Here is a 144,179-nt window from a genome sequence, read left to right as displayed (position 1 = left end):
AACATAGTTACCGATCAAATGAGAAAGTGAATTGGTACCCATTTTTTTGAGGTAGCAAAAAATCACCCGATTTTGAAAAGTGGTGATGCCAGAATACACTTTTTTTTAGCATATTTTGGCACTTTAAATTTTCTTAAGTATCAAGTATGAACTTCTTTTTTTGATGTTAGTGATTTTCATGTTGATTTTGAAAAGTGTTGATGGAACATCAACACTTTTTTTAAAATGTTAATGATTTTCAGACTGATTTTAAAAAGTGTTGATGCAGCATCAACACATTTTTTTATATGTTAATGATTTTCATGCTGATTTTGAAAAATGTTGATGCAACACCAACACATTTTTTTAGAGGGCTTATTTTTTACACTTTAAATTTTTTATGTATCAAGTGTGAACATTTTTTTTTGTTAGTGATTTTCATCTTGATTTTGAAAAGTGTTGATAAGTATCAACCCTTTTTGTTTAGAGGGCTTATTTTTTACACTTTAAATTTTGTAATGAATTAAGTGTGGATAATTTTTTTTAAATGTTGGTGATTTTTATGTTAGTAAAAAAAAAAAAAAAAAAAGAAGAAGAAAGCCTATAAAAATGTAAAGAAAAAACCAAAATTAACTCGTAAAAATAAAAAATAACGGAAAACAACAAAAAATAAATAAATAAACTGAAAATTAAAAAAAAATAAACAAATAAATAAATAATTTTAAGAAAAACAAATTAAACTAAAAAAGAAAATCTAATGACTTTTTTAAGTTAAAAAAACAAATTAAAAAAAAAAAAAATTCTCATTCAAAAAAAAGAGTAATTACCCAAAAAAAAATTAAAAATTAAAAATTATATTAAAAATATTTAAATTAAATAATTTAAATAAACATAATTAAAAATAAGTAAATAAAAATTTAAGAATTATTTTTTGAAATTAAAATTATAAAAATAAAGAAATAACATAAAATTAAATTAAATTAAAAATAAATAAATAAATAAATTATAAAAATTTAAAAACAAAATTAAAAAATACATAATTAAAAAATAAATAAATAAAATTAAAACAAACAAAAAGTAAATAAATAAAATTAAAATTAAAATATATTTAAATTTATATATATATATATATATATATATATATATATAATTTTAAAAAACATAAAATAAAATTATTAAAAGATAACAATTTTTTAAAAATTATTAAAAAAAAAAAAAAAGTCAACCTTGCCCCCTCGCTCCACTCACCCCGCTCCTCCTCCCCTCCACCCAACTCCTCACCCATCTCGCTCCCCCTCTCCTCCCCTACCGCAGCCCCCCTCTTGCCCTCTCCTCTCACCCTCCTTTCCTACCTACTGCACCTGCACCCTCCCGCCAGCCGTCCCTCCCCCCTCCTCCACCTCCACTCCCTCCCTCTCCCCCACCCCTGCTCCCCCCCTCTCCCCCACCCCTGCTCCCCCCCTCTCCCTCACCCCTTGGCCCTCCCCGCCCACTTGGGCCCCCAGCCAGTGGCCAAGAGGCCCCAGGTCGATTCCCGGAATTGGCCTACACCCTCATGGCTGCTGGCTAGGGGCCCGGGCAGGCGGGGGCGGGCTGAGCGCATTCCCCCCGAGCGGGGGAGGAGGGGTGAGGGAGAGGGGGGAGCGGGGGTGAGGGAGAGGTGAGGGAGCAGGGTCAGGGTAGGGGGTAGGGAAGGAGAAGGGAGGGTTGGATGGAGGGTGATGTAACGCCTCCGGGGTTGTGCGACGGTTGGGCGCCGAACGACCAGGCGCGCGCACACGACGGGCGTGCAATGAGGTGCGACGGGCGGGTGTGCGACCGACGGTGGAGCGACCAAACGAACGTGCGACGGAACAATGAACGACATGTGACGAAGTGCGACGAAGGTTGTGTGAGCGTGTGGGAAAATGACTAAGGCATGGAGTGTTTATACCCTTGCGTAGTACGTTTGCGGTGAAGGGGTGGCCAACCTACAACATTGAGGCAAGGCCGACTTATGAAGCGCCCAAGCGTTGCGTTGAAGGGGTGTGTGGGTGGTCGGCTGGACAAGCCCACCCACACCTACGATGGGTATATACATGTGATGGAGGAGCGTTCAAAGGGCATTCGACAACGCACTTGATCATTGATCTTCGCTCTTGAGGAGAGGTTGAAGTGCGCAGATTTGGAGAGGAGATGAGCGCATAGCTCATGCGCTCCTCTTGGAAACGCACTTGTTGGAATCGCTCACAGTGAGAAGTAAAGGCGTTGGGCAAGACGTGCCCGGGTTGGAGGTGCGATTGTGATATTGTGCTGGGACTTGGCGAGGGTGTCTTCGTGGCTCGGGTGAACACCCGCCCATCGTGCAAGGTGTGCACGAAAGTTGTATTGATGTAAAATTGGCTAAGTATGAGACTTGGTCTTGCCAAGACATACTTGTGTATTGTAAACTGATATTCTTAATATATTATTGGGCAGACTCATTGTTCAGGGAGTTGCCCCTCCCTTTATACTGTGCAATTGTTGTTCTTGTTATAATTGCTGTTGATAATGAATGAGTATGGGTGTTCATTGGTATAAAGGATAAACATAATTTTACTTCGTTGCGAAACACAAACTAAGTAAGGACAAGTGAATTAGGCGTAGTTCATGAATGTTAGTATTGGTGAAAAGAAAGCGTTCGGTGGTGTCGCACCTCGCTATAAGCGGTTGAAAGACTACCGCAGGTGTAGGGGCGTGACAGTTGGTATCAGAGCCGATTCAAGGTTGAAGAGGCTTGACGAAAAGCTGATACCAACCTTGACAGTTGGTATCAGAGCCGATTCAGGGTTGAAGAGGCTTAATGAAAAGCTGATACCAACCTTGACAGGTGGTATCAGAGCAGCTGATTCAGGGTATTGAAGGTTGAAGCTGCTACACAACTTCACTGAAGTGAAGTTGGTATCAAAGCAGGGTTGCTCGTGACGAAGTGCAGGTTTGAAGTTTATGAAAAGGTTCAGGTGTTGAAGCATTGAAGCTGATACACACTTGACAGGTGGAAACAGAACTTCGGTTTGAAGCTGGTGAGCAGGGTTGCTCGTGACAGTGGAAAGGGTACTTGCAGGTGAAGGAAGCCATTTCACACAAGTGGAATAAGGATTGGTTCAAATTGCAGGTGACTTGGTGAAGCTGTTGGATGGTCGAAACTAGATTGCAAAAGAGGAAGAAGCTGTTAGAGATGGCAGTTGAATCTCAGGCTGGGTCTAGTCATTAGGGTGTGCAGGATGCTACCATCACACTTATGGAGAAAGTGTTGGTGAGAATGGAGGTTATGGATACTTCTTGGGAAAAGAAGATGGACTTGCTCGCTAAAGAACAAGAGGCCAATTCAAAGAGGAAGGAAGAACTCGATGAACTCCGAACACAACACGATGAACTCCGAACACAATATGAGTACACTGATCTTATGTGTACACAACTTGAAATAAGGGTCAAGGAGGTTGAAGAAGCAAGGGATCAGGGTCTTGCAGAGATCATGAACTTGAAGAAAACTCTTGACGAAGCCAAGGATGAGATCGCGGTGTTGAAGAAGGCCGTGAGGCATAACTCAGGTGGAGGAGTGCCTCATGTGAAGGTCAAGGAACCAGAATCTTATGATGGCACAAGGAATGCAAAGACTCTTGGCAACTTTCTATGGGACATGGAGCAATACTTGGAACGATTGGGTCTATCTGATGATGAGACGAAGGTCAAGGTAGCTGCTCAGTTCTTAACAAAGGATGCTAAGATGTGGTGGTGAAGGAGGCTGGATCAGATTGCCAATGGCAGTGCTGATGACATTACTTCATGGGATGACATGAAGAAGGCTTTGCATACCCATTTCAGTCCTCAGGATGAAACATGGGAAGCAAGGACAAAGATTAAGTACATAAAGCAAACCGGGAGCCTACAAGCATATCAGCGAGAGTTTGCAAGTGCAACTCTGGAACTTCCTGACATGGCGGAGAGGGACAAGGTGTTCAACTTCATTATTGGGTTGAATCCTTAGGCACGCAATGAAGTGAAGAGGCAGAAGATTAGGACACTTGAAGAAGCTTTTGCTGCTGTTGACAGGTTGGTGGAGCATTATGATGAGACTTCTGATGATAGGAAGAAGAAGTCCGATAAACCGAAAGATAATAAGAAGGATGATGCTTCGAAATCGGATGATAGTTCGAAGACGAAGAAATCCTTGAAGTGTTGGATATGTGTTGGACCACACACGGTGAAGAATTGTCCTTCTAAACCAATGGTGGCTGCTATTGCACAATCTGATGCGAAGAATGAAGGTGCTTCTGTGGGGATGATGCAGATACTTGGTGCTTCTGCTACTACGAAGGTGGTCTCTAGGAGGGATCCTGAGAGGAACAAAATGGAGTATGTTCGAATGAAGGTTGGGGGTGTTGATGTACTCACTATGGTGGATAGTGGGGCTTCTCACAACTTCATGGGTGAAGATACTGCGAGAAGGATTGGGCTGAAATTTGTACCGGCAAAGGCACAAATGAAGATAGTGAATTCTCCTCCTATTGAGATTCTTGGTATAGCTGAGAGGGTGGACACTACACTTGGTGAATGGACAGGGAAGGTTGACTTCACTATAGTGCGGATTGATGACTATGAAGCTGTATTAGGGATGGAATTCATGAAACAATTTGATGCTATGATTGTTCCACATTTGAAGAAGCTCTACATTTATGATGGAAGGGAAGATGTACCCATTGGTGTGCCAACCATTGGTGTGACAAGGCCTGATTGTAAATTGGGAGTGATGCAAATGGAGGATGAGAAAAGAATGGGAGACATGAGTAAGCGATTGTCTACTGTTGAGACAAAGCTTACCGAGCAGTCATTAGTCATCAGGTCACTTTCGGATAGCATCTTGGACTTGTCAAGAAGGCTAGAGTTGGTTGAGGATGATGATGATGATGAGGAGGTGTATGTGAGGCCGGATGTCCAGAAGGAAGACCGGGTTGCTTATCTACAAAGGACGGAGATTGAGGACCCTGATAGATGGATCGAGTTGATTAGTGAGGGAGAGCCTTCAGGCTCTACTCCCTCCACATCTTCTTAGATGGATAAGAAGATGGGGCTCATTGTTAGCTGCTCATGGCAGTGAGTCCTTAAACATGTGGAGCAGATATGATTGATGGTTTAGGGATGGCTTGGCATCAAGCATCATGACATGTTGCAGAGGGATGGAGTTTCCATGGACCTAAGCATGGATTATGGAGATAGATTCTTGATGAGTCAAGAATGTGGTAGGATGTTTTGAGGAACAACTGGTGACGGCATGAGGATGTTCACTCTCATGGTTTGAGCGTGACAGTTGGATTAGCTACCCAACTAGTTCAGACATGGGGTCACGAAGTGTGCAGAGATGTGTTAGCATTTTGTTGGAGTATCATGACAGAGGTTCACATGGAGACACATGATGAGGTCGACACAAGATCTTGCAGTGAAGATTCTGACAAAGGAGTCGATGATCATGGGTCGAGATGATATCTGATGGAGGACATACCGTTGAGGTGTATACCTTGGTATGGAGTACTTGGTGGCAGTTGGTCACTAAGGTGAGACATGATAAAGATGAAGTTCTACATATGTTGCGGGGATGTTGCCTTATGTGGAGGAGTTGACATCATGGATAGGGATGATCTTGGTGGATGGCTACCGAGATGGTATGTTGTCGAGGACGACAACGACTTCAGGTGGAGGAGGATGTAATGCCTCCGGTGTTGTGCGACGGTTGGGTGCCGGACGACCGGGCACGCGCACACGACGGGCGTGCGATGAGGTGCGACGGGCGAGTGTGCGACCAACGGTGGAGCGACCAAACGAACGTGCGACGGAACAATGAACGACATGCGACGAAGGTTGTGCGAGCATGTGGGAAAATGACTAAGGCATGGAGCGTTTATACCCTTGCGTAGTACGTTTGCGGTGAAGGGGTGGCCGACCTACAACGATGAGGCAAGGCCGACTTATGAAGCGCCCAAGCGTTGCGTTGAAGGGGTGTGTGGGCGGTCGGCTGGGCAAGCCCACCCACACCTACGATGGGTATATACATGCGATGGAGGAGCGTTCAAAGGGCATTCGACAACGCACTTGATCATTGATCTTCGCTCTTGAGGAGAGGTTGAAGTGCGCAGATTTGGAGAGGAGATGAGCGCATAGCTCATGCGCTCCTCTTGGAAACGAACTTGTTGGAATCGCTCACGGTGAGAAGTGAAGGCGTTGGGCAAGACGTGCCCGGGTTGGAGGTGCGGTTGTGATATTGTGCCGGGACTTGGCGAGGGTGTCTTGGTGGCTCGGGTGAGCACCCGCCCATCGTGCAAGGTGTGCACGAAAATTGTATTGATGTAAAATTGGCTAAGTATGAGACTTGGTCTTGCCAAGACATACTTGTGTATTGTAAACTGATATTCTTAATATATTATTGGGCAGACTCATTGTTCAGGGAGTTGCCCCTCCCTTTATACTGTGCAATTGTTGTTCTTGTTATAATTGTTGTTGATAATGAATGAGTATGGGTGTTCATTGGTATAAAGGATAAACATAATTTTACTTGGTTGTGAAACACAAACTAAGTAAGGACAAGTGAATTAGGCGTAGTCCATGAATGTTAGTATTGGTGAAAAGAAAGTGTTCGGTGGTGTCGCACCTCGCTATAAGCGATTGAAAGACTACCGCAGGTGTAGGGGCGTGACAGTGCGGGTCAGGTAGGCAGGGGAGGAGAGGAGTGGGGTTGCGGTGGGGGAGGTGAGGGGGAGCGAAGTGGGGGAGGAGTTGGGTGGAGCGGAGGGGGAGCGGGGTACGCGGAGAGAGGGGCCAAGGTTGACATTTTTTAAATTTATGTTTTTTAATAATTTTTTAAAAAAAAATATTTTTTAATTAAAAAAATTAATAATTTTAAATTTAATTATTTTTTAAATGTTTTTAAATATTTTTTTAAATTTAATTCATTTTTTTTTATTTTTTTATTTTATTTAAAATTTAAATATTTTTTTTATAATTATATTTTTTTAATATATATATTTTTTGAATTTTAATTTTAAATCTACTTTTTTTATTGTTTTCCAATTTTATTATTTTTATTTTTATTTTTATTTTTAATTTTATTATTTTCTTTTATTTTATTTAATTTTATCTTTCGGTAATTATTTAATTTTTTTTAATGGTTTTTTTTTATTTTTATTTTTTTTCTTAAACTATATATATTTTTTAATTTTTTCTTTTATTTATTTATTAAAAATTTTCATATTTTCAAGTTAATTCTGATTTTCGTTTTACATTATTATGGTGTTTTTTGTTTTTCTAATTTTTTTATATATGTTATGATATTTAAATTTTTTTTTTATCATGAGTCGTCCCCTTGCCACTTTTGGTAGGTTTGGCTTCAGGGTGGACAGGGTAATTTAATTTTTTTTTAAGTTTTTAATTTTTTTTTAATGTTGTATTTTATTTTTGTAATTTATTTTTTTTTTTGTAATTTTGTAATTTGTATTTTTTAATTTTTTATTTGCTTTCTTTTTTAATTTTACATGGTTAATTTGTTTACATTTCATAATTTTATTTTATTTTTTTTAATGTCATTATTATATATTTTTTTATATTTGATTTTTTTGTTATGTTTTATTACTTGTTATTATTTTTTAATTTGTTTTTTAATATTTGAATTTTTGTTTTCTTATGTATCTTTCTTTTATATATATATAAGGTCCGTGTCGATGCTTGTTTAACAATCCGATTCCATTATGTGCAATTTGACAGTTAATTTTTAATTTTTCGTTATAATGAATTGAGTCAACCCCACATTGTATTAATTTCATGGTTAGTCTTTAAGTTTTTATTACAATGGGTTGATCTCACCTAAATTGCGTGTCAATTTGATAGTTGATTTTTAATTTTTTTTTTGCAATATCTCAAGTTGTCTTAGTCTAAGATTTTAAAATCGTTATACATTTAACATTAAAAAAAATTACTCTTGGTATAATAACTCTTTCATTCAGGTGTTCATTTTTAAAGTTTTTTTAGTTATAAATTTTTCTATAATGTCATGCTTGAAATATTTTGAAAACTTGACATTTTTTTGTAGTCATAACCTTTGGTTTTAATTGCATGGTTGAAAAATTGTCAAGATTTTAATGTTTTTCTAAGTCATGATATTTATCTTTAATGTTATGGTAACAATGTAAATTTTGAAATGGGAACTGATATTGTTACCCGTTTCGTACAGATCACAAAAAAACGACCCGATTTTGAAAATGGGCGATGCAGAGCACACGTATTTTTTTAGAGCATAGTTTTTGGCACTTTAAATAACTTATACAATTACCCATTTCGTAGAAGTAGCAAAAAAGTGACCCGATTTTGAAAAGTGGTGATGCAGAATACACTTCTTTTTTTTCGGAGCATATTTTTGACACTTTAAATTTTCTTATGTATCAAATATAAAAATCTAATTTTAAATGTTAGTGATTTTCATGCTGATTTTGAAACGTGTTGATACAACATACCTTTTTCTAGAGGGCTTATTTTTCACACTTTAAAATTTATTATGTTTAATTTTTTTTGAAATCGTGATTACTTAACGAATTTTCAAGTTGTTTTATTTTTCTTATATATGTGTGTGTAATAAAAATAAAAATAAAAAATCTCATAAACCATAAAAGAATTTGGAAGAGAAGAACAAAATTTAAAAAAACTATGAAATTAAAGTATGTAAAAATAGAAAAATTTGAAAACACATTAGAAAAATTTTGAAAAAAAAAAAACAAAAAACAAAAATAAATTCAAACTGTAAAAAAAAAAAAAAAAACTAAAAACATATGAAAATTTTAAATATATATTAAAAAAAAAAAAAAAAAAATTAAACTTAAAAATAAATATATATATTTTATTTAAAAAAAATAATTAAACCATATATTTTTTTTATTTAAAACAAAAAAATAAAATTTAATTTAAGAGAAATTTTTCAGCGTAAATCACAAGAGAAATCATTTGTCGACGCGCTTCGAACCAACTAGTGGTTCATTGTCAGGACAAGTTGAAGAAACAGATCCAGGTTTAGCATGTTAAATAGTCTGAGCAGAGACTCCAACGGCTAACTTGACTAATGGCTAATTTTGACTTTAGGACCAGAGTCAAGATTTAATGGAAATTAGTTAAATTAGGTGAATATATAAAAATATAAATTAATTTAAAGGATGTGAAATATAAAATTAATATATATATATATATATATAAAATAAACATATATATGTTTGACTTAAAAAAAAACAAAAACATTTAATTTTTTTAATAAATAAATGTTTTTATTAAATAAATAAATAAATAAAATATGGGCATGTTTTTTTTCCAATAACAAATTATTAATTTTTGTTTTTTAAATAAGTCTTTTTTATTAAATTTAATAATAATTAATTAATTTATAAGAATTTAAAAAAAAAAAATTGAACAAATTAATTTTAAAATTTTTTAAAGAAATATTTTTTAATTAAAAAAAAAATGATTCGCACCCGACCACCCGTGGTGGCGCGGCCATGGGCGAAGGGGCTGCATGCAGCCTCCTCTGCCCAGGGACGCGCCACCACGAGCAGCAAGGCGGTGGCGGGGCTACATGCAGCCTCCTTCGCCCACGGTTGCGCCACCATGAGCGGCCAGGCGGTGGCGGGGCTGCATGCAACCTTTTCTGCCCACGGCCACGCCACCACGGGCGGGCGGGCATGAATCAAAGTTTTTTTTTTTTTTAATTAAAAAATATTTGTTTAAAAAAAAAAGTTTATTTAATAAAAAATGGTTAATAAATTTTTTATTTTGTTTTAAATAAAAAATATTTGTTTTTAAAATTGTTTTGAAATTGTTTTTTCTTTTAATAAAAAATTTAAATGTTTTTATTCTTTTTAATAAAAAATATATATATCTTGTTTTAAATTTAAATGTATTTTTATTTTTATTTTTTATCTTTTTTTAATTTGAAATTACATATAAATTTTTTATTTTTAATTGGTTTTTGTTTTTTTGTTTTTTTGTTTTTTAATTTGAGCTTTTTTTTTTAGGTTTTTTTAAATGTTTTTAATCTTACTTTTTATTTTTTTTAATCTAGTTTGTTTTTAATTTTCATTTATTTATTGTTATTTTTTTTTCTATTTTTACTTAATTTTATAGTTTCTTTTAATTTTTATTTTTATTTTTTTTGTACATATATTTTTATTTTTATTTTTCTAAATTTTTTATGGCTTACAAGATAATGTTTTTTTTTGTAACTATTTATTTGTTTATAATTTTTAAATTTTTTTTTTAGTTTTTTAATTCTTATATTTTATAGGTTAATTTTGTTTTTATTAATAGTTTTATGATTGATTTTTTTTTATTATTATGTTTGAATTTTTTTTGTCTTTTTAATTAGGATGGACATTCAGAGTTGGAGACAGATCGGTCAAAGGTGCATGTTGGTGTCATTAGCGAGCCCAGGGTATTTTGGAGGGGTTTTGTGAAGTTTCTATGAGGTCTGATGGCATTCACTTGGTATATTCCATCATCGCATAGTTTTCCTTTTGTTCAGGGGCATTCCGACAACTTTCAAAAAAAGGAGTTATTATTGGGCCTGACTCAATTAATTACGCTTAAGGTGGCATTTTGGGAGGAATACTTGACAGAACACCTTAGTGTAATAGCTTGTTGGAACCAGAACGAGAAGATCTACAGGATGGGATGGTTAGATGTGAGTTTCAGTGACTTGAGGAGACATGGAGGCCAATTTACCTTTTCTCACATTAAAAAGAATATTTTAATTGAAATAAAAGAAAAGTGCTCCATGGTTAAAATAATAATAAAATATAAGGTTCTAGAGGGGTCCATCAAATCTATAAATGAGGAGGAGAAGGCCATTGGAGGACATCTTGGATTTGATAATGCTTCTTGTATGAGAGGTTGAGAACTTGGTTCTCTACTTCATTGGTAGCCTCAGGACAGAAACCCTCAAGTGATTCCGTGAGATTGGGTGAGTACCCATATCCCTTTGGTGAATTCATCCATAATTCACAGGAGAGCTCAGCAGTGACATTTCAATTCAGTTTTGGAGGGTCAGCAAAGCATCAGAGCAGATTCTTGAGGCCAGTTTCCATCTCAGTAATTTTTTTGTATCAACATGTAAACCCCAGTTGCTTATTATAATAAAAGCTTATATTTATTTCTACACATTATTGTAATTTGCAGTTCTATATCGTTAAATTTTACATGGCAATCTTTTGTTTATGAATGGAAATGTTATTTGAAATATTTCTAAGTTAAGAATTTGAAGAAAATTCCAAATTTTCGCATTTGGAATATTACAGTATTGCCACTGCTAAGCTCTCCTGTGAATTCTGGATGAATTCACCAAGGGGAAATGGGTATTCGCCCAATCTCACTAAATCACCTGAGTATTTCCGTCCTGGGGCTACTTCTGAAGTAGAGAACTAGGTTTTCAACCTCTCATACAAGAAGCAATATCAAATCCAAGATGTCCTCCAATGGCCTCCTCCTCCTCTTTTATAGATCTAATGGACCCCTCTAGAACCTCCTGTTTTATTATTATTTTAATCGTGGAGCATTTTTCCCTCGTTTATTTCAATTAAAATATTTTTTTAAAGCGGGAAAAAGGGTAAATTGGCCTCCATGTATCCTCCGGTCACTGAAACTCACATCTAAAAATCCCATCCTGTAAATCTTCTCGTTCTGGTTCTAACAAGCTATTGCACTAAGGTGTTTTGTCAAGTATTCCTCCCGAAATATCACCTTAAGCGTAATTAATTGAGTCAAGCCCAATAATAACTCTGTTTTTTGAAAGTTGTCGGAATACACCTGAACAAAAGGAAAACTATGCGATGATGGAATATACCAAGTGAATGCCATTGGACCTCATAGAAACTCCACAAAACCCCTCCAAAATACCCTTGGCCCGCTAATGACACCAACATGCACCTTTGACCAATCTGTCCCCAACTATGAATGTCCATCCTAACCATGTCATAAGGAACACCAAAAAAAGAAACATTATAATTCCTAAGTTCCAAAACAATGCCTTACGCACAACTATAAGTTAATCAAAGGTCACTTCATATCAATGAATTTCCAAGAGATTTGTGACAACAGTGTAGGCCAAAACTACTTTAAAATCAGGTTCAAGAATCATTCAGAGATATGTGAAGTCTGTTGCAAGACCATTCAAACCTTGCAACATAATCAGAACGTGATCATGTACATAAATCAATTATTGGATTCAAAATCCTTGAGCAAAGCCCTTAAATAATGACATAACATAAGGGTTTCTGATGTTGCAGAGAACAGGTCTCTTGAAAAACAAGGTCGCAGATCACAAGTGTCATAAGATACTCTGAACATGAGGGGATGAACTAACTCCATAGTAAAAACATTTAGACATTCCTCTACTACTTCATAACAAGGAAGTAGTTTAAACATAATACTGCTCCTGCAAAATACCTTCAAAAGGAAAAAACACAATGAAAACCAATCCAAAGAGATTAATCATAAGCCTAAATGAATCTTCTCAGAATAGACCTTCAATTGATCTTCAAGACTAATCCAAAGTCGCAGCTATTACAGAGAGATAATTTAAGTTACTTCGTTTCCAAATGAGAGAAATATGTGTGTATTTATAGAGGAGAACGAGCCCTCATTTGAAGCCAACTTGAGAATCGTTAGGAGGGAAAAAAATCATTTTAAATTTTGAATTTTGAATTTATTTTGGAGCCAACTTTGGTGCCAAAGAAAAAAAATTCCTTGAATTAGGCCCACTTGAAATTTAATTTTTAAACTTGAAATTTTGAAGCCCTCCACAAGTGTTGAAAATACTAAGTGGGTGAATCAGTGTTTCCCTTATTTTATGCAATTAGTTAATTTATCGTTTTAAACATTCAGAACATCAAACAAACACACAAGACAACATCACATCAAAAGGTCAGTACACAGTAACTTTGTCTCAACAAGTGCTTGGTTATGTATGGTTTACATAGCAGTTTAACTGGAAGGAAGTACAAGACTCCCCGAGGGGTTTTACCAGCAAGGCTAAAAGGAATAAAAAGCTATTTAAAGGGTTTGGGCTCCCATACCAGGGACAATGACCCAATTACAACAAGTTGTTATCTCTCCTGCTGCACTCCATTGCCACTTCTGCTATTGTCGTACTATTGCTTTTGTCCACTACTGCCTTTGTTGCTACTGTTGCCACAGTCCACTGCTGCCACTATCCATTATTGCCACTGCTCCATTGTTTCCACTATTATCCATTTATGTTGCTATCACTATCCACTTTCACTTTACTATTGTTGCTACCATAGTCCTGCAATCTCCAATTGCTCAAATACTGCAACTGGAAAACATCATAAACATCAATGCAATCGTTGTTAAAGATACATTGTCACAATAGGTCATTGTTATGACAACGGCACTGTGACTCCATCAATCATCAAGAGAAATGTCATAACTACAACTGTCATAGAAGTCAATGTTGTCATCAATATCATTGCAATAGTTCTTATGTTAAGTACATTATCATGCAATAACTTAGCCTTATCAGCACATTATAAGAATCATTGTGATATCACTCACACAACATTGTTATAGAGATAATGTCAAGAGGCATTTCCATAACATCATTTATTGTTCTATCACACATCTATGTTATGAGGATACTACAACATCACTATCATCATTGTCTTACTGTCACTGCAACATAGGAGTTATTTTCATGCCTTCAAGTCACTGTCATATGCCAAAATCAATGCCAAATTAAGTTCACCATCATGTTGTACTATCCAGACGTCGTATTCACTTCCATACAAAAGATTGCTTCTATACAAGGTTTCTGTCATCTTCAGGTTGTTGCATCCATGCCACGGATATGACAATGGTTACTACCAGTCAAGGTTTATCATCACCCATCGGGGTCACTGATGCATCAATGTTCCTCAAGGTTGATGTTATCACGTTCACTCATAGCAAGGTCATTGTTTCATGTTTCATAAGAACAAGATCATAGAAATGAGATATCTTCCATCATGCATCTAGGTCTCTATCACTATATCACATAATCAAAGGCTATGTCATCACAAGCAAAGTCACTGTCGCATATGCAAAGTTACTATCCTTATGTCATATAAGCAAATTCACTGTCAAGATTCCAGTCACATGCATGTGCATCAAGGTCACTACAATATATCTAATGTTATAACAGCAAGATTGTGTATACATTTGGAAACTCTGCCATGTCACATAAGTGTCATAGTACAAATCACAAACTTTATCTCTGATATTTTTCTTAGTGACGGACCTTCAATATCAATGTCATATTTGGACTTTACAAATTGTCATATGTCACTGCTCAAAAACCTGACACACTTCATCATCAATCACCATGGACCATTAGCCCAGCATCCCTATTGGCTCCATGTCAAGAACTTCACATCTGAACAAGGCACCAAACTATCACTGCTACAATTTACAAGATACACACAAAGATGATGGAGACTAGCCAAATATGAGACAACTATTTGGATTGTCTTAATTACAGCAGATTGTTCGAAAAAAATTGATCACTATTCAAATCACCAATGATTAGCATCTATCCTTTGCAGAATGAGCACTGCCAAAAACTGTTACCTGTGACTTAAATCATGCCTTGGATATATGATTGAATTTTCCCAGTTCAGGTATCTTTGTTGAGTATTAAAGTGACTCTTCAGTAAACCACAAGAACAAGGTCTTTGAAATTCTATTGTGTGTGATTTTAGGTGTCATCACCCAAGGCCACAGGTATCTCCAAACTGAACCTCAGAGAACTGATCTGTTCACGATGTCCAGAGGAATAGCCCTTAGAGGGTCGAGACTCAGAGATTGATCATATTCCTTTATTGAATTTCATTCTGAGATGAGACTACGATAACGAGGAAAGACCGCAGAGATTTAGGCCATTGTTCAAGGTCTGGATCTTACTGAAAATTGCCTCTAAAATTGCAAAGATAACTTGAGGTAAAAACCTTCTGAATTTTGCACAAATATTTTCCTTTGACTAACCAACGAAGCCCTCCTTTTATACTTCAAACAAGACCGCAGGCATAGACTTATTAGACCGTTTCCATAGGGTTATCAATGTTGAGTTAATCATTGTGATAGACAGAGTGCGAGTCATTATAGGGTCAATGATAGTAGGTCCAAGAGGTAAAATTGTAGGCCTAAGTAACTTCATAATATCGTCACCCTTATCTTCTGTGTTGAAATCTCCACAAGCCCGCATACATAACTCAAGAAACTCGTGCTTTCTGTGTCTCAGATCATCGACCTGTTTCAACCCAGATTTTCTTCAACAGAGATTAGACAATTACCATCACTGGGTTTGTAAGCATCTGTCCCATTGCCTTGAGTAATATCGATTGAGGGTTGCAAAGATTCGTCTTCCTTTAGTAACAAGTTTATACTTCTGATCTTCATATTTCAACGTGTAGGTTGGCCAAAACTTCCTTGCAAGATATATGCAGCGAATAACTCAAAGACATTCTGAAAGACTTCATATCATCATCCAGATACCTGCAAATACAATAAGTGTGAAACCCTTGAATCCCAAGAGAAAAGATAGCCCCGAACCCATGCCAAAATAATCTCATCATCTGATCCTCAAAGCTCTTCAAGGCCGCACAAAATCAGAAGATTTGTTCATTCAAATTAGCACACTGAAGGAGAGCAAAAGCACTTATATTTATAAAGGCTGAAATTGCCTTTGGAGGGTAGGTCAACATGAAGGTTTGGGAGGGAATACATTTAAATTTTAATTTTAATGAAAAGAATTCCCACCACAATTTTCCTTTGGCCCATTTGAATATTTAAAATAAATAAGAAAAAACTTGGAGTCAAACTTTGATACCCTCAACGAACCCCTAAATTTTTAATAAAAAGAGCCTTTATGATTTTTCCAGCTACTAATAATTTTCCATGTCATCAAGTGTTTGAGTGTTTCAATCAAAAACCCCATCCTTCTTTGCCACATCATCACACCTTTGGGGTTTTGAACCACTAGCTGGGGGCACTGACCTTGACTGAGCATATCTCTCAAACCCTGAAGGCCCATGAGACACTCCACATATCAACAGAATCAGCATGACAAGTAGAATCCATTGGTGAGGGTTTTCAAGACAAACTCATTGATCTGCAGCATTAAAAACTCCAACAAGTGTGGGGTATGATCATTGTCTAGAGAAACAAAACCCTAGAGCTAGGGTTAGCTAGGGTTCCATTGCTTCATCTTCTCATCCATGAAAACCAGCATACAGAGTCCATTAATGATGGCATCCTACACCCACTTTGAAATCAATGACAACATACTCAACAACAAGAACCTTTTGCCATAAAAATACTTGATTTAATCTTTTTAATGAGGATCCTTCACAATCTTGGCCAATGATAGACGGCCACATCATTTATTTGTTTGGGATATTTGAATACAAGGTGGGGCTTCATCTTTGAACAAGCATATCTCTCAAACCATGAGGGCCCTTGTGACATGCCACATACCAACAAAATAGACATGACAAGGAGAATACAATAAAGGTGATCTTGACTCGAGAAACCATTTTTTGCGATGTCATTTTGGTCAACAAAGGCGGGGAAACTTTTGGTGTTACTTTTGGTGAAATCAATAACAACCATATTCCAACAAGCCTTACAGAGTCGAAATTCCTGCACTCAGGAAGACAGTGGTGCACAGGAATGTGAAATTTGAGGTGGGGGGAGGGGGCACTTTAGAAAGCCTTGTGCCTCAGCGCCCACTGTAGCATTGGTTCAAGAGAAAGAACCGCCAAAAGAAAAAAGGGTGACAACTATTACAGAGTGTGGAACCCTAGACATATGTGCAAGACTAGTAGCATGAGCATCAGGAGTAGGATGCTCCATTTACCCAAATTGAGACTTCCAGGAAGAAGAGGCCAAAATGGTTGGAGTGTACCTTAAGGGAATCTCAAGAGCAGGTCGATGCTTCTAGGACTTCAATCAGAGAGATAAAACCACCATAGAGATTTTCCAGTTACATGTCTCTTATGAGCAAGTTGATTGACACTGAGCCTTCCATTTTTCAGGTTTGAGAAGTAGGTGTGAAGCAATGCCACAATGAAAGAATACTCTTCCATCATAAAGAATGATGTATGAGAGGTTGTCCCATGACCTAAAGGGAAATCAGTGGTGGGGTCTAGGTGGATATATAAGATCAAACACATTGTTTATCGTAGTATTGAGAATTTCAAACCCTGGTTCGTGGCTAAGGAGTTCTCTCAAAGAGAGGCATTTGGCTATGATGAGACATTCGTCCCTATAGCCAAGTATTCCTCCACCAACGTCGTGATTTCCATTGCTACAGAGATGGGTTGGAATATCCAACAAATGGACATCAAGACGACATTTCTTAATGGTGTGATTGAGGAGGAGGTATATATAGAGAAGTTGGAGGATTTGAAGTGCATGGAGAGATTTTCATGCATGTAGATTGAAAAAAACATTGTACATACTCAAGCAAGCACCACGTGCGTGGTATTCTAGGATAGACAACTATCTGTTGGGGATGGGCTTCACCAAGAGTGATGTTGACTCAAACCTGTACTACATATTGGTCAGGGGAGAGCCACTCATTCTTGTGTTATATGTAGATGACTTGTTTCTTACAGGTTCAGAGAAGCTCATTGCAGATTGCAAGAGGGATCTTGCTTTGAAGTTCGAGATGAAGGATATGGGGTTGATGCACTACTTTTTGGGGCTAGAGGTGTGGTAAAGAGATAGGAAAGTTTTCCTTAGAAAAGGGAAGTACATTGAGGAGACCCTAAAGTGATTTGGGATATAGGACTACAGGCCTATGGCTATGCCAATGGTGACCAATTGGAAGAAAATTGATGCTTCCAAGTCAGAGGCAATGGACCCCACTTTATACAAGCAATTGATTGGCTCTCTTATGTATTTGGTCAACACCAAACCAAATATATGTTTTGTTGTCAATACATTCAGTCAATTTATGGTTGAGCCAAAGCGAGTGCACTGGGTGGCAGCGAAACACATACTCAGGTATCTGTGTGGTACAGTGGAGTGTGGGTTGAGTTATGTCAAGGGAGATGGAGTGAAGCTAGTGGGTTGTTTGGATGTTGATTATGCAAGCAACATAGTTGACAAGAAAAGTACTTACACATTGTTTCAACTTGGGGTCTAGAGTTGTCTCTTAGTTCAGTAGGAAACAAAAGTCAGTTGCACTGAGTTTCGCTAAGGTTGAGTACATGGAAACAAGTTTGGCATCATGTGAGACCATTTGGCTTCGAACGTTACTCATGGGATTGTTTGATTAAGAGTTGGAGCCGACTGTGATGCATTGTGACAATCAATTGCATCAAGCTCTCGAAAAACCCATTGTTTCATGATAGGTCGAAACATATAGAGATCAAGTATCACTTCATCCGAGAATATGTGCATAAATTCAAGATGAAGTTGCAATATGTACCTATAGATGAGCAAGTTGCAGACATCCTCACGAAGGCCTTGATGAAAGGCAAGTTTGTCTTCTTCGGAGACAAGTTAAGGGTGGTGCAAAACACCTTCCTCACTAAAAGGGAGGGTTAAAATTGTAACTCAAACAGATGTCCCAGCATAGGCCTTTGTCCAAGCATGCAGAGGATACCTTAATAATTAATTATTTCAACAGTTTTGTTTTCTTAGTTTAAACTTAGGAAAAGCATGATAATTAATTTAATTACTTAATATTGATGTTGTATCTCAAATTTCTAAAGTTTGTAACTTTGGAAATTGATATTTCCTTTTTGACCGGATCAAAAGAAAGTGACAAGATCAAATTTTGGCATGGGATGCACCAACTCTAAATCTAAAGTCGTCGCCTTTCTCAAATTAATAATCATGGGTATGGCCATAGGTTTTCAATCTTCCATTGAAAACCTCTCTAAGATCTCAATTACATATTCACCCTTCCTAAGAAAAATCTCTCAAGGTCTCTACCATAACTCCAAACCCAAGAAAAAATGCACTACATTCATGTTCTTTATCTTGAATTCAGTGACCATGTTGTTTTGCACATTGCAACAAGCTTCTTTGTATTTATAAGAAATAAGTCATCTACATACAACACCAAAATGAGTAGATAAGTACCAACAAATATATAAGTTAGGGTTTGCTTCACTTTTGGTGAAGCACATACTCTAGAAATATTCATCAATCATGAAATAACATGTTGGCAATGCCTACTTGATTCCATTCAAAGCTTTATTAAGCCTACAAACATGCAACTCCTTCCCTCCAACACTGCTCTTGTACACTTGTTTCTCAATTATCCCATTAAGGAAAATTATCTTTATATTTGTTTGATGTATCCTCCATCCCATAAATGAAACTAAGGACATAATCACTGTAATGGAAGTGTACCTAGAAACTAGAGAGAATGCCTCCTCATAGTCCACTTCCTCTTTCTAAGAAAACCCTTTCACCATGAACCTTGCTTTGAACTTATTAATGATGCCATGTGTTGCATGCTTTCTATTATAGAGCCACTTGGAACTCACAACTAACTCCCCTCAAACCTTGGCAATGTCCCAAATATTATTCTTCATGAAAGAAGTGAACTCCTCCACCATGGCATCCCTCCATATTTGCTAGTCTCCTACCTCTAGAAATTTGAAAGGCATGGAATTTTCAATTTTTCATGTTGCTCATCAATGCCATGTAGTTTGAAAACTTCTTCAAATAACTCTCTCTAATTGTGCTCCTAGGAGCCCCCACATCCTCTTGAGCATCCCTAAATGTTTTTTGTGAACAATTAAGGTCCCCTAACATAGGTGAAAGAGGCTACTTCCACATCCTCTTCACTTGAATTCCAATGTACTTCTCTAGAAGTGACCAACGACCTTAGCTCAACCTTCAAAACTTCCTAATCCCCACCCTCTCTCTCTCTCTCTCTGGATTAGGCTCATGATACTTCCTAGATACAAAGTTCTCCTCGAGCTTTACATCCCTACTAATGATGGTCTTCTTCTACTTTAATATGGCCCCTCTAAGCCACTTAAGTCTCATTGTAACCTACAAATAAAACCCTTATGTTTGAGAATTTAAATTTGGTCCACTTTTCTATTGGTACATGGATATAAACTAGACAACCAAAGAAGAAGAAATGACTCGCCTCAGACTTCACACTAGTGAATGCCTCCTCTAGTGTCTTGCCCTCCAAGATCTTACAAGGACATTGATTCTAAATGTGAACTATTGCATTGCATGCTTCTACCTAAAGAAACATTAGCAAGTCTTGGTCATAAATAATGGCCTTAGCAGCTCTAATGATGGATCGATTATTCCACTCTACAACTCTACTCTGCCATGAGTTGTATGGAATGTTAGGCTCCCTCTTGATTCGAACTTCCCTGCATAAACCCCCAAACTCATTGGAGGTATACTCACCCCCATTGTTTGATATCAAGACTTCGATTTCATTCCCTATCTTGTTTTCAACTAGAGCTTTGAAATCCTAAAACCTATTAAATACCTCAAATTGGTCATTAGGAATTACTAATTAGATCCAAGTTTTGTGAGAGAAGTCATCAATGAGGGAAGCATGTATTATCATCAATTAAAAAATATCAAAATGAACTACGTCTAGAATCTCCTTAGACCTATCCCTATTGCTTGGGAAAGCAACATTCACATTTTTTCCAAGGTTGCACCCTCTACTTACACCATGTTTCTCAATGTTGAACTCTAGAAGACTCATGAGACTCATGATTATCTCCCTCTGAGTAGGCAGCGTGTTAGGATATTCCGACACATAGGATATAGTTAAGTTCAACTTGGTCTAGTATAGAGTTAGGTTAGAGTTAGGTAAAGTGTGTTTCTTTACCGTTGTACATTTTGTAACTTACAATCCGACGGTCACGATATGTAGTGATCCGACGGTTCACTCTCACCTCGGTATTACCGACACTTGATCCGTGGCTTGACACTCGATTGGTCCATGAGTTCTATTTAAAGCGCATGGAGGGTCATTGTTCGGGTAATCCGTGCATGAGAGAAGCTTATGTAAATTTTCATTCTTTGATTAATAAATTGCCTGTAGTACCCACGTTGGGACAGGCCGTGGACTGTTTCCCTCCTTGCACTCTGAGGGTTTTAACCACGTCAAAAATACTGGTGTATTGATTTGAGATCTGGTTGTGAGCAGTGTCCTTTTGGTATTCTTTCTGTGGAAGCCTCAAGCAAGCTCCTCGGGCTTGGTATGCCAAAATGGATAACTTTCTTTTAGAATCTGGCTTTTCTAGGTGTCATTCTGACAATACTGTCTACACCAAGAAAGTGGGCAACTCTCTTATCATCCTTGTTCTTTATGTTGATGATCTTATTCTTACTGGTAGTGATCCCAACCTTATAAACCATGTGAAGTCCAGCCTTAAAAAGAAATTTGAAATGACAGACTTAGGACATTTACACTATTTTCTCGGTCTTCAAGTCTTGCAATCCCAAGAGGGTATTTTCCTTTCCCAGTCCAAGTATGCTTGTGATATTCTTCGTCATTTTCACATGGAAAACTGTAAGCCAGCCCCTTCTCCCTTTCAGTCTGGAGTCAAACTTTCAGTCTCTTGTACTTCTCCTGAAGTTGATGCTACCTTATACCGTCAACTTGTCGGAAAACTCTTGTATTTAACCCATACTCGTCCTGATCTTTCCTTTGTTGTTGGCCTTGTTGCTCGTTTTATGCAAAACCCCCGTGAAAGTCATTGGAAAGCAGCTAAAAGAATACTTCGTTATGTTCGAGGTGCAGTACAATTTGGGATTCATTACAGTGCCAAAGCAACTCCTCTGTTAGTTGGTTTCACTGATTCTGATTGGGCTGGTGACCCTGATGATCGGAAGTCTACTGCCGGTTATGTCTTCACTCTTGGTTCAGGACCTATTACATGGGCTTGTAAGAAACAGGCTGCCATTTCTCTTTCGTCAGCAGAAGCAGAGTATCGTGGTGCCGTGGAAGCTAGTAAGGAAGCCTTGTGGCTTCGTCAGATCCTATCAGAGTTTGGCTTTGAGCAGCAGCATCCAACCACACTTTGGTGTGATAATCAAAGTGCCATTCAGCTATGCAAAGATCCAGTCCAGCATCAGCGCAGCAAACACATTGAACTACACATGCACTTCATCAGAAAGCTCATTCATGACCATGTTCTTGAAGTGCAATATTGTCCAACAGATGATCAGGTTGCAGACATCTTCACAAAGGCTCTCACAGAGGCGAAGTTCACTAAACTTCGATATATGCTTGGAGTTCAGGAAGTTGTCACTAAGGGGGGATAGGCTCTAGTGCCTCCTTCCTTCTCCTATTGTGTCATATTTGTAAATCCTTCAATCCTATCCCAAGTTGTTCTTAAGGGGGGATGTTAGGATATTCCGACACATAGGATATAGTTAAGTTCAACTTGGTCTAGTATAGAGTTAGGTTAGAGTTAGGTAAAGTGTGTTTCTTTACCGTTGTACATTTTGTAACTTACAATCCGACGGTCACGATATGTAGTGATCCGACGGTTCACTCTCACCTCGGTATTACCGACACTTGATCCGTGGCTTGACACCCGATTGGTCCATGAGTTCTATTTAAAGCGCATGGAGGGTCATTGTTCGGGTAATCCGTGCATGAGAGAAGCTTATGTAAATTTTCATTCTTTGATTAATAAATTGCCTGTAGTACCCACGTTGGGACAGGCCGTGGACTGTTTCCCTCCTTGCACTCTGAGGGTTTTAACCACGTCAAAAATACTGGTGTATTGATTTGAGATCTGGTTGTGAGCGGTGTCCTTTTGGTATTCTTTCTGTGGAACTTACCCTGTAAATTCCTACACAGCGTCCTATGTGGTAGGTGTCCCATCCTCTTGTGCCACAAGTCACACATGTTTGTCACTGTTATGAACTATGGATTGAACATTTTCACACCGCAACCTATCAAGATCGCATTCTATAAAGATCTTACTTGAGTTGTAAATGGGTTATATTTCTTCGTCCTAATGAGAACTCGTTGGTTCTTGAGAACAATTTCTTCCTGAGAAGTGAAACAAACAAGACATAATCAAAATCTAAAGAGTTATTTGACTCAAGATGGAAGGGAATAGTACCAACTTCTCCTATAAGGCGCTCGGCATCATCCACCAAGCCCAACCTACACTCCTAACTCTTGCTTTTTTAGACTAGAAAATCATTGTCGAAATCGTTCTAGTGGAAAGGAAAAATACCATGCATAAATCCTTCCCGAACTTGGCAACAAACTCGTTCATCTAAGTTTTCACCAACATTTCTACCTGCTTTTGTTGTTGCTTCCCTTCACCCTTCTTATTTAAACATTGTGACACATAATTATTATGCTTATGACAAATGAAGGACTTGAATTATTCCCTTACAATGAGGCTCACTCCTCGTTATTTCCCTTACCTTTGTTGGTTAATTTACCTCTACCCTTATTTCTCTGACCAAATAGAGTTAGGTTCTTGTCGACATCCTTCTTGCTAGCCTTTGACTCCGTTCGAGTCTCTTCCTAGATACAATGGTCCCATGGCCTTTCAATGTTAGAAAGGTTCATATGAGCACAAATATCTTTAAAATATGGTTTCCATGAAGTAGGGAATCCATTTAATGCTATGTTCATTAGCTCTTCATTTGCAACCTTCTCCCCGACTACTACAAGTTAATCACGAATATGCAATGACTTTCATAAATTAACTGGTGATTGAATCTAGTCTAATCATCTCTATGGATTGTTAGGTCCCTATAATACTAGTGTAACTCCCTTATTGTTATTGTTAGTGTAGCCCTTCTATTGTTATAATTAGTGTAGCCCTCTTATTGTTATTGTTGTGCCCATGTAGCCCCCATATTGTTATTGGTGTGCCCCATAGAAGCCCACTATTGTTATTGGTGTGCCCTTACATTATTATTATGTAGACTCTGATTATATTGTAACCCCTTAAACTCCTATATATACAAAGGAAGTCTTGTCATTTGTATCATCCAAGAATTGTTCATTTAATTAATGTAAAGGAGGTTTCCCCCTAGAAGAGGATAATTTTTAAGTCATTGATCTATCTTTTCTATGAACTGGTGTCATAACATTTGGTATCCGAGCTTTGGATTCTAGGGATTCACTTCTTCAAACAAGTCATCTTGGCATTTTCGCTATAACTTTTTTTCTCCGAGGTTTCAGAAGTTGAAATTTCAATCACGTGGAGAGGAAATTATGGTGAACTTCGTGTACAAATTTCAGATCTTTGTTTGCTATAATTTCGAAGATATGATCCGCGAAAGTTAGGGTTTTTTCAGGATCCAGAATTAAATCTCAAACAAGTGACCTAGGTAAAATCGTCATAATTTTCTCTCTGAGCATCGGATTTGAATTTCGTAAAAAGTGGTTAAAATTACACGGACTATCGTTTTTCATGTATCATTTTCAAGGTCAAAGGTCGAAATAGTGACACGTGGAACTCCGTACAAGTTCTCTCTACTAAACCATGTTGGAAAATCAATGCAAATAGATTAGGGTTTGATTCTCCTTTCTTGATAATTACTTGTGAGTTGTGTTGGATTCTTTTACTTATTTATTATATTATTTTTCATCAAGAATATACCATATTATGTGTGTATGAAGATCACAAAACAAGAGACACAAGATGTAGGCACTATGCCAGGGAAAAACCCCCCTCGAGGGGAAAACCCAATCAAAATTTTCTTCCTTTCAATAGTATTATTTGAGACTCTTCACCCTAGACAAAGACCAAACCTTCCCTCCACAACAAGTTATCCTCCTAGATCTTCGACCTCTTTTCCAGCAACTTCCGGCATCAGGCAGTTTCCGGCATCAGCGAAACTTGGAAGACTTCGATCTCCCAAACTAGGGCACGAAACAGAGAGAGAGAGAGGCACCAAAAGTTTGATTTTCTTCTTCTCCTTAGACTCCACCCAACTCGCACTTCTTTTAGCTTCCTTAGACCTACTTTGACTTACTTCACACTTCACCAGCTTCTCTTCAGATATCGGGTTAGCTTGAGATGAGATGCTCCAAATGAATTCGACTTGCTTCTATTTATGGGCTCCAAGTGAGGTCGAATTAGTGTCCTTAGGCCGACTTGGTGTGGAGGATACATAAATTACATTTGAATCAACAGTATATATTTTTACATGATTCAAAAGCCCAAAAAGGGTCTCTTTGAATATACAATGACTCTATAAACTGAATATTAATCCTAGGATTCCACAATAGGGACTTTGACTAATATAACGATGACACAAGCATGAAACCCATGCTTTAATAAATAAGTGATATGATAATATAAATTATTTTCTTTATTCTTTTGACAAACACATTTCATGAGGACTCAAATACATTAATGAAGACCGAACCTATTTACATTTTCCAACAAACCAGTCGATAATCAGGTCATCGTGGGAGATTGGGCATAACTCTTTCTTGAAGAATCCAATCTCGGTCCAACTTGTGGGGTTGGAAATAAGACTCAGAGGGATACCATGGGACGAAATTTCATACCTTGGAGATATGAAATTACAGAGATACAACAGTTGCAATATCGAGCTACTAAAAAGTAAGAAAATGGGTGTATTTTTTATTTTTTCATAACTTTTGTTTCAAAAATCAATGTGAAGTGATTCAAAGGGCTTATTGAAGCATAGATATCAGTATTTGGTTCTAAAATGCCTCCCAAACAAAAGAATTTTACACCCATTAAGCCCTCAGAAAGCTCTACTATGACGCATGAAGAGGAAGAATTGCAGCATGATATATCAAAATTATGGGACCAAGTGCAACAAATTTCACTCTCACAAAGAGAAACCAAAGATGAACTAAAAGGGGACATTGATTGCTTAAAAGGGGTCATGGATGGTGTAAAAGGAAACATGTATGTTTTTAAAGTAGACATGGATGCGATGAATGTCAAGTTGGAAGGGTTGACAAATTGTTGCAAGAAAGGCTTCCCGGTGGTGACAAGGTAATCCATGAAAATCATGATGAGGACAAAAGGAATATGAATTATGATTTTAGAGACTCCAATGTGGGTTTTAAGAACCACTACATTCCAAAGATAGATATGAGGAAGTTTGATGGCAAGGAACCGGTAACATGGATACTACAAATGAAGCAATATTCTGATCTATAGGATGTGCAACCCTCACAAAAGGTATGTATTACATATTTATATTTTGAACCCAATCAATTTGTATGGTATAGATGGCTTTGTTCTCATAAACCACTTGTCCCTTGGTCAATTCTTATGGAGAAAATGATAGCACATTATGAAGATACAAATAGTGACACCTTCTTTAGCCAATTGATAAATCTCAAACAAAAAGGTATTAACAGCATATACAACACATTTCCATTAATAGATTATGTATTACAACAAGTGAAACAGTTCAAATGTAGAACACAGGTTAAAGCAACATGCATCACAAGTGTTAAAGATTAGTCTTACAACAGTTACAATACATGTGTGAAAACGTGTTGGCCTGTTAGTAGGCTTTTGAATTAAGCGAAATTCCAAGACATATTGTTACACCATACATCACTAACCACGTGTGAGGGGCGTTGGAGCCACTACTTACTCCTCAAAGGAAAGATTATAGACTCTCTTGGCTATGTGGGAGGAGCCGAGGTGAAAAGTTCTTTCATGTACAAATGAGGGGGTATTTATAGCCAAGGGTGAAACTAACCCTTGTGGTTGTTCGACTACCCTCATGATTGTTTGAATTCCATGACTTTTCAACTTTACATGACTCTTTGTACAACAAGTGGGTCTCTTGAACTTCCACGTTACATTCCATTGATTAACAACATGGCCCACAGTAGAGATGTGGACGACATGACTCGACATGACAGTGTAGGTACACTTGTGTTGCTGCTAGTGTGCATGTTGAGTTGTAGTGCTGTTGGGTGATGGATGTCTTCATGGTGTGTCACAGCTTCACCTCCGCATAGCAAGGTGCGCGGAGTCTTCGATGGTCATTGGTTCGCTTGATGTTTCTTTGGCACATTGCTCCTTGCTTGTATGTTGGAAGGCTTGATAGGATCATCTGTTCGAGAAAGGTGCATGATCGTCCATTCGTCCGTCCGTGAGAACATATTGCATGTTTGCTTGTACGTCCGTCCACGAACACATCTTTGCATGATCATCCGTTCGCAAGCACATCTCTTCGCATGCATCGTTTGTTCGTCCGTTGGTGAACCTGTCCTTTTGCATGTGCTCCCTCTGTTCATCCCATTCGTCATCGCATCATGTTTGTTAATGTACCTGTACCTGCATTCACTCATGACGAGATGACATCAAATCAAAAAAACCTCCTAGCTTACCATGACACATGATCATTTTGGATGCGGGTGACCGGGAGAGGCAATAAGGTTGCGAGGCAGGATGATGGCTCCGGGCACTGCTGATGAAAACTGCGCAATAGTCACTGTGTTATGGAGATGGGAAATCCGAGTTGACAGTGATTGTTCGCGAGGTCTGGCTCGGTTGGAACTGCGCAAATTTTGGGAGGGACAGTGCGGGTTGCAGGAAGGTAAGGCAGACAAAATTTGTACATTTTCCGGAACGAGCGGGCAGCAAGGTCTTGGCAACAAAATTTGCACAATTTTCTGGAGGAACAGGTCGGGCTGCATGGAGGATCCGCAGGCAGAAATTGCGCAACTTTTTGGAGGAATTGGACGGGAGCCTGGCAACCAAAAACCTCCTAGCTTACCATGACACATGATCATTTTGGATGCGGGTGACCGGGAGAGGCAATAAGGTTGCGAGGCAGGATGATGGCTCCGGGCACTGCTGATGAAAACTGCGCAATAGTCACTGTGTTATGGAGATGGGAAATCCGAGTTGACAGTGATTGTTCGCGAGGTCTGGCTCGGTTGGAACTGCGCAAATTTTGGGAGGGACAGTGCGAGTTGCAGGAAGGTAAGGCAGAAAAAATTTGTACATTTTCCGGAACGAGCGGGCAGCAAGGTCTTGGCAACAAAATTTGCACAATTTTCTGGAGGAACAGGTCGGGCTGCATGGAGGATCCGCAGGCAGAAATTGCGCAACTTTTTGGAGGAATTGGACGGGAGTCTGGCAACCAAAACTGCACAATTCCTGGAGGGAACTGGCAGTTGGCTGTTGTATCACTGGCAGCAAAAACTGCGCAATTTCCAAGGGGAACTAGTAGTCGGCTGCAGGGAGCTTGGCAGCAGAAACCGCGCAATTTTTGGAGAGAACTGTTTGCTACTGGGAGCTGTTGGCCAGAGAAAGTGCACTGAGGTTGGGAGGCTAGCCTGCTAATCATCTCTGCGCAATTTCTGAGCTGAGCGGACTACTGGGCAACAAAAGGCCTGCTCATGAAAACTGCGCAATTTTCTGGATGAGCAACCGGTCGACTGTCGGGAGGACTAGCTGGGAAAACTGCGCAATTTTCTGAGGGAGACAGGGATGGGCATTGGGTGTCTATCCGGCTTGTCTGCACAATTTCCTCAGTCAGCAAAGCAGGCAAGGTCGGCAGCCTCTGCGCAATTTTTTAGGGGAGTCAGTCCCGGGGTGGCTGCCGGGTCCAACTCTCTGGGTGACCAGCATGAAAGTTGATTGAATTGCTTGCGAGCAGCGCAACTTGAAAAGACTTGCTTGGTGCTCCTGCGTTGTTCTAGGTGACAGTCGATCGAGTCGATGGCGAGGTGATGGTCCGGCTATCAGAGGGAATTCCGGCCGCCAGAACTTCAGCAAAATGACTGTGTGAACGAGTGAAAGATGCAAATGTGATCTTACAAACACACACCAACATGACTTGACGATGAGACGACTCAAACCAACCCGACACACATGTTCAACATGACTGAGTGACGATGCAAGCAACAAGCGCGACACTCGTGATTGATCGTTGATCAACCATAACGACACTTGTGCAACAGCGGATGTGACTCCGTGTATGAGTGCGAAAGATGTTTTCATAGCGAACACAACAAGTACACACAAAGTGAGGACTTTGGGCATAACTAGAACATGGTCGCAAGCATGACTTTGACATCAACATGCAAGACTTGGTGAAATGAACAAGCAAGGCGAATGCTAAGACTCACACGAGTTCATGGAGTGAACCCAAGTGTGTGCAGTCATCAAGTGAAACTCTCAAGGGAGGCTCTGAAATTGGGTGCAGGCCAAAATTTTGGAGGGTGGTTGTAGCCGCTACAACACTTGGCGACACACTGGTAGAACTCCAGCTTCTCTATTTTGGTTCATTGCTAGCACAGGGCCTTGGTCTTTCGGGGAGTATTGAATCGTTGTGTGGGTTACTTCGGCTTCCCCACTTACCCCATGGACATACATGGTTCAGTGGTTCACCTTTTGCCAACTCAGTGAAACACTGATCAAAATTTCAACTTGATCACAGTGTTTCAAATCCGGGAAGGGTAGTTTAGCTCGCAAGTTGAAGATTTTCAGAGTATAAGTTTTCATCTCTGGTGTTGCTCCGCTGCCAGCAGGCCTAGATAGTACCCCGGCGGAGTCACGCAGGAACACACACATTGCTCCACTACCAGCAAGCCTGGTCAGTACCCTGATGGAGTTGCATGCTTCACCTCTCTGCGCAGGAAGCCTTTCTCTTCTTTCGCCTTTGTATTTTTTAAAGAGGACTGTGCATCGACACTTATTTATTTTTGGGGCGGAAGAGGGATCCCGACTTATTGAGAGCAGAAGAGGTTGTTCCTTCAGAGAAGCATGTAAGACCTCTAACATAGGTTTTCTCATTTAGATTTTCCCCTTCTCCGTTTCTACTAGTTGGATGAGCTTAAACACACAAAGTAGAAGGCTGAGTGCAGGCATGGGGCTTCCCAGTGTGGACACAGGTTCATGGTTCGACCAAAACTTCCCTCGCAGACGGTTCGTATTTTCCGTCGAGACTTCATTGGCCGAAGGTTATAACCAAGCACAGAGAAGACGGACACAAGACTGGCCAAGTGTTGCAGTGTCACAAGTTTCTTCAAATCTCAGCCACATACTCTATTCAAAAGCCAGAATGCAGTAGTTGGCAGCACTTATTTCCGAAAACAAAAATAGTAAGGTATTAAGCAACTCAAACAAACAAAAACAAATGTCAAAAACAGTAAGTGAAGCAACCAAATTGAAAACAGAAGCAGAAGTAAAAGCAAAGCAAAGTGAGTAAGCAAACACACAAGCAAGCAAACAAACAAGCATACAAAGCAAGAAAGAAAACAAGCATGCAAGCAAGAAAACTAAAAGCAAACACTACTCCTACTCCTAAGCTAACGATGCATGGGCCTGATCACATGAAGTGATATTTCCAATGCAGCCACCGGCGCATTGGTTGACCCATGTTGGTGAAGGCTTGGTCCGCGAGCAACCCAGTTGTGCGAACCAGCAAATGTGAAAGATACAACAATGAAAACAGACACACTCCAAGCTTACAAGCGTCCACAGAACAAAAATGAGTGAAAGCGCATGACATGTACTCTGTGGACTTGCCATGGTGTTGTGCTACACTACGTGCAGATGTTGAGTGTAAGCATTCCCTTGACCGTGATATGCAAGCAAACGTGAGAAAGGTAGACCACTTACGTTGCGCAAGTGTGCTTGTTGTGTAAGATTCCTCCAATGCATGAGCAATGGGATCGTGTAGTTCGAGTGGAGGAAGTAAAATCTGAGTGTTAGATTGATCTTGAGTGCATACAGATGAGTGATGAGGAGCCTTGAGTGTTTGAACAATTTCCTGATCAGAAGTGAAACCAACCTCAAGACAGCGAGGGCCTGACATAACCATCAGCTCGGGCTGAAGTGCCTCGACAGTCTATGGGGTTTCAACTTCGTTGACAGATGGATCTTCATAGACCAGTGGCTTAGACAGATTAACAACGAGTGAATCAACATCGTGATCGAATGATGAGGTGAAGAGATCACGACAACCAAGATCAGAAAATTCAGGATGTTGGTCAGCATCCTCATGGTTTGATGAATCACACAGAGGGGTAGATGAGAAGGAAGGATGTTCACCCTCTGCGTTTCCAGAAAGAGCAAATGAAATATCAAGTGGATTTTCAATGAATGATTGGTCCTCTCCATTGTTGGATGATGGGCTGACATACGGTGTGTCCTGCGAAAGATCAACAATGGGTGCATCTGTGGACAAAGATACACATGAAAAATCAGGGATGGCAAGATCAACAAGGATTCCAGGAAAAAACGGAGGAGGTACAGACAGACATGGATGGTCCCCTGCTGTCGGTGGATGTTCAAGCTCCCCGTCATGCTCTTCATGAATGCTAGTGCATGTTGGTTGTGCAACACCAACTCCATCGATAGATCGATCCTCATTCAAAACAAGTGTAGAGTCCGAAATGGAAGAACACAAGGCAGTGTCATCCGGAGGATGATCAGAATATGAAGATGGAGGTTGAGGTACAAAATACATGTGACGAGGTATGGGACTCACAACCAAGTCTGCGCGAAAATCGGAAGGAGCGATGTCGGGAGGACGTGACAGTTCAACAAATGTGTGTTCATGCTCTCCCAAATCATTTTGCGATGGTGGAGTTGTTTGATGGGAGGACGGCGGACAGTCACTTGTGACAGCGACCAAGTCCGTCTGTGATTGCGCAGCTCCATCACTGAAGAATGCTGAGCGGGGTTTGAGCTTGAACTTCTTCTTGGGATGAGCAGATTTCTTAAGACAGTACTCGAATCGGTCCCAAAGATAGAAAAATTTCATCTGGCTCTTCGGAGCTTGAAACTGCAAATCACGGAAGCACTGCCAAAAATCCATAGGTGATTCATGCGGAGCCTTCCGTTGTTGTTGCAGTTTTTGGTCAAGATGTTCTAGATCAAAATGATAGAAAGTGTCTTCAATGAGATCACAGAAGTGCTCAAGTGAGTGCACGCTGTCAGCCGGTAGGCTGCACAACCATCGATGTGGAGATTCGCGAAGTGTGTATGCAAGCAGCAAGTTGGCCTGTTCGTTAGAACATCCATCTTCCTCATGAAGCATGGAAAGAAAGTCATGTAAGAACTCAGGCCAGGCCACTTCGCCTTCACCATCATATGTGTAAGTGGACAAGTGATCGAAAAAATCCCTCGTGATGGTGACATCTTCGTGATTCGAAAAACATCACAGAGGGAGAAGAGTGCAAGAATCCATGATAGATATGCAAAGGTTCAAAACAGGATGAGAGGACACAGCTTGTCATCTGGCCCTCCTTCTAGCGCCAGAAATGTTGACAGTGTTGGATTCGCCAACATTCAGGGGATCACCCCGGTATGAAGTCCCAACTAGACCTCACACCGTTTGGTGTGGGAGTCTCATCCGGCACAATGGCCCGATTGCCATTATTTAAGGATTTGCCTCAACTCTTGCTTGTCAGTACAGGAGAGTGGTCTGCTTTGTCTCCGAGAAGTGAGGTTCGCGTGCCTAGTGAGTGTAAGTGTCACTTGTGTCAATGGTTCTTTCACCGTAGAGGGAGAGAGTGGGAGTGAGTCCCAAGTCGGTTGGGAGAAGTCCCAACTCTGCTAGGAACACACAACACAACACAACATGCGTAGCTTCCAGTGGAACAGTCCACACGAATGCGGCAGTCACAACACACAAGGGAAAATAATACGTATAACACTCAGTGGATTAGTTCGCGCGAGTACAATGGTTGTTATAGAAAGTTCTATGTGAAAGGTCTGTCTGATGTCCAAGATAGTAGTCTACATGGGCGAAACAACATTAACAGCATATACAACACATTTCCATTAATAGATTATGTATTACAACAAGTGAAACAGTTCAAATGTAGAACACAGGTTAAAGCAACATGCATCACAAGTGTTAAAGATTAGTCTTACAACAATTACAATACATGTGTGAAAACATGCTGACCCCATCGAAAGTTCCAAGACACATCGTTACACCATACATCACTAACCCCATGTGAGGGGCGTTGGAGCCACTACTTACTCCTCAAAGGAATGATTACAGACTCTCTTGGCTATGTGGGAGGCGCTAAGGTGAAAAGTCCTTTCATGTACAAATGAAGGGGTATTTATAGCCAAGGGTGAAATTGACCCTTATGGCTGTTCGATTACCCTCATCATTGTTTGACTTCCATGACTTTTCGACTTTACATGACTCTTTGTACAACAAGTGGGTCTCTTGGACTTCCACGTTACATTCCATTGATTGACAACATGGCCCACAGTAGAGATGTGGACGACATGACTCATGACACGACTCGACATGACAGTGTTGGTACATTCGTGTTGTTGCTAGAGTGCATGTCGAGTTGCAACACTGCTCGGTGATGGATGTCTTCATGGTGTGTCACAGCTTCACCTCCGCATGGCAAAGTGCACGGAGTCTTCAATGGTCGTTGGTTCGCTTGATGTTGCTTTGGCACATTGCTCCTTGCTTGTATGTTGGAAGGCTTGACAGGATCATTTGTTCGCAAAAGGTGCATGTTCGTCTGTTCGTCTGTCCGTGAGCACATCTTGCATGTTTGCTCGTCCGTCCGTCTGCGAACACATCTTTGCATGATCATCCGTTCGCGAGCACATCTCTTCGCATGCATCATTCGTTCGTCCGTTGGTGAACCTGTCCTTCTGCATGTGCTCCCTTCGTTCATCCCATTCGTCGTCGCACCATGTTTGTTAGTGTACCTGTACCTGCATTCACTCATGACGAGATGACATCAAATCCAAAAACCTCCTAGTCTACCATGACACATGATCATTTCGGATGCGGGTGACCAGGAGAGGCAGCAAGGTTGCGAGGCAGGATGATGGCTCCGAGCACTGCTGATGAAAACTGTGCAATAGTCACTGGGTGATGGAGATGGGCAATCCGAGTCGACAGTGACTGTTCGCGAGGTCTGGCTCGGTTGGAACTGCGCAAATTTTGGGAGGGACAGTCCAAGTTGCAGGAAGGCAAGGAAAACAGAATTTGCACATTTTTCGGAACGAGCGGGCAGCAAGGGCTTGGAAGGGAAATTTGCGCAATTTTCTGGAGGAACAGGGCGAGTTGCATGGAGGATCAGCAGGAAGAAATTGCACAATTTTTTGGAGGAACTAGTCGGGAGCTTGGCAGCCGAAACTGCACAATTCTTAGAGGGAACTGGCAGCTGGCTGCTGGGTCACTGACAGCAGAAACTACGCAATTTCCAAGGGGAACTGGCAGTCAGTTGCCAAGAGCTTGGTAGCAGAAACTGCGCAATTCCTGGAGGGAACTGTCAGTCTGCTGCTGGGAGTTGTTGGCGAGAGAAACTGCACTAGGCCTGGGAGGTTGGCTTGCTGATAGCCTGATCATCTCCGCGCAATTTCTGAGCTAAGCGAACTGCTGGGCAGCAGAAGGTCTGCTCATGGAAACTACGCAATTTTCTGGATGAGCAACCGGTCAACTGTCAGGAGGACTGGCTGGGAAAACTGCGCAATTTTCTGAGGGAGACACGAACGGGCACTGGGTGTTTGTCCGGCCTGTCTATGCAATTTCCTCGATCAACAGAGCGGGCAAGGTCAGAAGCCTCTGCGTAATTTTTTAGGGGAGTTGGTCCCGGGGTGGCTGCTAGGTCCAACTCTCCGGGTGGCCAACATGAAGGTTGATTGAATTGCTTGCGGGCAACGCAGCTTGAAAAGACTTGCTTGGTGCTTCTGCGTTGTTCTGGGTGATAGTCGATCGAGTCGATGGTGGGGTGATGGTCCGGCTGTCAAAGGGAAGTCCGATCGTCAGAACTTCAGCAAAATGACTAAGTGTGTGAACGAGTGAAAGATGCAAATGTGATCTTACAAACACACACCAACATGACTTGACGACGAGACAACTCAAACCAACCCGACACACATGTTCAACATGACTGACCGACGGTGCAAGCGACAAGCGCGACACTCGTGATTGATCGTTGATCGACCGTGACAACACTTGTGCGACAGTGGATGTGACTCCGCATGTGAGTGCGACAAATGCTTTCATAGCAAACACAACAAGTACACACAAAGTGAGGACTTTGGGCATAACCAGAACATGGTCGCAAGCATGAATTTGACATCAACATGCAAGACTTGGTGAAATGAACAAGCAAGGCGAATGCTAAGACTCACACGAGTTCATGGAGTGAACCTGAGTGTGTGTAGTCATCAAGTGAAACTCTCAAGGGAGGCTCCGAAATTGGGTGCAAGCCAAAATTTTGGAGGGTGGTTGTAGCTGCTACAACAGAAGGGAAGTCAAATTAAGGGGTATCACAAGGAAACCACAAAAGATAATCAGTTCTAATGGCATGAGAAAGCTTCTGAAGAAAGAACAATGGAGTGTAATTGCACAATTATGCTCACTAGAGGCTCAAACATCGATATCATCTATTTCTCCAGACCTCCAAAAGGCCTTGGACAATCATTCCAAGGTATTTGAGACTCCCAAAGGCCTCCCACCTATTCGTGATCATGATCATGTTATTCATTTGATTCCAGGAAGTGTTCCTCGAAACATCAGGCCTTACAGATATCCTTATGCCCAAAAGAGTGAAATTGACTAGAGTCGGGTATAATTCAACCTAGTCAAAGTTCTTTATTTGCTCCAGTAGTATTGGTGCACAAGAAGGATGGATCATGGCATATGTGTCTGGATTATAGGGAGCTCAACAAGCTCATTATTAAAGATAAATTTCTCATTCTTGTCATTGATGAGTTGTTGGATGAATTACATGGAGCAATTTACTTCACCAAGTTGGATCTTTGTTCAGGATATCATCAAATTAGAATGAAGACTGAAGACATTTTGAAAACAACATTCAAAACTTATGAGGGTCATTATGAATTTTTGGTCATATCTTTTGGCCTTACTAATGCACCTTCCACATTTCAAGGTTTGATGAATTCCATTTTCAAACCCTTACAAAATTTGTGTTAGTAGTTTTTGATGATATACTAATCTACATCAAGTCTTGGAAGGATCATGTTCAACATGTTGACAGAGTGCTCAAACTATTGGAGGATAAACAATTATATGCAAAAACCTCCAAATGTTTCTTTGGAGCACAGGAGATGGAATATTTGGGTCATATTGTATCTCATGAGGGTGTTAAGGTAGACCCTAACAAAATTAAAGCATTAAGGAATAGAAAATCCCCACAACCATAAAGCATATTTGAGGATTTCTCGGGTTGACAGGGCATTATCGCAAGTTTGTTAAGAAATATGGGAGAATAGTGGCACCTCTAACATCATTACTGAAGAAAGATGCATTTTCTTGGGCTCCAAAAACAACAAAGGCCTTTGAACATCTTAAAGAGGCAATGTGTCAAGCACCAGTCTTAGCTACGCCAGACTTCACAAAAACCTTGAAGACCCATTTCTTTTGAACGTCGTCCAATCAAAGGAAAGTATTTACACAAACCTATTTATGAGAAGGAAATGTTGGCAATACTACATGCACTAAAGCAATGGCGACCTTACCTAATGGGAAGACACTTCAAGGTAAAAACAGATCATGATAATCTTAAATATTTTTTGGAACAAAGATTATCTTTAGAAAAGCAGCAAAAAAGGGTGACAAAGATGTTGGTTTATGACTTTGAAATCATCTACAAAAAAAGGAAGTCAAATGTTGTTGCAGATGCACTCTCAAGAAAGGACGAGGATGTGGAAGCATTGCTTTGTGTCATTTCTATTATCCAACCTGAGCGGATAACCGGAAAAAGGGATGAATGGAAGAATGATGAAGAGGTGTGGACACTCATTCAAAAGTTGCAGCAAGATCCCAGTACATCAGATATATTTAGCTGGAAAAATGATTCATTATGGTACAAAGATTGCTTATATCTTTGTAAAAATTCTCAACTCAAACAAAATATTTTTTTGGAATTGCACACCTCTCCCGTAGGAGGGCATTCATGATTTTTAAAAACTTACCATAGGGCCAAGAAGGAATCTTTTTGGGATGGCCTTAAATCTGATATTCAGAAGTTTATGGCAGAATGTTTGGTTTGTCAACAAAATAAAGTTGAGAGAATTAAAACCCTGGGTCTGTTACAACCTTTAGCCATTCCAAATCAGCGTTGGGAAGAGGTCTCAATGGATTTTATCACATGTTTAACCAAGTCTGGAGGAAAGAGTGTCATCATGGTGGTAGTTGATAGACTTACCAAGTATGCACACTTTTGTCCATTATCTCATCATTTTAAAGCCAATACAGTTGTTACTGCATTTATGGAAACAATTCAAAAGTTTCATGGAAACCCAAAAATTATAGCAAGTGACAAAGATCACATTTTCACTGGAAATTTTTGGACGAAATTATTTTCTTGTCTTGGTACTCAATTAGCTTATAATTCATCTTATCATCCTCAATCTGATGGGAAAACTGAGACAATGGATGAATGTTTGGAAGGATATCTTCGTTGCTTTGTATCTAATAAACAAACACAATAGGTCAAGTGGTTACCTCTAGCTGAATAGTGGTATAACATTTCTTTCCATACTGCAACAAAAATGACCCCATTTATGGCACTTTATGGATATTATCCACCATCCATCACATCATCTTTAAGAGAAAATTCTAAGGTTCATGCAGTGGAAGATCACATCGAGCATAAACAAGTTCTCCAACTCTTATAGGATAACCTCACTTTGGCGTAGAATCGAATGAAACAACAAGCAAATCAACATCGAAGTGAAAAAAGTTTTGACGTAGGTGACTGTGTATTCTTACGGCTACAACCATTCAAACAAATGTCTCTCAAGCAAGCTAAGAAGGATAATAAATTATCACCGAAGTACTACGGTCCTTACAAGGTGTTGCAAAAGATTGGTACTATGGCATACAAATTGGAGTTGCTTGCATCTTTCCGAGTACACCTAGTTTTCCATGTTTTATGCTTAAAGAAGGTTATCAGTAAAAAGCTTCCAGTTCAAACAGTGTTGTCAGAACTTGACGAGGAAGGAAAAATCATATTTGAGCCTAGAGCAGTCACAGAAACAAGAACCTGACAACTACAGAAGCGATCAATTTCAAAGTATCTCATTAATGGAAGAACTTACCTGCTGAAGATTCCACATGGGATGATGAGAATTTTCTACAGAAGCATCCATAACTACTCAAGCATTGAGAACAACACCTTTTTGAAGGAGAGGGGCATGTTAGGTCCCTATAATACTAGTATATCCCCTTATTGTTATTGTTAGCGTAGCTCGCTTATTGTTATTGTTGTGCCAATGTAGCCCCCATATTGTTATTGTTGTGCCCCATAGAAGCTCACTATTGTTATTGTTGTGCCTCTACATTATTATTCTTATGTAGGCTCTGATTAGATTGTGACCCCTTAGACTCTTATATATACAAAGGAGGTCTTGCCATTTGTATCATCCAAGAATTGTTCATTTATTTAAGGTAAATGAGGTTTCCCCCTCGAAAAGGATATTTTTTAAGTTGTTGATATATCTTTTCTATGAACTGGTTGCATAACATGGATCTAAGTTTGTTTTAAAATATCATCTTTATGTTTAAACTTTATATCCTCACTTTGGAGTGGCTTACCAAGGCATCAAACATTTTCTTTGTCATAATCTTCTTCGATATATAAAAGGGATCAAGTGATCCTTTATAGCACCCATTCTCATCCACTTGGTCTTCACTTCCTTCTTGTGAGTTTCCAACTGCCACAAATCTACAAGTGAAGGCACAATGTCCTTGACAATATCCCAGTAATCGTTCTCCTAATAAAAGCGTAAACTTTCCATGAAATGAAGCTTGAGGTGCCACTAATTTATCCTTGAATACGACGCTAGCTGAGGCCATCTCTAAAATCTAATGCACAAACTCCTAGATATGAAAAATTAGTCCTTAAAAGTTCCGAAACCCTCCAATTGCCAATCCTTTCCAGCAGTGCCTTAGTGTTGTAAATCCTTGAGAATCTCAATCAGAGAAATTTGTTCCAATAAAATGTAAATATCTTCAAGCCTAAGCAATTGTTGCCCTAATGTTCTCTATTAAATAACTCAAAACATAATTTTTCTAACGAAAAATATTGAATTCTGAACATTGCATCAATCACAGAATAGCTGAAAAATGAACAGTTGAAGAAAAAAACACATAAACAAGGATTTCTCCTTCAAATCAGCTTTTCATTCCTTTAATCAAAGCTCACAAGATGATGTCTGCATAGCTGAAAAATGAACAGTTGAAGAAAAAAACACATAAACAAGGATTTCTCCTTCAAATTAGCTTTTCATTCCTTTAATCAAAGGCCACAAGATGATGTCTGCAGCCAGCTTAAATCCAGCAGTTGTACAGTCATTAAATCACTTAGATCTAATATTGTACGACCTGTGCATACAAAAAGGGCAGCTACAACAGTGGTATGGCGGTGGCCTATATGGCATGCTGATTTCTTGTTGATCTCTTTAGCAAATCTCCTCTTCGTCTTCACGATGCACACTTCCTTCCCAGAACCCTCTTGCTATGTTCTATTTATGCTTTGAGATAGGATTACTGACCTCCCGAATCCTAGCAACTAATCTCCTCAATCCTAGCTGCCGCATATCTCAATAATGAAATGTATGGCTAAAATTAAATCATAATCTAGGTCACTAAGTTTTTAGAACTTATAGAACATTTCATTAAGATTCCTAAAACTAGTTGACTTTTTCACTTTTATTTTCTATTTTTTCAAGTCAATTTATAAGATAGAACTAGTGATCGTCCTTCCAAGGTCATTACAAAAGAAATATCTCAAACCATTTCCTGCATGTTCAAACTGAACCCTGTTCAAGAAATTCATGCTCCAGCTACATTTCTCAACACTTCGAGGGCATATATGTTCAGGTATGTCCAATTCTTCCAACTGACAGGGTTGCTGAACTGTAGCATCAATTTGGTACACAATACCTGTAAATTTGATATATTGAATATGCATGTTTGTTACAAAATCAGTAGCAACACAGTAGCAGTCAATTTAGAAGGACTTTCACTCGGACATTTGTAAGTAAAGTTATATGATATGTTACTTCACAAATTACAATATTTGATCAGATTGTAAATTTATGACAACCATGACATGATTCTCTTTCACAGTTTCATGCAAGATGCAGCTGTTGTAGATTCCATGGTTCTTCATTGCCAACAGACTTGTGTTTGTAATTTCTTTTATTTTCCTCACAACAACCAGATTAGCGGGAATTTAGAAACAGACCATACAGTGGACTAAGAGAATTTTATTCATACGTGAAAATTGTAGTAGTATACAATGCACAACTGTTTCTAGGCACGTTGGCATACTGCATGGATCTGTAGGAAAGAAATAATTCCTCGGCTAGATGCAACTCTTTCAACATTGAAGTGTTTAAGCCGTTCTCTCCTTTTTACAATGGGTATCTGTACCGTATTTTGTGCAAGAATCATAACCCATGCTAACCAAAAAATCTCTGATGTTTTTACTACTTGTGTTACTCTCTCGCAGCAACTTCTCATCATCCTCATATATGATGTATGGAGCATCACCAGGAACCCTTGACAATAAGTGGGATGCACCTTTGAGAACATGGTATTCCCAGCCCTGCACATCTATTTTTAGTAGTGCTACTGGCTCGGACTCTGGAATTACTGTATCTAAAGTTACAGATATTACGCTCACTGGTACAATTTCATTGGATTTGAATGCCAACTTCGCTCCAGTCATGGATACTGCACTGTTGTCAAGTCGTCCAACCACCTGCAATAAGAACAAAAACCTTGAATTCAGAAACATCTATTCTTATTCATTTTTAACGATCAAATAACAACAATATTCTGATAGTTCAGATCAATAATATGAACAAATATGTTGGAAGCCATGTTGCAAAATCTATCATTATGAAGCCCATAAAGCAGCCAGATTGAAGTTTTGCACCTTTACAAAACCTATGTAAATTCAGTGACTTTAATTTATTTTGATAGTTGATCTTTAGATAGAGATATTGCTTGAAGTTGTGTTAGTTGTTAATTTCTTTAAAACTAGTTACAAATTTACTGTCTCAGAAAATAATCAGAAATCTGAAATAAACAAAGCTTTCTAATATGATTTGTAACATTAAATATTTTGACTTTTTAACCAAATAAACAGCAAAAGCAACAATACTCAAAACCAATCAAGTGCAACAGAAAATAACACAGATATACCTTGGAAACCCCAGTGTGGGGAAAACTGGCAAACATTGTGCTTCACAGCATTTACACAAGAATTTGTTCCAGCAAATACCCAGCTAAAGATCTCAGCCCCTTTTCTCTCACTCAGCTCTTGTACAACCCACACGCATGGTCCAACAGAAAACTTCTATGTACAAAGAAACTCGACCTCTCTGCTGATCTCGCTCGCCTTGTTCTTGCTCTAGCTAGTTTGATCTAGCCTTTTCTCGCTCTCACTGCCAAATACTATGCTCCATTGAATCCCAACTCATGCCAAATAGAATGTACATCTCCTTTGGCTCGAACCTCCTATTAAAAAGATCAAGCCGTAATCTCAAGTGAAATCCCTAATCTCAATGGTTGAGATTAAATCTCAACTCACTGAGATCAATGATTACGACTTAATCTATCATTGACTTATTTTCCCTTTTATACAAAGGTACTTAGCAATTAAATTAAATTGTCGTCTAAAGTGTTGACTTAGAAAATTCATTAGTAAATTGTCGTAGGAGATAATTAAGGTGACCCAATGCATGTCATGGCACTGATCCATGCAAAATCACCTTCCAAGCTACAATCTCAGCACTCCCTCTTAGCGAGGAAGGTGTCCTGCACAACACCCAACTTATCCCTGACGAATACAAATTTGCTCTTTATCAAGGCTTTGGTCAAGATGTCTACTACCTGCTCCTCTATCGGAATGTATTGTTGCTTTATTGTCCCCCTCTACACACAATCTCTGATGAAGTGGTACTTGCTCTCAATATGTTTCGACTTGTCATGGAATACCAGATTCGCAAAGAGTTTAATACAACTCTTATTATCACAGCGAATGACAATTGCATCCATCTCCTGATCAAAAAACCCAACAACGAGTTTTTGAAGCCAAATAGCCTCGCATGCCACCGTACTAGCAACAATGTACTCGGCATCTACAGAACTCAGTGCAACTGACCTTTGTTTCTTGTTGTACCAAGAGACTGCTCTTGATCCCAAATTGAAACTACACCCAGAAGTGCTCTTCCTACCAGTTGTACTGCCCGCCCAATCCACATCGGTGTACCCCTCCAACTTCACTCCATCCTGTTGAGTGTACCTTGGCCCATACTGAACTTTGCCTCAAAGATATCTCAGAACATGCTTTGCAGCTACCCAATCCACTCACTTAGGCTCTACCATAAACTAACTAAGTGTGTTCACTACAAAACAAATGTTTGGCTTGGTGTTGACCAGATACATGAGAGAGCTAATCAATTGTCTATACAAGGTAGGGTCCACTACCTCTGATCTAGAAGTATCGATCTACATCTAGTTCGTCAAAAATGGCATAGCCATGGGTCTGCAGTCCTCCATCCTAAAACGCTTCAAGATCAACTGTGCATTTCCCTTGTCCAAGGAAAATATCTCCCTCTCTCTACCACACCTCCAACCCCAGAAAGTAGTGCATCAACCCCAAATCCTTCATCTCGAACTCTTCTGCAAGATCCCGCTTGCAGTGCACTATGAGCTCCTCAGACTCTGTGAGAAATAGGTCATCAACATACAGCACCAATATGAAAGGCTCACCCTTCACCTGAATGTAGTAGAGGTTCAAGTTTGCCTCACTCTTGGTGAAGCCCGCACTCTGCAAGTAACTATTAGTCCATGCATACCACAGTAAGGGAGCCTGCTTGAGCCCATACAATGCTCTCTTCAACCTACACACATGGGAAGCCCTCCCATGCACCTCAAAACCCTCTCACTGCTCTATGTAGATCTCTTCCTCAATCATACCATTCAGGAAAGGTCGTCTTCATGTCCATCTGGTGAATCCTCCAACCCATTTGCGTTGCTATAAAAATTATAGCCCCGATGGATGGATATTTGGCTACCAAATTGAAGGTCTCGTCATAATCAATCCATTCCTTCTGTGAAAAGGCCTTATGCATAAAACAAGCTTTGAAATTCTCCACGATGCCATCTATAGCATGCTTAATCTTATACACCCATCCCAAGCCCACCATTGACTTGCCCATTGGTCGTGGCACAATCTCCCATATGTTATTCTTCATGATGGAAGAATACTCTTCTACCATGGCATCCATTCATCGTTGATGCTCGAACGCCTCCTGAAAGCTACCAGGTTCAGCCTCAATCAGTTCACTCATCAACGCCATATACCTGGAATAGCATTGAGGAGCATTGCTCTATCTAACTGAATATCTTAGAGCACCAACATACTCCTGAGCCTCGGGAAACCCAAGTTAACCTATTGATTTCCACGACCACATACATCGGGAAACGTGAACTACCTTGGGAAATGTGAAAATGTTGATTTTGTGAGACTGCGATGTTAAGAAATGTCTAAGGAATACTGCACCAAGGCCAAGGCCACATACAAATTCAATGACACATAATCATGCGGTAAGACATAGGTGCACCTTGACATGAGTTGAACTGGCCCATACACCATTGATCACCCTTGCATAAGCAAGCTCCTCTAAACCATCAATGCTCTTAAGATCCATCCAAAATCTCCTAATCCTATACAAAACAAAGAGACCAAGGACTTCACCCTAAAGGACAAACCAAGGCCGACCATGACAAGGTTTAGGACACCTAATGCAATGACTCACATGATTGTACAAAGCTTTTGACTTGTATCTTGGGATTACAATGCTGTTAAATGCACTGTGAAAAAAATCTGTGCCCTTGCTGAAATGAGGGGTAACAGGTACTTTCTAGGTGGAAAAACTGGAGTTGTTGGCTTGAAGAGACCATTTTAGGGGAAGGTGCAACTTTGATGATTTTGGGTTTATTATTGCTCAATCCGTCATCCTAAAAGTGTAAAAATCCAAATCACCTAGATGACAAATTGATGTAGCTAGGATGTTAGCCACTGTCACCTTACCAACTTCCCTCTGCTCTTTAGGCTGTCTCAAGGGAGGCTTCCTTAATTAGGATCATTTGAATTCTGGGGCAATGAAGTGCAACAGTGGTTTTGAGAATAAATTTCAGCCAAACGAGCTTGTAAAGTTGCAGAGACAAAAATGAATTGTAGGATTAGAGATTAGTGCCTAGTCCATTAAGTGAATGGGGTCACAACAAAGACACAAAACGAGAGGCTGTTCTAAAGATGAGAAATAAGTAATATGGCTGGAAAGTACAAGCCAGTAATCCTCTTTCATTGCTGCACTGTATTGTAGAAATATGGCCAAAAGTATTATACATGTAAAGAGCACCCAATACTTCATCATATTATAACTATCAAGAATCATGTATGAGAAATTCCAATCCATGAAGAGAGAAGGAAATGCATTCATAAGGAAAGTTCTATGATAACAGAACATGGAATATGGGAGTGGTACACCAACTTCAAACCCTTAAAATATATGTCTAGCTATTTCAGCAACAAAGGGAACAACAATAAGAAGACATACAAGCATCCTCACCCACAAGAGTGTTGGTTCTGCAAGCACATCTAAGAGCTTTGTCATTAAGCTCCAAGGGAAGGAGTTCTGCCAAATCCAGCCATGCCAAAGAAGTGGAGTTGCTTTTTAAATAGTGTCTCTAGCTCAACCATTTACAATAAAAAATAGCATTTCCTTTATTCTAGAAAGTGTTGGAAAGTCTCAAGCTTCCAAGATGGGCCTCCATCAATATTTTATTTTAATAAAAATCAATCCACCTGAAAAAGTGATGAGAAAGTTGTTGTAGGAATTTACAGGGTAAGTTCCTCAGATAGAACACCAAATGACACCACTCACAAACAAATCACAGATCAATACACCAGTGTTCTTGATGTGGTTAAAACCCTCAAAGAGGTAAATAGTCCAGGCCCGAGCCAACGCGGCCACTTTAGGCAATTTATTAATAAAAGAAAGAAAGTTTACATAAGCTTCTCTCATGAACGGTCACCTTACAAATGACCCTCCATGCTCTTTAAATAGAGATCATTGACCAATCGGGTGTTAAACCACGGAACAAGTGTCAATAATACCGAGGAGAGAATGAACCGTCGGATCACTTCATGTCTAGAACATATCGTGACCGTCGGATTGTAAGTTACAAAAGTACATAGTAAAGAAACACACTTTACCTAACTCTACACTAGACCAAGTTATACTTAACTATTTCCTATGTGTCGGAATATCCTAACATTCCCCCTTAAGAACAACTTGGGATAGATTGAAGGATTTACAAATATGACACAATAGGAGAAGGAAGGAGGCATTAGAGCCTATCCCCCTTAGTGACAACTTCCTGAACTCCAACCATAAATCGAAGTTTAGTAAACTTCACCTCTGTGAGAGCCTTTGTAAAGATGTCTGCAACTTGATCATCAGTTGAACAATATTGCACTTCAAGAACATGGTCATGAATGAACTTTTTGATGAAGTGCATGTGTAGTTCAATGTGTTTGTTGCGCTGATGTTGGACTGGATCTTTGCATAGTTGAATGGCACTCTGATTATCACACCAAAGTGTAGTTGGATGCTGCTGTTGAAAGCCATACTCTGACAGGATCTGACAAAGCCACAGGGCTTCCTTACTAGCTTCTACGGCACCACGATACTCCGCTTCTGCTGAAGAAAGAGGAATGGCACTTTGTTTCTTGCAAGCCCATGTAATAGGTCCAGAACCAAGAGTGAAGACATAACCTGCAGTAGACTTCCAATCATCAAGGTCACCAGCACAATTGAAATTAGTGAAACCAACCAATAGAGGAGATGATTCTGCATTGTAATGAATCCCAAACTGAAATGTACCTCGAACATAATGAAGTATTCTTTTAACTGCTTTCTAATGACTTTCATGTGAGTTTTGCATAAACCGATCAATAAGGCCAACAGCAAAGGAAAGGTTAGGACGGGTATGGGTCAGATATAAAAGTTTTCTTACAAGCTGACGGTAGAAGGTAGCATCAACTTCAGGGGAAGTACAAGTGACTGAAAGTTTGGCTCCAGATTGAAAGGGAGAAGGGGCTAGCTTACAGTCTTCCATGTGAAAGTGGCATAGAAGATCACAGGCATACTTAGACTAGGAGAGGGAAATACCTTCCTTGGATTGCAAGACTTGAAGACCAAGAAAATGATGCAAGTGTCCTAAGTCTGTCATTTCAAACTGATTTTTACGGTTGGTCTTCACATAGTCTATAAGGTTGGGATCACTACCAGTAAGGATAAGATCATCAGCATAAAGAACAAGAATGATAAGAGACTTACCCACTTTCTTGGTGTAGACAGTATTGTCAGAATGACACCTAGAAAAGCCACTATATAAAAGAAAGCTATCCATTTTGGCATACCAAGCTCGAGGGGCTTGCTTGAGACCATAAAGGGATTTCTTAAGTCGACATACAAGGTTGGAGTCTGTTTGTATAAAGCCAGGAGGTTGTTCCATATAGATTTCTTCATGCAAGTCCCCATGCAAGAAGGCAGATTTAACATCCATCTGATGGACTTCCCATTTGAAAGAAGCAGCAAGGGAAAGAACAAGGCGAATAGAGTTCATTTGGGCAACAGGGGAGAAGGTTTCAGTATAGTCAATGCCTTCAACTTGTGAAAAGCCCCTTTTTGCCTACAAAACAAAAAACCACACAACCCAAAACAGACATGCAAAGAAAAACCAAACCTTACGGCTTGAGGTTAGATTTCGCTCGAAACTAAATATTTTCCTCAATGTTTCTGATTTTCCGAAATCACACTAAGGCACAGCGGAAAAGAGCATACGCATGAGAAAAATCCTTCCTTTTTGTTTCTGATTTGCCCAGATCGCACAGAGTCGCGGGGCAAAGAGCATATGCAGAAATGAAAGGTATAGATCTGGTAATAAAAAACAGAGAGATAAATACACCAAACTAAACAGAGAGTTAAATAACTAAAACTGCAAATAAAGATTATATACCTCCAGATCTTAAAATGGACGTAGCTAGGGCTACCGGAAGCATTTTCGCGTGAAAAGAAAGGGGTTCCTCACTCGAACAGATGCTCCTAACACAATAGAGTAGTCCTCTCGACCTAAAAGTGGTCAGAAATAGTAGATCTAAGAAACGACAATCAAATGCAGTTGTACCGGCTTCGAATTTGGATCACCAATGGATGCGGCCCTCAAATAGCTCTAATACCATGTAGGAATTTACAAGGTAAGTTCCTTAGATAGAACACCAAAGGACACCGCTCACAAAAAGATCACAGATCAATACACCAGTATTCTTGATGTGGTTAAAATCCTCAAAAAGGTAAATAGTCCACGACCTGAGCCAACGCGTCCACTTCAGGCAATTTATTAATAAAAGAAAGAAAATTTACATAAGCTTCTCTCATGAACGGTCACCTTACAAATGACCCTCCATGCTCTTTAAATAGAGATCATGGACCAATCGGGTGTTAAGCCACGGATCAAGTGTCAGTAATACCGAGGAGAGAATGAACCATCGGATCACTTCATGTCTAGAACATATCGTGACCATCGGATTGTAAGTTACAAAAGTACATAGTAAAGAAACACACTTTACCTAACTCTACACTAAACCAAGTTATACTTAACTATTTCCTATGTGTCGGAATATCCTAACAGTTGCGCCACTTTACACGTGTGGACTTGGTATCATGTTGGTTGGCTGAAAATAGGACAACTCCTTGAAATTAAGGCACTCATCAAAGAATTTGTAAGAGTAACCACAGCACGGCTCAATTATGTGTAAGTGCCATGCAAGGTGTATGATCACAGAAAAACAAAGGTCGCTAGAAAACAAAATGGTAAGTGACTACAAGTGGTAAATGGCTCCATGACATGCCATGCTTTAACCCTTACCCACGACTTGATCCACAATTCCATGGAATGTTTAAAGCACAGGATGGTGTCCCCGTAATTAATCATGCAAGTGAAAGCAGCTCCATCAAACAACTGACTTGGGATGAGGGATGGCAGCTCAACTCAGACATGTATATGTTGTTCACCTCGTTCAACGAGAAGTGACCCAACTAAATATTCCAGTGAGTCATTCATTCAAGCAAGTGATTTACAATAAAATTAAATTGTGACGTGCCATAATGGAATACCCCTCATGGGTGAATGGAAGTGGCCCCTCAACATTCGATGACTCAAATGTTGTCTTACGACCCCCTCATTATCTAATGGCCCCTATCAAATTATAAAACCATGGCAAAATCCATCGTACAACCACGCATCAACCCTCCAATACGTTTTTTTCAAGTCAAAACCATCACAATGGAAAGCTCACAATAAAAAATTAATTTCCAACCTCCGCATATGTGCCCTTTAAAGCACATAAGCATATGTTTGCAAGTGGGGGCAACTCAATGGGAAGTTTAACTTTGGCTCATTCCTTCTATAAATAACATATGTCAACCATCCACTTATAACAGCCCACTTCATATTAAGATGAAAAGATCCCCCTCTAATATAGTAATATTAAAATCTCTTATCAACATGTGCCTTTTTATGCATGTGGGAAAAATAATATAATATGGAACTATGAATGAATGCGTTCATGACTCTTTACTTTGAGATGGTCAAAGGGGTGGCCTCCACACTAATAAACCGTCTTCATATATGTGCCATCAAGAAGTATCCCACAAGGTTTTGTACCTTGGTGATAAAGGTGGTATCTCCTAATAAACTCATCATAAGCCAAAGACATAATGAGAGGAGACTAAGGCCAACCATGAAGAACATAATCATCTACCAATGATAAGGAGCATCTCACAAGCATCAACCAACGTATCAAATGAAACCATGAAGCTCCATCAAGTAAGATATGCCACCATTAAGAAGAACCAAGCCATGCCAATCCACCATATAAGGCACTTCTCATCCTATGCCACAACAACCTCCACCAACGTCCCAACCTCTTGAAGGTTATGATCATGATACCAACCTATAGAACTCTCAAACATGTGATCAAAATAGGGTCCAGAAATTTTTGAACCCTATTTGAGGCCTTAAAAAACCTTTTTTGCAATCTAAAGTTTGGGAGCAATGTTCACGACTCTTAAGAGTTCATATGAGGATGTTATGCCTCCCACAAGTTGACCTATCTTTTTTACCACGATGACACCGAGTGGATACCACGTTGGCTTCCATTATTCACACATGTAGATCTGGTTACATGTTGAATTTCAAGAAGATTCTAGAGGTCCCAAAACCCTAAAACCTTGATCACGAGTTGAGGCATGCAAAAACCCTAACCCTACATGGCCATTAAACCATGTTAAATATTGGGTTGGTAGAAAGGAAGGGGTTCCATTCTTATTGTATTGAGAATTGCTCCATAGCGGAGTGAAGCATTAGAAGTGGGATATTGAAGAGGAACAAAGGAAGTAAAAGATCTTGTAGCAGCCATATGGGCCACAATGTCCATGGAAACTCCATAGTGAGTGCAGTTTCGTTGTGTTTGCATTTCATAATTGAGAAAAAGAGAGTAAGGGCTAGGCCTCATCTTCTAGTTGGATTTTTCCCATATTGGGTTTTCCGAGGATATATCTCATGTTTATTAAGTGTATGGTGTGTTATTTACTTCGATTGTTTCATTTCAATTTCAACTTATTTCAATATTTGTGCACTAAACTAGTAATATTAAATCTGAAATCTGGACTAAAACATTTCATAATAAGAGATTGCAAAATATAGTAAGTATTATTGGGATGAGCTATTGCAATGAAAGATCTATGGCAATTTAAAGATCATATTAGTATTAGAGAAATTCTTCGGGATTTTTGTGGGAAGTTGAAGGACCCAAGAAGTGGCATAAGCAAGAAATCATAAACCCTAGCCATAGCTAATGAGTAAAGTTTACATTCAATGGAATGAGTTGAAGGAGAGATTTTCAAAGCTAGAAGCACAAGTTGGCTAACATCTCTATTAACATGGCTATCCTCATGGCAACTCTAAAGAACATTTTGGACCTTTGAAAGAGTTTAATAGCTCTAACTAGAAGCTAAATTATACACGAAACATGGAGATAATGAAAACCCCAAAAAAAACGTCAAAAAAAGAGCCACAAAAAGTGAGAATAAGTTCCAATGTCATCACTTCTTCACAATCTCTATTTAAAGTGAAAGCAAAAGTGGACATGAAAGTCAAAACACTACAAAGCTGAGATTTATCTTATTAAATTGAATAAATGGTTGCAACAATTAGTTCATTTCAATGTTATAACATAGGAGAAGAGCAAAATATTTCATGTGCTTGATTGAAGTTAAAGCACCATGCCCAAATGTAGAATTTCCTCAAAATTTTGATCTGCTAATATGACCAATCTGAAAACATTTTTTCTTTTCACATAGACTCAAAATTTCTCTACCAAATAGCAATGGCTAGAACAGAAATAAAAGACACAATTCCACACAATAAACAACACAATTTTTCTAAGGAACCCAACTAGGAAAACCCTTGCCTGCTCCAAAATTTATTGAGGAAATGAGCAAAAGATCTCATACAAATACAAGCTTGTTTCAATCTGAAAATACAATAATTCTCTTGCCTATCCTAGGCTTGAAACCCCTGCTTGGTCCTTGATCTTCTTTCTCCTTGTATGCGCACTAGAGGCCCTGATTTCCTTGCGCATTTCCTTAGGAAATAGGAGGCTATTTCCTAGCATAGCCCAAGCTCCTATTAAATAGGGAATTTCCTTATTTCTATATGCATTCTGAGAGGAAATTGCTCTCCACAATAACCCGCACAATAAAACTCCTTGGCACCTTTCTTCACAAGCTAACACAAAAAATTATGATCCAATTTGTGTGCCTTCAATCTCCTTATAAGCTCTTCAATTAGGCTATTGTTAGTGAGCTTCTAAATTAGGAAGTCGAATGGAGCTTTTCTAGTTAACAAAAGTCAACACAACTAGTTAATTGGAATTAGGAGGCTAACTCCACTTGTTCCTTCAGTGCCTAATTCAACTCACACTAGAGGACAAATAACTCAATCCTCCACAAATTCGCACTAGTCAAATAGCTTCTTGAACTCGTCCACATCACTGGAATTCGTGCATGATTAAGAAGATAAGAAAATCGATTCCTTGAATTAAGGCACAAATCAAGGAATCCATTCCTATGCTACTTTTCAACACTCCCTCTTAGCGAGGAAGGGATTTTGTACAACTCCCAACTTATCTCTGTTATGAACAAAATTGCTTCTTGCCAATGCCTTGGTCAAGATGTATGTTGTTTGCTCCCCTGTTGGAATGTACAATAGCTTCACCAACCCCTTTTGCACGTAATCTCTAAGATGGTGATACCTTATCTTGATATGCCTTGACCGAACATGAAACACTAGGTTTTCAGAGATCTTAATGCAACTCTGATTATCAAAATGTATCATGGTAGGCTCCATCCTCTGTCTAAAAAGTCCCACAAGCAACTTTCTCATCCAAATAGCCTCGCAAGTTGCCTGACTAGCAGCCATGTACTCGGCCTCTGCTAAATTGAGTGCAACTAATCTCTGCTTCCTGCTATACCAAGAAACAACTGCTAACCCAATGTTGAAGATGCCACCTGAAGTACTCTTCCTGTCTGTGGAGCTCCCTGCCCAATCTGCATCTGTGAAGCCCTCAAGCCTCACTCCATCAACCTGTTTGTACCACAATCCATAGTCTGTTGTGCCTCTGAGGTATCTCAACACATGTTTTGCAACAACCCAGTGCACTTTGGTCAGTTCCACCATGAACTGACTCAGCTGGTTGACTGCAAAACAAATATCAGGTCATGTGTTGACCAAGTACATCAACGACCCAATGAGCTGCCTGTATAATGTAGGATCCACTCGCTCTCCTCTGCTAGCATCCACCTTCCTCCAGTTTTTTATTAGAGGTGTGGCCATGGGCCTGCAATCCTGCATATCAAATCTCCAGAGAATCTCTGATGTGTGCTTACCCAGTCCCACGAAGATCTCAACATCACCCTACCAAACCTCCAAGCCAAGGGAATAATGCATAAGCCCCATATCCTTCATCTCAAACTCCATTGCAAGGTCCTCCTTGCAATCCTGGATCAAGCTCTCATCTACAGTTAGTATGAGATCATCGACATAGAGAACTAGAATGAGCGGAAGCCCTCCAACCATAATGTAGTACAAGTTGGCATCTACCTCACTCTGAGTGAAGCCTAATCCCCGAAGTTAGTTGTCAATCTGAGTGTACCATGCTCTCGGGGGCTGCTTAAGCCCATAAAGAGATCTCTTCAGCCTGCACACGTGTATCTCTGTTGAATTGCTCAAACCCCTCTGGCTGCTCCATATAAAACTCCATTGAGGAAGGTTGTTTTCATGTCCATCGACAACGACGCCCTAACCACTGTAACCCTGTCATCAACCACCAACCAAAGTAAACACAGCAAAAATCGAACTTACCATGGAACTCGACGATTACTCGACCCCATACCCCTGCTACACCATCACTTGCACATTGTCGATCATCACTTTCACACTGTCGATTATCACCTTCACATTGTCATTCATTAGCAAGCGAACACACTTCGTGCCGGGTCCTTGCGTCATTTGTCCTATTGTCGCGGTCCGATTGAATTAATTATAATACATCGACAACATTCTCCATTGATTTTTTCCTGCCGAAAAGACATTACACCGGTGTATGATACTGGTGTGATACGTCACACCTTTTGAAGGTGGAACACATTATCATATTATGATAACCATATGATTATAATCTAATACAATTATAACGTTGTGATAGACTATAATGACTATAACGATTATAACGCACTACATTGAGAAGAAGAAAAAAATATTTATTATTCAAGAAGAAAAATGGAGTCTAATACATAAATGAAGACCAAAAGATTCCCAGAAACCTTACCGAGAGATGGTAAAGCGCTATTTAACATTAAAGGAAATCTCGCAGGAAAAGATGTTATTATTTCTATTTCTCCAGCAGAAGATGCAAATTATATAACACCTAAAATCACAAACCAATTAGTGATCCCGGAGTCAAATATAACTGAAAAATTAGACTTTTTTCGCAATAAAATATATCACACAGCCAATTTACAGTTAAACATTGAAGATTATACATTTGTATCGCAATTCTCAGTTCAAACCCTATGGAACAATCAAGGTGACATTATTTTGGGATCACCCTGGATGGAAACGGTAGGATCTGTCATCTTAAATACGAAGAAAAAGTTTCTAACATTTTCTTACAAGAAGAAGAAAATAACACTCCAAGATGTTACGTTGAAACCAAATTCAGTAACGCCAAAAGATATATCAGATATTTCAAAAGTAATTTCTCAAGAAGGTAAAAAAGTATTACAAAATATGCAAAATGAAATTGACAAAATCACTGTTGACAAAAATGAAGAAGTTTCTCGACTTAAAAACCATAGTGAAAAATTACTAACGCAAATTAAGAAACTTAAGAAGGATAAGAAGTCATTAGAAAACAAGGTACAACAACTTATCGAGAAGGAAGCATCAAATGTAGGAATTCAAGTTGATGACAAAACAACAGATACCAATCCAGTGAATGTCACAACTCAAGAAGAAGACAAGCAAGTTGAAGAAAAGACGCGCTTGGATGTTGTAGTTCAGATGATAAACACCCCAAGTGAAGGTTTGGTAACGAACTCAACAACATCATCCCCTGAAGTAAATCAAAAAATTTCCACACACCTAATAAGGGAAAGTAAAGTCCCATATCGACATCCAAATCATGAGAGTAGACAACTCAACCAAGCTACGTATCGAGACCATTTAGACCAGAAACAACAAACTGATGTTTCAGAGAATAATGACGTAAAATCAATCTCATCTTATGCTGACAAGTCGTTACAAAATTCTAGTGATCAGAATATTCCACAGAAAATTAATCTAGGATGGTCTGATCCCTTCTCAATGCGACAATTTTGTTTGTCACTTAGAAGATCATATCAGCTTGTATCGACGAAGATGATTGTTCTGAGAGAGAAAGTCATTTGAAGCCGAAAAAGAGATCAAGTCTTTTTCATCAACAAGCTTTGAGGACAAAGCTTTTTTGAGGAAGAAGGCAATGTTACGAATAAAATATATAAATAATATAAATATAAGTAACAAGGATAATTGTAATAATGATTAGTTAATAATAATTAGTAGTTAGGTTGAAGAGGCATGTCTAAATAGGACAAGACTCTTCATGAACATACCCTTGCTTGATATATAAGCAAGCCTCTCGTTCTCATTGTAAATCATAATCATTCTTATTCACACATTTAATATATAATATTTGTATCCTCATGGATATCTTTATATTTCAAGTCTTTTGGAGTAATTAATTTCAAGAAGGAACTTTGTTCACTTCATTATGAAGCGAACAAAGTTCCTTCTACAAATTAATTACTCCAAAAGACTTGGTTGAGGATCGAGCAGGTTGTGGTTGTCTTTGAGAAACACTTGTAAGGATAGCACCGTATGGACGATATTGCCCCTAGTTTTTTTATTTATTTTAAAAATACTTGTGAGATTATTAAAAGCGGATTTAGGAAGGGTTGTGATTCTTCTGAAAATGTGATTGTGACTGTTGGAATCTCTATCCCAACTTCTAATCACCGGTTTCTTGCATTGAAAAACCACAAATATATACTATATGATAAATTGGCAGCTCGATGGGATGCAACGGATGTACAGCGGTCAGGGAATAACACAGGCAATTCAATTGGATGTGATATGAGGAGATTACAGTGTGGGGGAAGGCAGCGGAGGGGCAAAGGAATAGTGAGTCACTGATAGCGATGGGAAGTTGTGATGGCTCGGACAACGATTCAATTGTTGCTGTTTTGACAGCGTCTCTATTTGATGAGCACTGCGGATGGGAATCAGGGCTCTGTTGGTGGGTGCAGCAGACAGCTATGGCTATGGACGCAGTGACTGTGTGAAGTTGCTCAGCGATTGTAGTTTAACTGCATTTGTTTTCAACTAGGTTTAGAATGCAAGCGATTGCATCGATGGCAACCGTTGGTGGAAGATGGATGTAAGAACATTGTTGCGGATGCGGAATGCTAGTTCTAGGGGTATGTGCGGGTGGAGAAAGCGACAATGTGGATGGGCAGCGGTCGCTACAGGTTGGTAGATTCTGCGACAATGCAACGGCAGTCCGAGACGCTATATGCTTGGTGATCGATAGGGCTGCACTTCGGGGCAGCCGCATGAAAGTTTCTTTTGGTTCGTATATATATTTATATAACTTTCTTTTTTCTTATATATGTATTATATATATATATATATATATATATAATTTATTTTTTTAACTTTTTTCTCATATATGATTTTTTTTTTAATATGATATTTTTTTTTATCCTTTGTTTTATAAAAAAAAATTTTTTTTAATGGCCAAAGGCCTTTGGCCATGATTGGCGATATGGAGAAACTCCAACTTTTTTGTAGCGAAACGCTTCACTTGATGGCAACAATGTTGACGAAACCTTGATGGCCAAGGGCCTGGACCCTAAGAGCGTGGCTCTGTGCAACGGTGAAGCAGCGAGAGGATCGACTCCTCTGATGCCAAATGAAGTGACCAAAGTTCCTTCTTGAAATTAATTACTCCAAAAGACTTGGAATATAAAGATAAGGGAAGGGAGGAGGTCATGTGCAATGGAAATGCAAATTTTGCCACAGTTCTTTCAAAAGCACATATTACCGTGTGAAAGACTATTTGTTGGCTTTACCAGGTTGTGGAGTTGGAGCTTGTAAAGTTGTTCCTTTACAAAAGAGGAAAGAAATGGAAAAAGAGTTCACTGTTGGTATGGCAAATGTGGCTGCAAAATCAAGAAAAACCAAGAATGAAGACCCCCTTCCATTTTTTGAGGAAAGGCACCACCAAATTTCCATTTCAGAGTTCTATTGGGGGAGAAGCAGCAATTTCACTTGGTCCAATGGAAAAAATTTCTCAAAAAGAGAAACAGGAAGAGCTTGATCTCACCATTGCCTTCTTTTTCTATCAAAACTTCATATCATTTAATGTTGCACGCTCACCTCTATTTATTGAGATGTGTCGAGCTCTAACTCACGGGTCTCCATCATGGTATGTGCCTCCTGGTTCAGAAAAGCTTAGAACCACATTGTTGACAAAGGCAAAAAAGAGGTGCAAAATATGCTTGAGCCTATTAAAGCATCATGGCCAACATCTGGGGTTAGCATTGTTTCTATTGGATGGACAGATCTAGCACAACACCCACTCATCAACTTCATGGTGTCTTCCTTGAATGGTCCAGTTTTCTTGAAAGCAGTGGATACACTTGGAGAATACAAGGATGCACAATTTATGGGTGAGTTATTTATTAAAGTTATTGAAGATGTAGGTGTTGATTCTTGTGTGCAAATCATTATAGATAATGCACCTGTTTGCAAGGTTGTTGGCATGATTGTGGAAGCTAAATATCCACAAGTGTTTTGGACACCTTGCATTGTCCATTCATTTTACTTAGCACTGAAATCCATTGCTTTTGATGTGCTTTGGATTGGTAACATTATTGAGAATGCATGACATATCCGTAACTTTGTGCAAAATCATACAAATTCCCTCACTATCTACAAGGAGTACAACAATCTATCATTGTTGAAGATTGTTGATACACAGTTTGCCTCTTCATTCATCATGTTGAAGAGGTTGAGAGAGGTCAAGACCGCTCTTGGGGCCATGGTTATTTCTAAGTTTTGCTCTTTTTGGAGAAAGACAAATCAAGTAGCCTCTAAAAGAGTGAAGGACACAGTGCTAGATGATGCTTGGTGGGAGAAGGTAGATCTAATTATTCAGATCATGGACCCTATCATTTCTTTGCATTGATTTGCAGATACAGACAAACCCATCCTAGGAGAGGTTTACGAGGGATGGGATTCCATGATTGAATCTATGAGGAGCATTATTCTACAGAGTGAGTGCCCCGAGTATGAGACATCACCAGAGGCCTTCTGTGGTACTATACAGGATATTCTTGTCAGCAGATGGGACAAGAATCGCACCTTTACATTGTTTGGCTCACTCATTGAACCCAAAATACTACAGCCATGAGTGGTTGAATGGTGGACCTTCCCGCAGATTCCCTCCTCACATGGATGGTGAAATCTCACAAGGGAGGAAAGATGCATTCAGGCGGGTTTTCCAGGATAGAGCATTGCTTGATGAGGTGGAGGATGCCTTTGCAGAGTTTTCCACTGGCACTGGTCGATTTGCAAGATATGATGTGATTAGAGACAGGGGGGCTAAGAAGCCCTATTCTTGGTGGGCAAATCATGGGGCAACAAGCCCTCCTCTTCAGCAGTTAGCCATGAGGCTCCTCTCTCAGGTGACTTCATCCTCTTGTTGCAAGAGGAATTGGAGCACATATGGGAATTTGTATAGTGTGAGAAGAGTTGGCTTGAGCAGTCCAGGGCAGAGACAATGGTGTATGTGCACACCAACCTTCATCTTATTTACAGGCAGAGGGAAGAGTGCTTGAGGGGAAAGACAAAGATGTGGGATGTCTTTCCTGATGATACGGGTCTGGACAACAGTGTTGAGTTGGCATTGGCCAACATGAATCTCAATGATCCAGTGCTAGAGCCTGTTAGATTTGATGACGGTGATATTTTAGAGGGGTCATCCTCCACACCAGCGGATGCAGAGGTGACTATGGATACAGGGGAGGAGGAGGATGTAGAGGAGAGCAGTGGTGACCATGATGATGAGGACATTGATGTTGATTCTGATGATGACTATGAGGATTGATGACTCATGAGTCATGGGCTACCTATTGCCTTGAGACTTGTATACCTGTAGTTGTTTTATATTTTCTATTTCTATTTTCCACTGGCATTGCACTACCTATGTAACACATTTTGGTTTGATGACTTAATGAGAAAACTATAGTTGTCAATGTCTTTATCTTACTATCTTGTAAGTTGTCTTTCATTTATGAATCATGATTTATGTGACATGTATTTGAATTTTGTATGTACTATGCATGCTATAATGTTACTAGCTTACTTTGTAAACAGTAAAACTAACATCTAGATGAAGATCTATGTTTGAAATCAATGAATTTGTATCATTAATGAGAATGTGTGTAAGAAATATCTAATTTTTAATATATATATATATATATATATATATTAATAAAATAAAATATAACAAATCCTACGTGTCCTGTTTCGGGGGCTCAACATGTCTGAATCCGACACTCAAATCCTCGTGTCAGGTTACTTAGGTGTTTTAGTGTTGCACTACTACTACAACACCCTGTCTTTGTACCACCCTCTGTCATGCTGCTGATGTCTGGCCACTGTGACTGCCTACCGCTATCCACCAACCACTTCGCAACTCTGATGTTGCATCTGTGTTGTTGCTTACACTGCTATGTTGTTGCCAACTCTGCATCTGCACTACTATCTCTCATTTGTTGCTATTGTAACTGAGAAGCATCCTAAATACTGAATCAACTATGTCTCAGTGTTGCATCTATCTCCTAAGCTTCTGACTGCTACTAGCCTCTGCACTGTCCACTGAAGAATCTGCGTTGTTGTTGATTCTGCTACTAAGCATCCTGCTCTACTGTTAACACTGCACTGCACTCCTCAGCACCTGACTGCATCAAATCTACAAATGTCACTCGGGAATCTGACTACATCACTGACACTGATCCATCCTGCTACTGAATACCGTGGGCCCCTATAGCTAGGTAATGATCCATGAGGAGGACACCTCAATGGACCCTACCCAAACTCTACAACTCTGGGACTATAACTCCATATCGCCCCACCTCACTCCTGGAGGTATAGCTGCAAACATGGCAAAATCTTCCTCCAACCTAGAGGACAAATTGTCTATCTCTGCGGACGTTGTCGCATAGTCTTGCTTCCCCTGCTTGTCCTTCTTCCTGAGAGGACAATGAGTATCGTAGTGGCAAAACCCGCCACACATGAAGCACTTGACCTTAGATAGGTCCTTCTTCTTCTTCTCCCCCTGTCCTTGACTGGGACCCTTTGATGCTAAGGCCACATTTTCCTCTTCCTTCTCACCCTTCACGCCCTTGTTACTGCTTCCGTTGATGGTGCTCTTTAACAAAGCTCGCCTCAACTCCTCCTGTTGTAGGTCTAACCACATCTTGTCCCATCTAGGAAATGTATCTCTAACCAAGATACTTTGGACAAACACATGTCAGTCCTCTGAGACATTGTTCAATGCCAAACATACAAGCTTTGTTGGTTGAGGTGCCTCCCCAATGGTTGCAAGTTGATCATGGACCTCTTGAATCCTGGTGAGGAAGGAGTCTATGCCTTCACCCTTCATCATCCTGATGCTTCTCAGCTTCTCCTGCAGGAACATCTTCCACTGCTCAGAAGTGTTTTGATATAGTTGGACAAGAGCATCCCACATTTCCTTGGTCGTTCCTTTGTCTGCCAAATGTGAGACTATTTGTCCAGGACTCCATCTAGGAACAACTACTCCACCTTCGTCATCTCTCTCCTATATTCCTTCTGCTGATCTGCATTCTGGGGTACTACCACCACATTATCCACTTAGGATTTTAGGCCATGTTCATCCAACAAGAAGGACATCCTAGCCTTCCAGATGACAAAGTTGGAGGCTCCCTCCAACCTATCTTGATCTCTAAGCCCAGTTGTGGCCATCTCTGAATCTGGTCAAAAATCTCCCTTTTTCCCATTGCTCAGTTGTTGAGTCTGCGACACCCATTTCCTTCTGGAGTGAGAAACTTTGCTCACAGCTTCTACCAATCTCCAACTGGAAAATCGGATTTCTAGAACTCGAAGTTCCCCGAGAGAAATTTTCTCTCTGTGTGCCTTTCTATTCCACCTGACATTGATTCTGCTACTATAAACTGCTACAAAACCCTTTTGCGCCCAAACAAGGAATCTGTTCAACGAAAATACCTGAGTTGCTGCTCCCTCTGCCTGCTGGAATCACTCAATTGGTAAGCTGAATTTTTCTGCCAACTTGCATTGAAAAATCGAACTTCCCTGAGCAACTCACACTGCCTGGCTTAGGCTCTACGCAACCTCCAAAAAATTCATCCTATGAATTTATGCTTCCACATCTAAGCTTCCCCCTCTGATCAAAATCACACTGATACCATGTGAAAATTTCAATTCTATTGCAGCAAATAGAAATTATTCTACTAACTATAAATTAATTCACAGTTTATTTGCCCACACAAACAATGAATAATTCACAACTGTAATTTTCACCAAATTAAATTCTACGGAAGATAAATTGGAAACTGAGAAAACACAGACACATATAAAAATATGACACAATTATTTTTGGAAAAAAGTCCCCGAAAAATCCAACTTGGGAAAACCAATGCAACACTAAGGGTTTTAATTATTAAGCAACAGTGAAATAATCTGAGTACAATCTGGATGTCGAAAATTGGCAATCCTGCAGAGAAAATACTGACAAAAAATATTGTGAGGAATTTTCCTCACCCCCACAGGAAATCCTGGCTCAGTGAAGCCAATCGAAATGGCTCTCCAACTGCTTCTGCGCAGGCCCTACGTCAATTTTGTGCAGGCCTGAAGCTTGCTGGCCTAGACCTAACTCGAATCAGCTTCTAATTGACTGTCACTAGTCTAGAACCTTTAGCTTGGCCCTCTAGAAATTCTTCCGACCACTAGCACCTAAAACAACCCTTCCTCCAGCTTAATCGAATTGCCTCTTAAAGGCTTATGTGTAGCCTCTCTATGGCTATCTCTGCAATGTACTCTTTCAGAACTGGAATCTCTTCTTCCGGCCTCACTATCCCTGCCCCTCTCTGTCTTTGCTTCCCTTCTCTGGCTCGAACTCTTCCGGCAACTATTGCTGCTCTCTAGAGAATCGAACTGCCCAAGGAAATCTATCTCAAGTGTGTGTTCTCCATCTACCCATCGACTTCTTATAATCTTTGTTGGGACTCCAATGGACAAGATTAAAACTTAATTAAGAGCTAAGATCGTTTCCTAGTCGATCCGTGTGAGTTTATAAATGATTCACACCTTTCTCAATTAACATTGATTATTTAACCCATTTCCCTAAGTTTAGACATAGGAAATATTTAAAAATAGGCTAATAATCTAATTGAGACACTTCTAGGTGGAATTTCCAGAAATTATTTTTGGTTTATGGAGAACTACTGTGTTTTAGCCTCTCCACAAAGTTTCGAAATTAGAATACCTTCGATGCTACAAAAACTAACAGAAGGCATTGGAGATATATTCTCCACCATTGTCACTTCTCATTGCCTTGATTTTCTTCTCGGCCTGCTTCTCTACCAAGGCTTTAAACTCCATGAACCTGTCTAAGACCTCATATTTCTTTTTCATGAAATAAATCCAAGTTTTCCGAGAGAAATCATCAATGAAAGTAACATAATACTTGTGTCTCATCAGTGATGGAGAAGAAAAGGGCCCGCACACATCTGAATGTACCAGCTCCAAAATCCCTTTGGCTCTACTATCCTGACCATGAAAAGAAGACTTGGCATATTTGTTAAGCGTGCATCCCTTGCACACTCCACTCTTGTCAAGACCTCCTGCTAGAAATCCTATGGCAATCTGCTGAAGAATCTTCAGTGCCCCATGATGTAAGTGCCCCATGCGCCTATGCCAAAATTCACCAACATTTGCACATCCTACCTTGTTGCTCAAGGTTGCAATTGTCTCTACCTGCAACTTGTAGAGATTCTTCACCCTCACACCTATCTGCTTCACTACTCCTGAAGCTAGATGCTTGAGGTAAGCCTTACTTTCGTTGAAGGTGACATCATATCATTTAACCTCAAGAACAACTACTTAAACTAGGTTCTTCTTCAACCCTCAAACATAGAGAACATCAGTGAGATGGAGAAGGCTCCCAGACTCCCTCTCAAAGCTGACAGTACCCACTCCCTTACGAGCGTACTTGCTTTCATCTCCTAGCTCAATCTGAAACTGCATGTTCTTTGTTAGTTTTTGTAGCATCAGACAAGTGTTCTAGTCTCGACTTTGGTCAAAGAGGCTAAGAAACACAAGATCTCCAAAACCCAGAAAAAAAATTGGGAGTAAACACCTAAAGACAACTCAATTAAGTTAATTGATCAATAATTAAATATTTCCTAAGTCTAACTTAGGAAAAGTGATTAATCAACAACAATTATTTGAGAAAGGTGAAAATGCTCTAGAAACTCACACAGATTTAGTTTGAGATGATCTTGGTCCACAGATTGAGTTTTAGATGATCTTCGTCGTTGATGAGGATCTAAGCATGGCCGTTGGTGAGCCAACGAGATATTATAAGAGCAAGAATATGGGATGGAGATACACACACAATAGTGCGAGTTCCTTGGCAGAATGAGTTGTCGAGTTGCAGAGATCGAGGAAGGGAGAGAAGTTCAAGCCAAATGGAAGGCAAGAGTGGGATTGAGGGAGCAACAGTAGAATATTCCAGCGAAGATTCCCAACAGCAGAGCAGCAGAACTAGGAGGCCAAAATATTTCTATAGGAAGGTTGAACAACCAGTGCAAGCAACTAGAAACCCAGTACGAGTTGTCGGAAGAGAGTTTGCAATATTGTTGGAGGTCAAATCGAGCTCCAAAAGGCCAAGCAAATTTCTTCCAGTAGCAGAGGGAGGCAGGACGGCTCACTTGGAGCCAAGTTAGCAGGTCGTACGATTTTCCCAGGCTAGGCAGTGCGAATTCCTAAAGGCCTAGTTTCTCAGTGGGGTTCGAGCAGGACAAAGGGAGGCCGAGATTTTCTCCAAAATTATTTTAGCATAGATTTTTGCAGGACGATTGCCAGTTTGGCATCCTCAGAATTTTCGCTGCTGCATAATAATAATAAAACCCTCATCTACGGCATTGGTTTTCCCAATTTAGGTTTTTACAAGGACATTTGTGCAAAAATAACAATCAATTTTATTTTGTGTGTGCATATATTTTCTCTGTTCTAGTTTATTTTCCGGAACATTTTATGGTGAAGAAGTTGCAGTGTGATTTATTCATTATTTTTTCATAACAAAATAAATTGCATAACTTAATCAGTTAAAAGAATAAATTCCAGTTGTTGTATTTCGAGGCAATTTTCACATGGTATCAGAGCGAATTGAATACTAATCAAAAACTTAGTAGCGAAGAGGGAGAAATTTCACAATTTAGAGGGAGTCTGAGTGAATTTCTTCCAGGTCTAGCCAAGCAGTTCGAATTGTTGGGTAGAAGGGTTCGATTTCCAATTGCTAGTGTAAGAAAAGTTCGAACAACCCAGTAGTAGTTCCAACAGGCAGTGGTATCGCGGAGAAGCAGTTCCGATGAGTAGATCAAATATTTCGTTGAGCAGATCTAGGCGCAATTGCTTTGTAGCAATTTAGCAGTAGCAGATCAGCGTTGGGTGGAAGAGAAAAGCACACGAAATTATACTTTGGATGTCAAATTTTCCATAAACCTCCAGTATGACCATGGGCAGATTTGATATTCAAGGGACTACAAAATTGTCTTCTAGATTGGAGGACGAATTTGTTTACTTAACTAGCTTAGCTTCACAGGGAGTCTGGTACATTGAAAGTGGAGTGCCAGCTCACATGACAGGAGTTAGAGAATATTTCTCTAGCTACAATAAGGAGATGGACTTCCAAGTAACAATGGGCAATAGGACTAAATGCACTCCAGTCGGGAGAGGTACCATTAACATTCAGAGGGAGTCAGGAACGAGCACTAGTGTTACAGATGTATTGCATGTGTCAAGATTAGGTATGAACCTGATTTTAGTATCCCAGTTACAGGATAAGGGATATGATGTCCACTTTGTAGGGAAGAAGGTGTTCATCAAACACCAAAACTAGAAGAAGGTGAAATAGATTGGGGTACGAAGCAACAAATTGTACAAGTCGCAAATCGACTCACCAATGGCACTAGTGAGCAATGGCAATAACAATGGGAGAGACCTAAATGAGTTATGGCATAGGAGGATGGGACATGTACATCATGGTGCACATAGAATGCTCAGGAGACAGTAACAGGTGTTCTAGAATTAGGCACGAAACATGATGATATGCGCAAAGTGTGTGTTCTTGGGAAATATGCTAAGGCGACATTCCCAAGCAGTGACAACAAATCAAATGGTGTGTTACAACTTATACACTCAGACATTTGTGGTCCTATGTCCATTAGATCTCTCGGGCAGTACGAGTACTTCATCACTTTCATTGATGATCATTTTAGGAAAACCTAGATCTATTTCTTGAAGACCAAGGATGAGGTCTTTGGTTGCTTCAAGGAGTTTAAGGCTCTAGTGGAGAATACGACAGGGAAGAGGATCAAGTTGCTTCACTCAAATAACGAAGGTGAGTACACAGATAGTGACTTCACGGGTTTCTGTACGAAGGAAGGCATCAGGAGAGAGTGGACAACTCCATACAATCCACAACAGAATGGCGTAGTGGAGCGGAAGAACAGGTCTATAGTTGGGGTTGCAAAGGCGATGTTATATGACTAGGATTTGCCCAAGTTCTTATGGGCAGAGGCATGTAACACGGCAATGTATATAAAGAACAGGGTTCCTCACAAAGCACTAGGGAAGATAATGCCAGAAGAAGTCTTCTCAGGGAAGAAGCTAGGAATCAGTCACTTCAGGATCTTTGGCAATATAACTTATTTCCATATACCAGATGAGAAGCGCACCAAGTTGGATCAAACTACAAAAAAGGGGTATAGCGAAACCTCTAAGGCATATAGGATCTATGTTCCTAACAGTAGGAAGATTATCGTGAGATGGGAATGAAGTTTATGGAAGACAGAGCCTTCAAGAAATCTCGCGAGATGCCAGCAAGTGATTAGAGTGAGCCAGCAAAAGCTCCATTAGTCTAGCAGCAAGGGCATCCACAAGGGAAATCGCAGGGACAGCCACAAGCACAGTCACAGGGATCCAGTACAGTTACCAGTACCAGCACATCCTTAGGTGTAGGAGATCCAGTGAGCTCGCAACAGACGGAGCAACAGAGGCAGGACGAGGAGTTTGTTGATCCTCCCACCACTAGTGGTCGAACCAGTAGAGAAATTCGTCAAACATTGAGAGATGCAGAAGAGGTTACTGGAAACCTTAGGCTGAACAAGAGAGAACACAAAGAGTGAGACACGTAACAAGCATTGGTGGCACAAGTTGTAGAGCCTTCCAACTATCAGGAGGTCACATAGCATCAGGTGTGGATAGATGCCATGGTGCGAGAATATAGTTCCATCATGACAAATGATGTTTGGGAGGTAGTGTCGAGGTCTAAGGATAGGTCCGTTGTGGGCTCTCAATGGATCAATAAGATCAAGTACGCTGCAAATGGCAACGTGGAGAAGTACACGGCTAGATTCGTGGCAACTGGTTATGCATAATGAGGAGACCTTCGCCCCAGTTGCCAAATATACTTATATACGATCAGTGATATCTCTAACAGCGCAGATGGGATGGCAGATTCACCAGATGGACGTCAAGACAACTTTCTTGAACGAGGAGATAGAGGAGGAGGTATATATAGAAGAAACAAAGGGCTGCGAGACACATGAGCGGGTCACACGTGTGCAGACTGAAGAAAGCTCCATATGGGCTCAAAAAGGCTCCCAAGGCGTGGTATGGTCGGATTGACAGTTACTAGCAACAAATGGGATTCGTCAAGAGTGATGCAAATCCCAACCTTTACTATCTGATGGTAAAGGATGAGCCACTCATCCTAGTGTTGAATGTGGATGACCTCTTCTTAACAGGGTCATTAGGGCTCATAAAGGACTACAAGAGGAACCTGGCAGCAGAATTTGACATGAAGGATTTGGGGTTGTTAAAATTGGCAACTAGGGCCAAACTCTATGTGGGTCATCTTATTTATGGCAGCTGATATTTTTCTTGGATCCCTCTCATCAAGAAGTGTAGGATTGATCTAAAGATCATCGAATTCCGATAAGTATTCATGGAGTTATGAATTTATTTGTGTTATAAGACAATTCGTCAAGGTCGGCCAACAACCAAATAAACCAATGTTCCACCAAGGTTCCGGGACGAGGGGACGAGGGAGCGAGGGGGCGCGGGAGCGGCCTATGCAAAAGCTCCCTACCATTTTTTAGGAAACGTGGGGGAGCGTCAGGGTCTTAAAAATTTATAAATATAAAATATAATTTATTAATTGAGTCCACTATGACAATTTGGTTTGAATTGAAAAGCTGCAAAGCATGATCATTGATATGAATATCATTTGACATTATCCAAATTTATAATATCATATAAAATAATAAATTTAAAATTCTATTTCAGCTTGGTCAAATTCTAATTTAGATTTTGGTCAGACAGAGGGAGAGCTTCAGCTTGATAAGGTAGCCACTGAATTCTGTGAAAAGGTAAATGAACATATCAGGAACACTGCATTGGCAGTAGAAGGGGCAACTACAATGGGTTGTCCAGCTGTATTGGATCCAACAGCTAGAAAGTTTGTTATATTATATATAATATAGATAGTACACCATATGCTAAAAGAAAAGTTTTAGTTCCAGGAGAGATGAGAAGATCACATGAAAGAGTTTCTGACAGTTTACTATCAAATGACATTGACTGCAGGATGACCATCTGCGAACCAACTTGGGTGACCAACGATGGCATGGATAATTTGTCTACCTTATTAGAGCAATGCCATGCAGTTCAAACCTCAAACTAGCAGTGTATTTCACGGGTGAAAATAATTTTCAGACCTGAGAATGCAAGCTGAGCCACTGTGCTCTGTGTAAATTTTGTAACTGTATAAATTCATATATAACGACAGTTCCTGAGATTTCTTGTTGCCCATAGTATTTTGTCATGCTTGCAGTAAACACATGTTAGTCTATAGTCCACCCAATTCTTTCCCACATGACATAGGTGCTGCGTCCATAGTTTGTATGTCAAATGTCATGCAAATTAAAAACACAAACTGAATGTCTCATATTCTTTGCCTGTCACTCCAGTTATCTCCCCACTGTAATCCAGCCATCACTTGAGAAAAAAAGGAGAAGTTTTAAAAGGGAAAATTCATGTACGTGCTATATGGTCCAGCAAAGTTCCATGATATTGACCCTCTAAAATAACGCTTGTTGAAACCAAAAGACAGCACAAGACGTTATCCCCATACAGAACATGAGTAGCTTTGTACCACTTTAGGTCTATTAAATCATAAACTATAAGCAAGGCCATTTTTTTGGGAGCGTGGGGAAACGTCCCCTTAGGGAAGGGAAACGTTTCCCCTGGCACGTCCCCCCGAGCTTCCTCCATTTTGGGAGCGTGGGGAAACGTCCCCTACTCGTCCCCAAGTCCCCGGAGCGCAGGGGAGCGAGGAAACTAGACCCCTAGGGGGGGGGGCGAGTCCCCGTGGAACACTGAAATAAACCCCACATGTGCTCAATGTTTTAGTATAAAAGGAGATGACTTGAGAGTCATTTCTCACACACACTTCTATCTTGATTTCTCTCCACTTGTCTTGGGTTTTAGTGGAAGAGAAATCTAGGAGTGGAAGCCTTAGATGTTGGAGGATAGAAGACTAAGGGAGCTGCCCTAGAGGAGATGCCCTAGCCCTAGACGTTGTCAAAGAAGAAGTCAAAAACGCTATCAAGGAAGCATGCCTTAGCCGCAGTCTTGGAGGAATCTTATCACAGCAAAGAGAGGCCCTAACGTTGTCCAAGAGGCATCCCTAAACGCAGTCTAAGAGCAGCCCTAAACGCTATCTAAAGGGCAGCCCTAAACGCTGTCTAAAGGCATCCCTAAACGTTGTCTAAAGGCATCCCTAAACACAGTCTAAAGGCAACCCTAAATGCAGTCTAAGAGCAGCCCTAAACGTTGTCTAAAGGGCAGCCCTAAACGTTGTCTAAAGGCAGCTCTAATGCAGTCTAAAGGGAGCCCTAACGCTAACCTACGGTGCCCTAGATGCAGGTCTAATACAGCTGAAAAGGTGGCCTGTAGGTGACCCTCAAAACGGGGACAGCACGAGAGTTTGAGGACTCAAACATGCCCAGGACAGCAATGCTAATAAATGGGACAGTCGGGCTACATGGTGCTGCTAGGACACATGGGACAACAGCTGGTATGGCAAGGCTAAGGGGACAACAGCAAGGGGACAGCAGCAAGGTATATCATGACTGTTAGGGACAGCAGCTACACCTATATATCTAGGCAGTAGTGGCAAGGGACAACCGTATAGTAAATGGGATAGCAAAAGAATGTTAAGGCAAGCATGGACAGCATGGTGCTGCGAGCACATGAGACATGTTGTGCGTCAACATGGTTCAACATACCACTTGGGACAGCTATGTGGCAACATGACCAACTTCAGATGGGACAGCAGCATGCTGGGACAGAACTATGATGGGACAGCGATGACATTGATGGGACAGCAGCATGTTGGGACAACAATGACATTGATGGGACAACAACATGTTGGGACAACAATGACATTGTGCAGCAGTGGCACAATGGGATAGCAGCAATAACAAGGTGCAGCAAGTACATGGTACAGTCATGATTGGTGAAGCATGATGAGATGCAACATAATGATGACGGGTGCAGCATGGTGCAACATGGTGAGGTGCAGCATGATGACGAGATTGAGCACAATGATAGGTGAAAGAGTCACCTTGGAGAATCAGCTGAAGCAGCATGTCTTCAACTGACCTCACGTATAATCTCCTTAAAGATGATCTATGCTCTTATCTAGATAAGCCGAAGTGTTGACTTCTATTGTAAATGTACTATCTCTCTCTCTCTGCTGAACTATTGAAGAACATATAAGAAGAATTAATCAAGGGTTTCCCCACATTGGGGTTTGTACCTAGCTAGCGCCACATCTTGTGTCCTCTTGTCTTGGCTTGTCTTCTGCGATTTATGTTTATGTTCTATCTGTAGTTTACTTTAATGCTGATGTGATTGCTAATCTGAAAAAAAATATTGAGCTAACTGTGAAAATTGAAATAAATTGCTTTAAGCATAGAACATACCTAAAATTAACATGGTATCAGAGTTGAGGTAAAGACAAAGCCCAAGCAAGAGTGAAAGAGCAATCACCGAAGACAGTTGGGAAAGGACAAGGGGATCAGTGGATTCCTCATCCCTCTTCAAATTCACCAAGGGTGAAATCGAAGCAGAGAATATTATCATAATGGCGTAGCGGAAGCTTCTGATGGCCTACCTAAAGATCACTTCATTGGGAAGCTCAAATCTAAGGGTGGAAGGAAATGCAGATGCCTTGGGTTGCAATAAGTTCAGCCATTATGCGAAGGAGTGTCTGAATGGCAGCGACACATCTCTTGATGAAGATAACAATCATTCCAAGGACATCTTCAATGATCGAAGGAATGACAAGTAATGCAGGTCATCAAGGAAACAGCTGATTATTCAAAGAAAGCAAGGAACCCCAGGTATGAAGAATCAAATGTTGTTTCTAATAAGATAAAGAAGCGTTATCTTGTATTGGCCCTCTCCTTCAGATTTTGTGGGAATCTAGCTTATTGATTGTAGTGCTTCAAGGTACTTCATCTGATAGAAGGGTGCTCTCTCTAATTTGGTAGAGATGGAAACAATCATGAGATTATACTTGGACTCAATGCCACCTATCCCGGAAAGGGTGTAGGGAATGTTACCCCTCAAGTGAATGAGGGTAACTCGATTCATTTACGAGAATCTCTTTATGTACCTGATCACAAGAAGAACCTGGTGTCCATTCTGGCAATGGAAGTCAAAGGTTTCATGGTGGCATTCATCGATGGAAAGGTACGTGTTTGAAAATAGAATTTCCAAAGATGCTTTTACTCATGGGTTCAGGGTTGGCAATTTGTATCAAGTTGCAGGATGGTCCATTGGGGATCATGTCAATTGACACATCTCATCTATAGCACTGGAGGTCTACTTATTATGGGGCCCTACCCGATGTGAGTCAGATGGTGACTCGGATGCCTGAATTCAAGAAGAGCATGAAGGTACATGTCCAAGATGTACCGAAGGAAAATCTTACAAGGGGACCATTCCCCTCATATAGCAGGTCCACAGGTTTGGAACAACCCGAGGGATTTGAGATTCATGATCAGGAATCTCATGTATGCAGGTAGAGGAAAGCCCTCTATGGCTTGAAGAAAAACACCCCGGGCATAGTATGAGAGGATTGATAGCTGTCTGATGAAGCTGAGATTCACTAGGAGTGAAGCCGATCCAAACCATTGCTTGAAGGTTGTGGATGATAGACCTCTCATACCGACACCTTCTAAGGACGACCTCTGACAGGTGCAGACCCTCTCATTTGCAGAAGTAAGAGGGAGTTGGATTCTAGATTTGGAATGGTGAACTGCAAGCCCGTGACTACCTCAATGGAGCTTAACTTTCAGAAGTCAAGTGGTAGTGATGCCAGACCAGATTTGGGAAATGTCTCTGAGTTTCATAAACTCATTCGCATTGATGTTCTTGGTGAACTTCCGTCTGGATATATGTTTTGCAGTTAGCATGATGAGCTCATATATGTTTGAGCCTCACTGGATTGGTGTCAAGAATCTTCTGAGGTATCTTCAGGGCACTATCTCTCATGGATTGAGATACACTGTCGGAAATGTAAAGCAGCTAAATTATTCGAATGTTGACTGGGCAGGCAGTGTGGAGGATCGCAAGAGCACTTCTGAGTGTTGGTTCTCTTTGGATTCTACTTCGATATCCTGGATGAGCAGGAAGCGGAAGTCGGTTGCTATAAGCACCGCTGAGACCGAATACATAGCTACGAGTATGATCTCGTATGAAGTTGCATGGTTGTGGGAGTCTTCAGCGAGCTGTACACATGATGGATACCACTGTGATCTTCTATGACAACCAGGGGGGTATTCGATTGTTGAGGAATCCCGTATTCTATGATTGCTCCAGCAGATAGACATTAGATACTACCTTATCTGGGATATGGTACGTCGATGAGCGAGGAGGCTCCATCGCATTGAGACTGATGTATAGGTTGCAGACATTTTGTCAAAGCCCCGAGGTAAGGTCAAATCTATGACTTTCCCGAACAACTTGGAGTCGTTGAGAGACCTTCTTATAAGGGTCCTGCATGTTGCATGCATTGAGCTCTGGGAGCTCCGGGGGGCTTGGGGTACTTACTGGAGCAACACACGACCATAGGGCGACTCACCCTCCCCTAATGGTGCGCTGTGTACACGGTGAATGGCTCAGCCTTCCCCTGTGATACCCCGAGGCATCTTAGGGACAAGATGAATGGTTCTCCTGTCGAGGCATCCTACCCATGCAATATGGGACTCATGGGAAGTACCTCTCATCTGGCCAATGAGCAGGGAAATGGGGTTAGGGACCATAGTAGTATTATCGATGGACGCATCGTTGTATCTATCATACTCCCTATGCTAGGATGACCTCAATTGATCTGGAATCAGTATGAGTGGTATGAGACACTCTCTTATGATATTGATTTGGGATCAATAAAACTGACTTTGGGTCAGTAGAGAATGGTATGAGACATTCTCGATCAATTCTTCTCCTTCATGGTTCAGCAGAGCAGTGCAGGGTATTAACGCCAAAGATAGTACAGTCGGACAAATGGATCAATGGATGGAGTTCTCCCTAGTTGAGAGGGAGTGTTAAAATTGGCAACTAGGGCCAAACTCCATGTGGGTCATCTTATTTATGGCAACTGACATTTTTCTTGGATCCCTCTCATCGAGAGGTGTAGGATTGATCTAAAGATCATCCGATTCCAATAAGTATTCATGGAATTATGAATTTATTTGTGTTATAAGACAATTCGTCAAGGTCGGCAAACAACCAAATAAACCCCACATGTGCTCAACATTTTAGTATAAAAGGAGATGACTTGAGAGTCATTTCTCACACACACTTCTATCTTGATTTCTCTCCACTTGTCTTGGGTTTTAGTGGAAGAGAAATCTAGGAGTGGAAGCCCTAGATGTTGGAGGAAAGAAGACTAAGGGAGTTGCCCTAGAGGAGATGCCCTAGCCCTAGACGTTGTCAAAGAAGTCAAAAACGTTGTCAAGGAAGCATGCCCTAGCCGCAGTCTTGGAGGAATCTTATCACAGCAAAGAGAGGCCCTAACGCTGTCCAAAAGGCAGCCCTAAACGCAGTCTAAGAGCAGCCCTAAATGCTGTCAAAAGGCAGCCCTAGACGCAGTCTAAGAGAGGCCCTAACACTGTCTAAAAGGCATCCCTAAATGCAGTCTAAGAGCAGCCCTAAACGCCTAAATATGGTTATCCTAGTGGCATGAATTAGAAAATTGAAACAATGCATTGAGCCATACAATGTTTTTAAAAAGGCAAACGTTCTGGCAATGGACTAATAAATACATATTTACCTTTGATTGTTCTGGAGCTTGACCAAAATTTAATCAAGGGTTTTGAGACTTCATTAGGGGCAAAGAATTGGTATTATTGTTGTTGTAGTCTAGTGATTGTACTTAGGCTGAGGCAGAAAAAAATCCTCGCATTGGTGGCTAAGTATGAACTTTGTATTGGACAGTGCACTGTGTGCCATTTTGATATAATGGATATATTCATGAGCCTACTTTGATCATATGTTGTCTTCTCTCTATATTCTAAAACTTTGTGTTTGGAAACATGAATGAAAATCTTTAGAATTCTGTTTTTATACAAAAATATATATTTAATGTATTTTTTACAATGACCGAGTCATTGAAATCAAACCGGCCGAGTCGATACCGAGTCGGAGTCAAAGTCGACCCTCGGCCGTTTCCGAGTCGGAGTCAAAGTTTTAAAACATTGGGCACATGTATCAAAGAAGAAAAATATTATTTTTGTATTTAAGAAGTATCTAGATACTCCAAAAGATCAAGTCAGTTGTCAATTAAAGTCAACCTTGGGGAGGCTTGAAAAGGCCACATGAAAGACTATATAAAGGCATGACTTCAACCTCCTTTAGGAGACAAGTGAGCTCACATTTTTCTTAGCTCTTGGTTTGTGGTTTGGAAGAGGAGCGAAGGTGTAAAAGAAGGTCCTCAAGGCATGCAAAGGAGGACTTATCTGTCATACGAAGGGACCTAGGGTTTCCTTAGGTCCGAGATGACTAAGAGACCATTTTTTGTGGTGAGTTCCTATATTGTTGCTTTTGAAGATCTCTTTGGTTATCTGGCAGGTTATCTTGTGTCTTGGAGGAAGCTAAGGGTCTTGTTTTTATTAGAATATTTCTATTTAGTATTTAATGCTCATTCTTTTAGCTGTTGCTATTTTTATTCTTTTAGCAGTTTCTTAAGATGAAACTGATTGTTCTACAATAGAAGCCTGATCTACATAGAACCCTGATGTTTCTATTATTGTAAATATCTCTGTATTATCATTGAGCTGTTTGCTCATTCCTAATTAATTGATTCAATATTCTTTCATGGTATCAGAGCACAGGGATTTTTTTCGAAATAATTTTTCATAGTTTGAAAAATTCAGTAGTTCATTTCGAAACTGCTCTCAGGGTCTGTAGATTTCTTGATCAGCTATCCTCTTCGTATCCTAATCTCTTGAGTCCCTTCATTCCTTTCTAAGGTCGAGCCCTCTGTAAGCCAGGTAGCCTTCACTGAGTCTTAGCCTCGGCTTTGCTCACTGTGATAAAAGCTTACAGTCGTCAATCTCGATACAGAAAGGGATTCTTCTCCTGCATTGTCATTTTATGAGGAATTAACTTTGTGGTGGAATCGTGAAATTGCCTTGAAATTAAAATCCGGCATTTCGAATCCGGGGGCAGCAGTCTATTTGTCGGTTGAACAGTTTATTTGTTTGAAGACTTGTTGTCTCATCGTGGCACTTGAAGCCTAGCCACTCTCGAAATTTGCCACCGGAACCCTTCCCTTTTCACTGAGAATATCAGTGTTCGCTGCTCAGCTGAGGATTTGCTTTGCCACACGGGAACGTGGCAACACAGTCTACACGCCCGACGCCCGCACAGTGTTCGCTACACGGGAATATATCAGTGAGGAATCGCACGCCCGAATCATATCAAAGTTACAGTAATATCATTCGTATTACAATAAGCACGAATCAGATCCCGTGGTATTACATTGGCTGCTCCCGTGGTATTACATTGGCTGGTCCCATGGTATTACATTCGCTGTCTCGAGGGCCTGAATCAAAACCGGAAGCAGTAGCGGAAACCAAAGCCGAAGCGTTTGCGTCCAAAGCCGAAGCTACAGTTAAAATTTTTTTCCTCGCGTATTTTGGCTCACGTTTTCAACAGATCGATATCCTCCAGAGATCCTCCAGATCACGTGACGGCAGTTTCCATATCATAGTGACGGCATTAAAAATATCACGCATTTTCCAGGGATTTTCCAGTGACGGTATTTTCAAGTGACGCCATTTTCCAGATTCACGTGTTTGCTTAGCGATTTGATTAAAAGTTTATTGTGATTTTCTTTTGAAGCGGTGGGACCAGAACAGCGTATATATAATCGTGGACAGCTTCAGTCTACGTATTTTTTTCTCTCTCTTCAAATCAGCTTTAATTTTATGAAGATACAGATCTGAGTTATTTTTTGTGCAAGACTATTTCTTTCAAAACAGAATTTGTTAAGGTTTGGTACAGTCATCTTGAAAGAGGAATTTTAAGCAGGCAGCTACATTTTTTTTGTGTCAAACTTTTGTATTGTCTTTGGGAAAATGGCCACGCTCACCAATCTGATGTTAGAAGGAAATCAACACTTTAATGGCAGCAACTATAACATTTGGAAACAAAGAATGCTGACCATTTTTGAATACAGGCGTCTTGATCAGCTCATTTTGGGCAAAGAGCCTCGTCCTGGTACAGCTAGTACCGATCAAGATAAATTTGATGATCGAAATCGAGAGGCTGTTATGCTTCTCAAGCTCTCTGTCGCTGATGATCAGTTACCACAGATTCCTTCTGGCAAAACCGCTGCCGAAATCTGGCAACAGTTGAAAGAACTGCACGAGACATCTGACAAAAGCAGAGCATTTTTTCTCAAAAATCAGTTGTTCTCCATCATGATGGATGAACATATGTCTTTACAGGAACATCTCAACAAAATTAAAGACATTCGAGATCAGCTCGAAGCCATTGGTCGGACCATGGAGGAAGAAGATATGGTAGTCATTACTCTGAAAAGTCTACCGAAATCTTATGAACACTTCATAGAAACACTCAACATTACAACCACAAATGTTGATCTGAAGTTTCCAGATTTATGTACCAAACTTCTGCAGCAGGATCGGTGGAAACAGCAGTTTGGTAATGGTGCGTCATCAGTGTCCTCGGAAAATGCATTTGCTGCAAAATACCAGTCCTCTCAGTTCTTTCAGCAGAAAGGCTCTTCTCAGCCTTTTGATCCTGCTAGGAAGAAAAGTGTGCAGTGTAATTAGTAATTACTGTCACAGGTTCGATCACATGAAGAAAGATTGCCAACAGAGGATTGCTTCTGAACAGAAGAAACAGGGAGGGCCACATCAGACAGCAAATGTTGCAGAACATTCCGAGCAGACAGAGTCTGCCTTTTACGCCTTTATGGCTAAAAGGTCTTCAGAACATGTTCCTTCCTCTGCATGGTACATTGATTCTGGTGCATCACGCCACTTCTCTCACAGGCGTGACTGGTTTATTGACTTCTCACCTTTCAGTGATTCCGTGGTATTTGGTGGAGGTGAAAAGTACACTGTAGCTGGCAGGGGTACAGTTCCAATTCAGTCTGGTGGACGCACGCTCATATTTCTGAATGTATACTATGTTCCTGGTATGGAGATTAATCTGCTATCTGTCAGCCAGATTATGAGGAATTCTACTCAGCTCGATGTTGTGTTCAGTGCACACAAGTGCTCCATCATTGACAGGGAGACCAGTCTAACAGTTGTTGTTGGCCTAGAGGACCATGGTCTATACAGGCTACTTGACACCGGTAACTCTCCAGAAGTGGCTCTAGCAGCACGTGTCTCTCCCATCAGCACTCTATGGCATCAGCGATATGGGCATCTAAATATGCAATATCTCTCTCAGCTCTCTCGGGAGGGACTTGTGTCAGGATTACCTGATATTCAGACTCAGCAGTTGGGGGTATGCAGCGCCTGTCAAGCGGGAAAGCAACATCGGTCTTCATTCAAAAGTGGAGAATCTTGGCGCGCACCTAAGGTACTTCAGTTACTTCATGCTGACATTTGTGGTCCTATGAATACAGCTTCTATCACTGCTTGCAAATATTTTTTACTTATTGTAGATGACTTCAGTAGAAAGATGTGGGTGTATTTTTTTAAAAATAAATTTGATACTCTTAGTACCTTTCAGAAGTTTAAAACCTTAGTTGAAAAAGAATCTGGGTGTAATATCATGACCCTTAGAACCGACAATGGGGGGGAATTTTGTTCCTCAGCTTTTGCCAACTTCTGTGATATTCATGGCATCAAACGTCAATTAACCACACCTTACACTCCCCAGCAGAACAGTGTTGTCGAGCGTCGCAACCGCACGGTTGTTGAAATGGCTCGTTCCATGTTACAACACAGGAGTGTTCCAAACAAATTCTGGGCTGAAGCAGTATTTACTGCTGTTTACCTTCTTAACCGATCACCTACTCAGGCTGTTAAAGGGAAGACTCCTGAAGAAGTTTGGTCTGGTCGTAAGCCTAAGATCAGTCACCTCAAAGTTTTTGGCTCAGTTGCATATGTTTGGATTCCACCTGCTAAGCGCTCTAAGTTGGATTCCAAAAGCCAGAAACTCATGATGACAGGTTACAGTGATTATCGCAAGGCCTATAGGCTGATAGATATAGCCACTGGTCGTCTTAGCTTCAGTCGAGATGTACTATTTGATGAAGACAGAGGATTCTTTCAGTCTTCTTCTTCTGAGCAGCGTTCTGAGGATCAGCCTCACAGTGTTCTTCTTCCGGTCGGTCCACCTGATGGGAGGGATGATGCAGCATCAGTATTTGATAATACTCTATCTGAGCTTCCTCCAGAAAATAACCCTCCCCTTGCTGCCCCTATTGCTCTTGAGTCTTCTCCACCTCCTCCTGATATCGGTTCTTCTACTCTTCGGCCTAAATGGTGGGCTAAAACCATTGGTGATCTCCGGGATGATGAGCTCCTTGAAGGTAGAACTTCTAGACATAAGAACAGACAACAGTCTACAGTCAATTTCGCTCTTATGGCTAACTTACACAGTATTTTTGAGCCTCAAACCTATTCAGAGGCTAAGGGTACATCTGAGTGGGAACAGGCTATGGAAGCCGAATTCCAGAGTCTTCAGAAGAATCACACCTGGACACTTTCTGATCTTCCTGCCGAAAAAAAGCCCATAGGCTGCAAATGGGTGTATAAAGTGAAATACAAAGCTGATGAAACCATAGACAAGTATAAAGCTCGCCTTGTGGCTCGAGGGTTCTCACAGAAGGAAGGCATCGACTATGAGGAGACTTTTGCTCCTACAGCCAAGATGAGTACCATAAGGCTTGTCCTTGCTCTAGCAGCTCAGTTCAATTGGAAAGTTCATCAGATGGATGTAAAGAGTGCTTTCCTAAATGGTGATCTCCAAGAAGAAGTCTACATGACGCAGCCTCCAGGATTCAAGGTTGCTGGTCAAGAACAGAAAGTATGTCGGTTAGCTAAAGCAATCTATGGATTGAAACAAGCTCCTCGGGCTTGGTACATGAAAATTGATCAGTACCTGACAGATCAGGGTTTTCAGCGGAGTCCATCTGATGCAAACCTGTATATCAAGCATACTAGTGGTGATTTCTTGTTTGTGGTTGTCTATGTGGATGACCTTATCATTACTGGCAGCTCTGCACATTTGATCCATGGGATCAAACAAGATCTATGCAGAACTTTTGAGATGACAGACTTGGGACTTCTTCATTACTGCCTGGGGGTTGAAGTTTGGCAGACTGAAAATCAGATTTTTCTCTCTCAGTCCAAGTATGCCAAAAATCTTGTGGAAAGGTTCAAAATGCAGGATTGCAAACCGCCACGACTCCTATGGAACCAGGGCTCAAACTTTCAGCACAGTCACCCTCTCCTCTTGTCGATGAAACTTTATTCAGGCAATTAGTGGGCAGTCTCATCTATCTTACTGCTACCAGACCTGACATCAGTTTTGCAGTAAGCTACATTTCCCGCTTCATGTCAGCTCCTAAAGCTGATCATTGGATAGCAGCAAAGCGGGTGCTACGATATGTGCGTGGTACTTCTGATTATGGCCTCTTATATACTCGCAGTTCAAATCCTATTCTCAGTGGCTACACTGACTCTGACTGGGCCGGTTCGGTTGATGACCGTAAATCTACAGCTGGGTATGTGTTTAGTCTAGGATCTGGTGTTGTTACTTGGACTAGTAAGAAGCAACAGACAGTGGCTCTCTCCTCAACAGAAGCTGAGTATCGGGGAGCAGTTAAGACATCCTGTGAGGCAGTTTGGCTTCGACGTATGCTTGCAGATATGCATGTTTTCCAGACAGGGCCTACTCCTTTGTTCTGTGATAATCAGGGAGTGCTCAAACTTGCCAAGAATCCAGTCTTTCATGAACGAACAAAGCATGTGGAAACTCATTGCCACTACATTCGCCAGCTGGTTGGAGACGGCTCAGTTCAGTTGCAATATGTTCCCACAACAGAGCAGCCCGCCGACATTTTCACCAAGCCTCTTGGTCCTGATAAATTTGTGAAATTTCGAGGGTCTATTGGTGTTGTAAATAGATTGAGCATTAAGGGAGGGTATTAGAATATTTCTATTTAGTATTTAATGCTCATTCTTTTAGCTGTTGCTATTTTTATTCTTTTAGCAGTTTCTTAAGATGAAACTGATTGTTCTACAATAGAAGCCTGATCTACATAGAAACCTGATGTTTCTATTATTGTAAATATCTCTGTATTATCATTGAGCTGTTTGCTCATTCCTAATTAATTGATTCAATATTCTTTCAGTTTTGGTCTTGGAAGTCTCCTTTGAATTGAATATATAAGAAGAGAAGTTCTGATGGGTTTTCCCCTTGGTGGGTTTTGCCCTAGCTTGAGCCTATTTCTGGTGTCTCTCTCTTTATGATTGTGATTTTCATGTTTTGGCATTTATTTGATCATGAGGACATAATCTTAATCGAGACGAAGAATAATAATATCACAAGTAAATGTCATATAACGGACAAGATGAATTTAATATGTTGCCTTCATCAGTTTTCCAACAACCTACACGTGAAGATTGGCAATAGGAGTCATAAGACAATCAAAGGAGCAAGGATTGTACCATTCAGGATGGAGCCATGAGGGCTATTGCGAGTTCGGAAAGTACTATGGGTACCGTAGCTCAAATGCAGCATGTTGTCTATCTCAATTATTGAGACTAAGGCGTTTGAGAAAGTGTTCTCGAATGGAAAAGTGATCATCAGGCCCAGAGGCTCTAACTCTAGTAAAGGAGCGATACTTGGAGTTAGAGAGAGTGGGTTGTACAGGTTGAAGGGAAAGCCCATCAATCAAGGAAAGAAGCAGGTTCTTGAGACTCAACAGGAGTCGAGTTCGAGAGGGAGTTTGTAGACTCAGAGGGAGATTCTGCAACTCGAGAAGAGTGCATCGTCAAAGGGAAGAAAGGAGTCTTCTATAGCTAACAAGGAGCCATGGAATGGCCTAAAGGCCTATCAGGAAAAGACGAGGCGGGAGACTTCAAGTAGCAAGGGCACTTCCAAGGAGAGCATTTTTCATACTGTAGGTTATGCTTCTATGGAAAATGCGGCTAAGGATGCATGGTGGAGAGCAGTCCTAGAGGAGGATCATGTTCCTGTGTGGGTAGATGAGATACTTTCGTGGAGTGGAAGTACCTCCCTCACTAAGAGGGAGTGTTAATTTTTGTAGCTTGGGAGGTACTCCCACAAATCATGGGTACTTGATTTGTGAGGAGGTGACCCACAAAACCAAGGGTTGTGGGCAAAGTACCCAAGTCATGGGTTCTAACCCTAAGTGAGTGGGAAAAGAACTCTAGCTTAATATTATAAGGGTAAGTGGGCAAAACCCTAAAAGGATTTAGATTTTTCCTAAGACACCCTAAAAGTGAAATATAAATAGAGGTCGATGGAGAGGTCTAAAGACACATTGTGCAAGAGATAATTCATGAGAGTTATTCATGAGTAAGATAGGGATCTATCTAAGATAGCCACTGCAAACAAGGAACAAGGAAGGTCAGGCCATGCATGGTAAACCAAGGGTCATGCCCTAAGGAGAATTTGAGCTTACTGCAGGTGATTGTAGTTGAGAAAAGGCAGAGTTTGGAGGCCAAAATTTGGTTGCTGGAGAGGTTGATATAGAGTTAAGTTTTGGTCAATGATCAATCCAAGCAGCTTAGAAGTGTGTTGCAGATCCACCAAGAGGAGGTCGAGTTAGGGTGACGTCAGTGCTGCTAAACAAGCCGCAGATTTAACCGAGACAACGTTGTGAGTGTGACTTGAGATCTGGCCAAGTTACAATCTGATAATGCCAAGATTTCTGAGCAAAGAAGGCCGCAAGCCTAGAAGGAGGCCTAAAAGCCTCAGATCTAAGTGCAGGAGGGCCGCAGAGGGTTAGATCAGCAACCGAGGGACACATATAGGCTTCGTAGGGGTTGCAGTAGCTCAGATTTGTGGGACCAAACAAGGTTTGTAGCATGGTTGAGGGTTTGCTAGTGATGTTGGTCATTGGCCGAAAGCTTAGGGTGGCCTGGTTAGGGCCACAAGATACTGAAAGTTTGGTTGTGTCCTAGATCCAATAGCTGGCAGAGGTTGGAGACCTAACTGTGGTGGCAAGGTGGCAGATCTAGAAGGCCGAGGGTTTGTGCATAAGGGTCGAGGTATGATCTGTGGTTCAAATCTGCCGCAGGAGCGCCCAAAAGGTGGGTCGTCAAGTCTTATGATAGTTGAAGGCAACAAGGAGTCTAAGGGCTGAAAAGGTTATCCCAAATTCAAGGAGACTACTAGGTGGAAAGCAAGAGAACAGTGATCAAATGAAAGTTATCCCTCTGTGTTAAAGAGAACTATAGCAATGATTGCAAAAGGACTGGGTACCATGGAAAGCAACAATCCAAGGAGATTGAGCTGAAGGTACAAGCTCAAGTATGCATTCGTTTGTCCTGGGCAGATTGAAGATCTAAAGGATCATATCTCAACCCCTAGATCAATCAAAGGCCAGACTGTGTATTTTGTTGCATAGTGTTTATTTGTATCAGGGTTTTCTAAAGGGCCATGATCCCTGGTACTAGAGCCCTAAGATTGTTTTATTGAAGGACTGATAAAACAAGTTTTGGGCCAATATTCTTGTGTAATGTTGTTAATTTCATTGTTGATCTGTTCCGCTGTGCAAAGTTGTTGGTTAAGAGTTCCTAGTGTGTTTATGTGCTAAATCTACTCATATACTAGATCTAGGGCTTATGGAAAATTAACACATGGCCCACTCCCCCTCCCCTTCCCCAAAACCATGCCCTGAGTGCAAGAGTCCAAAGAGTGTCCCTAGGAGTACACTTCCAAAATCCCAAAGTGCACACCAAACCCTTTAACCATGCTCCTTGTTGAGTGGTGTTGTCATTGATGCCAGCATCGGTATTTGATGCTCTTAATCTTCGTCTAGTTTGCATTGATTGGAAGCTCCAAATGACAAGCAGCCCTAGAAAGCCCTAGATGCCCCGCACTTGTTGAAAATTTTGCGGATGAAAAATAGTGAATTTGCTCCCATGACCATCGTCATTTTATGGTTCTCATCATGCTGATTCCAAAAGTAAGTGGCACGTCTTGTGGGTACTCTCAGTTAAGGAGATATGCCTCCTTTAAGATTGAAGCCCCATTCAATGGTTAAGGAACCCCAAAGGAGATGCTTCAAACAATTTTGCTTATTCAAGAAGTTTAATTTAAATAGGCCTATCCTAGTCAAAGTCACAAGAAGATTAAGGATAAATTATTAAAAAAACAAAATTATATTAGTCCTAATGGTTGATGGGGATTTTGGCTCCAAGACAAAACTTAAAATTCAAATTTGAAATTTAAATTCACTCTCTCGATCAGGTCGGCTCCAGTTAATTAACAGCTAGTTGGCCCCTCCCATATAGTATATATATTGAAATCCCTTTCATATAGTATATATATTGAACTCAATCTCCTCACAAAGCAATGAAGTAACTTGCTACCATCTGTGATTATCTATTTATCTCTGCGGCCTGGTGTAGTCTTGCAAATCCTAGAAGGAGGTCAAATTTGGAATGGTTGTTTGGATCATTTTTTGTATATTTTGCTTCAATCAATTTTGTTTATTCAAGAAGTTTAATTTAAATAGGCCTATCCTAGTCGCAAGAAGATTAAGGATAAATTATTAAAAAAAACAAAATTATATTAGTCCTAATGGTTGATGGGGGTTTTGGCGCGAAGATAAAACTTAAAATTCAAATTTCAAATTTGAATTCACTCTCTTGATCAGGTTGGCTCCAGTTAATAAAGGGCTAGTTGGCCCCTCCAAAATCCCTTTCATATAGTATATATATTGTACTCAATCTTCACACAAAGCAATGAAGTAACTCGCTATCATCTGTGATTATCTATTTATCTCTGCGGCTTGGTGTAGTCTTGCAAATCCTAGGAGGAGGTCAAATTTGGAATGGTTGTTTGGATCATTTTTTGTATATTTTGGTTCTAATTTTTTTGTGGGATCCTTTGCGCTATCTACCATCTAGCTTGGTGACATTTCTGGCCCTACAAAAGGCTTGCATCGGAAGTTTTGTCTGCATTTTTTTCAGGCCACCTCAGAGGCCGAATTTCAGCCCTCTCTGAGACTGCTCTCTATTGGTTAAGCCGCAGATTCTGAGGCATACTCAGCCCTTTTTGAATTCATCGCTATCTTCTTATGAGGCCAAGTCTGAACTTGATTAAAAAAATATTCAGTGGCTATATAGACTCGAACCTATACCTTCTAAAGTGTTTTGTGGGTTCCTAAGACAGATCTGTAGTGCTTTCAGAGGTACATCCGTGGGTTTCTAAGGCAGATCTGAAAGCATTTTTCTAAGGTTAATTTGTTGGCTACTATTGATTTGGGGTAGCATCGGATGTGCTCTAGCCATGAAAATTGGTGGAGAGGCTAAAGCACATGAGATCTCCATGACCCAGAAATGGTTTGGACAGATTGTACCCGGTTTGGGAGATATTAAAATAATTAATATTTTTAATGGAGTTCCTAAGTCTAAACTTAGGAAAAATATAAAACTGGCTTAGAAGGTTCCAAAAGTCATGGATCAAGCCAAATCTAATCTTAGTCGTTGATTAGAGATTTATCGGTCGTTGAAGGACCAACTAGAAAAGTATAAGAAGAGGCTTGAGGGTCAGTTGGAGAATACACCAGAGTGATCAGTGATTCATTCTGCTAGAGCGGGGTTGCTAAGCAAAAGTGAATTAGTGATCAGCAGTGAGGGGCAGTGAGTACTGGGCAGAAAGGCAGAGACAGTGCCAAGAGACCAGCATAGAAGTAGAGAGCGAGAGCGGCAGCTAGAGTAGGCCACGCCGAGCCCAGCAGAGACAGCGCAGAGCCCAGAGGGACTACGTCATCCATGAAGAAGGCATAGGGAGTGACGCAAAGGGTCCCAAAGGCTGCGCAGTGCCTCAAAGGGTTGACGCAGAGGGTCCTGGGGCTGACATAGTGCAGCAGGAGGTTGACGCAGAGGCCAGAAGGTCAGCGCTGAGCTTTAGAGTCGCCAGAGAGGGTTTCGTGGGACAGGTTTTCTGGATACTTGTTTCCGAATGGAGAGGTATTGTTGCCGTGTATTTTTCTCTGTCAGGTGAGCCGGTTAGGCACCTAGTTGTACTCAAGGAAATATTGCATAATAATAAACCCTCAAAACAGCTGCAACGATTTTCCCGCATCGGGTTTTTCCGGTGACATTTGTCCAAAAATAACAGTGTCACTTGTGTGTTTGTTTTCTTTCAACTGATGCTCTGTAGATGTTGTGATTGTATTGTGTTTATTTCGATATTTAAATGTTTTAAATAACTTGTTCAGAATTTACAAGTAGAAGAAATAAACCAGCATAATACAGATTAATTTTCTAACAGATAGACTTAGTAAATTCAACAGTTACCTGAGACTCTCTCGTCTGGTTATCCATGGAAGATCTTCGGCCCTTCAAGACAACAACACCAAGACCTATTCTGAGGACCCATTCTGTAGCAGTCTTTGTGGACTGAGCCCTAATATGTGCCATCACTGCCGGGGTTACTATGCGAGTTTTAGCCCTTTCTTGATCACATATGTGGAACACCTTTTCAAGAAGACTTGACACATCAGTTAGAGAACAATCCAAGATGTTTCCGAGGTTTTTAAGAGCACTTTTCTGAAGTGCATATGCAAGGAATCATGTATGTCTGTGACGTATCTCTATGGTGAAGAAACAACGTATGTACAGTACGATTTTGAGACCTATTCGGCCCAATGTTGCAAGAAGCGTCCCGCCGCCCCCCCCCCCCCCCGGTTCCAAGGCCCGAAGCGCGTTCCGTGCAGATGCGTCCACGAAGCGTCCCCGGAAGCGCGCTTCCCCCTGTTTTGGACGCTTCTTGGAAATTTCGGAAGCTTTCCTCCTAAGCGCGCTTCATACGACGCTTCGGTAGTACGAAGCGTGGCGCTTCGGAGGGCGAAGGGGATGCTTCCGTACGATTCCGGAAAAGTGCTGCGCTGTTTAGAAAATCGTTTTTTTTTTTTTTTTTTTTTTTTAGGTGAGTTTGCTTGTTGGGGGTGGGTCCACCTTGGGTTAGGGTGAGGAATGAAGGCCAAAAAAATATAAATATAGCAGATGCTCCCTCATGGTAATGTTAAATTCTTAAAGTAAAAGTGACATTCTCCTTTATTTTTCATTTTCACCCTTTTACTTAAATTTTCAACATTACCATGAAATGACTCAGGATGTTTGAGAGTGGTTCCAGCCTCATTGGACTTCATATGGAGAAAATAGAATTTCATATCCTATTCAAAATTCAGCAGACTTAACAGTTTTCAGGAATTCAGGATCAATGGGATTGTGGCATTTCATTAGATTATATCAAGTATGAAGGTATGCGATTAGCATTTAATCAAGAGCACTATATGTACCCTAGTGTTGGTGGTGTTAATTGTTGAACTCCTTTGTCATGCAGCACGCCCTTAGCAAAAAATTACCTTTCAATCAAGTCAAAATCATCGATCAAGCATGTTAAGCTTTTTCTAGCATATTTTAAGTCTTGAATTAGGTAGTTTGATCAAAATTGGGCAATGTTGACTAATATCCCTAGACAATCGAGGTAGAGGCAAAGGCTAGACAAGAGGAGAAGAATCTAGATTCTAGATGGTTGATGCTCGAATAATTAATCATTAATGTATAATGGATGATATATCTATCTTGATTTATGCAAAAATATGCATGTTTTCATGTCTTCTACAATTGATTTGGTATTTGGGATGTTTGTTTTGAGTATAAATGCAAAAAAATATAATATATATAGCAGACGCTTCGCTTCCTAGATTTTTGGAAAATGACGCTTCCGCGTCCCCGCTTCCAAAAAACGTCCCCGCTTCGTGCAACATTGATTCGGCCTTCCAAGGATACATATAATTGTGCATATCTATTAGGTGCTATTGTGGACACTTCTACTCGCATAAGTCTGTACAAGGATTTTGTTCACTTATCGTGGTTTGATCAGGACATATATATGGTGAAGGTCTGAGGAAAAACACTGATGGTTGATATGCCTAATACCTTGATTAATTATACCTATTCTGAGCCTTGATCTATATCATATCTATAGCATAATATTTGTGGACAAGATAAAGGTATCTCTTACTGTGATTTAAGGAAACAGACCATCATCTATCTGTGTCTTACTGTAGAGACAAACACCTATATGGGCATCTCAATGTACAACAGTAGATTGAACAGAAATTCTAAAGACTACACAATCTGAAGGCAGAAGTATACTCACTCAGAATAGATCTAAGATTCTTGAGGAGCAGTGAAAATTGAATCAGAAGCACAACTTGTTTGCACTCCTCTTGTGACAAAATTGTGGTGAAATCCTGTTGTTTGGCACGATGACCTGTAGAGCATTTATAGCAATTCTCTGTGCTTACTGTACAAACTCCTAAACAGTTCCCTCTTGGTTCATTCATTCAACAGCACATTGTAACAAGAGGTATGGATTGCTGACGGTTCTAGTACTGTTTGAGGCCCAATGGTAGGGAATGCATTCCAGTAATCATCATTTGTTTCTATGAGATCTGGAGCAGAGTAATTTTCTAAATCAACACGTGTTATTGACAAGCCTAATCCGAGACCTGTAGCAGACTATCAAGAGCTTGTTGCAGGTTTAGCAAATAAACTTCATTACACAATCAGGTTGTTTGTCAAAGGAGGGTGTACGTGTAATCATTGTCAGCCAGTAACATCTTTATCATCAGTAGCATACTTGACAATAGTAGGGCAATCCTTGTCAGCGTCAGCCAGTGAATCTTTCGACATCAGCAAACCTAAGGGCATCTACAGAGGCACAAATTGACTTGAGGTACTAGAGAGACCAGATTGGTTGTGGACTGTTGTGCAGACTTGTATTATGAGCTGAGTTATAGTTGAGTTAGGGCTTTTGGCCTATGTGAACAGATGATATGTATCAGGGTTTACAGTGATTGTTAAACCAGGGTTATATGGCTAAATGTTTGATGACAAGATGATGTAACTTAAGCAGAAGTTAACTGATTGTTTATGAAGCTAGGGTTTGATATTTTGGGCAGAAACAGATTTGATTGTCGAGCAGAGATTGTATTGCAGTTTGTTTTGTATTGATTTTGAGCACAGGTAGATCCAGTCTGCAAATATATGAAACATGGTCTGCAGTGGTAATTTGAAGGTTCGAGCCTTCAGAGGAAGTGGAAGCTTGCTGAGTAGGGCGGCAGGGTGGTGCAAGGCAGGAGAGTGGAGTCTCCTTCAGGTTGGAGCCTGAGAACACAGGGTAGCAGGCTGGTGCTAGGGCAGGTCAGAGCTTGTGCAAAGCATTGAAGCGTCCTTCCAGTTGAAGCTGGGAAATCAGGGTGTTGGAGCGTCCTTCCAGTTGGCGCTAGTAAACCAGGGCGTTGGAGCTGTTAAATCAGGGCATTGGAGCTTCCTGATTGATGTAAAACTTTGAAGACCTATATTTAGAAGCGTTCAGTGGTTTTCCTCCCGAAAGGGTTTCCACCTAAAAAATATCTTGTGTACTATCTTGATGTCGTGCATTGTTGAATGGTGTTGTTTACTTTTCATTTGATGTGATGTTGATGTATGATTGATCTAATGTTAATGTGAATTTAATGCTCTGAAGTTAAAATTAATTGATTGAAGTGAAATATTGATTCACCCCCCTCTCAATGTTTCCTATCGTTAAGGAACCATCACACTGTTGATATTATTAGCTTAGATAGGTGCTTCTACATAGGCACAGTATCTAGCATGCAAAAGATGTCAGATTACCTCTTTAGGTGTGTGCTTTAGAAGAGTAAGTGATTATTATGATTTCTTTCCTAAGTTTAACTTAGAAAAAGTATATTAATTATTTAATTAATTAATGTTGATGATTAAGCCAAGTTTCTAAGGATAAATAATTTATTTATTTAACTGACTTAGATCTAATCACTACCTTTGATCTCAAGCACTTGGCTTAGGTCTAATCCTAGCCATTGATCACTTAGGAGATTAGGGTTAGGGATTTCACCTAATGAAATTATAAAATAAGCTTGAGGGAGAGGTGAAAGACACATTGCAATTAAGAGAGCGATTTTCTCAAGGAAAGGAGACTGAAGGACTAAAGAGAAGGCAAATGTGTGCAGTAAGGAATTTCTGGGAGCGAAATTCAAGGAGGCCGAGGTAGTGGAGAGAGGCCAAGTTTTTTGAACAAGGAAAAACCAATGAAGAGAAAGTTTTTCCAAGAGAGTTTACGTAGAGGAGGGAGGCCGAGTCCTAGTGTGCAAGGGGTCATACGTAGAGGAGGGAGGTCGAGATTCTTGGTGTGCAAGGGGTCATACAGGTGGATAAGGAGGAGGTCAATTTTGCAAGTGGGGGAGCTAAGATTTCCAGAGCTAATTTTTCAAGTGAGGCTGAATTTGTAGAGGGTTGAATTTCTCTAGAGCCAAAATTCTAGTAGGCTGAAATCCAAGTTCCAATTGTGTTGTATTTTCCGAGATTTCCAAGGCCGATTTTTCTAGTGAGGTTGAATTTCTAGAGGGTCAAATTTCTCTAGAGGCCAAAATTCTAATAGTTTGAAATCCAAGTACCAATTGTATTGCATTTACGTGTATTCTTTGTGGATCAAGTCCCCAATTTTCTAGATTTAATAAAGTGAAGGAGAATTTGCTTGGGAATTTTTTTTTGCTATTCCTATGGTTCATTTTCCTATCTAATTTCCGCTACAATTTTATTTCTAAAGTTAAAAATACCAGTGTATTTATTTTCCAGCAGTTTCAAAGTTTCATTGAGCAAAAAAATTTTTTGGGTATAGATTAATTGTTCAGGAATCAAACCTAGTATTAAAAGTTAACACATGTTCCCTAGGATACTCCCAGAGCCAAGAAGCATGCTCTCGAGGTGCTCCCAAGATGCTCCCCACGCACTCCATGGGAGTTTTGAACGCTCCAGTAGGCTAATGAAAACCATATTTTTTTCTAATTTTTAGGTGGAGATGGGACCTAAGGTAGGTTTAGGGTTTAGGCAAAAGCAAGGATGAAAATAAAAGAGCTCTTCCTCCTCCTCTTTTCCTCACTCTTTCATCTTGGTTTGCTTGAGCTTACAGTGGAAAGAACAAAAAGGAGCTTGAAGGAAAGAGCAAATGAGAGCTTGCGGCCTTGGAGGAGTAAGCAAAGAAAAGCTTGGAGAAATGGACAAAGAGGAGCTTGGAGGAGAAAGCAAAGGTTTCCATTTATTTGAACTTTCAAGAGCTAAAGAGATACACCCAAATCCCAACTCCCTCATTTCCTTTTGTTTTTTATTTGTGTTTTTTTCCTCCTCTTACTTTTTCCCATTCCTTCTTCTCCCTCATTTTATTGCAGGTTGTTCATATAAGACCTAAGAAAAATGGTCTTGTTGTGGTTTATCATTCCATTTTTTGGTTCTCATGGTGTTGGTGGGACATAGGTAAAGGGAAGAAAGGTAAAAAAGATAATATTAGTGGTCATACTCATAGTGACCCAATGTATGAAGATAACAATAGGTTTGAAGGGGATGAAGGTGACAATGAAGAGGGCAATGAAGGTGGCAAAGTTTCATGGGCACCCTTGTGGAGTGTAATGTTCCTTTTTCTGGTGTTCCTTATGACATGGTTAGGATGGACTTTCAGAGTTGGGGGCAGACAGGTTACAAGTGCAGGTTGGTGTCATCAGCCGCCCAGAGGTTTTTGGAGGGATTTTGAAGAGTTTTTATGAGGTTCAATGGCATTCGCTTTGTATATTCCATCATCCGCACAGTTTGCCTTTCGTTCCAATGCATTCCGACAACTTTCAAAAAATAGAGTTATTATTGGGCCTAACTCAATTAATTACGCTTAAGGTGGCATTCCGGGAGGAATACTTGACAGAACACCTTAGTGTAATAGCTCGTTGGAACCGGAACGAGAAGATCTACAGGATGGGATGGTTAGATGTGAGTTTCAGTGACCTAAGGAGACATGGTGGCCAATTTACCCTTTTCCCGCATTAAAAAGAATATTTTAATTGAAATAAAAGAGGGAAAAGTGCTCCATGATTAAAATAATAATAGAATAAGAGGTTCTAGAGGGGTCCATCAAATCTATAAAAGAGGAGGAGGAAACCATTGGAGGACATCTTGGATTTGCTATTTCTTCTTATATGAGAGGTTGAGAACCCGGTTCTCTACTTCATTGGTAGCCCTAAGACGGAAAGCCTCGGGTATGTTGTGGAGTGTTGGACGAAAACCCAACTCTCTTTGAGGAGACTTCATCCAGGGGTTTCATATAGATTTAGGGCTATTGGAGTGAGGATCATCCAGGCCCTCAATTGGTGCTTCATTGTCTTTCAGTTGATTCGGTGGCATCTGTTGTTGGAGGGAGAGTGCAGCAGTTGTGGAGTTTTGAGAGATCAGGATCAGCATATCAGCAAAATATTTGGAGGTCCACTCAACTATCATCTTTCCTATTTTGTCTCACATATTTCCAGTTGTACTCTGCATGCTATATTATAATAAATGAAGTTGGGTCATTTCTTATGCTGCATTTTCTGATGTTATTTGAGTTTCTGGGTTTACTTCTGCAAATTGTCAATGTATTTGCCATGCTTGTATAATTTTTGAGTTGCTATTTACTGGTGCATTTTGGGGCAATTTCGTGGGTTTTTGGCGAAAATGCCGACATAAAATTTTATAGAGAAAATTCTCAGGAAAATACCACAAAATTCCCGAAAGGGACATTACAATGGTATCAGAGTTGGTGTTCCTACTAGCCTGAGGGTTTGCTTATTAAAGATTTATCAATTGCATGTGTTGGAGCGAAAATCTCAATTGATTGCCTCAAGTCCAAGACCATCTACTTATCACAGGCTAGTAGTATATCAACTATGGATCGAAATTAAATTTGAAGACCAAATATTTGTCATCAAATTCCAGGGCCAGAATTATCACATGCAAGGATCAATTTTGGGCCAAATCAAGCGATTGGAGACTAGTTCAAGAACTAATCTTGAAACAATTTTTGGTCGAGTTTATACTCATCGAGGCTAAGAATATCGATTTGCGGCTCATTGATTTCGCTAGGTCGAGTCCTAAAGGGGGCAACATCTCATTTTCGAGCACCTGTGCTAGATCCTGGGCTATAAGGGTGTCAAATCAGAATAATTCGAGACCTATTCTTCTCAGTAAAGGGACCGCTTTCAGAAGTGGAACGTGGGTCTGTCATTGACTGTAGCAAAGGGCGTGTGAATCTTTTTTAAGTTTATCAACACTGTAAATATATTTGAAAAAAAAGTCGTCCAAATTATTATACTCTAGTGGGCCACGACATATTAAAGCGAAGTATTATCCTGTGTACGCCAATTGTAATTAAAAGGTTCCAATAGAAGCTATAATTTACATTATAGCCCATGAATAGCATCTACGAGGGCCAAATTCCAATGCCTATAGCATTGTTCATGTATGGAGCGACGACCTAGGCGTGAGGCAATTTGTTGAAGCTAATTTCTTATTTCTGTAACCCCTGAAGACAAATCGTGGTCAAATTACTGGCACGAGTCAATTTGTTGATGCGTAATTTCTCCATGCATATGTAACAACTGATCTAGGGAGTTGAGTATACTGAGTGGTCATTCTTCTGTTCACAGACCGCCATATTATCGTCGTGCAGCAAATTCGTGAAAAGGCCGCAATCAAACTCAGGACCGAGTGTGGCATTGTCGATAGAGAACTGTAGTTTGGGCGAATTCAAACCAGCCGGCCAAAGTCAGAAGCAAAATCTCACTTAGAATCTAAAGACCGGGTCGCTAAATACTTTATGATGTGTGTGGAGTGTGTAACCTCTGATGAGTTTTGAAGACCAATTAGATTGTTGACGGTGTGACTCATCGTTCAACTGTGTGGAACTCATAATTACTAGGACCGGAGTCAAATCCCCATTACCAATTCAAGTCGGTCTAAACTCTGTCACGACAAATCGCATTCTTGTTGACGCATCGGGTTGACTGGTCTCATCAACCACAACGGAGCAATGTTGTCTAACACGTCAGAATCCAGTTGCTAGGGCCGACTTGGACTTTGAAAGGAGTTTGATTTATTTAACAGCTAGTGGCCAAGGTTGTGTCACAGGACCTGCAGATAAGGGAATGGGGTGCTACGACGCTAAAATTACCTGCGGATTTCCATTTGGATATGTACATCGTTGATTCCACGCAAATAATTGGTGGATCGGGCCTGAGCCTAAGGTAGATCGTGGATCTAACCGCGTGGTTACAATTGCCATTTCGTGAAGTCGAGTGTGCCTTTATTATTCGACAAAGCAAACTGAAGTAGGTCGTGTGCCTTTGGTATATAGGCGTGATTTTCCTCACACTTGGGCATTTTTCTCCACCTATTGGTCAGGCCAAGTTGCTCCTTTCCCTGGTCCATATTTCCTTATGCTCGACGAAGGGCTACTAAAGTATTTTCAAGCTTTTCCAAAGATAAATTAAATCCAAAACTCATCTTGAGCGAATGCATTTCACAAGGATATCCAATGCCTCAGAATTATTTCCAGATCTTGCTGGTAGTTTCATCAACAATCATCTAGACACGGGACTGTCCAGAGTGTTGCATGATTGATCTATAGGATTCACTTTGTATTGGTAGAGTCCATTTGTGTTGGCTGAGTTGAAAATCACATTTATATATAGCGCTTGAAAATCCTGTTGTCTTTAGCTATTGCAGGGGTGGTAAAATCTGGTTGTTGTCTGGGTGTTTTAGGGTGTGTTGCAAAGATTTTATATAAACTGTTATCGGAGATCTAATTGAGGAGTCATGGTGTGAGATGTTACTAGGAATGTGGTATCCTCATTGATGTCTAGCCATGAAATCGTGTATGTTGTTATTGTTGTGAGATTTGCAGTGTCCTGAGTTTGTGAGCAGAATTGTTGCTGCTAAGGTTTGGAGTGGAGAGAGAATCTATAACTACTATTGTATTATCTCCATAGCTATATATGTTGTTGTAATCATGAAGTAAGAAGTCTGTATGAGTCAACTGGCCATTGTCGTGTTTGAGTCAAGTATAGATGTTTTTATGGGTCAAAGTATTGCTGAGTTGTCTATGGTAGAGAGTCAGAGAGTTTATATTGTTGTCATAGTGTTGTAGATGTCATTTGAATGATGTTTCTATGGTATTATTGTCATGTCCATCAGAATGTGACATTTATATGTTGTTATAAGAATGGGAAGAGTATATAAGCCTAATCTAGATCTGTTTAAGACAGCATAGGGGACATGGGTGACCTGTCAAAGACCTGGAGTGGATTAGCCAAAGGCCAACATATGTTGGATGAGTCTCTGAGGCAAATCGCAACCCTTAGTGATGACCCGCTCACTAGAAGAAATTTTATGAGAAGACTTTAGGGAGGGTTCAAATCTAGGAAGACCGAAGAGCCAAAGCAAAAGCAATCTCAAGAACTCCCAAAGAAGAGCAGAAATCAAACGAGGAGAGCATATTTGTTTCACTTTTCAGGAAGCTTGGATGCCAGATCACAAGTGTAAGGTTAAAGGGGACAAAGAAGTAGATGAGTTTGCAAAAATTAAAGAAAAGTATGAAATGGCACAAAACTTGTTAAATTTTAGGTATGTTCTATGCTTAGAGCAATTTATTTCAATTTTCACAGTTAGCTCAATATCTTTTCCAGATTAGCAATCACATCAGCATTAAAGTAAACTGCAAATAGAACATAAACATAAATCGCAGAAGACAAGCCAAGACAAGAGGACACAAAATGTGGCGCTAGCCAGGGACAAACCCCGATGTGAGGAAACCCTCGATCAATTCTTCTTATATGTTCTTCAATAGTTCAGCAGAGAGAGAGATAGTACGTTTACAACAGAGGTCAACACTTTGACTTATCTAGATAAGAGCATAGATCATCTCTAAGAAGATGATACATGAGATCAGTTGAAGACATGTTGCTTCAACTGATTCTCCAAGGTGACTCCTTCACCTATCGTTGTGTTGCATTTCGTCATCATGCTGCACCTCACCGTGCTGCACCCATCATCACTATGTTGCATCTCATCATGCTTCATTAATCATGACTGTACCCATCATTGTACTGCATTATGTGCCATTGTTGCACCATGTTGCCATACTGACCTATGTGTTGGCTGCATCTTGCTTTCTTGTTGTCCCTAGCATGCTTGTTGTCCTTAGCATGCTTGTTGTTGCATGCTAGTTGTCCCTTGCATGCTAGCTGTAACATTGCATGCTTGGTGTATTTGCTGCTAAGTACCATACAACTGTCCCAATGTTAGTTAGTTGTCCCTTGTATGCTGCTCTCCTGCGAAGACAGATGCTCCGGCTATTTCGGCAGTTCCAGGTAGTTCCAGTTGTTCCCGGCATTTCCGGCAGTTCTGGTTGTTCTCGACAGTTCTGGCAGTGCCGACATTTCCAGCTTTTCCAGCAATTCTGGCATTTCCGACTTTTCTCACTTTTTGACTTTTCTGGTAGTTCCAGCTTTTCCGGCTTTTCCAGCATTTCTGGCTTTTCCAGCAGTTCCGGCTTTTCCGGCATTTCCAACTTTTCTAGCAATTCTGGCTTTTCCGACATTTCCGGCTTTTTCGGATTTTCTGGCAGTTCTGGCATTTCCGGCTTTTCCGGCTTCTGGATCAGGGCAAAGTTATTCCTTAGGATCTCTCCTCCTACTAAAACCCAAAGACAAGTAGAGAGAGGAAGAGATCCCAAATGTGTTGAAATGACTTGAAGGTCATCTCTATTTATACTAAAACGTTGAGCACATGTGGGGTTTATTTGGTTGTTGGCCGACCTTGACGAATTGTCTTATAACGCAAATAAATTCATAACTCCATGAATACTTATCGGAATCGGATGATCTTTAGATCAATCCTACACCTCTCGATGAGAGGGATCCAAGAAAAATATCAACTGCAATAAATAAGATTACCCACATGGAGTTTGGCCCTAGTTGCCAATTTTAACACTCCCTCTTATCTAGGGAGAACTCCATCTGTTGATCCATATGTCCGACTGTATTATCTCTACCATCAGTGCCCTATACTGCTCTGCTCTGCTCTACTCTGCTTTGATCTGCTAAGCTCTGCTCCGCTGAACTATGAAGAAGAAGAATTGATCGAGAATGTCTCATACCATTCTCTAATGACCCGAAGTCCGTTTCATCTGAAGAGAGTGTGTCACATCACTCTTACTGACCCGAAGTCAGTTTTATTAATCCAGATTAATATCACAAGAGAGTGTCTCAAACCACTCATATTGATCCCAGATCAGTTTCATTGATCCCAGATCAATGTCACAAGAGAGTTTCTCAAACCACTCATACTGATCCCATATCAGTTTCATTGATCCCAGATCAATGGAGGTCATCCTAGCATAGGGAGTATGGTAGATATAGCGATGCGTCCATCGATAGTACTACTATGGTCCCTATCCTCATTTCCCTGCTCATTGATCAGATGAGAGGTACTTCCCATGAGTCCCAAACTGCATGGGTAGGATGCCTCGACAGGAGAACTAATCATCCTGTCCACAGGAGAACGAATCATCCTGTCAGTGGATGCCACGGAGAACTAATCATCCTGGCCCACAGGAGAACTAATCATCCTGTTCCACAGTCACCACGGAGAACAAATCATCCTGGCCCACAGGAGAACTAATCATCCTGTTCCATAGTCGCCACGGAGAACAAATCATCCTGGCCCACAGGAGAACTAATCATCCTGTTCCACAGTTGCCACGGGAGAACTAATCATCCCGGCCCACAGGAGAACTAATCATCCTGTTCCACAGTTGCCATGGGAGAACTAATCATCCCGGCCCACAGAAGAACTAATCATCTTGTTCATAGCGCACCACCAGGGGAGGGTGAGTCGCCCTGTGGTCATATGTTGCTCTAGTAAGTACCCCAAGCCCCCCAGAGCTCCCAGAGCTCAATGCATGCAACATGCAGGACCCTTATAAGAAGGTCTCTCAACGACTCCAAGTCGTTCGAGAAAGTCACAGATTTGACCTTTCCCCGGGGGTTTGACAAAATGTCTGCGACCTGTACATCAGTCTCAATGCGATGGAGCCTCCTCGCTCATCGATTTACCATATCGCAGATAAGGCAATATCTGATGTCTATCTGCTGGAGCAATCATCGAATACGGGATTCCTCAATAATCGAATCCCACCTCTGGTTGTCACAGAGAATCACAGTGGTATTCATCATGTGTACAAACAGCTCACCTAAGAGCTTCTACAACTATCTAGCTTCACCCGAGATCATACTCTTAGCTATGTATTCGGTCTCGGCGGTGCTTATAGCAACCGACTTCTGCTTCTAGCTCATCCATGATATCGAAGCAGAATCCAAAGAGAACCAACACTGAGAAGTGCTCTAGTGATCCTCCACACTGCCTGCCCAGTCAGCATTCGAATAATAATGCAGTTTCATATTTCCGGCAGTGTATCTCAATCCATGAGAGATTGTGCCCCGAAGATATCTCAGAAGATTCTTGGCACCAATCCACTGAGGCTCAACCAAATATGAGCTCACCATGCTAACTGCAAAACATATGTCCAGACGGAAGTTCACCAAGAATGTCAATGCAAATGAGTTTATAGAACTCAGAGGCATTTCCCAAATCTGGTCCGGCATCATCACCATATAACTTCTGAAAGTTAAGTTCCTCAAGGTAGTCACGGGCTTGCAGTTTACAATTCCACTTCCATAATCCAACTCCCTCTTACTTTTGCAAGTGATAGGGTCTGCACCTGTCAGAAATAGGTCGTCCTCATAAGTTGTCGGTATGAGAGGTCTATCATCCACAACCTTCAGGTAATGGTTTGGATCGGTTTCACTCCTAGTGAATCTCAGCTTCATCAAACAGCTATCAATCCTCTCATACTACGCCCGAGGTGTTTTGCTTCAAGCCATAGAGGGCTTTCTTCCACTTGCATACGTGAGATTCCTAATTATGAATCTCAAACCCCTCGGGTTGTTCCAAACTTGTGGACCTGCTACATGAGGGGAATGGTCCCCTTGGAAGATTTTCCTTCAATACATCTCAGATATGTACTTTCATGCTCTTTTTGAATTCAAGCATCCCTATCACCATCTGACTCACAGACCTCCGGTGCTATGTGTCAATGGACATGGTCCCCAGTGGACTTCCTGCAACTTCGTACAACCCTGAACTCAAAAACATCTTTGAAAATTCTATTTTCAAACACGTACCTTTCCATCGATGAGTGCCACCCTGTAACCTTTGACTTCCATTGCCGAAATGGACACCAGGTTCTTCTTGCGATCAGGTACATAAAAGAGATTCTGTAAATGAATCGAGTTACCCTCATTCAATTGAGGGTTAACATTCCCTACACCCTTTCCGGGATAGGTGGCATCGGCTCCAAGTATAATCCCACGATTGTTTCCATCTCTACCAAATTAGAGAGTGCACCCTACTATCCGATGAAGTGCCTTGAAGCACTACAATCAATAAGCCAGATTCCCAAAGAATCTGAAGGAGAGGGCCAATACAAGATAACGCTTCTTTATCTTATCAAAAACAACATTTGATTCTTCATACCTGGGGTTCCTTGCTTTCTTTGAAGAGTCGGCCATTTCCTTGATGACCTGCATTACCTGTCATTCCTTTGATCATTGAAGATGTCCCTGGAATGATTGTTATGATCATCAGGTGATGTGTCCCTGCCATTTGAACACTCATTCGCATAATGGTCGAACTAGTTATCTGCCTTTCCTTCCACCCTGAGATCCGGTCTTCCAATGAAGTGATCTTTAGGTAGGCCATATTCCACTGCGCCATTCTGATAATATTCTCTGCTTCGATTTCACCCTTGGTGAATTTGAAGAGGGATGAGTAATCCACTGATCCTTTTGTCCTTTCCCAACTGTCTTTGGTGATTTGCTCATTCACTCTTGCTTGGGCATTGTCTTCACCTCAGCTCTGATACCATGTTAAATTTTAGGTATGTTCTATGCTTAGAGCAATTTATTTCAATTTTCACAGTTAGTTCAATATCTTTTCCAGATTAGCAATCACATCAACATTAAAGTAAACTGCAGATAGAACATAACATAAATCGCAGAAGACAAGCCAAGACAAGAGGACACAAGATGTGGCGCTAGCCAGGGACAAACCCCAATGTGGGGAAACCCTTGATCAATTCTTCCTATATGTTCTTCAATAGTTCAACAGAGAGAGAGAGAGATAGTACATTTACAACAGAAGTCAACACTTGGACTTATCTAGATAAGAGCATAGATCATCTCTAAGAAGATGATACACGAGATCAGTTGAAGACATGCTGCTTCAATTGATTCTCCAAGGTGACTCCTTCACCTATCGTTGTGCTGCATTTCGTCATCATGTTGCACCTCACCGTGCTGCACCATGCTGCACCCATCATCACTATGCTGCATCTCATCATGCTTCAGTAATCATGACTGTACCCATCACTGTACTGCATTATGTGTCATTGTTGCACCATGTTGCCATACTGACCTATGCGTTGGCTGCATCTTGCTTGCTTGTTGTCCCTAGCTTGCTTGTTGTCCTTAGCATGCTTATTGTTGCATGCTAGCTGTAACATTGCATGCTTGGTGTATTTGCTACTAAGTACCATACAATTGTCCCAATGTTAGTTAGTTGTCCCTTGTATGCTGCTCTCCTTCGGAGACAGATACTCCGGTTGTTTCAACAGTTCCCGGTAGTTCCGGCTGTTCCCGGCATTTCCGGCAATTCCGGTTGTTCCCGGCAGTCCCAACAGTTCCGGTATTTCCGGCAATTCCGGCTTTTCTGGCATTTCCAGCTTTTCTGTCTTTTCTGGCAGTTCCGACTTTTTTGGCATTTCCGACTTTTCCGGCTTCTGGATCAGGGCAACGTTATTCCTTAGGATCTCTCCTCCTACTAAAACCCAAAGACAAGTAGAGAGAGGAAGAGATCCCAAGTGTGTTGAAATGACTTAAAGGCCACCTCTATTTATACTAAAACGTTCAGCACATGTGGGGTTTATTTGGTTGTTGGCCGACCTTGACGAATTGTCTTATAATGCAAATAAATTCATAACTCCATGAATACTTATCGGAATCGGATGATCTTTAGATCAATCCTACACCTCTCGATGAGAGGGATCCAAGAAAAATATCAGCTGCCATAAATAAGATGACCCACACGAAGTTTGGCCCTAGTTGCCAATTTTAACAAAACTCAAGTCAATTGATTAAAGAAAGAGTTGAAGAGACCATGGTTGGACAGGAGTCGCATGAGGAATGCTCCAACTTGCATAAATATGAGAGGCATGACTCAGAAATTCCTTAATTGCATCAAGAGGATTCTTTTGAAGAGTATCAACGGGCATGTGGGGATGATGGCAGCAGTCGTGATATGCATAACTATCTAGTGGATAGCTTTGATGAGCAACAGATTATTCCCATGCAGGGAGGAGACCAGGGAGATGAGCTGTCAGTGTCAATCCAACACGGTGAGCACATAGAGGAGCTTGAGCAAACCTGTAGAGATGTTGACAATAGCCCAGATATACATCCATGTTCAATGAGTCAACATGTGCAACACACAGTGGAGCACAGTAGGTGTGATGGGCCATTTTTGGAGAGTCATCTAGTGGCTCATATTGAGCCCATGGTGGAGGAGGATGAGCAGCAATCCCTGGGGCCAGCCATTGATGAGGAGCATACAGATGTGAAGACAGCCAACAGGGAGGTAGTATTTGCAGACATTGGTCATCAGGAGGCGTTGGGACATGAGAGGACAATTTTGTAGGTGGTGAGTGGACTAGTGGAGCATGGAGTTTCCATCCATATGAGGGAGGCTCTTTTGGAGATGGTCGTGCATCCGTCTTTGGGCGAACCCACTAATGAGGTGCAAATAGATGCACACGCAGCCGACAGAGCTGCAGTATCTCCAGGTCATAGCCCTCTCTAGGAGTACATAAACAGGGCTTGAAACACATCTTGCTCACTTTTCCCAACAACAGACAAAGGGGGCCAACAACAACAGAACTCTCGGGCGGAGCAGTAGGGGAACAACCGAGGAGCAGTTAGGCAGACCAGTTGTCGAGAGTCAAGCACCACAAGCAGACTAGCGACACCCGATGACACGACAGTCGCAACAGATCAAGGTTAGCTTCCAAACCAGAAGAATAGGGCCAAGAATAGGGTTCGATCAAGGCCGAGCTCGATCAAGCTATCGAGGGTACGATCTTTAGCAAATGAAGAATAGACAACAACAGATTGGGCCACGAAGTGGAGCTCGTGAGATGGAAAAAAGATAGGAAAAGTCAACATGGACTGACAACTGACATAGTCATTGCATAGGAAGTTCGAACATCCATAGAAGTCTCTGAGTCTGGACAAAGGTCATGCACTGGTCAAGCAGAGGAACAAAAAGCCAACAGGGCAGAGTACAGTAGCAAGGGTGAGCCAAGACGTGTCGCACAGCTCATGTAGAGGAGTGTGTTGCGATGATTGGTCAAGTAAGTCGTCGCAAAGGATGTCGCGAAGATCAGGGGTTGGGTAGACGGCAGCAATAGTTGTCGAACAGTAAGGTAGTTCAACTAGCGGCAATAGTGCCAGTGGATAAGGGTAGCAGAAATTCAGCCAAGCGAAGCACACACAGGAGGCACCATGGGAGCGTCATGCAGTAGATAGCCATTAGGAAGCATCAACCTACAAAGATAAGGTTGCGGAAACATGCAGGGTGAATAGGCTCCAAGTCAACCACCAAGAAGGTAGTTGGACTGTGGACGAACCAGTTGCAAAGGGAATGAATGGGTTCGGTGCAGGTGGTGTTGCAAAGCACTCTGTGAAGAATCGTGTCGCGGGCAGGGTGCCATGTTGGGCATGATCGAAGAAATTGCAAGATGCAGTAGATAGCAAGAGTCACTAGGCAGGGGATCTGCAGCGATAAGCATGGGCCAACAGTTGTTGGCAAAGCTAATAATATCCAACAACAAGTACGAAGGATTGTACCAGTAGCCACGCAAGATGGTTAGGAGCGAGAGGCTTCTAGGAGCATGATTCTCAACTCAGTGTCCATGTCAAGTAGCAGGACAAGCTTATATGTTAGAGGGAGCAACTACAGTGGATGTGATGAGCTTGGAGACGGATTTGAGTTATGGAAGTACCTTCCTCACTAAGAGGGAGTGTTGGATTGTGTAGCTTGGTAGGACTTCCACAATGGCTTGGTGTCTTAGCATGTGGAAGATTGCCTCTCTAGATGATAAACTTTGTAAAGTGATTTTATAAAGTACCTTTTGTATTTAATGATTAAAAGTGACTTTATTATAAAGTTGAGATGCTCAAGATTTAAGTGATCTCAATGAGAGATTAAGTCACAACCGTTGATCTTAAGATGGCAAGATTTAATCTTGGCCATTGAGATCTAGGGTTAGGGATTTTTAGTCATTAATAAGTTATAAAAGAATATATGAGGGAGAGGTGAAGGCACCTTGTACATAGTTTGAGTGGAGGAATTTCACTCAAGTGTGCAGGTCGGGCAGTGACCTGAGGAAAGGGAGTAAGGGGCAATTAGAAAGTAGCCACGAGGATGCTCAAATTGTTTTTTATGTTTCCTCTTATGGACCCATTATCCCTAGTATAGGAACCCAAGTTCTTAATAGAACAAGTTTGTTGGTTTTTCACCTCCTAAGAAACACTCCCTAATTTCCATCATATGCCAAGAGGCTCCACTGTCTATATACCATGCTTTTGATGATGCAACACTAGTCATGCACGCCACTTCTTCTTCCAACCTGGAAGTCAACATAGACAAATCGAAATCTCTTTCTCTTGTGCAATCTTCTGAAAATATGCGTGAGTCCCCTGACGTGGATGCCTCTGCATTGTGGTCTCAACCCATAACTGATTTTCCCTTTCTGTCTCTGATTACTTGCTCTGATACCATGTGAAAATTCTATCACTGCAGCAACTGATTTACTTTTCCTCCTTATTTCACCATAAGTTATTCATGAAATTACTTCAATAAACATTAAAATAAACACTGTTGCAGACATCACACCGTAATACAGAAACAAACATATGCACAAGAATCAACACATTGAATGATTGACACAGTTATTTTGGACTAATGTCCCCGAAAAAACCCAATGTGGGAAAACCGATGCAGCAAGAGAGGATTTTATTATTCAACAATTTTTTAGTACAAGAGGGTGCCAAACTGGCTTACCCACAGATAGACAAATTTTCCAGCACTTCTTTTGAACCCAGCATCATCCCTACTGACCTCTACGTGACCTGAAACCCTCTGCGTCAACCTGTTAAGACTCTGCACAGCCTCTCTGACCTTCTGCGTCACTCCTGCAGCCTCTGCGTGGCCCTGCTCAGTCTCTGCTGCCTCTGCGTGGCTTCCTCTGGCCCTGCGTCTGCCTTTTCTGCCTTTGTGTTGATCTCCCGTCTCTCTGTTCCATACTTGCTGCCTCCTGACTGCTATCCAGACCACTAGTTCAATTTCTCAGCTAACCCCGCTCTAGAAATTGAACTCATTGGTCTCCCTCAATGTGTTCTCCAAGTGACCCTCAAGCCCCCTCTTATACTTTTTTCGTTGACAAATCAACGGCCGAGATTAAGTCCCTAATCAACGGCTAAGATTAGATCTGGCTTGATCCATGAATTTTGGACCATTCTAACACAGTTTTATATTAATACACATTAATATTTTATTTTCCCTAAGTTTAGACTTAGAGACTCCATTTAAAAATATTAATTATTTTAATATCTCCCAAACTGTTTAGAATCCGCCCAAACCCTTTCTGGGTATTGGAGATCTCATGTGCTTTAGCCTCTCCACCAATTTTCGTGGCTAGAGCACATCCGATGCTACCCCAAATCAACAGTGGGCTAACTTGTAGCAGGAGGAGTTGAGACGAGCTCTAGTGAAGAGCTCCATCAGTAGTAGCAGCAGTGAATCGAATCAGGTGAAGGAGGAGGAGCATGTGACCCTCGCATCTAAGGGTCTCGGTCAAGGACAGGGGGAGCAGCTAAAGAAGAAGAATAATCTGTCAAAGGTCAAGTGCTTCAGATGTGGTGAGCTTGGTCACTACAGTACCTAGTGTCCTCTCAGGAAGAAGGACAAGGAGGAGAAGCAGTGTCAACAGAGATCGATGGGCTTTCCTCCAAGCTGGAGGAGGACTTCGCCATGTTTGCTGATATACCCCCAGGAGTAAAGTGGGGAGACTTGGTGTTGTAGCCCCAGAGTGCTACAGATGGGCAGGATCCTTGAGTAGTCCACCTCTTGGATCAATACCTTGCTACGGGGGCCCACAATTTTCAATAGCAGGATGGATCAGTGATAATTGATGCAGTCAGATGCCAAAGAGACAGTTGCAGAGACTAGTAGCAGTCAAATGTTGGGGAGCGCAGTGCGGAATTGGTAGCAATGCAGTTGGCACAGTGTAGAATTGGCAGCAATGCAGTTGGCAGAGTGCAGAGTCAACGGCAGCGCAGATTCTTCAGTGACAATGTAGATACTAGCAACAGTCAGAGAATCAGGTAACAAATGCATCATACTGATCACAGTTGATTCAGTATTTAGGATGTTTTTTCAGTTGCAGCAGCAATAGATGAAGAGGGAGTTGCAGTGCAGATGCAGTGTTGGCAACAATTCAGCAGGGTCAGCAGCAGCATATATTAGAGTTTCGTAGTGGCTGGTGGGCAGCAGTAGCTAGACATCGGCAGCGTGACAGGAGATGATGCAGAGATAGAGTGTTGTCACTGGATGTGCAGTAGAGCACTAGAATACATTCCTCGCTAAGAGGGGGTGTTAGTTTTTGTAGCATTGGCTGTGTTCTAGCCTTGAAATTTTGTGGAGAGGCTAGAATGCATGAGATCTCCAAAGCCCAGAAATCATTTCTGGAAATTCCACCTAGAAATGACTTAATTAGATTATTAGCCAGTTTTTAAATATCTCCTAAGTCTATCCGTTTGGGGTAGCTCAATTGGTAATGGTCGTCGAAATGAAGTCTCATCGAACAAGAAGTTTTGGGTTTAAATCTTGTGCTACACACCCCCCCCCCCCCGCCCGATCGGGGTGAGAAGTTGGACATGATGATGTAGTCCGACCAAGCTTACAAAAAAAACATTTCCTAAGTCTAAACTTAGGGAATATGACTAATTAATCAAAATTGCAGAGTATCCTCTAGAGGCAAAGTCAATTTGCTGAGGAAGATTGATGTTTTCAGTTCCAGAGGCTAGGAAGGAGTCTCGTAGTGCAGGAGAAGCGTCTTTCTGGTTAGCAGAAGGCAAAACGACTTCATCAGAATCTAGTAGAACGCAGAACGACTTCATCAGAATCCAGCAGAAGGCAAGTCGTCCAGCCAGCTACATAGAGAAGTGCAGAAGCTGACGCAGTGCCACAGAAGGCCAAAATTCTAAAGACAAGTTGTGTCGGGAGATTGCCTGTGGGGTGAGGAAAATTCCTCTCCGGATTCTTGCCAGTATTTCTCTATAGGATTGCCAGTTTCGGCATCTAGTTGTACTCAAATTATTTCATTGCTGCTTAATATTAAAACCCTCAGTTGATGCACCGGTTTCCCAAGTTGGGTTTTTTCGGAGACATTGGTCCAAAAATAATTGTGTTATTCTATGTGTGTGCGCTAGCATTTATTCTTCCGCAGTTTTTTTTTGTGTAGGTTGCAGTGTGAGTTATTCAATATTTGTTGTAGGAAACAGTATATAAATTCTTAAATTAAAATTACAATTAGGTGAATAATTTCCAGTTGCTGCAATAGGATTCCGGTTTTCGGAATTTTCACAATTGTTTCATTTCCGGTGTTTGGTCTCATTTCTATTTTGGAAGAAGCCTTGAGGGGTGCTCGTCGACCTCGTTGCTTAATCTTTCCGCTCTAAATGCAATGCCCGCCAAAGAGGGTGGCCTCACCATGGGAGTGGCCATCCATTCAATGCGGGTCATCCAGCTCATAGCCACAACTCTTCTTCAGGAAACTTAGCAAGTTTGGAACAAGAGAGCAAAGTGGCTCACACTCCCGACCGCTCTCCAGGCAGTAAAGTTGATCCAGCTTCTTTGGAGTCCATAGCAGAGCAGGTAAGAGGTCTGCAGGTCAATATGGATATCCTCCGGGATCACAAGTATGAAGACCACAATGAAGTGGTTGCATATATAAATGATATACAATTCAGCCATAACGAAATATTGGAACAGTTGGACAGCCTCCGAAGAGCCACCGCAGAACGAATGACCATCTCCACAACCTGGAAGCTCGGGTTGAACATATTGATTTCCATATGCATGAACGTGCTGGCTATTTTGCAGCCCCCCTGTACTACCTCCCAATCCCCCTCCTTGATATGATGTTAGTTTTTGTCATTTTTTTTGTCTCCCTTAAGTAATTTATGGCTTTTAAGCGAGAAGCCTAGCAGAAATAATGTATGAAAAAGCTTATCTATGGTATCCTCTGGCCCCCAAATCCAAAAAGTCTGGTCGGAATGAGGAAAATGGGGCTGTGGAGACATCTTTTGTAATCCTTGTTCTTCTAGAAATCTAATGAAAGCACTTTGACTGACAAAAAAAAAGCATTATTATATACTTCCTTAAGTTTACTTTTATTATGTTTCATTTAATATTTTCTTAGTTTATTAATCTCTTGTTTAATAAGTCGGTCATTTTCCTTGGGTTAAAATATAAAAACCCATTCAAAGGCAAAGGACCTGCTTCACCTGGCACCCCAGCAGCTCCTATCGACCTCTCCACTTCCACTTGAGTACCCTCATGACTCCCGGTGTTGGCAGCAGGATATATTCTCTCAGTCTACATATATTTTCTGTTTACAATGTCTACATACAGCATCACTGCATTTCTGTAAAATCCACAGTTTTTATGGTTCACTGACGTTCGCAGTATACTTAGAAAATGGTATGCACAGGGTCGCTCATACATTATTTTTGGGACTAAATCACTTCGTTTCCGCTGATAGTCTGGTTTCCCTAGTGGCTGACCACGTTGGGCAAAGAGACTGCTATGATGTAAAAGATATTTCTTTTGACTGATCAATAGAATTTTGAAACTTACTATATGTATGTATATATATATATATGCACTGATTGTGATTTCCTTCATATCTCTTCACATCCTGAGGATGGACCACACTTGTATGGTCCGAAACATTGATCAAAAAACTGATGCAAGAACACCAGAAGAATATTCACATCATAACAATGATTGCAGAAGTCTTAGAACTGAAATGTTTGAGAGTGATTCCAACTTCATTGGACTTCATATGGAGAAAGTAGAAGTTCATATCTCATTCAAAATTCAGCAACTTAAAAGTTTTCAGGATCTTGGGATTGGTGAGATTGTAGCATTCTCATTGGAATCTATCACGTATGAGGGTATGTGATTGGCATTTAATCAAGAGCACCAAGCCCTTTATGTACCCTAATGTTGATGGTGTTGACTGCTGAACTCCTCTGTCATGGCCTTTGCAAAAATGTACCCTTCACACAGACCAGAATCATTGATTAGGCATGTTAAATTTTTTCAACCATATTTCAAGGCTTGGATTAGGCAGTTGCATCAAAATTGGGTAGCGTTAACTGATGTCCCTAGAAGATCGAGGTAGATGAAAAGGATGAAGGATGATACTCATGATGTGGATAGCATTTCTAACTTCATAATAATGTAGTATTCATCTACAAATATGCATGTTTTCATATAATATGCAACTAATTTGGCATTCTGCATGTTTATTTTGAATATAATTCATTAGTATACATATATAGTGCTCACTAGACACTCTGCTTCCGAGGTTTTTTGGGAAATGGCACTCCCAGCGCTTCCACTCCTACTCCAGCAACATTAGTAGAAGGCAACAAAGTCATTAATGATGTGTCCAAGTGAAGGATCAATGGTCTGCTAGGTCTAAGATTTATCTCTTGGGATTGCACCCTAATGTAGGAGGCTGCCAAGTGTATTTCAAACCACCATCAAGAGAAAAAAGGGGCTCATCAAGGAAGGCACCCTAATTGGGGTGGAATGTGAGGGCAAAGACTATAAACACTGGAAGGAGAAGATACAAGAGAGAGTAAAGAAGTCCAAGGGCTAAGTTGGATATCTAGCCAGAGCAAGGCAAGTTAAGGGTTTATTCTGTGTCAAGTTCATCATCTTCTTTTCATCTTTCATGGCTGAATTCTGTACCCGAAGTTGCCTTGCAAGTTAAGGGTTTATTCTATGTGAGGTTCATCATCTTCTTTCCATTCTTCATGGCTGAATTCTGTATCTGAAGTTGCCTTTATAAATCTGCTGTTAAGACTTTCTTGTAGAAGGGCATTTTGCTCCATTAAAAAGGGTTAATGATGCATTAAATGCTCCTTATCTCTTGTTGTTGGTTATTGATCAATATACCATCTTGCTCCTGTCTTTTATACTTTCTAAAAAGCTGCTACTATCTTTATTTTTCACGATCACACATCTTTATTTCTGATTTATAATGGTTTGATACAATGCACCTTTGAAAAGGTCATTTCTTTATTTCTGCATATCGATGAAAGCTATTTGGCTAAATGTTATTAACAGCCTCATTATGCCTCCATTCACTTTAACTCGAACCCTTTTGAATCTTAGCTTAACTCCATGGTTGACACTGATCTATTCTTTCACCCATTTATATCAATAATCAAAGACTATCTTAATCTTAATTAAGGTTTTCCCCCTTGTGCCAGAGAAGAGACAGCCTAAAGTGTGAGGAAAAGTTACTGAGATGACAATGGGTAAACTTCCTCAGTTCCCCTAGGGTTGCACTTGTTTTCAGAACTTTATAACTTAAAAGTACAGGTTTGAGAGGTAACACCTCCTCAAATGCCAACACTGTACTTTTAGCTTTGACCTTCCAAATGCCATTTTTAACCGTGGATTTAATCTCCCAGATGCCAACCCTTGGCTCCAATACTATATCGAATACACATAAGCAAAAATATGCCGACAGAGAGAGAGAGAGAAAGAACAAACACCCACACAACCACCCATTGTCTTAAGACATAAGTTAGAAATAATTAACCATTTAGATGTCTCAATTTTATTTAATAATATGACGTATGACTTCATTGACAACTTAACACACATTTATCATCCAATATCATCATAAATACATGATAGGAACATCAGACTAAATTAACTCTATCAGAAATATCAAATCTGTTCTGTTATTTTCACTAGTTAAATTTTATATTTTTCTCCTGTATGAAAGACTAAATTTCTGAACAAGTTCCAAGGCAGCACCCCTGATAGCAAACTGATTTGAAATAACTAAAATTAACATAACGATTCTTTTATAAGCATACCTTATGCATAGTCAGGTTACCGGGGACATCTGACACAGCTGCATGGTAGAAACTCACCATATCACCTGCTCGATTTAGGTACAACCCATCACAAAGTCTCTGTAAGTTCTCGAAGACTGCCTCAAAAGCCACTACCTTGTAGCCCATGGCTGCAGCTGCAAATGCTGCCATTCCAACATTTGCTCCAACATCCACAACAGTTCCTCTTTTGGATGTTAAGCCATTTGACTCTAGTTTCTCCAGCACATCTTGGACAGTCTGAGAGATGTCAGGCTTACGAAAAGGTTTTCCCTTAAGAATTCGCAGGAAATTTCGATTCGGCTTTTCTGGTGAACCTAGATCTGCCAGTGAGATGAAAAAAGGGTGCAGAACACCTTCAACCTTGTTTGCAACAACAGGTGCAGCTTGTGGGTATCTCATGCAGTCGAATTTCTCAATATTTTCCCTAGATCCACCACTGGTCTTCGGTTGTTTCATAATGTGTACATCTTTCAAGGATACCTCCGGATTAGGGCATATTGAAAGAGGCTTTACAACCACAAAAAGGAGCAGTAGCAACACACTCATAATTACAGCAAAAGTAACAATTACAATGCACTGCATAGAGTGTTGGGTGATCATTGCCTTGTCTTTCTTCCACATGGAGAACCTAGCCGGACGCATCCCAACTGCTTCTTATCAACAAATCACGGCCTGGAAAGACAACATAGATAATGTGTCAAATGGAATTATGGAATGTTGTTATTGCAGTAGCACAGTTTGTCAACCAAGAGGACGAGGCCTGGATGTGGGTTTGGTGCTGTTGGGGGGATCATGATTCGTAACAAAACTGGATGAAACACCTTGAGCATGTAGGGAGATTCCGGTAGGGGAAAGACTCCAGTAGGGGAACCTATCAAATCTTAGTGAAAAAATAATAAGAACTTAATGAGAAGAAACTTAAATGAAGACACTGGCCATGCAAGTTTAAGCAAAACCTTGATAATGAAAAGTTGCAGTACTTACTACTTCTTTCAAAACATAAGTAACAAGATATATTATAAAATAGATATCTCAAAACTTCCAAAGTTTTCTTGCTAAAATTCTTGCATTCAGGCAACCCAAAATAGAATTTGAAACATCCAGAAAAGAATGATCCAAAATTTTCTTTTGCTGTAGACTTGTTTATGTATTTATGATATATAAAATATAATATGATGAGTTCTGGACTAGTGTCTATGATCATGTTTAAATTTCTATTACGCGCCATATACAAGAAATTATAATTTTGTAATAAAGCCACCTCTTAAAAACAGTAGTGCTAGGAAGCAATAACTTTGAATCTTAAACATTTACTAGGTTTATATCAGCAACTATTTGGAGAAACTATGACCTGAGGAGAAGTGGAACGTACTTTCTGAGATACAATTTAAAGCACTGATTGAATTAACCTGCAAGAACAAGCCATGGAAATTAATTTTATAATTTAATAACATAGAGTTCAGATCAGCAGAAAAAACTGTTATTATAAAACTGTTACATATGTCAAAAAATAATGCAAATATTTTAATAGAGAATTATGTGACTATACAAAGTTCAAACTGCTCTGGCACCTTTTTCCCAGCAATTCTTTTTCATGTACTTCTGTTTATCAACCCCTTTTTTCCTGTCATCTAAATGACAAATATTTCAGCCCCCCATTAAAATACTGAAGCTTAAAGTTTAAACCTTGCCGAAGTGCAAATTTAGTGAACAACTCTGAAAAGTAGATTCAGTTACAATAAGAAAGGGTTACCTGGTTGTGACCAGAATACTAGGTACCATGTCGAAAACCTAAATTACTGCATGAAAATGACCATAGTTTTAAGTTTGCCCTATGAAGATACTTTGCAGCTAGTGACCAAACAGCCCTTCTCCAATTTTGAATAAGTTAAGCTGCCAAAAATGGTCAAATTCAATTGGTTTTTATCCCATTCTGTATACACTTGAAGTTAACTCCACTATTTAATTCAGCTCTAAATTATCTCCCAATGGTGCCAGAATTCTCACTTTATGAGTATAACATATTAAATACTACTACTGAGTTACTTTTTTTCCTTTGCATTGTCCAAGCATGACTCATCCAAGACTGACTTTGCCATAATCAAATTAAAAAATTCTCAAATATATTTCCTTTTTTGTTATAAATCGAAAAAAGAAAGAAGAAATGTAGAACTGGAAGAACAACCTTGACTTATGTATTTCCATTTTGTGATCTCAATATCATCTATCTACCCATGAACTTTTCATCTTGTGTGGTTAACTCAACAGGAATGAAACAACACATTTAAATGCCTCTTATTTAGATCTATTGACAAGGCATTGTGTGTTCAAACAAACTATGACTTGGTCAAATATCAAAGGAAAGGTATTTTATATTCAATTTGTTGAACCGAAACACAGGAATTAGTTTTTTAGTTGTACAAAACGGGGCAAATGGATATATATATATATATATAACTCAACAGGAATGAAACAACACATTTTAAATGCCTCTTATTTAGATCTATTGACAAGGCGTTGTAAGTTCAAACAAACTATGACTTAAAACATTAAAACTATGACTTGGTCAAATATCAAAGGAAAGGTATTTTATATTCAATTTGTTGAACCGAAACACAGGAATTAGTCTTTTAGTTGTACAAAACGGGGCAAATGGATATATATATATATATATATATATATATATATAACTCAACAGGAATGAAACAACACATTTTAAATGCCTCTTATTTAGATCTATTGACAAGGCATTGTGTGTTCAAACAAACTATGACTTAAAACATTAAAACTATGACTTGGTCAAATATCTAAGGAAAGGTATTTTATATTCAATTTGTTGAACTGAAACACAGGAATTAGTTTATATATATTTATATATATATATATATATATATATCCATTTGCCCCGTTTTGTACAACTAAAAAACTAATTCCTGTGTTTCGGTTCAACAAATTGAATATAAAATACCTTTCCTTAGATATATATATATATATATATAGATAGATAGATATAGATATAGATATAGATATATAGATAGATAGATATAGATATAGATATAGATATAGATAGATAGTTCGGCTAGGAAAGTTCTTAAATATATCTATCCCATATGCTTTACTGTTGCAAACAATAAATATATTAAACTTGTGATTTGTCAATCCATAACCTTCTTACAGGAGCTCAAGGCATAGCCTATTTGATCTGTAATTTGTAGAATCCAGATATGGGAATCCACACACTGGAAGGGCAATTCATGTTACCTGTAATTGTTTTCTTAAAAACACAGGTGTGTTGGACTTGTAATTCCTATTCTGAAAGGCAATGCTAAAATATTCCTCTTTAACTTGTCCCCATATGAGTTGTTTTTTTCAATTTGCATTACTGGTTGGTCCCCAAGCATTCAAGATACATTTGGATGCCATTTGGTCACACGTAACTCAATAAATGAAATATCTCCTAGAGGATTATCTGAGTTTAAAGTTTAAACCTTATACACATGTCTCCCAAAATATTATATGGGTGTAAACCCCATATGCATATCTACTTTAAGGAGCACTCTACGCAGGGTTTTTTGAAAGCAAAGACTTTACCATTTTAATCGGTTTTGCATTTCAAGTTTTGCAGAGGTGGAAAGGAAGAGGTTGTAATGAAACATAAATGTGTGAAATCAAACCACAAACAACATGATCATAACTTGAACTGCATACAGACACCACAGCAACAGAAAATTAACAGACTCAAAGCCATGTTAGGAACAAGAGAATCACTTCATCTATTAGATCTGCTGCTTAGATTTACAAGGGGAAGCCCTCCATTTATAGCAAACTATGAGGAGTTCAGAATTTAAGATGGGTAGTTCGCAGGTATACCTACTGAGTATTTAATGATTTACATAAGTTAACTTACAACTGCGTATGTACACTGACACCCCCCCTTAAGTGAAACTAATGGAAGTATAAAAGGGAGGTAAAATCTCGAAAATGAGTCCTGCCTACAAGGATTTGATAGGTAACCATGTACAAAATGCTTAGAACAGTAGACAAAAAAAAGGAAGGATCAGTGAGACTACCACCCCCAAGGACAACTTTCTTTCACCCTCAAGCAACCATACGAAACTGAACATCTAGAGTCACTATCAAGGAACCAGTGAAGATGTCAGCAACTGGCAACTTAGTGCAATGCAAATCAATAGCCCTATCATGAAACATTGGTCGGATGTAATGCATGTGGACTTCTACATGTTGGGTGTGTTGATGCTCTACTAGCTCCCTTAAGACATGGATAACACTCTCATTATCGCACCAAATTAGAGTAGGCTAAACCTATTGAAAACTAAAATAAACTCCAAAAAAATCTATCAAATTCAAATAGACTCAGTTTTGGAAACACTGAGGGGGGCGAATCCGTATTTCACTTCAATCAGTTAATTTTAAACTTACAGAGTATTAAATATCATTAGCATCAGATCAAAACATAAATCAGCATCACATAACATGAACAGTACACAAAAAAAATTAAGTGGAAACCTTTCTAGGAGAAAAACCACTAAATGCTTTCTAGTATAGTTGATTACTACAATAATTTATCAGCTCCAACTGAAGGGAAGTTCCAACTTCCTAGTAGTACTCTATTAGAAAAGCATTATGTTTTATCGGGAAGCTCCAACTTCTGAAAGGATGCTCCAACACCCTAGTTTTATCATCTCCAACTGAAAGGATGCGCCAACACCCTGCAAGCTCCAACTTGCCCAAGCACCACCCTGCCACCCTAAAGTGTTTTCAGGGTCCAACATGAAGGAGACTTCACTCTCCGCCTTGCACCACCCAACCACCCTGAAAAATAAAAGATAGAAGAATAAAATGTGGGCTCCCGTACCAAGGACCATGACCCACTTCCAATGATATTCAATTAAACGTTTATTGTTGTCTCCGTTGATATATGCCCAGATATGCAATATTGTAATGTCAACAGACCTTGATGAATTGTCAAGCTGTCAGAGGACTGCATCTAAAATCTTGCCTCAATATTCAAGATATAATTCAAGTACAAATTGAACAAAAGCTTAAGCTCATAACCTCAAATGTCTATCAAATTAACCCTGCTGTCAAAGATGCACTTTCTCTGCCACTGATGCTTCAAATGAGTACTTCTTTAAAATGAAGCCGAAGTTCTAACCAGGCCTGTAGCTACCCTTCTTTTGTGGCCTTAACTCAGTTCTTTGCTAGCTCCAATTCTGATTTCAGTCACTGAAAATCGCTCTTAGAAGCAATATCAATATTAGTCTTTGTACCTTGAATTACCCACAGAGGTAAGGTCTTCAATTTGCCCTTGAAAAGACTCAGATCTACTCTCAAGTCAATGATTTAGACAGGCCTTTTTTAGCGGCCCTAACTAGGCCATATCAGCTCTACTTATATTCAGCTACAACAAACTTTAAACAGTGATTGCTTCAGCCTTCAAAAGGGAATCCAAACAGACCTTGAAATTTACTTCAAACTCAGCCTTCACGTAGCTTCAGAAAAGAACCACGGGAGAAAGATCTGTCCAGCAAAACCTCCACAAGATGAAGGGATAATTAAGCTCATAAACCTTTCACAAACTTGGTGTAATGTTCCAAACTTAAATAAACAGTGATATGCAAAGCAAAAACGATTTATAACAATTTCAACAATCAGTAAATGCTCATAAAAACTTCAGAAGTAGAACCAGCTGAGCCATTTTATTAATCAGAGGAGCAAGTACAATAGTATCGAGGAATGCACCTAGATTTGCCTCAATGGCAAGCATGACAAAACCCAGGTGATAAGACAATGATCTCAACTACTGGAAATCACTGCTCCTCTAATGCTCTGCGCTGTCCCAGAAAATTGCACTGTTGACTGGTAAGGAACTGCAAGAAACTCCACCTCCACAGCTCAAAAACTGCTATAAATTCAACCCCAAGCTCCTTGACCAAAACCCACAAAAACCCAGAAAGGGTTTGGTCGGAATCCAACCTCCCAAATTCAGCTTCCGATATGCCCTACGCCCTCCAAACTGCTCAAGAATACAGCCTGCAAGGAATACAAGAAAAATCCTCCACCCAAGCTCCAGAAATGTAGCAATCTCCTCCACAAATGCTTCCCTTAGCTCCCCCGGCAAAGTCCAACCTCAAAGACTGATACTCTACCTCCCATGTGTGCACAAAAATGTTGCCTCTGCGCTAGCCCAGGAAGTGCGAAAGTCACACTATAGAGAAGCACTCTCCTCCAGCTCCCAAACTCTCCAAAATGACAGCAAAACTCCCATGCCTCCTCTCCAGAAATCCTCCCGGCCAAAACTCCTCTACAAGATGCCACAAACAAACTCGGCCACCCTTCACTACGTAGAAATACGCACCACCTGGAGATAAATGCAACTGCTGGAAACCACAATGAAATCTTCCTACGGAAAGACTGAAGAAAAACCTCTCTAGGGTGGCACTCAAAGTCCCCCAAAGAAAGGGTGAGCTCTTCGCTTGAAGAACTCTTGCTAAACAGCAAGTGACTCAGCTAAGCAGCTCAAGCAACCAAAGAGAAATTCGATATGCCAAAAGATGAATGAAATGAGGAGAGTTGCCTTCCTTATATAGATTTTGTGGAGCACTTTTCCCTCCATTTTCCCTCCATCATGGGTCCCTCACTTAACCAACGACTTCTCCTCCATGCAAATCAAACTAGGAAATGTGTATTCTGCTAGTGGGTGGCCCCCACGTGCAACTTAACCACAATAAAATAACTTATGCTACGTCTAATCTCCTAATAAAATTGAATGGGCCCCATCACCTCCAAAATTGGCCCCAAAATGTAATAATTAATCTTGTTCCAAATTAATTTAGGAAGGGACATGACAATCCTCCCCTCCCAAATGTTGCTTGTCCCCAAGCAACTTCAATGCTAGATGCTCAAGTATGTGCTCTCCCTCCCAAGTAGCATCCTCATCTGGCAAGCTCTTCCAACGCACTAAGTATTCTTTGATGATCCTGCTTCTAAGCTTCCTTTCCCTAGTCTCCAAGATGGCCTCCGATTCTAAAATCAGGTGCCCCTCATCATCAAGTGGAGGCAACTCCACAGCTGCTGTAACATGTTGCCCCAACACCCTCTTGAGGCATGAAACATGAAAAATATTATGGATCCTGCTCCCAGGTGGTAGCTCCAACTCGTAAGCCACCTCTCCAACTCTCCTGATCACCCTGTAAGGCCCAAAGAATCTCGGTTGTAGCTTCTCGGCCCCTTTCTACTTCAGTGTGGACTGTCGATATGGCTGCAATCGAAGGTACACCAGGTCCCCTTCCTCGAAATGCCTCTCCACCCGATGCCTGTCAGCATACATCTTCTGTTGATTCTGAGTTGTCTGCAAGTTATCCTTAAGAGCCTTGAGGATATCTTGGCTCTCTAGGATCCAATCTTTGGCCTTTGGGGCCCTGCTGTCTCCAAAAACAATGTCAGCAAAAGACAAAGCATCATACCCATACAAAGCACGGAAAGGAGTCATACCAATGGACATGTGATGTGTCATGTTGTAATATTGTAGCAATACTTTCCCAAATGCAACCATTGAATCCAAGCCCTTTGCTACCCTGTCACATAGTTCCTGAGATGGCCCTCTAACCACTGGTTCACCCTCTCTGTCTGGTCGTCGGTCTAGGGATGGTAACTGGTGCTCGGGGTGAGCTCAGTGCCAACTACCCTGAAAATCTCCTGCCAAAATCCCCCCATGAATCAGCAATCTCGATCACTACTTATAGTCTTAGGGAGTCCGTGCAGGCGAAAGACCTCCCGAAAGAACAACTTTGCCACCTATGAAGCTGAATATCGTGTCGGAATGGCAAAGAAGTGTGCACACTTAGTCAGTCGATTGACCACCACAAAAATATAACCCTTCCCTTGTACTGAAGGAAGTTCGGTGATGAAGTCCATAGAGATACTCTCCCATTTCCCCTCGAGGATAGGAAGAGGCTACAATAGTCCTGTTGGATGGATCAACTCTCCTTTTTTCCTCTGACAAGCCTCGCATTCCTGCACATGCCTCAACACGTCCCCTTTGAGGCCCTTCCAGGTGAAGTGCTCTCTCACTGCCATATAAGTCTTCCTGAACCCCTGGTGTCCAGACAAAGGAGAATCATGAGCTGCACAAAGGACGTGCTCCCTCAACTGGGACCCCACAACCAAGAATATGTGCCCTTTGTAATATATAACCTCATCCATCACCCTGTAGCGCTCATCTACATAGTTGCCCTCCAAGATCTCGCATGCCCAACGATCCTTGGAGTACTCTACCAATAACTCTGCCTTTCAATCATGGCAAATGCTCATGAGTGAAATCCTGCTGGTCTCCTGGATAGCGCATTCGCCCGCACATACTCAATATCAAAATCGTAGGCTTGAACCTTGTTGACCCACCTCTATTGCCTATCATTGAGGCCCTGCTGCCCCATGAAGTGGTGAACACTATTGTGATCCATCTTCACCCGAAATCGGTTCCCCACCAAGTACTGTCTAAACTTGGCCATATGGCCAACATCTCCTTGACGTATATGGCATACGACATCTCATGTGGTAGGAGCTTCCAAAAGCAATCGGGTGCCCTCCTTGGGACAAGACTACCCCGATCCCCACACCTGATGCATCGCACTCTAATGTGAAACGCTGTGTAAAATCCGGAAGTGCCAATGCCACGCAACAACTCATCACCTCCTTGAGGCGATCAAATGCCACCTAAGCTCCCTCTATCCATGCAAAATCCCCCTTCTTAGTCAGATCAGTAAGGGGTGTTGCCAATTGTGCGAAGCCTTTCACGAAGTTCTGATAATAAGTACAGATGCCCAAAAATCCTCTTAACGTTGTCACATCTCGAGGCTCTGGCCAATCCCAAATGGCCCGAATCTTCTCCCCATGCACCTTGACCCCATATGTGCCTATGATGTGCCCTAAATAGAGCATCTATGTCAGCCCAAACTCGCACTTGGCCATCTTGGCGTAGAACTAATGCTCCTCCAATATACGCAATACTATCTCTAGGTGTTGCAAGTGCTCCTCCCATGTCCTGTTGTAGATCAAGATGTCATCAAAGAATACTAGTACAAACCTCCTCAGCTAGCCTCTGAACACATGGTTCATGCATGACTGGAAAGTAGCCAGTGCATTGGTCAACCCAAAAGGCATGACCAGGAACTTGAAATGCCCATAATGACATCTGAAAGTTGTCTTCGGGATGTCCTGCTCCCTCACCCGAATCTGATGATACCCCGACCGCAAATCTATCTTAGAGAAGTACTTGGCTCCTCTAAGTTCGTCCATCAACTCATCAATATGCGGAATGGGATACCTGTTCTTCAGCGTCTTCTTGTTGAGGGCCCTATAGTCAATACGCATGCGGAGAGTCCCATCCTCCTTCTTCACTAGCAAAACCAAAGAAGCGAATGGACTAGAACTCGATCTGATGTGGCCCAACGCCATAACTCCCTGATGGCCCTCTCAATCTCATCCATATAGGTGTGAAAAATTCTAACACGAAATTCTACTGCAATAACTGATTTATTTCTCCTACTTATTTCACACAATAAGTTGTTTATAAAACCCTTCAGCAAACATTAAAATAAATTCTACTGCAGTTATCACATAATAGCATAGAGAAAAATAACAATGATATACAAGCACAAGAATCAATCACATCAACACAGTGATTTTTGGACAATTATTCCCGAAAAAACTCAATGTGGGAAAACCAGTGTAGTAGATCAGGTTTTATTATTATTCTTCAGCAACAATCTCTTTACAAGGAATAATTTTGCAGTACATAGAGAAACCTTCAAGAAAACACCTGAGATAATTTTCCTCCTCAGCGAGGAGAGACTCTGACACCCCTGAGACCCCTTAGCCTCCACTGTCACTGAGACCCCTTAGCCTCTACTGCGTCACTACGACACTGAGACCCCTTAGCCTCCACTATGTCACTGCGTAAGAGCTCTCCCTCTACTCTTTCTCTCTAAGGCACTGCATCACCTCCTCCTTAGTCCCCGATTGATGCTAAAACCCTCCTCTTCCTTCACCCCGCAACTCTCCCTCTGAAATCAAAATCATTCTCCTTGAGAATCGATTTCCCACGGGATACTGAGTATTTGCCCGGTGTCTCTCCAAATGACTCTCGAGTCTTCTCTTATACTTTTCCTGTTGATGAATCAACGGTCGAGATTAAGTCTCTAATCAATGGCTAAGATTAAAACAAACTTGATCCTCGTCTCTTAGAAGCTTCTCACCCATATCTTTATTAATACTCATTAATATTTTTATTTTCCTAAGTTTAAACTTAGGAACCCATTAAAAATATTAATTATTTTAATAACTCCTCATCCGGGTGGAATTTCTCCAAACGATTTATGGGTCTTGGAGATTTCATGTGTTCTAGCCCCTCCACAAAATTTCGGAACTAGAGCACATCCGACGCTACCAAAAATCAACAAAAGGCTTTGGGAAGCCTATAGGGTGTAGTAATGACTGCTTGCACATGAAGCTCCAGCGCTATAGTGTGCGGTATATCTCCAAACACTACCAGATATCTATCCAATACTGCCTGTATGTCTGGATGTGGTGGCTTGGCATTCCCCCCAGCCTTTGAAATCCTCAGCTCTACTGCCCATGCTATGTCTCCATGCCTCAAATCGGCCTCCATCCTGTGGGCCGAAACTGTCTGAGGGAGGTACGAATGCATGCCCCGAAGAACCAGTGCCTTGCCATCCGGCCCAACAAACTCCATCACAAGTTGCTTCCAATTGATGGTAACTCGACCAAGGGAATACAACCATTGGACACCCAACACCACATTGGTGTCTGGTACATCCACCACAAAAATGTGGTTTGTCATCGAAGAATAGTTCCCCACGGTCACTGTCAGAGCAGGAACATATCGAGTGCACTACATAGTCCTGTCTCCTGGTATTAGGATTGAAAATCCCTCAAACTCTGCAGTGGTGATGCCCCTCCTTTGGACCATCTAAGCATCAATAAAATTGTGGGTGGCCCCACTGTCTACTAAAACTGAGACACGTTGCCCCTGCACTGTACCTCTAATCCTCATGGTCAAAAATTTGGGAATCTCGCACAAAGAAGCTAGGACTCCCCCAGCTGGTGCAAAAGATGCTCCTCCCTGTGGTGGTGGTGGTGGTCCCCTCCTTGTTGGATCCTCATTGTCTCCACCAAGCTCCAACTGCACTTCATCCTCCTGATCGTTGTTTGAGAAGACCTTGATGTAATGAGCTTTGCCTGCTGTGCACCGATGGCCTAGTGCCCAAGGCTCTCAACATGTAAAACACAACTTCCTCCTCCTAAGGTCCCTCCTGGTCTCATCATCCAACTGTCCTAACCCTTGGGTTGTTCTCTGCACTGCAGGTGCTCTAGTGTCACCTCCCTTCTAAGTGTAGGGAGTGTGTGGAGGAAATGGTGCCCGAGCCTTGGGGATGGCCCCCTGCAAATCTCGCGTATAGGTCACTGCCTCCAGAAGAGTAGATGGTCTGCGTGACTTCACCAGTCCCTGCAGTGGCTTTGTCAACCCCTCCACAAATGTGTATACTCTCCTAGCATCTAACAAATCAGGCACCATGATTGAGACCCTCCAAAACTTCGAAATGTAATGCTCTGGATGTCCAGTCTGCCTGAGCTGAGTCAACTCCCTAAAGTGAGCCTCTGGATCCCTACGATCAAAATGCTCCACTACTCTTCATGTGAAGTCCTCATAGGAGGTCACGTCGGCATGCCCCCAAGTGGACAAGCCATCAAACCACCAATCGTGGGCCTCCCCCTCCAAATGCAATGTGGCCATCTTGATGGCTTCCACCTCCGTCATCCTGTTGAGATGGAATCTGTCATCCTGTTGAGCTGGAAGTATGTGTCCAACTTCTCCACCCAAGCACGTGTTGTGCACTTGGTAGTGCCATCATAGGTGGGAAAATACATCTTCCTAATGGTGCGGTGCAACTCATAACTCTGCGTACCATGGCTTCCATAGCCCTTCCCCTTCTCATTCAATTTGAGCTGGCAATAATCTCTAAAAGATAGAGCCTCTCTAAAATATGCTCCCATGAACCACCACTCCCTGAAATGCTCTCCCATCAACGATGGATCCTCTCCCCCACTCGTTTCACCCTATGCCAAAGGTATAAAGGAAGGTAAAGTAGCTCGAGTTGGCTCACTCGAGGATGGCCACTGCGCAGTAGGTGAAAGGTGATCAAGTTGTTGAGAGTCTCTGAAGTCTCTCCAAATATAAACTCCCGGTTTTGCATCTCGTCCAACATCTCCTTCTGCCCTTTTGCCAAATTGCTCAAGGCCTTCAAGAGACTTTCGAAGGCCATTTCTTCCCTGCTCTTGGTTTCCCCCATATCCTCTGCTACCACTATCTTCCCACGATCCTCTATGTCTGGAGTAATCTCCAGCTCCCTCTCCCTGCTTCAGTACCTTTGCCTCCTGTAAGTAATATTTTGTTGGTCCTCCTCGCTCATAGGAAAGTCCCCCAAGGCTGAGCTAGGATTTGAGCTCTGATACCACAATAATGTTCCAAACTTAAATAAACAGTGATATGCAAAGCAAAAACGATTTATAACACAGAAAATTTCAACAATCAGTAAATGCTCATAAAAACTTCAGAAATAGAACCAGCTGATCCATTTTATTAATTAATGGAGCAACTACAATAGTATGGAGGAATGCACCTGGCCTTGCCTCAATGGCAAGCATGACAGAAACCAGGTGATAAGACAATGATCTCAATTGCTGGAAATGATTGCTCCTCTAATGCTCTGCGTTGTCTTAGAAAATTGCACTGCTGGATGGAAAGGAACTACAACAAACTCCACCTACACTGCTCAAAAAATGCTATAAATTCAGCCCCTAGCTCCTTGACCAAAACCCACAAAAACCCAGAAAGGGTTTGATTGTAATCCAACCTCCCAAACTCGGCCTCCAATATGCCCTACGCCCTCCAAACTGCTCAAGAATACAGCCTGCAAGGAATACAAGCAAAATCCTCCACCCAAGCTCCAGAAATGTAGAAATCTCCTCCACAAATGCTTCCCTTAGCTCCCCCAGCAAAGTCCAGCCTCAAAGACTGATACTCTACCTCCCACGTGTGCACAAAAATGTTGCCTTGGCGCTGGCCCTAGAAGTGTGAAAGTCACACTACCGAGAAGCACTCTCCTCCAACTCCCAAACTCTCCAAAATGACAGCAAAACTCCTATGCCTCCTCTTCAGAAATCCTCCCGGCCAAAACTCCTCTACAAGATGCCATAAACAAACTCGGCCTCCCTTCACTGCGTCCTCCAGAAAGACTGAAGAAAACCTCTCTAAGGTGGCACTTGAAGTCCCCCAAGAAAGGGTGAGCTCTTCGCTTGAAGAACTCTTGCTAAACAACGACTCGGCTAAGTAGCTCGAGCAACCAAAGAGAAATTCGATATGCCAAAAGATGAATGAAATGAGGAGAGTTTCCTTCCTTATATAGATTTTGTGGAGAACTTTTCCCTCCATTTTCCCTCCATCGTGGGTCCCTCACTTAACCAACGACTTCTCCTCCATGCAAATCGAACTAGGGAATGCGTATTCTCCTAGTGTGGGTGGCCCCCACGTACAACTTAACCATAATAAAATAACTTATGCTAAGTCTAATCTCCTAATAAAATCAAATGGGCCCCATCACCTCCAAAATTAGCCTCAAGATGTAATAATTAATCTTGTTCCAAATTAATTTAGGAAGGGACATGACACTTGGCATGAATGATTCTCAAACAAGCCTCTGCATGTCGATATTTTCATCGTGTGGAAATATGAAAATTTTGAATTTTTTATTTTTGCCTCCTAAAATATTCAAGTCAACCTCGTGTTATTTTAAGTCGGTTGGGCCCCTAAGAGACACACATTCGACCCCCTTTGATCACTATATAAAAGAGACCACCTCTCCTCATTTGGCACATCGATCTATCTTGTCATGAGCTCTGTTCCAGCGAAGAAAAGAAGGAGGGTGTCGAAAATCTCAGGAAGAGGGCTTGGCATTTCACGTTGTTCGTGGATATTGGTTTGGCTATTATCATGATGATGTTTCTGATGTACTGATGAATCTTGAACTCTATCTCTCTCATAAGGAAGAATTTATGGGTTTTCCCCTTGTGGGTTTTGCCCTGGCCTCAGGCCTAATTTTGTGTCTCCTGTCTCATGGTTTCATGGTTATTTTTGTTGGCATTATGACACAAGTTTGGTGCTATGACACAGGTGTTGTCCTTGATGGCAACTCACTCAGATGACAGATCTCAGTTCAGGCTCTCAGAATGAAGGAAAAAGAGATATACGCAGGTTCCTCTTAACCAAGTCGCGTATACACGCGGGATCGCCGATCAAAAGGCGCGTATACGTATGCACGCACTTTCATGCAAGGAAAAGCGCGTACATGTGGGAAAACTTATTTTTTGGTCCATGGTATTTAGTTCTTGGTATTTGGACCTATGGTTTTGGACCATGGTATCTCGTCCGAAGTGTTGAACCCAGGTATTGGGTCCATGGTATTGATTCTCTATGGTTTTGGACCATGGTATTGAGTAAGGCCTAAGACTATAAAAGGGGGAAGAGATCATTAGGCAAAGGCATTCACTCAAGCATTGAATATCTTATGAAGAGCAAGATCTAGAATTAGGTTATGTTGCATAGTTGGATCTGAACCAAGGAGGAACCTAAGCACTAGAAGAAGGATAAGTTCTATTGATGGGTCAAGATCTTAAGGCTTGAATAGTAATATCTATATGTGATTTTGATCTGTTATATTTGGCGCATGACTTGATCTATAAATCTAATAATCTGGGTATAACTGATGTCTGAATAAGTGAAAAGGGTAAATTATCTTTTATAGATCTGTACGCAGGTTCGGCACAGCAGAGGCACGTATACACACTGGTTCAGTAAGTCAAAACAGTGTATACGCTGGTTGGCCTTAATACAGAAGCGTATGCACGCAGGTTCTACATATTGAAGTAGCGTACGTCTCATGAAATATGTTTTAGCTACTTCTGTTTATTGCTGCAGTGTTCTAGGTTCAGGATTGGTTTCTGGTTACTGTTAATGTATTCTAGTTACAGCATTCAAAGAAGTAATTGTTTGATTCAGTTTTGATTGAAGCAAAGAAGATTGGTTGATGCAGATGTATTTGATGTTTGATTATTGTAATTGATGGATCCAGTCTGAAAATTTATGAAACGTGGTCCCTAGAAGAAAAGAGAAGGTTGTAGCCTTTTGTAGGTCAGCACCTACGTACTAGTACATCAGCTAGTACAAGAGCTAAGGGGGTTGTAGCTCCCTTCCAGGAGAAGCTGGAGAACGAGAGAAGGTTGTAGCCTTCTGCAGGTAGAAGCCTACGTACTGGTATAAGACTGCACCAGTACAGAAATATTGTAAAAAGAAGTTTCTTATTAAAAGAAGATAGAGACGAATTGCAGCAGGTGGTTTTCACCCACATTGGATTTCCACCTTATATCTTGTGTCCATGTGTGTGATGATCTGTTCTGTTTTACTGCACCTGTTTACTGTTCTTATGGTTAATGAAGTTCTAATGCACTGATTAAAGATCAACATTTAATGAATCATAAGTTTACTGATATACGTTGGTTGCTTTAGACACAGTAGCGTATATACGCAGTTTCCCATAACTGAAGTAGCGTATACAAATCTAATTGTGAAATGAAAAAGAATTGATTTGATAATACTGATTCACCCCCCCTCTCAGTATTATTTCCAACAATTGGAATCAGAGCAGGTCCTTCAGAAGAAGCTTGATCACTTGAAGGAAGATCTATCATCATGAGCAACTACGAAAAAGAGGCATCGATCAGGCCACCAATCTTTGATGGGAGCAACTTTGTCTACTGGAAGGTAAGAATCACAACCTATCTTCAATCTCTTGGTATAGAAGTTTGGGATATCGTGGAAGCAGGATACACATTTCCATCAGCAACTCCTATAGATACGGTTGGTAAGAAGCAGTATGAAACAAATGCAAAGGCTGTCAATACTCTATTAGGGAGTTTATCAAGGTTATGCAGCTCAAAACCGCAAAAGAAATATGGGACAAGATCGTTCTGAGCTATGAAGGAGACGATCAAGTAAAACGTGCAAAACTACAAACTCTCAGAATTCAATATGAAAATCTTAGAATGCACAATGATAAAAGTGTGGCTAATTATTTCTTACGTATAGATGAGATTGTTAATCATATGAAAAACTTGGGTGAAGAGATAAAAGAAGTTACTTTGGTTGAAAAGGTTCTAAGATCTTTGTCTTCTAAGTTTGAATCAAAAGTCTCTGCCATAGAAGAAAAACAGGATCTACAGAGCATTACCATGTCACAGCTGCATGGAATCCTAATTGCTTTCGAAATGAGAAAAGGGGGACCATCAGACAGGAGAGAAGCTACATTCAAAGCTTCAGGAAAAGGAGATTACAATGAGTCAGGACATATGTCAGAAGGAGAGGAAGAATCAAACTTTGTCAAGAACCTTCAACGGGGTTCTGGAAGATTCAGAGGTAAGCTACCTTTCAAATGCTTTGCTTGTGGAAGAGTCGGTCACTATGCAGCCAAGTGTCCTCATAAAGATAAGCTTGATAAAGGTAAGGAACCAGTTAGATGGAACAGAAAACAGAATGTAAGTAAGAAGAGCTATTATACACATGAAGACAGTGATAGATTTTCAATTAGTGATGAAGATGAACAATGTAATGATTATAGACTTTTGATGGCTTTTGAAGATGATGATTTCTTGGATGTTATAGATGAAAATGATCTCTATGAAGAAATTTCTAAACTTAAAATCTGTTTAGAAGAAAAGAGTATGATCATAGATACTCTGACATTCCAACTTGCTGAAAGGGAAAAACACAATGAAAAGTTAGAATGTGAAATTGTGGGACTTAGAAAAGATATTGAGAAAACAAAAGCTCTTAATCTTAGATTTGCTAAAGGATCTGAAACTTTAGATGAGATTATCAAAGTGCAGCGTTCTCCTCTAATCAAGACAGTCTTGGATATACTGAAGAAGCATCTCAAGCACAGAAGCCATCCACCTCCAAAAGTTATCTTGATGCAGCAAGGAGAAGTGAACAGGTTGACAATCGACAGCAAAGGCATAAAGCAGATCACCAGGTAAATCAGGGTCAATCTACTTCAAGGATGAACAGAGATCACCAAGTACATCGAGGGCAATCTACTTCAAGGATGAACAGAAGCTACAACCAACCACAGGTAAATCATTCTCAATTTGCCTCAAGAATGAATGTCTATGGAAACTACAATCACCTGGACGGAAGGTTTGATAATCGAAGGAATTTCTTCAATGGCCAATGTTTCTCTTGTCATAACTTTGAACCTAAGTTGCACGAAACGGGGAAATGGGTACTAGTTTCCGAAACGGGAAGCGATACGAAACGCGACCTCCCCAAATTTTGGAAACGGGGAAACGCGAATATATATATATATATATATATTGAAAATATTTAAATATATATATATATATATGTGCAATCATAAAGCATAAATGATACATTATAATTTATTACACTTAAACATTAAGATTTAATTTACATCACATTTACTCATGAATGATCACATAATGAAAATAAAAATATCGGAATATCCAAAAGCAACCTTTATTATATATCCAAATCTCAAAATCAGCCTTTATTTATATTAATATATGAGGCTGCAAGTACAATAAAGACTACAAGGCTGCAAGAGAGAGATCCAAATCAGGATTTTCTGCATCCACATCCCATTCTTTAGAAGGACCACTGTTGTATTGGGAGTCTCCTCCTACATAGTCGAACGACCTTAGTTCTCTTGATTAAATACACGTTTCATACCCTAGTACCCTACATGATCTTGATTATTGGGAGTTTCCCCTGCATAGAGGGCTTGGTTCTCTTGATTGAATACAAGTTCCATACCCTAGTACATGATAAAATCCAATGGAAACATTGCAATCCCTCCAATCCTGAAATCCTGAAAAACAAACAAGTCTGCTGGATTTTGAGTGAGATCTAAAATTCTACTTTCTCCATATGAAATCCAATGAGGGCGAAACCACTCTCAAACATCCTGAGTCATTTCATGGTAATGTTAAAATTTAAGTAAAAGGATGAAAATGAAAAATAAAGGAGAATATCACTTTTACTTTAAGAATTTAACATTACCATGAACTGCATATCCCTCAAACTCCCTGATGAACTGCATATCACTAGGGCAAAAATTCACTTTTATAACTTTAGACACGCATCTAGAAGCAACAAGAAGTCACTAACATACCCTAAAAATAAATTTAAAAACAAATTTAAAAAAACACAAGTTAATGAGGAAACGTGGGTCGTACGGCCCTGAAACGCGTTTCCGATCGTACAGTACGGCCGGAAACGCGTTTCACGGCCGTACCAAACGTGTTTCCGCGTTTCGTACCCGTTTCCATATGGAAACGGACCTCTATACCATGTTTCCTGCAACATAGCTTTGAACACAAAGCAGCTCAATGTGTTGCCTACAAGACCATCATGACTAGAGAAGCACGAAATCAAAGGAGTGTGACTGGGATCATGAAAAGGACCTACAATAACTTTTCTACTATTGAAAATGAAATAGAATGTTCTATTTGTAACAACTTCGATCATGAAGATTCTGAATGCATGAGTAGGTTTCAGCAAACAACTCAGAAGGAGCAAGCTTCATTGAGTCCCAAAACATGGAGAAAGAAAGAACCGCAGCCAGAAAGATGTCGTATAGCCTTATATGCAGAAGGACAGGAAAATCAGTGGTACATCGACAGTGGATGCTCAAAACATATGACAAGTGATAAAGAAAAACTTCAGTCATATAGTGCCTTAGAAAAGGAAAGGAAGCTCTCATTTGGAAATGACACCCCTGCACTCATAAAAGGTAAAGGTTCTATTCTTTTGAAAGAAAAAGTCAAAGCTGGAAATGTTATGTATGTTGATGGCTTAAAGCATAATCTATTGAGTGTCAGTCAAATGTGTGAGCAAGGAACTGAGGTAATATTTCGATCAAATGAATGTATTGTTCGTGAGCTTGATACAGGAGAAACGGTGATCAAAGGCATAAGAACTCCAAATAATTTATACATACTCAAGGGAGGACAACAACAATGCTATCTAAGCAAGAACGATGAACACTGGCTATGGCACAGAAGATTGGGGCATCTAAGCTTCTCTTAAATAAAGAAAGCATGCAAATATCAGGCACTTCGTGATCTCCCTGACATCAGAATTCCAGACAATACAATATGCAAATCATGTCAGTTCGGTAAGCAAACCAGAACTAATTTCCCTAAGAAGGAAGGATCAGCTAGTAAGCCACTTGAACTTGTCCATACTAATGTATGTGGTCCATCCAGGAAAAGGTCACCTCGAGGAGAAGAATACTTCATATTGTTCATTGACGACTTTTCCAGGATGTGTTGGATAGGACTTCTGAAGCATAAAGACGAAGCTTTCGAAAAGTTCAAAGCATTCAAAGCCTTGGTTGAAAACGAATCAGATTGCAGAATCAAATGCCTCAAGTCTGATTGAGGACGGGAATTTACCTCGGATGAATTTTTCGATTTTTGTGAAGAACATGGAATAAGAAGGGAATTCTCTACTGCAAGGACTCCTCAGCAAAATGGAGTAGTGGAAAAGATGAACAGAACGGTTCAACAAATGGCTCACGCTATGCTTGATGAATCTGGAACTCGCGCAACCTTTTGGGGTGAAGCTGCATTTGCTTCCGTTACTATTCTCAACAAGACAAACGTCTGGGTGAACAGCACTCAAACTCCTCATGAACTTTGGTATGGTAAGACTCCTACGGTAAAATACTTCAAAAATTTTGGAAGCAAATGTTACATCAAAAGGACTGATGAAAACCTTGGCAAGTTTGAACCTAGAGCAGATGAAGGCATTCTCCTTGGTTACTCTCCCCAAAGCAAAGGATATAAGTGTTACAATAAAAGACTTGGAAAAATTGTTGAAAGTATTGATGTAGTGGTTGATGAAGAAGGAAACAATCCAAGGCAGGTAAAATCCGAAGATTTCGAAGATGATGAGGACTATCCTTCAACATCAAATCAGACTAATGATGAAGAAGAAACCTATGAGGCACCAGAAGAACAGATAAGGGTAGAAGAAAAGACTCCATCCAGGTATGTCCAGAAGAATCATCCAGAGACTCAAATTTTGGGGCAGAAAGAGGCAGGTGTACAAACAAGAAGAACTATTTTAGAAGCTTCAAGCTATCTAGCATTGCTCTCCTCCACTGAACCACGAAATGTAAGTGAAGCATGCAAAGATGAATGCTGGGTCAAGGCCACGAATGAAGAACATGAGTAGATTGAAAAGAATAACACTTGGGAGTTGGTTCCTAGACCAAATGATAAGAATGTCATAGGGACAAAATGGATATTCAAAAACAAGCTGAATGAGAATGGAGATGTTATAAGAAACAAGACCAAACTTGTTTGCAAAGGGTATGCTCAACAAGAAGGTATAGACTTTGAAGAAACTTTTGCACCAGTTGCTAGACTTGATGCCATAAGAATGTTCCTCGCTCTTTCTAGCTTTCAGGAGTTCAAAGTATATCAAATGGATGTGAAATCTGCTTTTCTAAATGGAGACTTAGAAGAAGAAGTGTACATTGAGCAACCAGATGGATTCATCCTTGGGAATGATCCAAAACTTGTATGCAGACTCAAAAAGGCTCTCTATGGTCTTAAACAGGCTCCAAGGGCTTGGTATTTTCAGTTGGACAAATATCTCCATCAACAAGGTTTTTCAAAAGGATCAACAGATAGCAATCTATATATAAAAATTGATAATGATAAATTGCTAATACTTGTTGTGTATGTTGATGATATCATCTTTGGTAGCAATGAAGAAACCATGAGTCAAAACTTTGCTTTGGTGATGCAGAAAGAATTTGAAATGTCCTTACTTGGTGAGCTCACATATTTTCTTGGTTTACAAGTCCAACAAAACAAAGACGGTATTTTTCTATCACAAACCAAGTATCTCAAGTAGATCTTGAAGAAATATGGGATGGAGGATTCGAAACCAGTATGTACCCCTATGGTAACAGGATGCAGCCTCAGCGCAAATGATGAATCAGCAGCAGTACATCAACCAACCTATAGATCCATGATTGGTAGTTTGCTCTATTTGACAGGTACCCGACCAGACATCATGCATGCAGTGGGAATAGTTGGAAGATTCCAGGCAAATCCAAAGGAAGCACACCTTCAGGCAGTTAAGAGGATTTTTAAATATCTTCAAGGAACGCAAAATTATGGCTTATGGTATCCTAGAGATACAGATCTCACACTTCATGCATATACAAATGCAGATTGGGCAGGAAGCGTGGATGACAGAAAAAGCACTAGTGGTGGTGCATTCTTTATGGGTTCCAGATTAGTATCTTGGTTCAGCAAGAAACAAAGCTCAATTGCATTATCTACAGCTGAAGCAGAATATGTGGCTACTGCATCTTGCTGCACACAACTCCTTTGGATGATGCAAACATTGCAAGATATTCAAATCACTTGTACTCCACCTATCTCCATTTTTTGTGATAATACAAGTGCAATCAGTATTTCAAAAAATCCAGTCATGCATTCGAAGACCAAGCACATACCTATCAAATATCATTTTCTCCGGGAACAAGTGCTTGAACAAAAGGTCAAATTGGAGTATGTTCCCTCCAAGGAACAGGTTGCTGATATATTCACCAAACCACTGCCCAGGGAGACATTTGAATACCTCAGACAGAAGCTGGGAGTAGTTGATGCATCATCTTGCTGTTGAAATTATCTGTTTCAGAGAACAGTGGTTGTACGCGAGTTTCATGAAGTGTATCCGCGTACATACGCAGGTGTTTGTGGACACAATCGCGTATATTATGGTTTGAAGACAAACAGTGGGGCCAGACTCAGGATGAAAAGAGTCTAATATGGGTCTGACAGAGACCATCTGGCACAGGTTCAGGGGGAGCATATAATTCTAATAATGCATTGTTGGCATTATCTTAGAAGATCTTGGTTCCATTTCACAGCTGTTTTTGTTTCAGGTGGAGATTATGGTTGCCGGTCTAAATGATGATTGACAGATGCTGCTGATGTTAGTTGCTGATGACTACCATAGTCTTGTCTTAAATAATTAGTCTCTATGTCATGTATTTCTTTTATTATCAAGGTCATGTAACGGCCTATGTTGGTTTCCCCACTATGCCTGGAATGGAAATATTCTTGTTTTATCATGTGTAAACTTTTGGTGTATCCCCACTTGGTTGGGAGATGGATGCATGTATGAGTCTTTGGTGATAGGAAGGTCATTTATGATGTATAAAGTCATGTTTCTTCTTGTAGAACATCTTCTTGTAGACCTTGCCTACAGTCAGGGGGAGCATGGACAGCACAGCAGAGCAGAGATTTTAGCATGTACTCAGGGGGAGCATAACCCTTTGCCCTTGATGACAAAGGGGGAGAATGACTTTGAGTGACTTGGGTTGCCATCAAGTCCAAAGGGGGAGATTGTTGGCATTATGACACAGGTTTGGCGCTATGACACAGGTGTTGTCCTTGATGGCAACTCACTCAGATGACAGATCACAGTTCAGGCTCTCAAAATGAAGGAAAAAGAGATATACGCAGGTTCCTCTTAACCAAGTCGCGTATACACGCAGGATAGCCAATCAAAAGGCGCGTATACGTATGCACGCACTTTCATGCAAGGAAAAGCGCGTACATGTGGGAAAACTTATTTTTTGGTCCATGGTATTTAGTCCTTGGTATTTGGACCTATGGTTTTGGACCATGGTATCTCGTCCGAAGTGTTGAACCCAGGTATTGGGTCCATGGTATTGGTTCTCTATGGTTTTGGACCATGGTATTGAGTAAGGCCTAAGACTATAAAAGGGGGAAGAGATCATTAGGCAAAGGCATTCACTCAAGCATTGAATATCTTATGAAGAGCAAGATCTAGAATTGGGTTATGGTGCATAGCTGGATCTAAACCAAGGAGGAACCTGAGCGCTAGAAGAAGGATAAGTTCTATTGATGGGTCAAGATCTTAAGGCTTGAATAGTAATATCTATATGTGATTTTGATCTGTTATATTTGGCGCATGACTTGATCTATAAATCTGATAATCTAGGTATAACTGATGTCTGAATAAGTGAAAAGGGTAAATTATCTTTTATAGATCTGTACGCAGGTTCGGCACAGCAGAGGCGCGTATACACGCTGGTTCAGTAAGTCAAAACAGCGTATACGTTGGTTGGCCTTAATACAAAAGTGTATGCACACAGGTTCTACATATTGAAGTAGCGTACGTCTCATGAAATATGTTTTAGCTACTTCTATTTATTGCTGCAGTGTTCTGGGTTCAGGATTGGTTTCTGGTTACTGTTAATGTATTCTGGTTACAGCATTCAGAGAAGTAATTGTTTGATTCAGTTTTGATTGAAGCAAAGGAGATTGGTTGATGCAGATGTATTTGATGTTTGATTATTGTAATTGATGGATCCAATCTGAAAATTTATGAAACGTGGTCCCTAGAAGAAAAGAGAAGGTTGTAGCCTTTTGTAGGTCAGCACCTACGTACTAGTACATCAGCTAGTACAAGAGCTAAGGGGGTTGTAGCTCCCTTCTAGGAAAAGCTGGAGAACGAGAGAAGGTTGTAGCCTTCTGCAAGTAGAAGCCTGCCTACTAGTATAAGACTGCACCAGTACAGAAATATTGTAAAAAGAAGTTTTTTATTAAAAAAGATAGAGACGAATTGCAGCAGGTGGTTTTCACCCACATTAGGTTTCCACCTTATATCTTGTGTCCATGTGTGTGATGATCTGTTATGTTTTACTGCACCTATTTATTGTTCTTATGGTTAATGAAGTTCCGATCCACTAATTAAAGATCAACATTTAATGAATCATAAGTTTACTGATATACGCTGGTTGCTTTAGACACAGTAGCGTATATACGCAGTTTCCCATAACTGAAGTAGCGTATACAAATCTAATTGTGAAATGAAAAAGAATTGATTTGATAATACTGATTCACCCCCCCCTCAGTATTATTTCCAACAATTTTCTACTACTCTTTCATGTTATATGGTTGAATTTTCTTCTGTATAACTGCTTAATGATTTTGGATGAATGATACGAGAAATTAATGCTAACTGAATCATTGGAAGTAGTTATCATAATGAAGAAAAATCATTTTTGGCTTGTGCCCTAGAAATCTCAACATGGTGTCAGAGTTGGTTCAATGAGTAGTTGAAGCCTCCTCTGTGATCAATCCATGCCTACAAGAAGACCAATTTTTTTTTGGCTAGTAGGTCGAACTTCTGAAAGGTTTAATCCCCGCATTTCAAATAATTATGATCGAAGAACTGTGGAGAAAGGCTTAAGTTTTGAGCATTATCTGAGTTTGTAATTTGATCCAAAGTCGCTTGTGATCCGAGGTCAAGAAGGCCTGGAACGAATGCCACCAAATTTCGGAGTTTGTAGTTCATTCAAGCCATGGAAGTTCGAGCTCTTTGTGATGATCCAAGTTCCTTTGATCTAAGACACTTATCCAATTTTGTGGTAGAAATAGGCAAGTTATGTGGCAAATTATCCTGTGGTTTGATTCTTTAAAGAAAGTCTAAGTTCTGTAATAAATCCTCTGTGGAAGAAGGTCTTACCTGTAATGATACTTGTGATGGAAGACCACCTTAATTTGAATTTGTGATTGTCAGCGAAAAGGCCGAACATTCTTTGAGGTATGCGAGCCCATTTGTGACTCTACTTTCTATTATGCGAGCATCTACGTGGCATCTATCATATGTGGTATGCGAGCTCCTATGGTGATGATTCAAATTCCTTTCTAATAACCATACTGACCCTTATTTGAAGCTGAGCTAAAGGCAAGGTCTCTTCAAAAGCAACAAAGGATTTTTTAAACTATCTTTGTGAGGCATCCCAATTCTCTCTATGAATCCAAGCTTTATGATCCGTCTTACTATTATGAATTGAACCTAAGTCGAGTCCTATAATAATTCATTCGAGCTTGTATACTTTGTTGTTCTCTGAGGCACATTGAGTCTAAGGTACATTGCTCTATAGAATCCTTACGAACCTGAGGCATTTTTATCTTTGCAGAAGGAGAGTGAATCCTAAAGGACATTACACTATGTCACGTAGTATGAACTATGGGTTTGTGATTAAAGATAAGTTTGTGGCTTTATTCATCTCATCTTTCTGAGGTAAGTATTCAATCTATCTGTGTTCATATTGTTATGCAAGTATGAGATGATGCCTAGTGGGTCCGAGATTTATCCTCCTCCCTGTGGAATTGAATTGAGACACCTCAGATCGAGTGTCCTGTCGAGTATAATTTGAAGGCAATATTACTAGCATAAGATGAGTTTTGTCATGATCTCTCTTAAGTTGAAAAACTCAGAACATGTTTCAGAAGATTGAAGAATGTATCGATCTCAAGTTCTAAGAATATGTAGAATCATGTGAAGGAGTCAAGGAAGGGTACTGAACTAAGCCCTCAAGTTTGATTGATAATAAAAGGAAGGTTGTTCGAAGGTGTCCTTAAGTCAATCTAATGTTTCCTTGATATATAAAAGGAGGACAAAATTCACCGAAAAAGGCCAACCTAAAAGCAAAAGAGTCAACTATTATGATCCAAGACCATGTCACCTAGAAGCCATGTCACCTAGAAGAACAATCAAATAAGTGATGGATGGCTTTGTGTCCAAATGAAAAGAATAATGTCATATATTACATTTTTTTGGAATTTCAAAAGGTCTGCTAAAATTGTTGCTCGTCTCTCTTGATTAACTCTGAATGATGAAATTTTGTTGTCGTCATATTGTCAAGAAAAGTCAGAAGGATTTGAAATTAGATTATGAAGGTTGAGTTTAAGACCTACTCATAAACAACCAAAGACATTTTGATCTGAAGGGCTTGCTTTTATGTTCAAGACCATAATAATAAAGTCCATTGCACTGTCAAGAGGAAAAATACTACTACTATGAATAAAGGTTTCTTGATTCAATGAGATCAAGGATGAATATTGATTGATTGATGATGTAAAGAATCTAGTGTTTAGAAAGTTGAAGGTCTTGCCCAGATTCTAGGGTTTTTTATTTTGGAATACCTAGGGTTTGTAAACCCTAGCAAGAAGTGACATCATGAGAATGAAAAATGATAAAGTTGCAAGATGGATGCAATGAAGCTAATGAAATTCAAGAATGATCAAATTCAATACAAGGATGAGTGAGTTTGTAAACCCTAAAGACTTATTAGGGTTTGGAGTCAAAACTCTAGCTAATCAAATTGCAAAAACCTATCAAGACAAAAAGGGTTGAGAAAGCCTTGGGCTTATGAATTGATTACTTCAGCTTGAAACTCTAGCCCCTAGAAGTTTTGACATCTTGATGATGAGATTGATATGCAGGTTGGATTCAAGATCAAGAGGGAGTTGTCATGATCTCAAAAGATAAGTATCATGTATTTCCTTTATTGTGTTAATTGTTACTGGCATTGGATTGTTTATGGTTTGTAAACCCTAGGTCGGGCTTGGAGAAGAAAATTTAAGGCTTATGGGCCAAATTCTAGAACTGATTATGACCGCTTGAAAGAAGAAACTTTATCTCCTTAATGATGTTGATGATGATGTGGATCCCTTGACAAGGATGTGGACGAGGTCGACTCCTTGATAATTATGTGGACTCCTTGATGACGCAGACTCCTTTTTGATGATATGAATGAAGTTAACTCCTTGATGATGTGGATGAAGTTGACTAGATCTGAAAAAGTTAAGATCAAGAGGGAGTTGACACACTCTCAAGAGGTAAGTACTCTCTGATTGTTTCTATTATTATTATTTCATTATGAGTCTTTGTTCTGTGTATATTTGGTTGTATTTGTTCTTCCAAGGCCTCCTAGTGAGGATTGCAAGTAAATGATGTAGTATGTCAAGGTTGTGGCAATTGTTGAAAAGATGGAAGAACAAAGTGACAAGAAGAATCGTGATTGCATAGGATTTGGACTCAATGGGAGCAGACAAGATCAACCTAATTGAAACTTGTTTTGATCCTTGATGTAAAGAAGTCAATTGAGAAGAGAGCTTGAAGTCTTGAAGATTAATGTTGATCCAAATTTGCTGAAGAAGAGCCTGTGACATTTCTACTATGTGTTGATGATGTGTTTCTGACAAGGACTAAGGTCCTCTTCGTCCAGTGTAAGAGGGAGTTGATTGAAGATTTGTGAGATTGAAAGTATGGTACAAGCCCGATAAAATCCCTGCTGATGGATTCAACTATGGCACACTTGTTGATGAGCAGGTTCTTGATATTTGCTTCTGTGAGAACCCACTTTTTGTCTAATGGATTCAACTATGGCACACTTTTCTGTTGATGAGCAGGTTGTTGATATTTGCTTCTGTGAGAAGCCACTTATTGTCTATTGGATTCGACCATGGTTGTTGATGTTTGTTTTTGTGAGAAGCCCCAACGGAAGCTGAATGAATAGTTGGAAGTTGTTGTATGTTAAAATAGTTGATAAAGTGCTAAAATCCGCCATGGTTACTTTTCTGTTGTTGAGCAGGTTGTTGATGTTTATGTGAGAAGCCTGGAATGGCTAAGAATCTTGTTGGAGAGGGAGCATTGATTGATAGTATCATGAATCTTCCGTAGGTTGTGCACTGGGAGACCTATGAATTGGTCGAGAAGATTGTCACTCCCTTAGGTCTGTTGACTAGGAGGCCAGTGAGTCTAGTTGGGGGGTTTGGATTCGAGGCCTGAAGTGATCCCTTAGGTTTTTACCGGAAGACCAATTTGGTTGGGGACACTGATTTTGTGATCTCTCCCTCAAGCGTTGACCAGGAGAACTATGGTCTGGTCGTGGAGATTGATCGTAAGTTCCCCTCCTTAGGCTGCGCAGCCAACAAACCTATGGTTTGGTTGGGAAGGATGAGTTCCCCCCTTAGGCTGTGGGCCGGGAGACCTTGTTTGTGGTCAAGGAGATGTACCCTGTGTATATGATTGAGATAGGGATTCCTCCCTTAGGTTGTGGGCCGAGAGACATTGTTGTGGTCGGGGAGATGTACCCTATGGATATGATTAGTTTGGCCTCATTGATTGATCACGCTGGTCAGTAGGGCACGGACCTAAATGCCACGGGGTTGTGGCTTGAGGGATGTGTTGAATGTTATGTACCTTTCCTTATGATGAGACTAATGATCTCTCCCTCAGGCTGTAAACCAAGAGACTTGTGGATGGGTTGGGGAGATTGATGTTGATAGAGAGAGAGACTTGTGCTTAGCCCTTAGGCTGTGAGTCGGGAAACCTATGAATTGGTTGGGGAGATTGATCTTGAGAGAAAATGAAAAGTACCTCCCTTGGCTAAGAGTGAGTGTTGGAAATATGGTAGCCATGGTCAATTTTTTCATCATGTGGAAATATGAAAATTTTGAATTTTTTATTTTTGCCTCCTAAAATATTCAAGTCGACCTCATGTTATTTTAAGTCGGTTGGGCCCCTAAGAGACACCCATTCGACCCCCTTTGATGACTATATAAAGGAGACCACCTCTCCTCATTTGGCACATTGATCTATCTTTCCATGAGCTCTGTTCCAGCAAAGAAAAGAAGGAAGGAGGGGGCCAAAAAACTCAGGAAGAGGGCTTGGCATTTCATCTTGTTCTTGGGTATTGGTTTGGCTATTATCATGATGATATTTCTAATGTATTAACGAATCTTGAACTCTCTCCCTCTCATAAGGAAGAATTTATGGGTTTTGCCCTGGCCTCAGGCCTAATTTTTGTGTCTCTTGTCTCATGGTTTCATGGTTATTTTCTATTGCTCTTTCATGTTTAATGGTTGAATTTTCTTTTGTATAACTGCTTAATGATACTAGATGAATGATATGTGAAATTAATGCTAGATGAATAATTGGAAGTATTTATCATGATGAAGAAAATTTATTTCTAGCTTGTGTCCCAGAAATCTCAACATGATCATAACCCAGAGAGCTTCGACATAGGTCTCAGTCCAGCCTCAGGCCTAAAATAGTGCGAAAAAAATAACCTTAGAAGGTTTGCCTTATAGAGTCGAGTAAACGACCTTTGATCAAACCTCAGAGAGCTCCGAAGTAGGTCTCGGTCCAACCTCAGAACAAGTGCGAAAAGTGTCATGGATAGCCTTAGAACCAGTCTCATCAAGGGTTGAATTAGGCCTCAGATAAGGTCTATTTGCCTCTGAATCGAGCCTCAGGAAACGTGTTCAAAGGGTCGAAGTGCCTCAAAAACCCTGCTTCAAATCATGTCTCAAACCCAACAAAAGATAAGCAAATAAGCTCAAAAACCCTCAGAAAAATTTGACCTCACTCTCTCAATCAGTGTGACTATATCGGCCTCAAAATATTAAACGAAATTTTGTTAGAAGATAAGCTTGTAACTTGTTGCTTTGAGGAGGAACCAAGCCTTGTATTTATACTTGAAGGAGGGGGCAATAGGGGGGCCGACATTCCCATGAAACCCGAGTCGACCAGCTAATAAAATTGTTAATTTTAATTTTTAAAAGGGGCCGACATGATCTCCAATATTTAAAAAATAAAAATCCTATTTAATAGGACGACTTGAATCTCCTTTTGAGGTTGATTTCATAATGAAAGACTTGTCTTTTGGAGGGTCGACTTGGACAACTCAAAAGTAGTATAAATTGTCCAAGATTCTCTCACATTTCGACCAATCACAAAGTTGTCTTTAACACCTCATTCGGGGCACCTTGACCAGACTTTGGGGCTTCAACTTTGATCAAGCATATCTCCTCAATCATGAGGAGTTATGGGACATGCAACCTACTATTGGAAATGGCACAACGAGGACAATCAAATGATGATGGTCTTGTGAGCAAAAACACTGATCTTCTCAATCAATTTCTTCATCGAATGTGGGGCTTCTTCTAGCTGTTGCTTGGGTTGACATCAATGGCAACCAAATTCCAACACTCGGTAGCAAAATCAACAACACATACTCTGTTTTTGTACAAGAAAGGGTGATGGCAGATTACTTCTTGTTGGACCAAACAACATGACCAAAGCCAAAATGTAAGGCATGGCCAGAGGTAGACATGCGGTCATTGGGATCACTAGCCCAATCGGAGTGACTATAACCCACTAAATTAGCATTACCACAGAAGAATATTGAATGCCATATGTGTGTGTTTCCCTGATATAGCAAAGAATTCTCTTTGTGGCTTTCCAATGAAGCTTATGTGGTTCCCACATGATCCAAGTAACCAACCCAACTACATAAGAGATATGGGGATAGTTGTGATTCGAGTACAAGAGGTTGCCAACAAGTTACCAATGCAAAGTAGCATCAACCAAAGGAGTGGAACACACTTGGTTGACAACTTGACTCTTGAAAAAATGGAGTGGGCGTAGATTTACTATACAACATGTGAAATATGCTTAAGAGATAGAAGGCATACTTGGGCTAAGAGAGACCTATCCTAGATGTAGATTGAGTGACCCGCGATTCAACATAGTAGTGAAGGAACCCTAAATCATGTCACATTGTTGATGAAAAGCAAACTTCACATGATCAATCAAGGTAGGTGAACTCCCAATGAGAATGAGATCATTCCACATAGAGAACAACATGGAGAAGTTCGTCATCTTGCTACAAAATATAGGCATTTGAATCCAAGTGGCAATGAGAAAATCCTGAAGAGAGAAGAATAGAATCCATCTTCTCGATGCTCATACCAAGTCCTAGGAACTAGTTTGAGACCATACAAGGATTTTTTAAGCCTACAAACAAGCTTAGTGTCGTACACAAGACCATGAGGCTATTTCATGTATATCTGTTTCTACAAATCTTCGAGAAGAAAGATACCTGTGACGTCCATCTTGTTATTATCCGCTTAAAGGATGCAACTATAGAGAAAACGAGGCAAAAAGATATCATCTTTACCACAAGTGCAAGGGTTTTAGAATAGCCAATGCCCTCAACCTGAGAAAAAAATTTAGCAACCAATCAATGCAACTATAGATAGAACAAAGCGAATAGAATTCATTTTTGCCACGAGTGCAAAGGTTTTAGAATAACTAATGCCCTCAACCTAAGAAAAAAGGAAACCTCCAACAACCAATTGAACATTATACTTGTCTATAGTACCATATGTTGCAGACTTGGTTTGATATACCGACTTACACCAAACCAATTTTCTACCTTTTGGAAGAGGGACCAAGTACCAAGTGCTTTTTTAAACAAAGAGTTATAATCATATTCCATGGCTATGTCCCACTCTATAATACCATGGCCCTCATGAAAATCCCTTTGATCTGAAGCCCTAGCCATAAATACTCGAGGACGTCTTTGAAAAGAGGATTAGGTTCTTCTTTGACCCCAATCGGGAAGTAAAGGAAGACCAGCATTGTGTTGTTCTGCAAAATCGCTATCATTAGAAGGAGAAATCAACTCAAACGAAGGAACATCATATGACCATGCAAGATGCTGAGGAGGGTGCTCACCAAATTGAACACTCCTGCTGATAATCAAATCACGTGTGTCAGGATGAAGTAATCTATACCCTTTCACATCTTCTAGGCAGCCAACAAATATGCAAGGGTTATTTTGTATGTCCATTGCCTTGTGTTTTTCTTGAATATGGGCCCAAGCATTACAACCAAAGACTGAGAGATTGCCAACGGGTGGTTTCCATCCACTCCAAGATTTTTCCCGGATCACCCCTTGGACAGCTTTGTGAGGTGTGTTATTTTAAAAAAGAGAACACAATTGACGGCTATGGCCCAATATTGTGGGGCAAGACCTCTACAATGGCTCATGCAATTTGTCTCTCCTTCAAGGTACGATCCTTCCTTTCAGTAACACCATTTTGCTATGGACAATAGGGCACAGTATGTTGCTGTCAAGTACTTTCAGTGGCATAATAGTCCTCAAATCTGTGGTTGAAACATTCACCACCATTATCTGTCTGCAAACATTTCAGTAGACTTTCCAGATTGCTTTTCAATGTCAAGTAAGGCTTTGAACACAAGAAAAGTGTCAAAAGCCTCACTTTTGTTCTTTAGAAAGTAGACACAAGAGCATCTGGAGAGTAGTCATCAATGAATGTAAGCAAACAGTAGGCCCTTTGAAAAGACAAGGTAGAAAAAGGGCATCGCTGTGAACACGTTGAAGAACTTCAAAAGCTCTCCAAGATTTTCCTTTATCAAAAGGATCTTGAGGATGCTTGCCAAGAACACACCCAATACAAACACCAGGAAAAAAAAAAAAATAGGTGGATGCCCACTGACCATATTTTGCTTAGTCGCTGAAGATAGTGCTAGTTTAAGTGACGAAATCGCTTATGCCATAATTACTTAACTTGAGCAAGTAATACATTGGTGGGAAACTCCAGCACAAAATGAGAAAATGAGTACGAGCATGCACGATGATCCACTTTCCCTATGGAAACAATTTGTGAAGGAACCTCAATTTCACAAAACAATAGAACTGAAAGAAACAAGATTGTCTTCCTTGAACCAGAATTTGCAATCTGATAAATTGAGAGAAAATTAGCTAAAATATCAGGACTAGGAGCATAAAGAATATTGTTGATCATACCATCTATCATCTCAATGAAACCTTTCCCTTGAACAGCCAAATGTGAAGAGTTGCACATAATAATATGTTTTGTATTGCATGAATTGATGGAAGCAAACAAATTCTTATGTGCAGCCATGCAATAGATTGCTCCAGAACCGAATATCCATTCAGGTAAGGAGAAACTTGCAATAGCAACATTTCCCTGTATCATTGCTAGAAGACTGACAATTAAATTGTGTTGCTTCATTTCTGAAGACAAGACAGCCAAAATTTTGAAGTAACAAGATTTTGAATGATCGTCTTTTTCACAAAAAGCACATTTAAGACAAATTTTCATGCCTTTACGATCTTGCTCAGGTGAGGGATTTGGAGAGTTACATTCCTTCGTATTTTTTGTTTGTCCTTTAGATGTCTTTTTTATGTTGTAACGTAGAATTTGAAGATTAGTTAGCTACAAAAGCATGAGACTTAGAATTTGTGGAGAAATGAGTACCCACATATGTATGAGCTCTTCCTGCTCACAAGTTAGTCGTTTAGCAAAAGCATCAAAAGTAGGCATTACAAAAGCTTGACCCAAGGCATCCCGAGTTGAATAAAATATGGAAACAAACACTGGATAAGGTTCACCTAACTTAAGAGAGAACTAACAAAATGATTTGTTCGTCGTTGTTCTCAATATTACAATCTTTTAACTCAAGACATTTGAACATGGATGAAATTTTGAATAGTATAAAAATTATTAGCACTGACACCGATGAGTTCATTTTTCAATTGATAACCATGAATTGCATGAGTGATTGTTCAAGTTGCTGCCATGATTCATGAGGAGTATCTATGCCTTCGAGATGAAACAATAGCTCCAGTGAAAGAGAAAAACATGTTAAACCTCATGCTTCATCACAAAAACTATGCCGTGTAAGTTTTCCAACATTTTGTGTGGGTTCGTTTTCTGTACCTGTGGTAACCCTATAATAGTCTTTATTTGTACCGCTGTAGATTTCCGGCCGAAATAGTTGTGAGGAGTTAAAACAAGCAGAAGCAACTTATCCACCATAACAAGAGAATCTAAAGTGCTAAAAAAGAAGAGACAAATAACCATAACAGCAAGCACAAAACCACTACCAAATCGACTTTCTAGAAGTGACTCTTCCCTTAAAGAAGCTTTATTAGAGAGGCACTTTGCAATAGTTCAGCCTTTGAATCAGCAAACCCCCAATTCTACAAATATGTATTCACCACCTAAAAAATTGGCTCCACAAAAATATGTTTACCCCTTTATATAATTTTAAAAAAAAAACAAAAACAAAAACAAAAAAAGAAGTCATCAAGAAATGATTACAGGAGGCCAAGGGTTCGGGGAGGTTACAACCACAAGAATCCGCTGTGATTCAGAAGCTGAACGGCGGACTAGGGGAATAGCTGAGACGCCCACAGCACAGGAGGAAGGGCAGAAAAGCCCGCAGCACAACAGAGAAGCCCAGAAATGATGCCCATTCAGTTCCTAAAAGTGTTTCTGCAAGAATTGCCCTGAGACTCTCCGACAAATATGCTAAATTTTCCTATAAATTTCGTGGCTCGTAGTCTTCAGGGACAGAAAATTCTATAAATTTACAGCTAGAATAAACGCATTTATAATAAAATACAATTTCACTTACCGAAATGCCGCCACACGGAGTCCTTTGGGAGTACTAACAGAGAGAAATCATCAATTATTCGACAACTAGTCTTAAGAACTCAAGATTCAACGAATTTCCTGCGCCCACATACCTAATTCTATAGTCAGCAATCTTACCTACAGATCAATAGAGGTAGAAATCTTAGCTACTGCGAACAGAGTGGATCCATAATATAATGCAGCGATCTCTAACTTTCACTATAACAATATAATGCAGCGGTCTCTAACTTTCACTATAACAGTTTGTTGGAAGCGGTTCATGTATGGATCAGATACAGAGATTATGAGTTTGAGTTCAACTGCAAATTAAAAAACACGACCCCAATCCTAAAATCAATCACATGTGGGTCAGATCCGTGGTTTGGCAGTTATTTAAAAACACGAAATCCTAAGTACTGAAATCGATGAAACACGAAATCCTAAGTACTGAAATCGATGAGATCTAAAGTAGGATTATGATTTACAAGTAATCCACATACCTCGACTTTGTTTTTAAATGGGATCTCAATCCACTGTGAGCATGCCAGCCACTCCACTGCCTCCACCCGCTTAAGGGAAACGAGAGGAATATAGGAATAAGTTGGAATAAAGGACTGTTGAACAATAAAAAATTTATGTTAAATTTTCTTCATGGTCAATTTTCATAACGTTATATTTTTTTGAATTTTCTCACTGGTTTCATTAAAAATTCTCGCTCGCCAAATATAATCGCACGCTAAATGTTAATTTTTTATATATAACTAAGTCGGTTTGGTTCGTTAGAAGAAAACCAATCAACCCATTACCAATTTTGTGAGGAGTTTAATTTTTTTAAATGGTTTTCATTGTTTGAATGTGCGTTTTTTGTCATGAAATTTGAACCTATAACTTTAAAATGGGTTTTAATTTTTAGTTTTTTTTCCCTGAAGTTTGAACTTGCATTTCTTGATTTGTTGGAAGAAAACTAATCCACCCATTATCAATTTTTTGAAAATGGTTTTAATTTTTAGTTTTTTTGGTTTTAATTTTTAGTTTTTTTCCTAAAGTTTGAACTTGCATTTCTTGGTTTGTTGGAAGAAAACTAATCCACCCATTATCAATTTTTTGAGAAGTTTAATTTTTTTAAAATGGTTTTCATTTTTCAGCCTATTTTCCTAAGTTTGAACTTGCTCTCGTTTTCATGAAGTTTGAACCTATGACTTCAAAATGGGCTTCATTCTTTAGTCTTTTTTCCTGAAGTTTGAACCCGCACTCTTTTTTGTCATGAAGTTTGAACCCATGACTTTAAAATGGTTTTCATTCCTTAGCCCCTTTTCATGAAGTTTGAACATGTGACCTTAAAATGGCTTTCATTCCTAAGCCATTTTTCATGAAGTTTGAACCTGCACCCCTTTTCATGAAATTTGAACCTATGACCTTAAAATGGCTTTCATTCCTCAGGGCCTTTTCATGACCTTTCATGACCTTAAAACGGCTTTCATCCCTCAGCGCCTTTTCATGAAGTTTGAACCTGCACCCTTTTTCATGAAATTTGAACGTGCCACCTGGGAGGTAGTCTACACCTCACGGGTAAAATGAAATTAGAAAATATTATTAATAAAGATTTAACTTAATCATGAATCTAATAAGCTTTGAGAGAAAGATTAAATCTCTTGTAATGCAAATTTAT

At 40.4% G+C, this 144,179-nt stretch overlaps 1 protein-coding gene across 29 annotated transcripts; it reads right to left on the bottom strand.

Moving 5' to 3' along the window:
- Positions 1 to 40,212: 40,212 nt before the first annotated feature.
- Positions 40,213 to 143,160, bottom strand: LOC149141913 (FkbM family methyltransferase). 29 transcript variants are annotated; one of them, XM_089446244.1, is made up of 7 exons: positions 143,011 to 143,160; positions 142,512 to 142,609; positions 109,926 to 110,065; positions 109,744 to 109,803; positions 109,545 to 109,581; positions 108,152 to 108,844; positions 40,213 to 40,744 (listed from the first exon to the last, which is right to left on the bottom strand). In XM_089446244.1, exons 6-7 carry the CDS (start codon positions 108,812 to 108,814, stop codon positions 40,376 to 40,378), a joined length of 1,032 nt encoding a protein of 343 aa, XP_089302370.1. In that variant the 5' UTR covers positions 108,815 to 108,844; positions 109,545 to 109,581; positions 109,744 to 109,803; positions 109,926 to 110,065; positions 142,512 to 142,609; positions 143,011 to 143,160; the 3' UTR covers positions 40,213 to 40,375. The 29 variants fall into 29 exon arrangements, with proteins under 29 accessions (XP_089302370.1, XP_089302365.1, XP_089302366.1 ...); XM_089446239.1 differs by having other exon boundaries at positions 142,512 to 142,648; positions 143,011 to 143,146; XM_089446240.1 differs by having other exon boundaries at positions 142,512 to 142,623; positions 143,011 to 143,144.
- Between the last annotated feature and the right edge of the window lie 1,019 nt (positions 143,161 to 144,179).

This window comes from Pinus tabuliformis, chromosome X, assembly GCF_031772625.1.
Source record: "Pinus tabuliformis cultivar Carrire ecotype Pingquan chromosome X, CPIR1, whole genome shotgun sequence".
Lineage (NCBI taxonomy): Eukaryota > Viridiplantae > Streptophyta > Pinopsida > Pinales > Pinaceae > Pinus > Pinus tabuliformis.
Note: the sequence above shows the minus strand (reverse complement) of the source record. Positions and strands in the feature narration are given on the sequence as shown.

Bases quoted from the DNA above. Each gene is read 5' to 3' on its own strand.
- LOC149141913 (XM_089446244.1), bottom strand. From the start codon at position 108,814: ATGCGTCCGGCTAGGTTCTCCATGTGGAAGAAAGACAAGGCAATGATC. The intron at 40,745-108,151 runs GTATGCTTATAA...TTCTTATTGCAG, and splicing joins GTAACCTGACTATGCATAAG to GTGGTTGGACGACTTGACAA.